The sequence below is a fragment of the Tenrec ecaudatus genome, chromosome 4 (assembly GCF_050624435.1).
Source record: "Tenrec ecaudatus isolate mTenEca1 chromosome 4, mTenEca1.hap1, whole genome shotgun sequence".
NCBI classification, from domain to species: domain Eukaryota; kingdom Metazoa; phylum Chordata; class Mammalia; order Afrosoricida; family Tenrecidae; genus Tenrec; species Tenrec ecaudatus.
Genome location: NC_134533.1, coordinates 30,413,684 through 30,557,862, shown reverse-complemented (window position 1 = coordinate 30,557,862; position 144,179 = coordinate 30,413,684). Strand labels below are relative to the sequence as shown.

At 40.4% G+C, this 144,179-nt stretch overlaps 1 protein-coding gene across 1 annotated transcript; it reads left to right on the top strand.

Moving 5' to 3' along the window:
• Positions 1-80,347: 80,347 nt before the first annotated feature.
• Positions 80,348-81,693, top strand: LOC142444706 (L-lactate dehydrogenase A chain). Its single transcript, XM_075545863.1, has one exon. The coding sequence runs from the start codon at positions 80,363-80,365 to the stop codon at positions 81,359-81,361; it is 999 nt and encodes a 332-aa protein (XP_075401978.1). The 5' UTR covers positions 80,348-80,362; the 3' UTR covers positions 81,362-81,693.
• The last annotated feature ends 62,486 nt before the right edge of the window (positions 81,694-144,179 follow it).

The following is a 144,179-nucleotide window of genomic DNA, read 5'->3' as shown; positions in this document are numbered from 1 at the left end:
ATTGGGCGTGGATCCAATAAAGATGAAATCCTTGAGCAATTCAATATTTGCATCATGGTTTTACCAAATGGTACAGTTGTGAGGCTTTTGGTCTTCCTTACATAGAATTATAAGCCATAGTGAAGGTTACAATCTTTGATCTTCACCAGTAAGTTCTTCAAGTCCACCTTACTTTCAGCAAGCAAGGTTGTATCATCTGCATATTTCAGGTTGCTAGTAAACCTTCCTCCAATCCCGATGCCACGTTCTCCATCTTATAATCCAGCATCTCTGATTATTTGCTCTGCATGGAGATTGAGTAAGTATGGTAAGAGGATGCAACCATGATACACATTTTCCATGATTTTAAGCCATGCAGTATTCCCTTGTTCTGTTTGCACAACTGCCTCTTGATCCATGTACAGGTTCTGCATGGACAAAGCAAAAGGTCCTTTGGTACCCATTATTCTCAAAACCATATATAATGGGTATTAGCCACACAGTTAGAAGCCTTGGCATAGTGAAAGAAATACAAGTAACATTTTTTTCTGCTTTCAACTAAGATCCTTCTGACATTAATTATGATATGCCTTCTTCCATTTTCTCTCTTCAATCTGGCCTGAACTTTGTTCATTGTGTTAGTCTGGGTAGACTAGCGAAACAAACATGCATATGTGTATGAGAGAGTTTTATATAAGGGTAATTGTACATTAAGAAAGCATCCCAAGCCAGTCTAGTCCAAGCCCATAAGTCAGATATTAGCCCATATGCCTGATACCAATTTATAAAGTTCTCTTCAGACTCACAAAACACACACAATAACACCGAATATAGGATAATCATAGGCCAGTGGGTAGAAAGTGTTTGGATCCAGTGGTGTTGTAACCATCTCAGGGCTGGCAAGGATCTCTACATGGCTTCTCTGGCTTCAGAATTCTAGTTGCATCAGGGTAGGTCCATTTGGCTTCTCCAGCTCAGGACACTAGCATAGTTCCTTTTGTCTTTTCAGCTGCAATGTTTCTCAGGGAGTGAGGAGAAAGAGCATTACCTGCCTCCAAGAAAAAATACTGGATTTCCCAGAATTCTCAGGAGAAGGCCATGCCCACACAGAGGCCTCATTGGCTATGATCTGATTGACTAGACTCTACCCCTTCACCCGCAATCCTCTCAAATTGACACCAGATTATGTAACTACCACATTCATGAATGATTTTCTTGATGTCATCCCACAACTCATCATGTATCCTCTTTTAGTGTTTAATGCATCATATCTGTTCTTGAGCTATTTTCAAGTTTCAGGTGAGATATATTTTGGCTCTTACCTCCTTTTTTGCATTTTCTTCTACTTCTACCTGAACTTCCATCTGCGCAATTGAAAGTCTGTTCCATTGATGCCTGGCCTGGTTTCACTTGCTGATATGGAGCTTCTCCATGGTCTCCTCCCACAGATGTGTTCAATTTTATTTCTGTGTATTCCTTACGGAGAAGTCCACATGCGTGGTCACCTTATGTGTTGTTGGAAAAGTAATTTGTGATGAAGAACACATTGGTTATAGTAATTAGGCAATTTTATGTCAACTAGATACTCCTGGAGAATGGTGGAGTCAGTCTTGTCAATCAGGTTACAGCCTGATGCTCTCTCTTTGGGAGTATGGCCTGGTCATAAGATGGACACTGGGAAGTAGAAAATGATGGTGGAAACATATATACAAATATGCTCGATAAAATTGATGTGGAATGTTATAAGAGCTGTAAAAGCCCGCAAGTAAATGATTTTAAAAAGAGTTACACGGGGAATTTCCTCCTCCCTCCCTCCCTCCCCCTTTACCTTCCTGCTTGCTGGAAGAGCTTCCAGAGCTCCCTGAGAGCTGCCAGAGTCCCGAGATGTCTCTACCCACTTTGGATCCATGTGACTCTGCACTCACCAGCCTGTGATCATCCTACATTCTGAACTTGAGTTGAACTTGGTATGTTTTCTTTATATATAATTACTTCTTGATATAAAAATCTTTCTTATACTTATATGAGTGTCACTGGGTTTGTTCCCCTAGCCAACCTGGCCTAACACATTGTTTCCGCAAAATTCTGTCATGCAATTTGCAGCTTCATTTCTATCACCAAAATCACATTTTCCAATTACTGTTCCTTCCCGTCTGTTTTCAACTTTTGCATTCTAATTGCCAATAATTATGAATACATCTTGTGCTGGCATGTTTGATCAATTTCACATCAGTAGAAGTTTTCTATTTCTGCATCACTAGCTATATTGGTTGGTCCATAAATGTGATTAACAGTTGTATTTATTGGATTTCCTCATCTATAGCTAGGCAATATCCTACCACTTATGGCATTGTGCTTCAAGAAGACAGAGCTCAAAATGCCCTTTGTGATGATAAATGCAACATTATCCTTCCTAACATATTCCTGGCATAGCAAACTATAGGATTTTCTGATCCAAAATGTCCAATACCAATCCATTTCAACTCATTAATGCCTAGAAGTCAATCTTTATTCATTTAACTTCATTTTTAACAACTTTGAATTTTCCTAGATTTGTTTTTTTTGTACTTTCAACTTCCAATTATTAATTGATCTGTTGAAGCCATTTCTTTATATTTTGAATTGTTGCATCAGTAAATGAAGGAACTGCAGGCTTTATTCACACAGGCTGTGTTTACTCCATCCCCCTTATGACAGTTGACGCTAGTTGGTGAAGGCAGCTCTTCCTCAGTCATAGTGTGAGAGCCTGCTGACCAGAAGCTCATCTGCTGCCACCATCCCTGACAATGCTCTACTTCTTGTCATCGAGTGTTTGGGAACCGACACTGTTTATATGCTATCGATAAGGTATTTAGTGGCTAATTCTTCTGACCTGGACAACCTATTCCTTCTTCACCGTCTCGTCTTAACCTGAAAGCTCTGATGAAAGCTCCTCACTTCAGGTGACCCTGCAGGTACCTGAAAGACCAGTGACATAGCATTCGGTTTCACAGTAACTCACAAGCCACCGTATAACAAACTGACATACACGTGGTGGGCACCTGTGTGTGTGTGTGTGTGTGTGTATGTATACATAAGTGTTATCTGTCTTAATAGGTAGGGACATTTTGGGAAAAAAAGATACCGTTTTTGGTCAAATTAATTTTATTGTTAAAATTCAAAACAAAAGGACATTTTGATCCTAATGAAATAGGAACAGAATAGAATACGGGTCATTTTTTTAACTCTACAAGTTTAATTTTGTGTGAAACTCATTCTTCAGATGTTTCCCCATCCACCACTGGTCACTGCCATGCTGACACCTGTCCCTTTTGTAAGTTGCCCTTTGAGAACCCTGGCTACCAAAGAGAACCTTATGCAAATAGGGTCAGGAATTCAAAACATTATGAGCTACAACTTCATCACGCTCTTGTACCATTAACAGAACAGAGAGCTGAAAAAAAATAAAGGCCCTGAAAAACACATGAGCATGTCCCTTAGGAAACCACCCCGCACTCCCCATGCCCGGTGTCAGTTCCACAGAACAGCAAAAGCAGATGGGCCTCTGAAGAAGACAAGCCCTGCTGAGCCCCAGCAGCACATGGCCTTGACGGAGGAGGGGAAGCTCCACACCCCTGCTAAGCGGGGAGCTGCAGGAGACCTGGAGTTCTGTAGGCTGTTCTTCAAAGAGCAGCTCTCCAAAGAGACCCTGTAGGAAACGCAGCAAAACCGTTTCTCTGATTTCAACAATGACATACTCCTAGGTGGGTGCCTGTCATGGAGAAGGTTGTCTGTCCAAGTAGAGTCTATGAGACCATTCATTAGAAAAAAGAATGACAATCAAATAGAAAAGAAAACAATGTTTTCAATGTTACTAATCTTTGCTTTGAAAGATCAGCAGTTGAAAGCTTGTGCAGCATGTCCTGTTCAGTCATGAAGGACAGATGGAAGCCAAAGACCTAGACATGGAGCCCAGTGGGACAAACTTAGAGAACCTCCATTTTAGAGGCAAACAGAGCCACAAGGAAATCACCCAGAGGTAAATAATAGCCAATGTAAAGGAAGATCCTAGGAAACACAAGCCAAGTCAAACATACGGAGATTCAGTGGAGGGAAGAACTCAGCTGAAGGGCCTTCTTGAGGAAGGATCTCATCCGACAGAGAAGTGCTAAGAAATGGGTAAGTGGAGGGGGAGCTGTGGAGTTAGGACTCCGCTTCCCAAACTTGAATGACCTATTGCCTCCTTTCCAGAAAATAAATAACTAAAACGATTCAGTGATTCCCTGGCAATTGCAAATGCTTGTCCTCTGGCCACAATCCTGGATGAAGTGGAGGTGTCTGCTGCTGGGGTCCCCTGGGTAGTTGCAGCACCCCAGGCAGGTGGTATCACCCACTGTGAGAAACACTGAGGCAGAAAACCAGCTGAACAGCATGGCTGTTGCGAAGCAAACTCCTCAACAAGGAGTGGAGAAAGCAAGCACAGAAAAGGGAGGCAATCAGAAGCAGAGCATCATCCAGGCTAGGAGTGCCGGGATGCAAGATCTGAGGTGTCCTCTACAAAGGACAGGTGGGATAGCCAGGGAACAGAACGAAACAGTATCCCGACAAGATTAGTAACTGGTGCTAAAGATGGGCTCCGAGGAGGAGAGAAAATTAGGGCATGAGGGCAGTAATCAGGTCCTAACAACTGTGAAAGGCTAGGGCGGGAGTGAGGCACGTGCTTGAGAGCCTCACACCCAAGAAAAATGGAAAGAAAGAAAAAAAGTAGAGTGTAGTCACACTCTACCCTGCCAGCCCCAAGGAAAGGACACAGTGGTTTAGATGGCAACACTATGAACAACGCCACCAAGCCTCTTCCACTTCTGGAAAACACTTAGTTATAGGAGTCATTGGGTCAAAGGGACAGTAAGCAGTAAGGGACTAATTCTCTGATGTCAGACATACCTTGAATCTATAGTGCACAGTACATCGCCTGAGCATGAAGGGCTGGCTCCTTGTTACCTTGAATAGCAAGGGAAGTGACATGATCCCTGTCCCTTGAAGGCCCTGTGGAATGTTCATGGGAGCCATAGACACTGGGAGAACCCGGTAGGCTTCCATTGTGTGTGCATGTGTGCATGTATAACGTGTGTGTATGGGTGTTCATGTACATATGTGCACATGAGCGTGCACATGCAACCTAGAAAGTGTGTGGGTTTGTGGACAGCACAAAAACAATGGGGGGTGACTGCCTTCCCTGCAATTGCAGTGTCTGCCTCGCAGGCAAAATACAGGGTGAGACGCTGACGGCATAAAGACACTGATAGGGGACACAGCCTCCTATCTGGCTCCATGCCCAGAGAAGCAGAGAATCACAATTTTCTTTAGAAGCTTCTTGGGAAAAAGCAACAACCACAAGGAGTCCCACAGCTATTTCCCCCCCTGTCTCTCCCTGGTGGAAAAGAGGAGAGAGACTTAGGTGCAACAGAGAAAAGACCAAGGCCCCTGTTTCTGTGTGGAGGGGATATCTTTTGATCGCTCCACTGAAATAGGTGCTATTGTCTTGTAGTTGTCAGCACCACCACTTCTTCAGGAAGAAGGCCTGCCGACTATTAATTTCAGGACAGTTATTGACAGTTCAGCAGTCTGGGGATTACTGGGATATGAAATGTTTCTTTAAAACATGTCAACTTAAAACAGACAGTGGGTCCTCTGAACATACTCGCATGGCTTATTTTTATTGCTATCTAAGGTTAAATATGAGAGCCCTAGCAGTGTAGTGGTGAGGTGCTTGACTGTTCACTGGAAGATTGATGGTTCAAACCCACCAGCTGCTTCATGGGGGGAAAGACCTGGTAACTGACCCCTACAGAGCCCAGCCGAGAAACCTTTACAGAGCAGCTCGCCAATGTCACGGGACTGCTCAGACTGAGCGGTAGCTCAGCGGAACCAGCCACCACGAGGCCGGGCTCCACGTTGTTTTTGAAATGATCCAGGGAAACCTTTATTTTTAAGAGCCAAGCTTATAGTTGGAAAGAAGATGGGGAAGAAGCAAACAAAGCACAGCAAAACACATGGAGATTAAAAAAAGAAAGGTCATTGGTGCTTTGATGTCTTTCAACTTAAGAAAACCAAATTAAAGATCTGAAATTATCTATTCAGCTTCCTCTCACGTAAACTAGGATAAAAAATGCAAGTCTTCCTCAGTGTTTTAGCTTTCCAGGCAAAACCCACCAGGAATGTGTTTTCTAATAGGTTCTATATAAATCACGTATTTTGTTTAATTCTCAATTCTGAGCATGTTGCTGTTACCTAAGTATGAATGGCATGTCTCTGTTGCTGTTGTTACCAGATGCGGTCAAGTCCATTCTGTCCCATAGGGGTGCTAAGTGACAGAGCAGAGGTGCTCCCTAGGGCTTTCCAGATTGTAATCATCATGGGAATTGGACACAAAGTTTACTTCTAAGGATCCACTGAGTGGGTTTGAACAACCAACTTTTGGTTAGTCACTAAGCAGGTACCTAGAGCACCAACAGAGTGCCTTCTTATATGCCTACAGTGCCTTTTAAAGCAACCTTGGTCGTACAATGGCTAAGATCTAGGCGGTTAACTGAAAGGTAGCCAGTTCAAATCCATTAACAGCTTCACTGGAGACAAGACCAGACAAACTCCTCCCATAAAAATTATAGCCTTCCGGATAGTTTTACTGTGTCCTGTAAGGTCCATGTTAGGTAGAATGCACTTGATGGTACACAACAACAAAAATGTCCTCAATATTATGTACAAAGATTGAAGGCTCCAAAAGATGAATCCCAGTCCACAAACTTGACAAGCAGTCCTATGCTTTGAACAGAGACTCTTAACGAATCTTTGCACCCAAAGCTCAGATACTGATTGTTCCATCCACCACTGGGTTTTAAAAAAGCAATGGCCGATGACACAGTGCTTGCATAGTCATTCCTGGGTGGGGAAACGGGGTTCAAGGATGTTGACTCTGTGATGGCTGAGGGCTCTGTAATGACAAATGAGATGAAACCCAAGCTGAATGGAAGTGCACCTGTGGCAGAACAGGTGACCATGGTATGGAGGCTTAAAGCACTCCACCAGTACACTGCTATTGACTGAAGCTGAATCCTTTGTTTTCTGCTTGCATCCTCATTTCCAAAACAAAAATGAAAAAGAACTTGTAAATCCCCCCATTTAAAACAAATACTTATTCTTGGAGATGAGAGGAACAATACAAAAATATTATGAATGCAGATAAGGTAGTTCCCTTGAAAAGTGAACGGCTATAACCTGGTGATTAGGAAGGAGAAAAAATAAATTCGTATATCACTATTGAACCTCCAATACATCATTTCCAATAAGCATAAGCAAAATTAATTCCGGTAGTAAGCTCTCTTTTGAAACATTTAGACACTCTCCCACTCTCCTCCAGGAGACAAGACCTGGAGTACATATTTCAAGTTATACCCCCAGCATCCTAATCTTCTTGCCTTCAATAGCTCCTAGATTCACTTGGACATCCTTTGGACTCTCAACTCCATATTCTTTGTATCCAATGGTTGGTCCATATATGGGCATGACCTAAGCTTGTTCAACCAGCTCAGACCGCAAGATGCTATCTGGGTACAACTCTCGGACAAAAAGTCGTTCCTTCACTGGTGAGTGAGGTGAAAGAATGCAAAGGAATGATCTATGGATGAAAATGACCCGTGGAAGAGGAAAGAGTAGAGAGAATTACAGAGAATATGGAGCAGTAGTCCCTGTGATATTGTGAGCTTCTGGGGCAAACCATATATCAGGCCCTTCTACTGCAGAACTTTTCAATGGCCATATATACTCGTGCATAAGCCAAGTTGTTCAGCGCATTTTTAATGCAGTTTTTAGGGCAAAATTGGGTGCCATGGCTGACATTCGGGTCAGCTTATACTCGAGTATATGCAGTACATGGCCCAGTAAATTATCTATATTACTTAACCTCCTGGGGATTTGTTTTTTCTCTTCTTTGCAATCTATGAGAGCACAACTAAAACAAAACCCAAGCGGTCAATTCTACAAGGAAACCTGAACACAGATAGATAAAATCGCCTATCCAGAATGCATTCAATGGAAGCGTATTTCATGAGATCTGCTCAACTCTATTGTCCAAATTCTGGAGCCATGCCCAAAATTATAATAAATCATGACCTTCAGCTCAGCTTCAAATTTAGAAACTTATTTCCTAATATCATTTCTCCCCCTTTAAAAAAATCATTTTATTAGGGGCTCATACAACTCTTATCACAATCCATACATACATCAATTGTGTCAAGCACATTTGTACATGTTGCCATCATCATTCTCAAAACATTTGCTTTCTACTTGAGCCCTTGGTATCAGCTCCTCATTTCCCCCCTCCTTTCCCGCTTCCCTTTCCCCCCTCCCCCATGAACCCTTATTAATTTATAAATTATTATTATTTTGTCATAACTTACACCATCTTACGTCTCACCTCACCTACTTCTCCACTGTCCATCCCCCAAGGATTTCTCTCTAGTTCTTGAATGCTTCCAAATGCCTAATATCATGATCCCAATTCTACCTTACAAATCTGGCTGGACCGGAGGATGTATGTACACTGGTACAGATAGGAACTGGAAACACAGGGAATCCAGGACAGATGAACCCTTCAGAACCAGTGGTGAGAATGGCAATACCGGGAGGGTGGAGGGAAGGTGTGGGAGAAAGGGGGAACAGGTTACAAGATCTACATTTCCCCTTTATAATGAACCATTTACCCTTATTTTTATCTCTTTCCTGCCCAAAGTCCATGTCTAATGACGAGTCCACAATCATTTACAAAAAGCCTCTCACATTGTAGCTGCTGTCAAGTGTTCTCATTAATGTAGGTAAGATCACACGTGAGGGGACTTCACAAAGTTCCTAGGCAAATAGAATCAAAATAGAATGAAAGTTGTGAAGTCCCCTTACAATCGCTTGACTACCATCCACAAGCATTTAGGCACTCAACTGTGAGGTCTAGATGTATATCTCAATTACAGTCACTCATTCCCAGGTTGTTGAAATCAAGGCTGAAGTTCAGCGAGGAACAGTACACCGCTCAAAGTCATAGATCTAAGAAGGGGCAGCGTTCATGTTATTCCGACTACTATGTCTATGAAGATACATCAACAGCTTCAGAGACTCAGTGGCCATCTTCTGTAGGGCATGCAATGAGAAAAGACACAGGGTAGATACTTCGCATTAAGGAGCTATCATCGACAAGGCGATGCACCGGGAGCGAGTATATTTTGATTCCAATTTCTCTAGAAGGTGAATCCGATGTCAGTAAGCTCTCTGTATCTAACAACACGGAGTTTTCCAGACGATTTATTTGATTCCAGGCTACCTATCCTCTCTTTCAGGTGACTAACTGGCCTTGGTTTCAGGGCAGCCTCGAGATGGCTTGTAAACCCACCCTGAGATCAAGGCAGGAGACTTCTGGGTGTCAACAGCCACAGGCTGCCTGAAGCCCCTCTGGGATGCTGCAAACCCCATCTCCCCTCTTGCTCAGCACCCAGGAGAAGCGCTGTGCCTCAGCCATGGTCAGACTGAAAGGCCCAGCGGGTCCTTACAATGAACAGTAGACAGAGAGCCCTGGGACTGAGGTTTGAGTACAGACAGAGCCTCTGTCCCTTCTTGGCTGCCATGAGCAGCAGCAGGGTTGGACCTGAAGTGATGGCCCTGTGCCGGCAAAGCACTTTGGCACATGCCGGGATATGAAAGGCCCTAATGAGACCCGTTTCACAATTCACTGGCCACGTGCACTAAGCAGGCACAGGTTTCTTCCGAACATCCTTGCAAAATATCCCAAGGCCCAGGTCGGTAGCAAATTCCCTAGCTAGCCCTCTAAAGCAGATCTCTCACCTTCCCTTCCCTTCTCTTCCCTTGGCAGTTAAAAACAGAAAAAAAAGCTAAATGAGAGCCTAGCTTTAAAGAGACAGGAGGCATTTCTGACTATGGCTCTCGCTCGGGGACCACAGGAACCTTCCAGAGACCTGCAATGCATGCTAATCCTTCCACTGGTGAAGAGAGTGTGCTCTCTCATAGTAAAGTCATTGTTCTTTCTAATTGTCAGAGACTGCTGCTGCACACTCGCCTGGAGCGATCCAATTAACATATCACCACAACACCAACCATGAGAAGATGTTCTGTGTCCCAGCACAAGGGAAAGCCCCAACCCTGCTTCCATCCACCCTTCTGTCTAATTAGGTCTTTAATATGTAAACAGAGGGGGGGGGGCAGAAACCAGGGGAAAAGGCTGTACCTCTGACTCACTTGGTGCCTGAAAGAGACCTCTGGGAGTTGGAATATTTTTGTCCTTTATGGAACATGAGGAAGGTGAGAACAAAAGATCGTAGCAAGGGAGGACAGATGGGATGGTGCAGAATGAGGGAGGGGGTGGGTAGGGGCGGTTGAGGTGAGTGGGATGGAGGAAGAACGAGGGAAAGGTGGGAGGGCTAGAGGGAGAGTGGAAGGAATAGGGTTGCTGCTTTGGGGAACTGAAAAACATGTAACTTCTACTTGAAACTATTGCCATAGCAACAGTTAAACAATACAGGAAAACGCCCTCTGTTCCATGCTTGCCTTCCCGAATACTGTGTCGATGTAGGATGGCCCAGACGACTTTCTGCCTCTTCAGAAGTCAGAACCCCTGCAGCCTTCCCCACATGGCACTTGAGTTCATTCACCTGCAGACATGCTCTGGTCCCTGCCAAAGTGATTCTCTCCAGAGATCAGCTAACTAGGCTATCAGTGTTCTCAATGCCCAGACCAATACACTGGCTTCAGAAATACCTAGCTCTATGTAGCTCCCACTGTCTCTCATTCCTAAGGTTGTTAGACATCAGCACATTCTGAATCTGCCTCTGATTCAAGAGACACTTCTATACATGTTCAAACCTCGTGCACCTTTCTTAGGGAACGCACAGCTCACAAATAATGGTCAAGATATTGGTTCAAAACAGCAAAGCAAAACAAAACGAAAAAAGCCTGTACTAAGATCCATGGGTACAATCAATCAATCAATAAAATAGAAATGATTAGCTCAGTTGGCAATAGGATATCTAGCACAGCATCTCAAAGTAATCAATCTGCATGTAGGCAGAGCCGCATCTTCAATAATGGATGCACTTAATTACTAGGGAGCTCTATTAGGGGTCATAAGAAAAATAAGTTATCTTTTTTTTTAATCCAATAAATCTCTTTTTGCCAAATCCATCCAGGTATTTACCTGGGCAACAAGTCATATACTTAGAGGTCTAAATTCTTCCCTGACACAGTGGTATGATCCAGAGTGTGCTTTGTGGTCAAACTTGATGGGATGAAACAAATGGGTTCTTCACCGAAGAACTGTGTCTCAGCAGTTTGTAGTTTGGCAAGAAGCAGGGACCAAACTCATCACAGTCTCATCCAAATAAATCTTCCTTGCACACCATCCCAACAGCTGGTGTTAGGATGCCGTAGTCAGGGAATACTGCTCTGAAGCTTTGGAGGCCAAGACACTTTTCATATGATTAAAAGGATAATAGCTGGCTAGATATTACAATCCCTGCAATACTTCACTGTAACTTATACTAAATTCTTCACTATTTACCAATATTATTATTTTGAGGTGTCTCAATTGTGCAAGCAGCTTGTGATGGATTGCTATCCTTGAAGGTCAGGGATTTGGCCCAACAGAGTGGCCTGGTCAATCCAAAAAGGCTTGGTTGATCGCTTTCCTAAAGACTACATCAAGAGAGCCCCAGAAAACACTGCTATTCTGTCACCTGCCTGTTGGCCTCGAGTCTAGGGTTGACTTGACCGAAGCTAACAACAACAACAACAAGAGCAACCAATAGTCTCACTAGAGATTTACACTAGGAGTCTCTAAACTGGAGAGAAAAATCTAAACTGTAAAGAAAACCCCCCTGATTAGGGGGAAAAAAAGTGAAAGACTAAAAAAAGGGGGGGGGAAACACAAGGTTCAATACAGTCTAGAAATTAACATTCATGCTTATTCACTCACTGCCACCGAGTCAATTCGGACGTGCAGTGGACCTACAGGACAGAGTCGAACTGCCCCTGTGGGCCTCGTATATCTTTATGGGAGCAAAAGCCTTCACCTTTCCCCTGAGGCTCGGCTGGTGAGTTTGAACTGCCAGCTTTATGGTTAGCATCCCAACATGTCACCTATGATGCTACCAGCATGTCCATCAATGATTATAGAATTTTTAAAAAGTCAGTCGTAGCTAAATGGCATCTCAGTAGTGCTCTAGTGTCTTCCATGGCTCTTCAGGAGAGGAAGGAGAGGAGCATCCCCTGAGGATATATCCCCAGCTCCTGTAAAAGCAGGGGTGTGGCTGTTGGGAACAGGGACAGCCGTGGGCCAGCTTTGTTCATCCTGCACTGTTACCCAAAGAAGCACTTTTTCAAGTCCCTTCTCTGATCATTCAACATTTGGACATTTGCCATTGAAAAGCTATCATTTCATTGCAACGGTCACTAAGAGACCGCACTCCAAACAATCACACTGCCTGTAATTCCATGCAATTCCATGCATTGTGTGAGCAACGGTCTTTGTGAGCAAGACCATGGAGCGTGGCACATTGCAAAACCTGCAGCAGGGCTCCTGTTATTCCTAGCTGTCTTTCCATCACGGTGGACCTTATGCTTAACAGGACAAAATGTTGCTTGTTCCTGCACCATCTTCATGATTAGAAATAAAGGAAAACCTCACCCATCATCATCTTCATATGGATTCTATCTCAGACCCTATAGAAAACAGATTATAATTGCTCCTTAGGGTTTCTGAGACTGCGACTTGTTAAAAGAGCAGACAGTTTCAGCTTTCTCCCAAGGAGCTACTGCTGTGCTTGAAGTCCACCCTGGTGATTAGCAGGCCCATGTTCTGCCCAAAGTACTGTCGGAGTTCCTTAAAACCAAACCAGACAGCACTACTGTGGAGTTGATCCCAACCCATAGCAACCCTAAAGGTCAGAATAGAACTGCCCCTTAGGGTCTCCTAGGCTGTGAATGTTTATAGAAGAAGATGGCCACTTCTTTCTAGTTCACAGCTGAGGATATCACCAACTAAAATGAAAGAAACCCCAGCCACTCATCACCAAGATAATCCTGACTCATTGCTGTAGCAGGATAGAGTAGAACTGCCCCTCCGGGGTTTCCAAGGCTGCCGTCAAGGCCATTCTGACTGCGAGGGAGCCTATGTATGAGGTCTGAGCCTGTAACTATACAGCCTCTTCTTTTTCCAGCAGAACACTCACCGGTGAGTTTGAAGGGCAACATTGCAGTTAGCAGTTCAATGCCAAACCCACAGTACCCCCAGTCCCCTTATCTTCAGGATTTGTAGCTGGAATCTTCAAATGCAGCTAATGTCAATATATATATTTAAAACACCTAAAGATCATGCATATGCACATCATGCAACTATGTATGGTACTCACAAACCCTTTGCTTTGGGCTGATGGCAACTGAATACATTTGGGCTTATGTTCACCAAATACATGTCAAGAAATGACGATTGATAGCGAAGTGGTTTGGATTAGTAAAACTGGAGGAAAAAATTGCAATGTTTTTATCGGGTAAAGTATATTTGAAACATGGGTCAATCATGGAAGAAATAATTAAGAGTAACCTTAAGAGTGGCATGATTGGGAAAATAATGAATACATGAACAAATTTGGTGTACAGAGGACACGTAGATCCAGCAGGCCTAGGGGAAATAGGAAAGATTTTCTAGGAGGTGGCATCATGCTCTGAGACCTGAATCCTAATGAGCCTAGCCCAGGTAAATGGAGCCGCTCGCCCAGATGTTGAGTCAAAGGTAATCTGTCCTTTCTCCAGAGGAACAAAGCATTCAGTATGTCGGGAAATACTGAGAGACATCTTGAATTGGCTGGCCAGACAATATGGTCAAGCCAAGGACTATGGATTTTATTCTATGGAATAAACAGAGGGTGTTCCACATTTTTCCTTGAGATGATAGTTCCGAAGGAAGAATAGATAATGGACTACACTGAATAAATGGCAGCAATGGCCAAAAAAATAATTAGGAGTATATCTTGGGGACAAAAATAGGAGCCCATAGTAGGAGGCTCAAAAAAGTTGGACTGCGGATAGTGGGTTGACTGGGATTTCATAGCCATGGTTAATGGGAAGGTTAAAGAAACATTAGCATCATTTGACAGCTGAGAATTCCTAAGGTCCCCAGAGCAGTGGTTCTCAACCTTCCTAATGCCGGGACCCTTTACTACAGTTCCTCAAGGTGTGGTGACCCCCCAACCATAACATTATTTTCATTGCTATTTCATAACCATAATGTTGCTAGTGTTATGAATCAGGCAATCCCTGTAAAAGGGTTGTTTGACCCCAAAATGGGTCCTGACCCACAGATTGAAGAGCGCTGCCCTAGAGGGAAAATTCTGTCGCCTAAGTAGTGGTGCAGTGAGTTACTCATACCATGGGCTGCTAACTTCAAGGTCAGTAGTTCAAAGTCACTATCCACTCCTCTGTAGAAAGATGAGGCTTTCTACTCTTATCAAGATTTACAGCTTTAGAAACCCACAAGGGCCTTTCTATTGTGTCCCGTAGATTCACTATGAGTCAGAATTCAACTCCACGGTAATGGCAATGATGTGTTTGCTTTGCTTTGTTAAAATTTATATATTTAGAAGCAGTTGGAGAAAGTTATTTGGGGGAAATTGAGAGAAAGAACAGTAAAGATACATCAAAATCTCAATTGAAATATTCACATTTCGTGCTGGGTTGAATGACAGTAAATTATCATATTAAATCATATGCCAGCATGTATATTTACCAGAATGAAGGGAGGCAGACTGGCTCTTAATTTGGGTTGTAAAGCTAGACAGCTACAGCTTCTACAACCAGATCCACTCTTTAGTTGCTTCATTACCTTGAAATTACTTTGCTTCTTTGCATATTAGCTACTTTTTATGAGAATTGGAAAGAAAATTAAATGCTATTTTGTTTAAGGTGGTGGCTGGTCCCTGTCAAATGCTCAACAAATGAGAGCGACCACTGCTATTATAAGTAATAGTAAATTACATCCACTATCTCCTCAAGTGCTGAACGATTTCTGAAGTATAAGAAAACTACCATCAAAAAAAAAAAAAAGAAAAGAAAGCTACCATCAACTCATGCCAAAGTTAAAATAAAAAAGTAACTTTTCTTTAAGAATTCACTAGAAATTTGATGGATACTGGAAAAGATTATTCAAACCATATTACCAACTTTTCTGGCAAAGTTGGTAACAGATCATTACTCAGGAAATAAAAAATAAAACTGTTGCCATGTCCATAGAAAATGTGCATATTTCAATATAGAAACTAGCTAGTATTTATTGATTACCAATCATGTGGATCTAGATCTCTTACTTAATATCTCCATAATAACTGACCCCAAAAAGTCCACTTTTATAACCCAAGGCTTTGGAGCTTTTCAAGATGAAGTGGGTGCAGGATCTGCTGTAATAACAGCAAGCAAGGAAAGCAAGAACCCAGTGTGTATCTAGTCTCAAACTCATGTCATTTCTACTATTAACCTGGCAGGATCTACTTTCCTTCGGACGCCTCACCAATTTATACCTACCACTGTAACACCAATGCTTGCTTTCTCCTGGAATTCTACAGTGCTCCCCTCCACATAGCATTCGTGTCTTGAAATGAAGGGATACCTAGTTCTAATTCCTATGATTCTTATATGTCGTTCTAATCCTGAATTACTAGGCAGTCAATTATGTATTTAGACTCCTAAACACCATTTGAAAGAAACTTCGTTCTCCTCTTTATTTAAAAGGGGGAAAGATGAGACCTTCAGAGTTGAAGCGATTTGCACAAAATGCAACACTATGCATGAATGGCAACAGCAACAATAAGGGAAAATCTAAAATAAAATATTATATCATCTACCTGTAACATTGCTGCTGTTTCAACATAAGGAAGCCACTCCGCGGTCCTTTGTGCATATACATATATAGGTATGCATGTAAATATGTGTGTGTTGTATGTGTGTATGTGGCACTTTTAAGTATATTTTTAACATTTTTTGTAAATGTAGTTTTACAAATGCGTGCACACACACATATCAAACACTATATGTAAATATAATTTTCTTTTTCATCTGGCTTTTAGAAATTCTGGAAAGCCAGGCTTTTGTGTCTATATAGTTGCCCATTTCAATGCTTGCGTTCATTTGAGTTCTTTGCTGGGGGTGTCTTTTAAATCAGGTTCAGTTAGTCATTTCATGAATATTTATTGCATGCGTCCTCTCTCAGGCAGTCTTCTGAGATGCGGAGGACATGGTAGAGAACTAAATAAAGTCCTGGCCCTCCCACAGCATTGCAAGCACACTGCCTCAGCCATAGCTCTGTGCCCAACAAAACTCCAACTGTCAACTTCTCCTTTCTCCGGAGAAATCCTTTGGAAGAAAGGAAGATGGAATAGATTCTCGCCTCATTTAGAGCATCTTACGAGACACCGTCTACAAATTTTTATCAATCATAATTTTGCCTTTTGTCATGCCGCCCAGGGCCACCAAGTCACTTACCACTCACAGTGACCCAGGCTTACCTGCTCCAATATACATGTAGAAGAACAGTTTGCCACAATCAGGGACTCCTCGGTGTTGGTAGCAAAGTGCATTGGCTAATGTGAAATCAGAGGGACTCCCTTTATGGGCGCTTTTACTGAATACCTGCTGTGCCTAACAGCTGCAATATGATTTTGCCTTCCCGGCAGCCGCTTCCACGTGGCTGTTAGTCTTGCTATGGACAGGCTCAGAAACAGGCTCAGAAAAAAGGCACAAACTGGCTCAGAAGGGTTAACCAATCCCCATAACACAGCGACCGCGTGGCAAACTTAGCCTTTGGATTCACTTAGGACACCAATTCCCTGACGGGCCAGTTTTACCTCACTTCTTGGCCACCTTTAAGAAGCATACGCAAAGCAAATTGATAAAATCGTGAGAACGCCCAGTCACAATTTCCCTTACTTAAAAATCCGTGAAAATGGCCAACAGCAGGGAGCTTTTCCAAAATGAAGGCAGGTTTCAAATCATTTCTGTAGCAGACAGGGAACTCTATAAAACCCAAAGAGCAACCCCTCAGCCTGCCAGGAACCGCGACGATGAAGCAGAGATAGGCTCTCCAGAATGATGACAACGTCCTACATTAGGCCTCCTTTCTCCTTAAATGGAGAACAGGTCACCGGAAGCATGCTGATGAAACAAACAAGACACAGGGCAACTGCAGCAGAGAATACAATGAAGAACTAGGACCATGTTGACAAGCTCAGAAACCCACTAGTGCATCCATACAGCAAGGTCTGCGCAGGTAAACGATAAGGCTCCCGCATCTGCATTCAGTCTTCTTAGTCTCACACCCTCAGTTGGGGCTTCATATAATTCATGCATTGGGAGGAGCAGGACTGTCAGCCTGCGGTATGGACTTTGGAGCCTGAATGTTAGCCCTGACACTGATGCCATCTAATGTGAATTACACTATTGCCTGCAAATGTACCTTTACTGAGTGCATTCTGAGTCCAGACTATGTATTGTGCACTTAAAATACAAGCCCTATTTTAGGGACCCTTAGATCAAAAGCAGACACAAAACAAAGTCATAGTGTTATGCCCACCGTGCTATAGTTTCATTTAAATATTACTTACTTTCCTATACCTTCGTGGGGTTAGAGGGGGGGGTAATAATCTTGCTTTTCGTTTTCAGACTTGAAGTAGCATTGCATGTCTAAATAATTTCTTGTGGCTAATCTGCTCTGACAAGACCCCGGAAGAGGACCTGGCAGCTACTGCACTAGCAATTGCCAAATCTCAGATTCTCAATGTATCCACTAGAACTGCTGAAGTGCGTGACCATCCTCTACTCCTTCTCAGAAAGTTGGCTCTCATTGATCCAGAAATAACCAGAACCAACAGCCATCCTTCGGGAGTCTATTATGCCTAGGGCTATGCATGGTATTAATTTTAATTCAGAAAAGAGTCCAAAAAATTAGGTATTCTGCTTCCTATGACACAGTTTTTTTACAAAGGAAGAAAGAAAAAGAGAGGTCCAGAAACCAAAGGTATCCTCACCCGAAGGGTTATGACTATTGATCAAAGGAGCAAGTGACTGGAAAAACTAACTTCACGTCTTGTAAATACACATGGACTTCTGTGCCTGTGGTCCTTGCAGAAGCCTGGGGAAGTACCCCCACAAACGCTTGCCTCTCTACTATTCAGCTGCTGACTGGCTAGGCCACTGCTTTCAAAGTATTTACCAAATGCAGCCTGCATTGAACTGAGGGGGAAAATGTTCAGGCCTATCATGGGTTAAATCTTTCTTCTGCCCATGCCGACAACCCCCAAACTGAGTCAATTCTGCCTGTCAAACCAAAGGAACTGAAGCTCCATCTGGGCCACAAGTCTCTAGCTATAGTGTTGGTGATATCATACAGCATGATGACCAAGGATGATATCCTTGGAGGCCCCGTCATCTCCTGATCTGACCACATTTTAGTGGAGATGGGGGGAATGGACACATGCCAGCACATCATGTTAGACAGATTCTCTCTCTATATATAGACATAAGTTCCCATGTGTGTAAGAGTACAGGGCAAGGAACAGGTGATCCTGGGAAGTCTGTGAGGATTGTATTTTGAGGTCTATTTGTTCTAGCTATGAAGAAATCTTGGTGTCAGGAAGGAAGGAAAGAAGAAAGGAAAGAAGGAAGGAAGGAAGGAAGGAAAGAAAGGAAGAAGAGAAGAAGGAAGGAAGGAAGGAAGGAAAGAAAGGAAGAAGAGAAGAAGGAAGGAAGGAAGAAGAAGGGAAGGAAGAAGGAAGGAAGGGAAGAAGGAAGGAAGAATGGAAGGGAGGGAGGAAGGAAGGGAGGAAGAGAGGATGGAAGGGAGGGAGGGAGGGAGGTAGGGAGGGAGGGAGGGAAGATGGATGGAAGGAAGGAAGGAAACTTCTCTCTGGATTGGCAAAGCCATGCTGATTCCAAAACAGGGTTTCCCACGTGCAGTTCAGAACTGAACTAGGCAGTGAAAGCGTCCAAGCACACAGTTCCCCCTCTTTGGTCAGTTGTGGTCAGTTACAGTTGGAGAGGAGCTTAATAAAATTTGAAACGGCCTATTACTGCAAGTGGCTACCCACTGGTGCCAAGCAAACAACATGACCAGAAAGTGCAGGTCATCAGGATCACATATGCAAACGGCTACAGTGAGCAAAGGGGGCAGGGATGGAGGAGAGGGTGGGGGAGATTATCCTACAAGGTGGATTCTTTTCAAAGGTTGGTGAATGTATTTCCTGATCTGTGTCCCAACAGGAAACATATGCCCCAGAAAAATAAATTAAAGAACTGCTCAGCTGTAGGCTAGTTTAGTTAAGGAGTAATGAAGAAGATAAGCGTAGATGATGCTTTTAGCTGGTGTCTCTGGATTCTATTATCACCTCCTTCATATCAGCCCAACGCCACGGCGCCTTAACGGCTCTCCAAGGACCACCACTCAGAGAATTAAATGTGTCCCTCAGTAGGGAGGGGTCCAGGAGGGACGGATTGGGATGGCATCTAGGTGTACGTGGTACAGAGACACGTGGCATTTCAGTAAGCAGAGGCAAAAATCAGGGTTGTCTAAACTCTGCTTGTAAAAATTAAAATACCGTAATGAAAAAGGAGGAGAAGAACCCAGCTGGAGGAACAGGCCAACTCCGACAGAAAATGAATGTTTGAGCTAGGACCCTCATGATGTGCAGAATAAAGAGTTTATGCAAAGCACCAGGGACCTGGGTACCTTCTTCGGATCCTTCCAGATAGAAACAATAACCGGGGGCACACAAGTAGGTATGCCATGCGTGCAAGGTCCTGACCAGTTTGGGTCCAGAACTGGCTTTTTGGGCTGCTATTCAGAGCTGGCGTGAGTCAACCTCCTCTTTCTGTGTGGTCATTAACGGAAGAGTTAAAGTCCCTCTAGGCCTTCGTTTCCTCTTTTATTGGCATGGGATCTCTGAGGAGTCTTCTGGCTCGAAAGTCATATGAGTCTATGATTCAGATAGAAGGCCGCAGACAGGGATCAAGAGGAGAGAAGACAAGAGTTTGGTTGGTCTGGGGGTGAGGGGGTGGGGGTGGGGAGCCCAGCTTGGACTTTAGAGGGAGGGGCACAGAGCTTATTAAACATCTCTTTCACATATGGGCGTTTTCCCTCCAAGAATCCTGCCATAAGAGAAGTACTGGTGTTGTACCCACAAACCTTTGTCTTTAGTTTCTTGTTCTAACTTACCAACAGGACCTTATCGAGGTCTGTCTTTTTCTCAGCAGCCATGTCCTGGTGATGTTAGGAAGGATTCAGATAAAACCAAAGTCAACTAACTACATAAGCCTCTTCCATCTACGCACAGGCTCTCCAAAGAAGTGGTTACTTAGACAGGATTGGGGCTGCGGAGAAGTGCCCCTGCCCTACCTCCTGTTTAACAACTGTGAAAACGCAGGTAATCTGAAGTTCACATCAGCCTGTGTTTGCAAGAGAGACTGTACAAGATGGGGCCACTTCCCTCCAACAGTTACCTCCCCCCTGCCCACCTCTCCTCCCACCGCCCAGCCACTAGCCAGAAGTCATCCTTCATCAGCTTGGCTTGAGAGCATTTTTTTTTTTGCGTTAATATTCTGTTGATCTGCAATGTCAAGTTGAATAATGAAACTTAAATTGGGCCCCCTCGATCTTTGGATTTTCCATGGCTAACCAATCCTGCCTCCAACTGGGGAGGGGGGCAGGGGGCAGGCTGCAAGACAATTTAAAGCATTCTGGAGTGTCAATCACACCGCGTGGCACCGTGGCACCCCACACTGCAGCTTGGCTTTCTCAGGAAGAATTTTTTTCCCTCTTTTTTTTTTTTTTCCTGGTGAACAACATTTGCAAAGGCATTTGCCTAGGATGCAGGCAACCTGCATCATCCCAGCAAACTGGCTTACTGGCGAGCAAAGGCTGATGGAGCAAATGCATGCCTCCCCCTCCCCCTCCCATTTTACCCCTGGGTATCAGGAGACCAAGAATGCCAAATTACAGAACATTTTCAGCACCCATAAATTAAAAAAAAATAAGGATCACTCACTCTATTTTCAGACTGATCACAGCAACATCCAGATGGAAATCCAGGTGGTTAAGAACAAGAGAAAACCGCACGATCTTGACACCAAAAAGGATAATACTTGAGAGAAAAAAAAAGTAGAACAAGAAGAAAAGAAAAAAAAAAGAGGCTGATGAAGAAAAATCCAACTGCAATTATCCGTCAATTTTAGTCAACATAGGCAAAAATCCAGCCGTGCCCTGCTGGTTTCTCTCCCCCAATCAATGCCTCTTTCTGCCGCGGTCAACTTTTCTTCTCCGAAAATTCTTTGCAGATGTATTATTAATTTCCTCTCATCTTGTGGGAAATTCAAAAAGAAGAGGAAACACCAGCGTAGCAAGTCTTTACTTTCCTATGAAAAAAAACAGAGCCCCAAACTTTTCATTTAAAAAGAAGAGGAAATCTCCTTGGCTCACTTTCTCCTTTAGGGAGAAAAACGCACACACTTTCGCCTTCCGGATCCTCGGTTCTCCATTTCCAATCATCCTTTTAGGGGGGGAGGGGGCCAGCTGTTTTTATTAGTATTTATTCCTGTCAGAGCACGCCAGCCCCCGCGGGTCTGACACTGGCTTATTTATTATTTTGTTTTATTTTTCAATGCTCCCTGTGTGCACATATACACATTTGGGTTAAGATCCAAGTCTCGCCAGAAAAAGCTTCCTTCTTCCTCCTCTCTGGTACCATCAGTGGAGCCACTGCGTTCGATTCCGAGAGCAAGCTGCGTCCCGCATCCTTCATTTTTCCAAGGCACCCAACCTCCACCGCCACCAAAGAAGTCTCCTTTTACATGATCCAGTCCTCTCCCCAGCCCCCCTGCCCCCCTCCCGCTTCGAAGAATTTGGGGGTCAACTCCCCCTCCCCCTCCCGCCCCCACTCGCCACTCTTCCGGCCGGCCCCTTCTCCCGAGATCTGATTAGATTTCTAATCACAACCCAGTGCGCAATTGGATGTGTGATTTCAGCCACCGGCCGGCCACCTTCCCCGATCCCGTCCAAACTCCCGGCTACAGCCCGTCTCCTTCCCTCCAGCGCCTGGGCAATTTCATAATCTCCCGTGAAACGGAGCGCGGGGGGCGGGGGCGGAGGTAGAGGAGGAACATTTCAGGGCTCTGTCAGCTGTCAAGCAGACACCCTGCCTCCCTCCCCGCCACCACTTTTTTCTTGTTCCGTTCTTTCGGTTTTCCGGCGCGGGCTGGCTTTCTGGTCCTCTGTCCCCGCCCCCACCCCGGGCACCCGCGCCAGAGCCTCCAGGTGTGGCAGAACCCGGCGATCGGGGCCGGGATCACGGGGCAGACGCGTGACGCGGTCCCTTGCCGGTGGCCCCGGCCAGCCCCCGGGTCCCCTTTTCCTCCATCTGCGGGCAGCGGATCCAGGGGCGACGCGGCGAAAGAACTTCAGACTGGGCTTTTATTTGACAACGGGCAGGGAGGGGCACGTGAGGGGACCGGCGGGGCGTTCGGCAAATGAAAAAAAGAATGATGCGAATATTGAACGAAGAAGAAAAAAGGGGGAAGGGAGGGAGAAAAAATAACGGAGAGCGGAGGTGGGGCGGGGGGGTGTCCCTAGTCGCTGGCTCCTCTGGTCCTTCGGGAATGAAACCGCAGCTTTGATCTCATTTCCAGCTGCGTCGGGTACGTTTGGGAGCCACAAGTTGCTTCCTCTTCGGGCAGCCCTTCCGGGCACCGGCGCCCAGTCCTTGGCGAGCAGAGTTCCCTGGAGCGCAGCTGCGCCGCACCGTCCTTAGCGCCATCGCCCGGGCCCGCAGCTCCCAGCGCGGCCGAAGCCCGGGTCCCCTTCCATCCACTTGGGGTGGAACTCTCCTCTGCCCCTTCCCGCGCCTCTCTCTTTTCCCCAAAGGCGTCCTGGCGTTCCCGGTGCCAGCGGGAGGCTCCGGCGAGTCTAGCCCTGCCCGGCCAGTGCCACGTCCCGACGCGCAGTATCCTAGCGCCCCAAAGCTCCTCTCCGACTGCAGTCCCCTTCCCTGGGCCCCTCTGCCTTGCCCCTTTTCCTTGCCGTCTCTCTGCTTGTGATCAGTAAAATACAATTACCCAATTACCTCCCATCATCTTAGCACTGATTGGTCAATCGCATTAACACTTGAAGTCAGGGAAGAGCGGATTGGAGCCTCCACGGTGTAGCGCAGCTGCCACCTGGAGGGCGAATCCGGAACAGCGGATTGTACAGCACGCCCCCCCCCCCACCACCACCACTCAATCCTTCCCCCCCCACCTCCCAACCAGCACGCTAGGAGGTTAATAATAGGCAAAGAAACTCAGGGGCTGTGTGGGAGAAGTTGTCAAAAATCCATTTTTCCTAAAAGCCTCCCTGCTTTCATCCTAAAAGCCAGGAGTTTGAGGTACAAAGGGGAAGATACTGGAGACAAGTCAGTCCTTGGAACCGGTTCAAAAGGGTTCCAACAAGGCCAAAAGCGTGAAATCAGAGCAGACCAAATTGTCCTAAATGTGGGTGACGCGGAAAGCTGCATAGAATGGGAAGAGTTGCGGGTGGATGTTCTGGATTGGAAAACTCAGGCAAGAGTGGGGAGCCTTTGCAGGAGCTTGATGTGGGTGGGGTGGGGCGATGGCCAGCTCTGTGGAGATGGGGGCACACGTTCACAGTCGCACACTGGGGCACCCACCTGCTTTGAGTGGGGCACCCTAGCTTTCCTCTCTCTCAGCCCAGCGATTGGGTTGCTATGCGACACGCACACTGTCATTCTTTTAAAGGAAAATTATGTTTCTAGCAGGGTGCAGAACTCTTAAGCACTGGGCTGTTAAACTGCAGTTCAGAAACCACCATTGGCTTCGAGAGAAAACGATGAGGCTTTTCTATTCCGAAGAAGAGTGACTGTCTCTGAAAGCCACAGGGGCAGTGCAACCCTGTCCTTTAGGGTTGCTATGAGTAGGGTTGACTGGATGGCAATGACTTTGTTTTGTTTGGGTTAGCCTATCAGCGCCCTCACGTTTTACACAAGGAGGTTCACTGGGGTTTCGCTTCAGCTGCCAGGAAGGAATGAACTGGGAAGGACAGATGGAAAGCCCTGAATTTTATACAAAAACATCAGTCAGCACAGGAAGCTGCTTCTTTCTGGTTACTGGGGAAGAGCCTCTGCTTCCCTGGTCAAGCAGGCCAACCCCAAAGTAAAGATTCCAACCCACCCCAATGCCCTGGGCAATTCCAACTGATACAGGCTACAGGGGTATGGCCACCCCAAAACCTTTACACAAGCAAACGACTGTATCTCCTTCCCACAGGGATCTTTTGTTTAGCAGCCTAATACTTGGTAGCCACTTTGTCACAGGGCTTCTCTGTGATCAGAGAGGATCTAGGAGTTGGTGAAAAGCTAGTGGGGAGGGAGCCGGGGGTGGGGCAGGATAATCTCACCAGGAGGAAGAGACTGGAAAGGCAAGATAGGAGCCTTCAGACTAGGCAGTGGTGCAGTAAATTGGCCTGTTCGGTTTGTACAAGACAGTCAGGGCAGCTTGACAACTCAATTCCAACCTCCCTCGTTGCGGGATGTGGGCTTTTCCATCAACTTGTATTAGGAGAGCGGGGCCACCTTTCAACTTCTCTGGGCCTCTTTAGAAAGAAAGAAGGACCCACAAGACCCTAATATGACAAATAGTACACCTTTGTAGTTTTTCCCTCTCCCTCTCTCTCTCCGTGGTATAACCTGAAATTAAGGTGAGGCTTTTCCTGTAAGTGATGATGTTTCTTCATTTTATGTCTCTCAGGTGCATGACCCTGAACACAAAATGGATAAGATTTGGGGTAATAGTTCAAATATCTATCTATCTATCTATCTATCTATCTATCTATCTATCTATCTATATCTATATATTTGAGAGGGCTTCAAAATTTTGTGGAAAAATAGAATTAAAGGATCATGGAAGCCCTCATAGATAATAAATATGAATCTTTTATTTCAAGCTTCCTAATCAATGATCATTTGACTGTCTTTTTTGAGACCTCATAATATGTAGTTGGTTTCACAGGAGTTTTATACAAAGCACATCAGTCAGAACAAATAGCATCCGATCAAGGGAGAGCATTTGTACTCCGGAGACATCAGAAAGAGCAGTTCTGACCGCAGTGGAGTGGGTCCTGAATCATAGCAACAATACAGGCAGAATAAACAGCCCGGTAGGGTTTATGAGGCTATGGATCTTTAAGGAAGCAGGCTGCCTTGTCTTTTGTCTTTTTCAGTGGAGTAGCTGGTAGGTTCAAATAAGCCAACTTTCCCTTGAGCAGACTAATGCTTAACCCACACAGCCCCTAGGGTTCCTTTGATCATATTAAGTTCATAGTAAAAAAAAAAAAATTTTATTTCCCTGCTTCCCTGCATGTGGATCATTTCTCATTGTAATCTTAAATAATTACACCTCAGATTTCTTTGAACACTCTATAGGAATATGCATCTTAAAATCAGCCTTTCACACATGGGTTCACCGCTATTGGTTGAGGTCAACTAGATGGGAACTGGTACTGGAAAAGGAGACCGGCTTCATTTACACGTGGATTGTGATGAAGTATATATAGCCTGATATAATTTTGGAGAGCGTGGGTATGATTGTGAATTGCATGCAAATGTCAGTTTGTTGAGGGGCAATAGCATTGTCTTCTGTTTTTAAATGGATACTCATTGACTGGTTCAGAACACCACTGGAAATGTAGCTATAACTTTAATTTGCCTTTTGAAATTCTTACCCTGTCATGTCAATTCCAGTTTACCAACTAACAAACCATTAAAAAGTACATTCACTAGCTGCTCTGGGCAGCTTCAAAGGACCCGAAGGCCTGGTTCTGAAAGCCAGCTAAAAACCATTAGAAATGAAAAGTTTCTTTTTAGGGTCTTTGACAGCAAGGGAAAGACCAATGATTTGTTTTTCAAAGCTGATTATTAGCTATCTACCAGACATCTTTAAAGCCTTTCAGAATTAATTAATCTATCAAACAAAACAGCAGGGAAGTATCAGGGCTACTTAGCTAAAAGGGAAAAAGAGAGGATTCCAATTCCTGTTTGTCTCCCCGTTCAACTACAATTTCTTTTCCCACATCGGTTACTCGTTCACCATCAGTGACCTTAAAGTAATCATTTGATTTTCATTTTTCGAGTTAGACATGAGCAGTGACAATGGAACAGCAGCAGTATGACAATGTCTCTTATGGATCCTTTCCTACTTCCTGTTGACCAAGAGTTAGTTTCAACTCATGGAACCCCCGCCCTCCCCCACCCATGTGTATCAGAGGGGAATTACACTCCATGGGGTTCCTAGTGCCTGTGATCTTTTGGATTCAGGTGAATGCTTGACCTTGGTGCCACCAAGTGATTTCAGAAGACTGTTCATATACATCACCCAATCCAATATTCTACTCTCCCAAGAAAGGCATCATTCTTTCAGCCTAAAGAGGGATTGAGGGAAGCTGGGAATCCTCCCATGCCTGGTCAATGTGAAGTTTTGAACCAAGTTTTGAATTGAGAGTTACTCAAGTCCTATTCTTCTAGTCGTGCTGACCCTACTATATTTGGGTAACATAGGAATGCTTAGAAAACAGCCCAGAGAAAGCAAGCTATCCTGCTCAGCCCTGAATCGCCATATGGAATCGCAGAATTGTTACTAAACTGACTTGACTCAAAGGGAATTGAGCTAAGCAGTAAGCAAGCGAACTGACACATGCAAATTTAATGGTTGTTGATAGCACATAAAGAGAGGTATCAATGCAATAGAGGTTTCAAGGGACCATCAACAATGTCAAGGTTTATGTTCAAGTAAAATTATTTATAACAGACCTTGCAAGCTACGAACAGCTAATCCCAACATTGGTGGTCCAAATCAATCTAATGCTCCTTTAGAGAAAGATAAAACTCTCTGCTCTAATAAAGATGTATGACCTTGGAACTCTATGAGTTGGAATAGCAGCCTCATTACTATGAGTTGGCATCTCTCCTACAAGTCAGGTCAATGCAAGGGTGGGGGTTGGGAGTGGACAATCAGCCAATGATTAGGCATATCCCAGTAGTCCAGCTGAGGAACAAAAATTTGAACAAGACAACATTCTGTTGTAGGGACATGACCTGGGAGAAGAGGGACACAGTTCCACATAGCAGGCTTATTCAATGGGCAAATAGAGATCTACCTTTGTTCTCCTCTGCTGATTTGTAGACATTTTGCTGTTCAGTAAAGCAAAATGATCGTGCTTTTTCACTGTGCTGGACACTCTTGGTAGTGTAATCTTTAGCAAACAGCAGGGGACAGCATCTTGTAATCAGAAATACAAAGTAGCAAACAGAATGAACTCAGCAATTTTGCTTAGAAAAGAAAAAAATGCATGTGCCTGTAATTTGTACTTTGAAAATAATTTGACTTAATAGGATGTAGGGCTACCCTATTGAAACACAGTGCACCCGTAAGGTTCATGTCCTTATAATGCCACATTCTGGGAACAGCATTCCCTTTTCATTTCCAACACTATTAAAAAGGAATGGGAAGAACCAGTGGAATGAGGGCATCAAATTTTGTCTCTGTAGTCACATAAAATGACAACTGGTTTAAACTCACTGAAAAAAGGGACTACTTTGATGATCAAATATCATGTTTAGCAGGAACTGAATATGTGTTCTGTGCTAGATAATATTCAAAGGATGTGCTATCTCAGAGATAAAGAATAGGCGAAGAATTATCTCAATCATTTTAAATATCTCTGAGGATTCTAAAACCCAACTAGATTTGCAAATCTCTGCTTTTCTTTTAAGGTACTTCCTCCAGGAACCCTAAACCACCACTCAACCTCCATCCCACATGATCTTGCTCCGCTTTCACACTTGGTGAAATTTGCCCCGATAACTAGCCTTTCATGTGAACTTACTGTGGCCGAGAACAGTCTCAAGTCTGCTACTGATAATAACTCACGCAACCCTCCCAAAGATCTTCTGAAGAGGGGAACTCGTTGTTCCATTTTATAGACGTTGAAGCTGTACAAAAGGAACCAGCTAAGACGTGACCACGGTAAGATTTTAATTCAGATTTTTGGCTACAAATAATACCAATTGAGTTGCCTGTAGGCTACCCCCGACCCAAACAGCATTTACAGTCCCAAAGTTTTATTGATTTATTTGGGTATTTCTGACATTATACATGAGAAGAAGGAAGAACCTGGCTATCTATGCCTGTGAGGATGAAAATGTCACAAGGCCTCTGGAGTGGACAGTTGCATTCTGTCACACAGGCTCCCTCTGAGTCAGAAGTGGCTTGACGGCGCTGGACAACAGCAACGATACAAAAACTCACTGGATCATGTGTAAGATTCTAGTATCAGGAAAAGGTAAAACCTACCTTATAGGTCTGTTCATTTAATATTCGTTCACAGTGGTACAGCAAATGTTGAAGAGATGGTTTATGTACTGGAATCATCAGAATGAAACACTAACAACTAGGCTGAATACATGACCCAAAGGAGAAAACAATGGGATCCACGGCTCCCGGCATTCACGGGAGAGGAGGAGGCAGGGGAAAGGAAGGTGGGGTTGCCAACAAACCCTGGGACAAGGGAAGAAAAAATGATCTAAAATCAATGATGAAGAGAGCATGGGATACCTGGTGGGGCTTGATCAAGGGCAATGTAGCCGAGAGGAGTTACGGAAACCTGAATGAAAGCCAAACACGATATTGGGACAAGAGGAAATTAAAAGGAAATAGAGGAAAGATCTAAGAGGCAAAGGACATTTATAGAGGTCTAAACACAGGCATGTTCATATGTAAATATATTTATATGTAATGATAGGGAAATAGATCTATGTACATAAATTTATAGGTTAAGTATCAAGGTACCAGACAGACATTGGGCCTCCACTCAAGTATTCCCTCAACGCAAGAACACTTTGTTGTAATACCTGGCATTCCGCTATGCTCACCTTCCGTGACACAATCACTGAAGACACAATGGGTACATAAGCAAATGTGGTGAAGAAATCTGATGCAGTGCAGCTATCAAAAGACATAGTGTCTGGGGTCCAAAGGCTGGAAATTAACAAGCTGCCATCTAGCTGAGAAGCAACAAAGACCATATGGAAGAAGCACACCAACCTGTGTGATCATGAAGTGTTGATGGGATCAGGAATCACGCATTAAAGACCCAGAACAAAAAATCATATCAATGTGAATGAGGGGGAGGGTGGAGTGGAGACCCAAAGCCCAGGTGTAGACAATTGGACATCCACTTACAGAAGGGTCACAAGGAAGAGATGAGCCAGTCAGGGTGCAGTATAGCACTGATGAAACATACAACTTTCCTCTAGTTCTTTAATGCTTCCTTTCCCTCACTATCATGACCCCAAATCTACCTTACAAATCTGGCTATAATCGAACATGTACATTGGTACAGATAAGAACTTGCAACACACAGAATGAGAGTAGTGATACCAGGAATGTAAAGGGAAGAGGAGGGGGTGGAGCAGAAACTGATCACAATGATCTACATATAACCCCCTCCCAGGGTGGGTGAAGGGAGACAGTAGCTAGTTTAAGACATAAAGACAATAATTTATAAATTATGAAGGATTCATGAGGGAGGTGGGTGATGAGCTGATAGCAAGGGCTCAAGTAAAAAGAAAATATTTTTAAAATGATGATGGCAACATAATTACAATTGTGCTTTACACTACGTATGGATGGATGGATGGATTGTGATAAGAGCTGTAAGATCCTCCAATAATTTTTTTTAATTTTTAAAAATCTCTAAAAAATATTTTATTGTTAATTGGGTGAAAGTATACCGAGTCAATCAGTTTTGCATTAATTCAATAATCCAAACACATTTTATGTCATATCATTGATTGCCATCCCCACAATGTCGCATTACCCATCGCATAGCTATCATATCCAACGCTACTCCTTTAATAATCCATCCTGTCTTCACAATTTTGTACTTGGGGATGCTGCTATTTAGTTCTTGAATGACTGGTTGCTCTAATAAATGCATACCTCCTTAATGTTATTGTTCACCTTATACTACCGCTTATTGTTTGGCCAAAAAGTGAGTCTTAAGGGACAGTTTAGTTCCAGATTTGAAGAGAACTCATCTTAGATGTTTCACATGCCTCTATTTGACCAATAACGTAGACCTTTTTTTATTGGTTCATATTTGTCTTTCACTCTACCTAGACCTTCTAATGTAAAGCCTTCTAAGGCAATTAGAAGTGGTAGTGGGCACCATCTAGAGCCTCTGGATTTATGGTTTTGGAGGATGAAGATCACATGTTCATTATTATATTGAACGAATTTTTTTTCATTTATCGTTAATTTTCTTCACAATTCTTTTCTCCAAAGGGAGACAGACCAATTGCTGCACATTAGATGGCCATTATCAAGTTTTTAGGATCCCAATGGCTACTCAACAAGAATGCTCCTTGGAAACAAGGGTGGCGAGGCTCTATTTGGTCACATCATCATGAGAGACCAGTTCCTGGAGAAGGACATCATGCTTGGTAAAGAGGAAGACTACCAATGAGATGGCTTCACACAGTAGCCTCAACAATGGGCTCCGACGTAAGCACAGTGATGATAATGGGGTGGGCTTGGCAGGGTCTCGCTCTGTTACAGTAGCTGTGCATTGGAATGGGCATGATGGCACCCAACAACAACAAAGGTTTATAAAAATTATGTTTGGAATCCTACTTTGTTGGGGTCCAATAAAATGATTATATATATATATATATATATATATATATATATATATATATATATATATATATATATATATATATATATATATATATTTATTAAGGGAAAATACCACCATGAAGATGATTTCATCAGAGAAGCATATCATCTGTATTAGCTAGCTACCGCTGCATAATAAACCATCCAAAAATTCAGTTGCAGCAAACAGCAGTCATCAATTACTTCTCATGAGGCTGAAGGTCAGGCAGGGCTTAGCGAAGCAGTTCAGCCAATCTTGGCTGACTTCATTGACAATGTAGCCTGGCATTCATGCGGGCTTTTTGTGAAATTCCACTCTATTTATCTTTCTTCCTTCCAACGTATCACAGCAATAGTGTAAGTCCAAGAATGGCACAAGAACTTTTTCACACTTCTCTGTGAATCAAACCGACTAAGACCCTATTGAAAAAAGAAAACACCTAGCTAAGCACAAGAGATGGTCAGCTCATCCCACCCACATTGGGATGTCACAGCAAAGCGTAAAGACAAAATGCGGATATAAGAACTGGGTAAAAACCAGGGTAATCATTTACCTCGACTAAAATCTGTATGCCCAAATAGATTTGGGAATAAACGTTTTTTAATGATCATAGGAATTGCAATTCTTCACATAAGAGGCCGTTCACTCACTCACTAACTCCACCCACTCACTGTCACATATCACTTTCACAGATGTATCTTAACCTCTTGTTATGTGTCAGGTATTAGGGAAGTCATAATCGACTCCTCCTTTCCTCAACACATCCATTGATTCTAATTAAGGGATAGTGCACATGTGCCCAAGCCTCTCTACTGCATTAGCCCAATTCCTTATCTCCATCACAGAGCACGTTCTGTTTCCTCTGTGAATTCTGGAACTAGGTTTTCTTCTTACCCAATCCATCTCCTCACTCGTTGCAGTTAGCATCTTTAAAAGAAAAGCTGATGAAAAAATTTAAAGGAAGAAACTATAAAGCAAAAAATTGTCCCATATGTATAGCAAGAAACCACAACATTGGGGAAACTATTTGCAATGTATTTAACAAAGGATTCCAATCCTTAATACATAAATACTTCCTAGAAATAGTTACTAGATATAAATGAGAAAAGCACAAACATCCTTTCATGAATAGTCAGTACATGAATAAACAATGCATGAACAGTCAATTTGCAGAGCTGCAAATGCCTCCTGAGTATATGTAAAATAGCAAACATTATTTGGGGATTTATTGGTACTCAGATGCTTTTCACAATGCCTAGCCGTTTGAAATCTCCTAATACACTTTGTTGGGATGGATGCAAGAATGGTCAACGTGGTCCAGAGAGAAAAGGACGCAGATGACAGATACTCTGATTAGAGTCAGTGAAGATATAACATGGTCAGAAGTTTACCAGAATGTGAAGGATTGAGGAAAGGAGGGGTGAAAATAGCGACCCCTACAAAGGGACAGTCCCAGAGGTCTGAGAGAGACAGAGAGAGAGAGAGAGAGAGAGAGAGAGAGAGAGAGAGAGAGAGAGAGAGAGAGAGAAACTAAGTGTGTTAAAAGCTTTCTGACTGCTGCCTCACAGTTGTTGGATGCTTGTTGTTAGTTGCCCTCCAGTAAGTTCCAAATCATAATGACCATGGACTTGCAGTGCATGCCTATTACATAGGCTTTCAGGACTGTGGTTTCTCAAAGTCAAGCCTGTCTTCCAAGTGGTTTCTGGGTGAATCTCAACTGTCTATTGATCAGTTAGTTTAGTCCAACACTTTTCCTGTTCATGCACCCCAGCCACTTGACAATGCCCATTTTGTAGCCAGAGAACATGGAATGGGGTGCATTCTAGGAAAAAATGAAAGACCTGGACCTAAAACGTAACATGGCTGAAGCTTACAGCAAGGGGAAAAATGATCAGGCTGTTAGATGTCGGGTCAAGATCAAGAGAGTTCAGTACTGAAATTGTTGTTCCAAGGTTCTTTCTAGGACAAGTGGGGTGTGAGTATCAATGGCAAATTTTAACTGGTCAGAAAGGTTATTGTGGAAAGAGAGCATCTTGAGGAACAATTCTTCCCATTTCCGATCCTGCTAAACAGGATGACAATTCTTGAGTGACAAATTAATAAAAAAGGAAGTAGAGTGTAACCAGTATATTGCAATGTGGCAGGAAAATTATGAAAATAATTACATTTTAGAACTACTTTGAAAGTGTTTACCCTAGCCCCCTGTAGAGCACATTCTCCTGTCCCACTGGTTTCTAAGGTAGCTAGTCTTTGTTCAAAGGCGTTATTGTTGGTAAGGGCCAACAATATTGACTGAGAGCAACCTTATGTGACAGATTAGAACTGTCTGTCAGTGTTCTTGGCAGTAGTCATTATGGAAAAGTCCTGCTGGTCCCCTGGTTAAAGCACTTGACTACTAACAGAAAGACCATCCATTTGAATTCACTAGTCATTCTGCAAGAGAAGTTGTTCTAGGGTGCTTCCAGAAAGATCGACAATCATGGAAAGCCTATGGGGCAGTTCTACTCTGAAAGACCCCTAGAGACAGTCCTGGACTTAGTGGCACACTAGTGAAGATATTTCAACAAGTTGATGAAGCACTGGAAGGCTTCGCCCACCTTTGCCACAACATCTGGAAGACAGCTACCTGGCCAACTGACAAGTAGAGATCCATATTTGTGCCCGTTCCAAAGAAAGGTGACCCAATGCAATGCAGACATTACTGAGCACTATTATTAATATCACATGAAAGTAATGTTTTGCTGCAGCTCATTCAACAACATCACAGTGTCAGGAAGCTTGCAGAAACCTAAGTCAGATTCAGAAGAGGGCATGGGACTAGAGGTATTGTTGTTGAGGTCAGGTAGAACCTGACCACAAGCAGAGACTTATGAAAAAGATGTTTGCCTGTGTTTTATTGACTATGCAAAGACATTCAACTGTGTGTATCATAACCAATTATGGAGAACATTGAGAAAAAAAAACCAAAATTCCCTAACACTTTGTGGTGCTGTTACGGGACATGTACATGGACAGTAGGCAGTTATACAAACAGAACAAGGAAGTACTGTGTAGTTTGGAATCTGGAAAGATGTGATCATGGTTATAGACCTTCACCATACTCATTCAATCTGTATGCTGAGCAAATAATCAGAGAAATTGGATTATATGAAGAAAATTATGGCATCAGAATTAGAGGAAGACTTATTAATAAACTTTGATATTTAGATGATACAATCTTGCTTCTTGAAAGCAAGGAGAACTTGAAGTATTTGCTGATGCAGATCAAAGACTGCAACTTTCACCATGTATTACATATTAGCATAAAGAAAACCAAAACCTCACAATGGGACCAGTAGACAACATCATAATAAATGGAGAAAAGATTGAAGCTGGCTAGAAATTTATTTCACTTGGGTCCATAGTCAATGGAAGTAGCAGGCAAGACATCAATGTATTGCATTAGGTCAATCTGTTGCATAAGACCTCTTCAAAGTGTTGAGAGAAAGGATGTCATTTTGAGGTCTCAGGTGCTCCCCACCCAAGCCATGGGCATTTTCGATCGCCTCCTATACATACAAAAGTAGGACAGTGACTGAGGAAGATGGGAGAAGAAGCAATGCGTTTGAATTAGGCTGTTGACAAAGTCTATCGAATGTACCATGGACTTCCAGAAGAACAAGCAACTCCATCTTGGGAGAAGTGCGGTCCAAATACGCTTTAGAAGTGTGGATGTCGAGATTTGGTCTCACCTACTTTGAACATGTTATCAGGAGAGACGAGTCACTGACAAATGGACATTATGCTCACTACAGTAGAAGGTTGGCAGAAAAAAAAGGGAAGGGCATCCATCCAGGAGCTAGACGACACAGTGGCTGCAACAATGGGTTTGAGCATGGCCGTGATTGTGAGACTGACACAGGACGAGGCTGTGTCTCGTTATATTGTACTTGGGTTGCTTTGATTTAGAAGAGACTTGCTGGCACCTCACAGCAAGAAAACAACACCAGGTTGCTAGGAGCCGGAGTTAAGCCGAGGGCAGCGGGTTTAATCTCGAGGAAGCAGATTGCCAAGCCTTTCTTCCTGCGAGCCTCTGGGTAAACTCTCACTCTCTGCAGACCACCTGGGGAACAGCTGAGCACTTAAGCAGCCTGCCACTAGGGATCCTTCGAAACTGCATGGTGGTATTTCCTCTGCAGTCTAAATGAGGCTTCTTTGCACCAGGAAGAAAACTGCCGGTAAAGGTATCCCTAAAACCCCATCAGGAATTAGTAGATGGTGTGAATCCAGTTGTGTAATTTGGGAAGACAGCTGTATTTTATCTAGCTAAATCAGCACTTGCTACTAAACTCCTAAAGAATATCACTTTATTTCAGCATTAGCCATGCAATGCAGACTCAAGAAACAATAGCCTCGGTTCTTTCGCCACACGACTGTTGTGTTATGGGGAAATGAAGCGCATAGATTTTTAACACCCAGTTTTTTTCACATGGAAGATGCATTAGCACATCTGTGCTTGCAGCCCCTCTGCTGATTCAGTAGTGCTGGATCAAATAACAGTCCGGCAATCTGCATTTAAAAAAATGCAAGTTTCTACCATGCAAAGTTTTGGGGGAAGAATGCAAATAAACGCCTAGGTGATGATACAGATTTTTGAAAAGATCATTACTGTACGGACACAGTAATCAGTAGCACTTCCACCAAAACAGGAAAATAAGTATAGATATTCAAAATCAACTTCCAAAACAGGAGAGAATGGGGACTTTTCATAGAAACATAGATCTTTTAAATCTATAACTAACTGGGAGCTTGATAGCGACAATGAGATATACAAGAAACATCCTTATTTCATATAACAAAACTCAGAAAAACATATAGCAGAACTTCAAGTATACGAAAGCCAGGCTAGATGACCTATAGAGACAGGAGGGAGGGGGGCTCAGTGGTGGAGGGAGGCGTGAAAGGACGACAATGCCAAGGAGTCCATGTAAAAAAAGAATGTTTGGAAACGATCGTGGTGGCAATTTTACAATCCTGCTTGACGTGACTGGACTACGGAATGATATGAGCTATATATGTATATATACGTGTGTGTGTACATATATATGTATGTATATATGTGTGTGTGTGTGTATGAAAAAGAAAGAAATACCCCTGTGACAAATGAGGACAATGAGACACATGCTGGAGTTGTGGTCCCTTTAGTCCTAGGAAAGTCTTAAGTGACTGAGTGTTGGGCATTGTGTTGCAAACTACGTTTGACAACATTCCTAAAAAATAATAAAAATTAGTGACGTTTTAAGAATTTTCAGGGTTTTTCATAAAATAAAAATTGTGCCACATTGGAATTTGATATGTGTGTGTGTATATATGTATATGTATATGTATATATATATATATATATATATTTACTTTTGATCCTGTGAATGATGATTGCTCAATTTTCTGATGTTGATTTGCATGAAAAGGTTATGAGAGTGTGTCACTTTTCAATTCCTAATTTTGCTTCTTAATCTCAAAGTAAGATGCAGTCCCTTAACCTTTTGTCATAATCCTTTTGGCCATCATCCCTTAGGAGATGCATTATCAACTCTGGTTCTGATGCCCCTGGGGAGGAGACCATTTCGGAGGGAATTCTTTGCCATGCGAATGGACAGGATGAAGGTAGGAGAAGTCTCCACTTTTATAGAGAGTCTGAATGAAGTCACCACCATTTGTTTCCTTGGTGGGTACAAAAGCCACATTGCCATTACAGCCATCCCTCTGTGTACCAGAGCCATCTCCAAAGGACACAGAAATTGACATTGAAGACCACTGAAAGGAGAGCCACAGAGAAGTCTGTTTGGAAAACACTGTCTGATGTGGTAGAGGCTCAGATCAGCGGCACAGCGACCGTCCAGCAAAGACAGGTGGTTCCCAGGGATGGAAGGTGGAGGGACAGCTGACCTCTGCCTTCTGGCGATAGGGTGCGCTCTTTTTATACGAGCTTCAAAGCAAAAGTCAAACATGGTGCAGCGGAGTCCATTTGGACTCCTAACGGCTCTAGAACCGCCCCGCAGATTTTCACAGCTGAGAACCTTATGGACATAGACTGCCACGTTTCCCCCACAACATGGGTGGTGTGTTTGAACTTTTGGGTTAGCAATTAAGAACTGAGCAACTGTCACCGCGGATCCTTCCTCTTGGGTCTCAACCCCTTTGGGGGTTGAATGACCCTTTCACAGGACTTGCCCGATTCATAATAGTAGCAAAATTACAGAGATGAAGTAGCAATACTGTGATGGTTGGGGGGTCACCACAACAGGAGGAACTGTCTGAAAGGGTCGCGGAGTGAGGAAGGGTGAGAACCACTGGCTTAGAGGTGGCCAAATTATAAACGTGAGTAAAGTTTAACCTCGAAGGGTCCTTCCTCTCGATCATGGTATCTTTATCCTTTCACTCCAGTTTATAAGCACCGAAGGCCACAAGCAGAGGCTAGGTAGCATAGTGGATATGGGATGAGGCGGTTCTATTATGTCATAAAGGGAGGGTCACGGTGTATTCAAATCAACTCCATGGGAACCAGTTTGGTTTTTCCATTATCCATTAAGAGAGAGATCATAAAACATCTATATCAGGTACTAAAATTTTAGTTTGAGCTAATCCACTTTGTTTATGGAAACAAATATTCACTCGGCACTAATTTCAGTGGGGTCTGTATAGACTCGATGCCCTCGAGTCAGTTCTAACTTTGATGATTTAATGTGTGTCAGAATAGAACTTTATTCAATAGAGTTTTCCATGGCTGATTTCTAAAAGTATTCACCAACCCTTTCTTCCAAAGCCTTTGGTTGGACTCAAAAGTCCAAGATCTCTCTTAACAGGGACATGTATTAATAATCTGACTCACTCAGGAACTCCTCGGTATGAATGAAACTGGGCAAAAGTATTAACTTTTTTCATTGTCACCCAAAGATGCTTGCTTTTATTTTTTTTGCAAAAGATTAGTTATCATCAGAAAGAGGATAATAGAAAATTATGCAGCCTGGTAACAGGGCATGTTTGGAATTGTAGAGACCAGAGTTTGAAGTTGACATTCACTGACTGCATTTCTGAAGAACCATAGATATTTTAGAGTGGGTCCTTAAGGTGAAAATATATGTCATCGAAGGACAGGAAATGCCAAGAAATGAGTTTAGAGGTAGCAGTCAGTGCAGGGCGGCTTTTAGTTGTTCTCCTTTTTCTGTTGAAGGAGTTCTTGCTATGAAGTGGTATCAAGTTAAAGAGTGACATGGTACAGCTGGAATTGTGTTGAAAGGTTGTCCATGGATCAGTAGGCAGATGACTCTGAGAAGAACACCTGGACAAAGGAGCGCAATTAGGACTCTCTAGGGTTATGAGGAGTCCCAGGTTACAGTAAATGGCTATTGCTTTCAGATGAAAGATGGGTGGTTCCAGCCCATCCAGACGTGCCCTTCGTCAAAACACCTGGAGACATTCTCCCAGAAAGTCAGCCACTGAACTCACCCCCTAGGCATCAGAGTTAGTTGGCAAGTGATTTGGGGCTCAGAGGTTGGGAGAATTGGAAGCAAGGCAGTAGCTGTGGAGTTAGAGAGAGGGCCAATGTAACACATGCGAAGCGCTGTGGTCATGTTAGTTAGAAGTTTACCAGTTGCATTCGCCCATGAGATGCATGCATGGTTGCTGGTTGTGGGTGGTCTGGGTACACATGTGATATTATTTGCATAATTTCCATTTCATGATAATCAAGCACTTCCAGAAAATCGAGCCCTTTGAATAAAGAATGAGGTGCTGCCGTTTCCTAACATGAGACTTGCCCCAGCACAGGCTGTAAGTCTGGGAGGTTTGTAAAGCCTGACATCAGTTCTCACAGAGTGTTCCTCATGACATTTCCACTAGTTGGCGAGGGCCAAACCAGAGGAGTGAGGTCAAGACAATGCACTTGTCTTATTGACCGATGACATTTAAATCAAACATTCAATTTGTGTATAATTCCTCTATTTCAAAATTAAGCCGCCTCTTGTTTCCTAATAATCCTCATTTAGCTTTGTTCATGAGTGTTTATATCTGGCAACAACTAAAAGGCAGGCATCGAATCACCACATCGATAGAGACAGGCTATTTTAAGGACATAAAAACTGTAAAAGTCTGAGATCTGCTAGTCTGATGACCTCCTGGGGCCCTTGGACTCTGAGACTCTATGATTCAGTACTAGACGATTTCTGCCTGTTGATGCACTTTTAACAGGTCAATTAACAGAACAGAGTGATTGACATTATTCAATCTTTTCAGAAGACAAATCAGTTGTCTCCAATTCTAACTGCAGAGACCGCTCCCCCAATTTCCAAGTTCAGACTTTTTCAAAGCCAAATTCTAATGTGAAATCTATGACATCTTACAACCACTTGCTCACATGTTCCTATCCTGGGGAAATATAACATTGGGGAAATGTTCAGAAGCAAAGTGCCAGCATCGCTCAACAAAGGCCAGTATATCTGAGGCCCCTGTATCCAGATCTACAGACCTGTGTCAATTATTTTCCTGGGACAAGTTCAAGGTCCCCAGGAGCCTGGCAGTCATGCCTTCCCTCACCCACCCCAACCCCAAAGGTGTTGCTGACAAGCACTGCAATTAAACTCAGCTTTGAATCATAGAAGGGTGTCTCTGAGTGCCTGTGCCATGCAATACCAAAGGATTTCAAATAGAAATGACATGAGTTAATTTCCTGAGAACAAAAAGAAAAGAAAAATTGAGAAGAGAGGCAGCTTCTCGTAACACAATATGCAGATTAATGGCGTCCTCTGATTGATTGAAGTGTCAAAAACTCACCTTCCAGATATAAATTAAGCTCCTGAAAGTGTTTGGGGGCTCTCTCTGTCTCCTGCGCTTAGTCATATGAAGTATTAATGGAGGAAGTCAAAGTAAAATTAATTTGGGGGGAATTTTTTTCCTTTTTAGTATTATCTATGTCTTCGCTGGACACAAGTGTCCCCTTTAGGCAGTAGTTGTTGGTTGAAAGAGGGTATAGTTTTGTCCAAAGTCTTCTCATCACACCAGGAATAAAATTCAAATTCCTTAGGCCCTACTGCATCAACTGCCCTTGTATCTTAGCTGCTCCCACCACCTGTCCCACATCAAAGCCTTGGTACTGGCTATTCTGATTCTGTCTGCCTAAAACAAGTCTCCTCTGATCTTTGCAGCTAGTGATCTTTTTTATCTTGTAGGGGAGGCCCTTCCCCTATTAACTCAAGCAGCTACCCAGGCACTGTCAATCACATTGTTTTAATTCTCTGCCAAGCACTTAGCTGATAGACTTCATTGATTGGTGGAATTGTTTGTCTCCCCCTGCAGGAGTGTGTTGTCCATGGGATCGGGACAGGGCCTAGCTTGGTCACCACTGTCTCCTTGCCGTAGACAACAGTGCCTGCTACAGAGCAGGTGCTGAATCAATGTTAGGAAGAATAGAGCCAAGATGGTGATTGCTTTACCTGGAAGGCAACAGGGCAGGATTTCTCTTATTGGTTGAATTGTGTCTCCACTGGGTCATGTTGAATTTATAATCTTGTGAATATTTTGAGAATGATTTATGGCTTGGAAATAGTTAATATCAAGTATTACCAGTTTAGCATGGGTTCTAATAAAATCTGAACAATATTACTACAAACGAAAGAGATATTCATTCATCTATGGAGAGCCAATCTTTGACAAGGGGTACTAGTCTGCTCAAGGCCGGGACAACTCTTTAACAAAGGGTGTGGGTAAAATTGGATATGGATTTGCAGGCAAGTGAAACAGGATCCAGACCTCACACTGTACACAACAACGCACTCAAAATATCTTAAAACATAAATGTTAAAGCTAAAATATCAAGTTTCTGGGAGTTTAAATAGGGGTAAAACCAAGGGACCTGTTTTTTGTTTGTTTGTTTTCATAAATGGCATGTCAAGCACAACTACAGATTCTCAAATAATGGAATATAAATTAGTTTACTGGGCCCTGGGACCTCCTAACAATTAAGTAACATGCTCATCAAAACTTTATCAGAGGAGTAAAAAAAAACAAACCCAAAAAAGAACCCCACAGACTGAAAACAAAAAATGTTGGCAATGATAACTAAGAAGGGTCTATTCTCTAAAAGACAGACAACATCAGCAGCAAATCAACAGAAAGACAATGAAGTCAATCATAATAATAATGTTCATCAGATAATAATGGACAAATACTTCGCCAAAAAGGTCATTCGGGCAACTAACAAGCACATGAAGATATTTTCATGATCAAAACCAATTATAAATATTCAAATTAAAACAACAAAACGTCATCTTACCAATGAAAAAATGGTTCTGATCTCAAACTGGAGCGCAACAAATGCCAAAGAGGTTGTGGGGAGATGGGAATGATAGGGCACTGCTGGTGGGACTGGATTGCAATACAACCTCTGTAGAAGATGGCATGGTGCCTCCTGAAACACTAGGAAATGAAAATATCCTCTGGTCCAGCAATCCCCTGCCTAGATATCGCTATCCTAGAAATGAGCACAGTGACACAAACAGGCATATGCACAGCTATGCTCATGGCCCCATTTAAAAAGATTTCTTTAAAAGTTACGGAAATGACTTAAGCACCCATCAGTAGGTAAACAGATGATGTCGCATTCATATCACGGAGTACTGCGCAACTCTGAAAGAAAACGAAGGGTCTGTGAAGCACAACTTGGATAAATCTAGAGGACGCAATACTGAGTGAAAAACTTAATCCCCCAAAAGCAAATATTATATTGTTTCACTTTTGTAAAAAGCATAGAAAGCAACATTGCTTGATGGTTACCAGGGATGTGAAGTGGTGAAGGAGAATAATTTTCTAGACAGTAAACATTTACTAGTTGGGTGATATGGTAGGCAATTTCCAATATGGGTAAACTAGACTAACTACACTAGACCAAGGTGATGAAGACATTAAGAGGTTAACAAGAATAAGGAACAATTTTAGTCAATGCTGTAACATATGATTTTATAACAACACCACCAATAAATGTGTGGTATTTATACACGTTAGTATAAAAGTGCTTACATGTGGTGCATCCGTTAGCACAGAGGTTCTCAACCTTCCTAGTGCCACAGTCCTTTCATACAGTTCCTCATGTTATAGTGACCCCAGCGAAACATAAAATTATTTTTGTTGCATCACTGTCATTTTGATACTCTTATGAATCGGGAAACCCCTGTGAAAGGGTCGTTCGACCCCCAAAGAGATCATGACCCACAGATTGAGAACCGCTGTTTTAGCACATATATACAGATGGTTGTGTTGCTCATATACAAAATAGAGCAGATGGGAGACAGTTTTGGATACTTCTTAGATATATCCAAACACCTTACAGAATAGCTTGACTTGCAACAAGGCTAGGACCATGGTCTCATGGAACAACTCAGTCAAGTTGTATAAGATAATTATAAAGATGATGTTCTACAGCCTGTTTCTCTGAATAGTATCAGAAGTCTTCAAGCTTGTGAGTGACATCTAATATACAAACATTAGTCTCTACTCATCTGGAACAAAAGATAATGAAAGAAAATAAAGATTCAAAGAACAGATTAGTTCACAAGACTAAAAACCCACTCGAACCACAGTCTGAGACCAACAGAACTAGATGCAAGGCTACCATAACTGATCATTCTCATCAGGAATACAATGGAGAGTCTGGAAAGGCAGTTAGAAACATGTAGGACACAACTTCAGTTCCTAAAAAGGCCATGCTAACTGGTCTGAAAGAGACTACAGCACATATGTAGCCTACATTTTCAGGGGGGGGGGGGAAATTACGCAGTACACCTGGCAATTAAAATGTATGGACTCTAGTCCATAATCCAGGATAAAGGGCAGATAGCTTCTTTTGCCATGCTTCCTCCATGATCATCTGAGCCCCTCCCAGTGGACACCCACTTTGGGAAATACTGAGAACTCTAAGATTCTCTCTCTAAAACACTGTTGGAATTTGTAACTGAAACCACCCTGGCAGTCAACTTTCATCCGTACAATAGATTCAGTTAGAAAATCAACAATATACTTGTGAGTTCTATGCTTCCTTAAATAATCACCTGAAGAGACGAAGTGGTCAACATTCACCCTACAACATGGGAGAAGGTAAGGAGGGACAGGGAAGCTAGATTACTGCAAACAACAGAAAGAATGGAAATAATGAAAAATTTGACAATATTAAAATGCAAACAATGTTATTGAACAACTTTTATAAAAATCATTACGTATCTGAAACAGAAAAAAATTAAAGGGAGACAGAGACAAACAGAGGGAAGATAATTATATGAACATGGATGTATGCTGTATCTACAAGTCAAGAAACACTTTGGTAACCAGAAACTGAAAGCCACAAGAGAGGTACTTTTCATAAAGAATTCTGAACGAATATGGCTCTGGAGAAATCTTGAATTTGGCTTGTTCGCCTGCAGAACTCTAAGATATACAATTCCGATAGTTTAAAGTGGCCCTCTTAGTGATACCTTGTTAAAAGTAGCCCTCAGAAATCAGTATACTTGCTAGTGAGCATGCGTGGAGATTTGCAAAGGGAGGACTGGTATTTCCTTAGCAAATACTCTCTGGTTATCCTCAGATGGGGCTTCATTGAAGGTCATCTATGGATTCACCCTTAATCCCATTCTGCTAAAAGAACAGGAAATGAAGAGTACGTATTTCTACCTTCTAGTCCAGCGAATATAATATTAGCTCCAATGTCAACTCCATAGTGAACTTACTTAGGTTTGAATCATGGCTCTATTACTTCTGACACTTAATAAGTGTCACTTAACCTCTCTAAGCAGAAACTACCTTAACTGTAACTGATTTTATCAGTCCTGCAGGATTAAGAAGAGATAGTATGTATTGCCTACTTAGCCAGGTTACTGGTATCGAATGAGAACTCAGTAACTGTTACTGGTACTTATTATTAATAAGTAATATATTATACCAAGATTTTAGTTGGGTGGGTTTTCTTTTCTGTTGCATATGTTATTAGTTGATGTAGGGGGATAAATGGTGGACCAAAAGCTCTGAGATGACATAAAAAATATCATACATGAGGAAAGCAGGTCATTAAGCAATCAGGAAAGAAAAAAAGACCAAAGTGGTTTTGAAAAGAGACTCTTGAACTTGCTCTCGAATATGCAGTACTTAAAGCAAATGGCATACAGGATGAATCAAAAGGAACTGAATCGAAAATTCCAAAGACAGCTAATCAGTATAATAAATTGTACAGGTCTAGCATTATAAAGTCAAATGGGAAGGACTCTCTCAGTGTACATCACGCTGAAGGAGCTGAAGAAAAAGTCAAGCCTCAAGTTGAAATATCAGAGGATTATATGGACAAAATACTGAACCATGCAGGAAACATGCAAAGAGGATAGAAGGAATACACAGAGTTGCTGTACTAGAAATATTTAGTCAATATTCAACCATTTCAAGAGGTAGCACATGATTAAGAACTAATGACATTAAAGAAAGGAGCTGAAACTGCACTGAAGGTATTAAGAAAACAAACAAACATGATTTCAGGACTTGTCAGTGTGCCAAGTGAAATGCTTCCAACGCTTAGGTGGTTCTGGGCATACTCACAAGACAGACGGGAGGACACTGATGATGTGTGCCCCTTCGAAGGGTGACCCAACAAAATGTAGAGAATCTCGGACAATACCATTAACATGCCAGTGCAATATGCAAGAAAATACTTAAGAAATGGTTGCAGCAGTACATTCATACTGACTGCCTGATACCACACCAGATACAGGAGAAAAGGTAGGACGATGTGTATCATTGCTGACACCAAAGGAGGCCTGGCTGAAAGCAGGGAATATTGGAAAGATGCTTCATTCTGTTTCATTGGCTATGTAAAAGACATTCGACTGAGCACACCATAACAAACTATTTATAAGCTTGTGCAGAGTGCGAGTTCTAGAACACTTAATTTTGTTCATGCAGAACCTACACAAAGGCCAAGAGGCAATTGTTTGAATATTGCACCATTTAAAATCACGAAAGGTATGCATCAGGGTTGTATCTTTTTACTACACTTATTCAGCTGTATTCTGAGCAAATAACCCAGGGGGCTGGCCTTTCTGAAGATGTAAGGGAGGCTCGTTCACAGTCTGCAATATGAAGACGGTAAAAGTTGTTTTCGGAAAGCCAAGAGAATTTGAAGTTCTTCAAATGTGACTTTGATTATACAGTAACATATAGGACTGAGCTAAGACTCTTGAGAAGAGGACCTTTGCTGGATTATTCTGCTGCTGCGTGGTGGTCTTCCGCACTTGGATGGGCTTCGGATGCCAAGCAGCCGTCCTCCTTAGAGTAAACCATACCAGCAGGTTTGACACAGAAACATACAGAACAGGAAGAGGCAATGTGACCAAGGACGCAGCTACAGGAAGGATGAGGCCATACACCAGGGACTGTCTGGAATTACCAGAAGCTGGAAGATTCAAGTGGTAGATTTACCCCTACAACCTGTGGAGGGAGGAGAATGCTTGATTACAGATATCTTGATTTCAGACTCCTGGCTTGCAGAACTGAGAAAAAAAAATGTCTATTATTTTCAACCAACAGGAGCCCTTGAGTCGTGCAAACGGAGCGGCCAACCCAAAGGTTGGTGCTTCCAATTCTCCTGCAGAAGCCTCAGAAGAAACGATTAGACATTGACTTCAGCAAAAAGTACCAAAGCAAACCTGTATGGATTCTCCACTCAGGCACAGGGCATCTGCGTGAGTTGGAATCAAGTCAACAGCACTTGGTGACTGCTCTCTTGTGGCAGCCACAGAAAATGAAAACACATGAAAGCCAGGTGAAATTTTAACAGCCCCGCGATAGTGCAGCAAATGTACCAAAGAACATTCAATTCCACTCCTTACTCTGGCAAATTCTCTTCTATTTAGCCGGAATGCCTGCCTGGAGGTCAAACATTTACTTTCGGCCAGGCAAGTACAAATGTATAGCAAAATGAATGTGAACACTGTTTGGGGAAGCGCACTGAAGAAAATGTCACGTTGTCCTTATCTTTCCAGAAACATTTATTTATTTGTAAAAGGTCAGCCTTTTCCTCTCCCTAAGTGTCCGAAGACATTTCCAAATGTGGTGGCACCTAGACTAATTGTCTTATCTTCTTGAGACTCCACTTCTCTGTTTTTATATAAGTATATGAATAAATCTTGTAGTTGGAAAATATGGTTTTGAAACAACCTCATTTGTTGAAAGTGAGGAGGAGTCAAAGCACTTGCTGATGAAGATCAAGGATGTCAGTCTTCCGTATGGATTGCAAATCCATGTGAAGAAAGCAAAATTCCTTACAGCTGGACCTCGCGTTAAAGGAGTAAAGAGCGAAGTTGTCAAGGATTTCACCTTGTCTGGATGCGCAACCAGTGCCCATGGAAACTGCAGCCAAGACACATCGCGCTGGGGAACTCTGCTGCGCGAGACCTCTTTAAAGTGTTGAAAAGCAAGGATGCTACTTTGAGAATTAAGGTGCACCTAACCCAAGCCATGGTATTTTCAATGTCCTCCTATGGATGTGAAAGTTGGGCATTGAATAAGGAGGTCTGAAGAAGAAGCCAGGCACTTGATTTGTGGTGCTGGAGAAGAAGAATATTGAAAATGGCTAAAGGGCCAGACCAATCTGTTTTCGAAGAAGTATGCCGAGAGTGCTCCTCAGAGGAAACAATGGCACGGCTGCCTTCCATGCTTTGGACATGATGTCAGGAGGGACCAGTTCTTCCAGAAGGACAGCGTGCTTGCTAAAGTGGGCGGGCCTGAAAAAGAGGAAGGCTCTCGAGGAGATAGGTTTACGCAGTGGCTGCAATAAAGATGTGTTCAAACATACCAACCATTTTGAGCACGGTGTAGGATCAGTCAGTGTTTCCCTCTGTAGCACAGGGGTGCTGTGAGTCGTAAGCCATTTGATAACCCCTAACAACAACAACAATAACAACAACAACAACAATTCTTAACATAGCAACTGCTCACTTCATGTACCAAACACTCGAAACCCACTGCTATCAACTAGAACTGTCCCCAGAGTGAGCTCTAGCTGGCAATAGAACCATTCCTTAGTGCTTCAGAGGATGAAAATCTTTCTGGAAGCCCATTGCCACCTCTTTCTCACATGGTGTGGCTGGTGGCTTGGTACTTGGGGTAGTATAACATGTTATTAGGCGTCCAGTGCTAAAGCCACTGCACCAATAGGGGTCCCACTTCATGCACAGAACCAGTAAAATCTAATGCTGGCAAGTCCACTCCACCCCATGGCCACACCAAAGGTTTCAGAGCACAACTGTTCTCCCCAGGATTTTCAATGACTGTGACTTTTCAGAGGTAAGTAGCCAGGCTATTTGTGCAAGGCGTTCTGGACGAATTATAATCATCACCTTTTGATTGATAGCTAAGTGTGCTAACTGTACCACGGGGGGAGGTGAACACTAGCTTTTCATGTTAAAAATCGGAGCCACCTACAATCATCTTCTCTATGTGTGCCCAATCCAGAGGGTAGATTCTCCAGTTCCCTCGTGGGCATGTGGCCCCGCCTTTACAATCCACTTGGTTCCGTTCAACTGCAGACCCTGCACACTCTTTTCTAGTCCCAGCCAGTCTAGGGGTTCTTGGTCTCTCCCTGCTCCAACCAGCCCACTCAGCCTTGATACGTTAATTTCCCTGATGCAAAGCACCAGCTATCATTCAAAACAGCAGGGATCCTTTATTTAATGCTTACCGTGTGTCCAGCAGTGTGCTAAGCCCTTTGCATTCATGCAGATTTAATTACAGATCGGATGATTGTCAGGCCCACCTTCAGTGAAGGTCCATTAGCTGGTTGATTATATCCATATTCCTCAGCTCTCTATAATACTGCCCTAATTTTGATATTCATTTACTATTTAATAGCCTCAGGCAAGATATTTAATCTTTAAGGTCCTCAATGTCATCAACTGTAAAATAAGGAAATTAGAAGTACAACCTCGTCAGGTATTGCAGCGTTTTTCAACTGCTGCACCACTGCATTTGGGGCTTGATGATACTTTGCTTCTGGGGTGCCGACCTGTGTATTGGATGATGTTTAGCTGCATCTTTGGTTTTCTCCCCCACTTATGATAATAAAATGCCTGCAGATTGTGTTCATGCCCCCTCTCTACCCTATTCAAAACCACTAGGTTACTATGAAAAATAAATTAGGCACGGAATATCCACAATCCCTTTCTCTACCCGAGTTTTTGTGAGCAACTTATCTGTTTCCTCTTCCTGCCATTGAGGTTTCTCAGATGACTCCCCGATGTTCCAGGCTCCTTGTGACATGATAGCTCTCTCTCACCACATTTCTGTTTTGCTAATTACCCCCTGTCTTCCAGAACATTCCTTCTAGAGGAAACCAGAACAGCACAGCCACTTGTCTTTCCTAGCAACCCATATCAGAAGTGTTTTCAATTCTAATTTTTCAGAAGAACATTACCAGGCCTATCTTTTGTGGCATCTCTGGGTGGATTAGAACCTTCACCTTTTCTGGTAAGGCTCCTACTAGAGGATTATTCCTCTAAACTTTTCAAACTGTATGAACTTTCTGCCTCTAAACACGATTACTATTGTTTTGTTATTATTTTTGGTGTGAGCATCTCAACCATGACTTTTTCTTTCTACCAGACTGTGTAGTTATTTGTGTAACAGTATCAACCCTCTCCTTGAATCTAGACCTTCCATGATAATAAGATTCTTGTTTTTCTGTATTTTTAGCCACTATGGACGTCAGCATGGTTTCTAGCATATATTAGTCCCTAATTAAATGCCTTTCAGATAGAATTTAGGACCAATGAAAGAAAAAGAAGTGACTTATTATAAGACTGTGTCTACAATTGTTAAAGTAAATTAAAAGTATTGCAGAATAATAAATTAAAATTAGTAGCCAGATACTTGTTGAAATAGAAAACTTAGCCAATGCAGGTTTATGGTGTGAATTATTCATGCAGCTGACTTCGTTTGCACATGGAAGATGAACTGAGAAAGAATTATTGTTGTCATTTGAAAACTATTAAGTGATTTGCTTACTGAAGAAATCTGTTTTCTTCTGCTAGAAACAGAATTTATCAAATAAAGTAGGTACACACAAGTCTGTAGTATTGCTTTATTAATCAAGAAGGAGGGCCAAGGGAGTAATTGCCAGTATGGATGGAATGATGCAAGTGAGAGCCAACTTTTACCCCACCTCTCCCTGCAGTCTGAGCAAAAGTTTTCCCCCTGGCCCAATGTTTTTTTTTTCTATGATATGTGCAATCCCTCATTTTCCAAGATTTTGAACTCTAGAGAAGCTAATACACAACCACTCCTCTAGGATACAGGTTTGATAAAGTAGAAAACACATTGATCCTCACAGGTCAAAGCCCCCACTTTACCAGTTCACATTTTGATGGTGGACGGCTGTTGTCTATACACTAATCCTTCAAACAAAATTCATGGCCATCAAGTTGACCTTTTGACTCCTAGTGACCTTATTGAAAAGGATAGAACTTCCCCCGTGGATTTCTGAGACCATCACTGTTTAGCGGCGCAGAAAGCCACATCCTTCTCCCATCCTAGGGCCTGTGAATATGTTACCATACAGAGCAAAAGCGACCTTGGAGCTGTGGTGCAATTAAAGATCTCAAAGTGGTGATATTTCTCCTGGGTTATCCAGGTGGGCTTAATGTGATTTCAATGGTTTTGATGAGGGGGTGTACATGGATCAGAGTCAAAGACAGAAGATGCTATGTGTTACCTTTGAAACTGGAGAAATTGGTCCTAGGCTGTGGATTGTGAACAGCTTCTGGAAGCTAGAGAAGGTTAGAAAACACATTTTCTCTGAGAGGTTCCAGGAGTGTAGCCCTGATGACATCTTCATTTTAGGCCACTGGGGCTAGATTGGAACTTCGGAGCTCCAGAATTGTATGATGTGTTTATGTGGCTTTAAGAAGTAAGATTTGTGGTAGTTCATTGTAGCAGAAAAAAGAAACATATGTTTATAACTCTGTCTCCAGGTTTCTAAAGTTTGTACAATATCTGTATAACCAGATTGTGTGGGTGTTATGAAAGATGGACAGTGGGCATTCACTGGGTTGGACATATTCATCTTTATTTTATTAAATTCTCTTTAGTTTTATCTTGGGGACCTAATTCTCCAACACTGAGATAGGATTGATCAACAAGTCTGGTTATTGAAAAAAACAAACAAACAAACAACTAAATTCACTGACTTTGGCCCTTTGGGACAGGGTAGAAACTACCCCTGTGAATTTCTCAGACACTGTATATTGGAGTAGAAACCCCATTTTCTACCTCTGAGAAGTGGGTGGTTTCCAACTGCTGGCCTTGTGGATTGCAGCCCAATGTGTAACCACAATGTCACCCAGGTTTCTGAGTCTGGTTATCGGATGGTCAAACTTGACTGACAAATGAACACTCAAAGTGGTCTAATCACAGACTGTGAGAATTTTCCAGAGCCCACCACACAGGAGACGCCCTAGGGTCATAGCGGTGACAAGCTTGGGTAAAATCCTCACAGTCTGAAGTTAGAAGTCACCAGCAGCTCCAATGGAGAAAGACTGTGTTTCTACTACTGTACACATTACAGTCTCAGAAACCCACAGGGGTTGCTATGAGTCAGCATTGACTCAATGGTAGTGAGTATACAATGGAAACCTGTAATTAAGGATTCCTTTGCCACCTCATTGAGAAGATTCCCTGGAATGAAAACATATCAATCAAAGAACATGTTTGGGGGTATTCATAGCATCATTCTGTTGTTTGCAGGAAAACAAAAATTTGAAACAACAGCAATGTTCATCAGTATCTTAATCAATAAACAATAGTGCATCCATAAAATACAATACAATTCATTAATAAAAAGAAATGAAATCTGATTCCACACAATTGCATAGATAAATGAGATAGTTAATGTTTATTGTGCCAATCTGGACAATAAACACATGTGGGGTTAATTGAAGGGCAGAGAAATAAGTGGCTAAGTGAGACTCCCCTTTCTAATTCTTGGGTTTCTTGCTTTCTGGTGGTTGGACCATGGTGTAGCTGCCTTAGTGAGTTTCCTGCTTCAGCTGGCAAGGCTCACTTCTTACAAGACACCCTGAGGAGAAGCCACATGGACTTACCTCGATGCAGTCCTGGGTGCTGGAGCAGCAGTGTGGAGACTCCTGCCAGTGCTGAGATGCTTACACATTCACTGATTCGGCTTTCCTCCTGCAGTCGGCATCATTGTGTGTGTTTTGTGAGATGGAGGAGGACTTTGTGGATTGGTGTCAGACATATAGGTTAATGTTGGACTTGTGTGCTTTGGCAGCACTGGATTGGGATGTTTTCTTGATGTGCACTTAACCTTTATATAAACCTCTCTCTTATACATGAGCCTCTGTGAATTTGCTTCTCGAAAGTACCCAGACTAACACAATAAACATCAGACTAACTTGTTGTTGTTGTTAGGTGCCTTTGAATTGGCTCTGATTCACAATGATCGTATGCACAATAAACAAAGCACTGGTACGGTCCTGCAACATCCTCATAATTATTCCTAGGCCTCAAAGTCACATCCTTGCTCTTCAGTTCTCTACAGACGTCTTGAGTAGCAGATTTACCTAATGCAACACACCATTGGGTCTCTTAACTGCTGCTTCCATGAGCACTGATTGTGGATCCAATTAAGGTAAAATCCTTGAACACTTCAACCCTTTCTCCATTTATCATGGTGTTCCCTATTGGTCCAGTTGTGAGGATTTTGGTCTTCCTTCCATTGAGTTGTACTCCATACTGAAGGCTGCGATCCTTGATCTTCATCAGCAAGTGCTTCAATTCCTCCTTGCTTTCAGAAAGCAAGGCTCTGTCATCTTCACACTATAGGTTGTTAATAAACCTTCCTCCAGTCCTGATGCGGCAATCTTTTTCATGTGATCCAGCTTCTCCGATGATTTGCTCAGCATACAGATTTAACAAGAACAGTGAGTGGATACAACCCTGACACGCACCTTTCCTGATGTTAACCCATGCAGTATCCCTTATTTCGTGCACACAAGTGCCTCTTGATCGGTGTACAAGCTCCAAGTGAGCACTGGGAAGTGCTCCGGAACTCACACTTCTCAAAGTTAACCACACTTTATGACGGTCTGCACAGCCAAGTGCCTTTGCATAGACAACGAAACACAGGGGAACATCTTTCTCTTATCTCTGCTTTGAGCCAAGGACCAGCGGACAGCAGCAATGATACCCCTTGTTCCACCTACTCCTCTGAACCAGCCTGAACTTCTGGCAGGTCCCTCTCAATGCACTGCCGCAACAGAATCACTATCCTTGGGTAGTTTGAACAAAGTGGGCACATACTGTAGGACTCCTTTCCTTAAGAATCTAAAAACAGATGCAAACACCTATAATGATAGAAATCATCTAGGAGTTTCTTGGGGTCATGAAGTACAGTCAAGGTGCAGAGAATATAAGGGAACACAAAGAAATATATAGGAATGATGGACCAATGTCATATGGTATGATTTTATTGTGTGCAGTTTGCTGTTTATCAATTATTGTTCAATTAAACTGTGGATAAATGCAGGGAAAGGACTAGCACAGATGAATGGACTCTAGGCAGTGGGCATTGTAGATGTAGTAAGTACCTTCTGTGGGTAGCACCTGGAAAGTGTAGAAGCCCAAGGTGGCAGATCAGATAATTACTAGGACTGCAGGGAGTGACACATATTCAAAGTGATGTGGTCCGAGGCCACCGTCTTTGAGCACAGCAGCCCCACTGGATTGGACTCTGCTGCTCAAGAGATCTGTGACTATGCTAAACACTGCCCATGTTTTCTAAGAGGCAGATTAATTTTCCAGCAGGAAGTCAACGTGAAATTTTCCTGAATCTGGTGATTTTGCCAGGCACTCATCTTTGCACTTTTCACTCCATCAGGATTCTCTTTGTGACTCTGGGAGAAGTGGTTCCAAGTCCTGCTTTGGACATGTCATGGAGAAAGAACACCCATGTACGGACAAGGACATTATGGTTGCCAGTAAGTCGGTTACAGTGGGGAGTATTCTCAATGAGTCAGACTTGCATCATATAAACAAAATGGACTCAAACATACGCATATCGAAAGGCTGAAGGTGGTCCAGGGCTGGAAAAGTCTTCCTTCATGAGCTATAATGTCCCAGACATTGTGCTCAACCCTGGTGGTTGCTAGGTGTCATAGAGTCAGCTTAGTCATCACGAGACTCACCTGGGACATCTTTTCTGTGTTTGAATCCACGAGCCCACTCTGCCAGTCCATCTTGCTGAGGGTCTGGCTCTGTTGTGCTGATCTTCACTTTATGAAGCATGAATCCTTAATGTGTGTTAATTTACTGGCTGCTTTGGGAAGCTTCCTAAGCTAAGTACTTCGTATGTAATAGCTCACTTATTCTTCATAACAACCCCCTTTTATAAAAAATCAGAGGCTCAGAGAAATAAAAAGCTTTTCAGAATTTAAACAGTAAGTGGTCAAGCTGGGATCCTGACTCAGTTTGACTTAATGCTAAGTCTTAAATCTTAAGATCATATGATCAAAGTTTGACTTAACGCTAAGTCATGTTAAAAATCATATGACTAAAGCATAACATTGTATCTCTAAAAACATTTTAATTTACCTTTTTAGTCAGTAAGTACAATTAATCATCCTGCATCATCCTTAATTCAAAGATTTGGGGATTTTTTTTTAAAAGTCCAAGAGTATTTCAGTTTGTTTGTTTTGTTTGGGGTTGATTGTCTGTACATTCTGTTTGGAAGTATTCTGAAAGACATAGGCACCAACCATGACATTGGATTCTTCATGAAGCGGGTAACCCGGGCTCATTCTTAATTCAAATTATTGTCTCTCGAAATCTTAAAGACTCCAGATTCTTTGTGTAACTATCTCTGCCAGAACACAAAATGTCTCCATGTTCTGTGACACCATACTTTATCCTGTCATTTTCCTCCTGAAACTTTTCAAAACTCAACTCATCCATGAAATCTTCTGCAATCCTGGCGGAAGCCACCCAGACAAGCTGTTAATATCGTCAGCGTGATTGATATTTCTCTCCTGCAGTGTGGCGAGATAGCATATGCGTATATGTGGGCAAGCGTATATATCTTTATGTTAATGTACATCTGCTCCTCTCATCTCTACCATGTACTATTAAGATATTAAGCTCCCGGGGTCTGTCCTTGCTTCCTTCCAGAGAAGTGTTTGTCACCTTGAAGAGCCCGTGTCTAATGCCCCGGCGTGCTGCACACATTCAATAAACATTGGTTGAGTGAGCGGGTGGGTGCTCAGCTGGGAAAGTGACAACCCTGAAGGGAAATCCTTGCAGACACAGAAAATAAGACCACAGACAAATATAACCGCAAAGATCTTGCCTTCTTGGGTACTTTATCCTTAAGCATTCTTCGCTGAAATGTCCTGTGGAATGGTTGAATTTTCACAGGTAATTTTCTTTTCACTCGTGTTTTCTAAATAGTTACCACTCACCAAATCCAGGATACTTACAATGTGCTTGTTTCCCTCCTTCAGGTATTATACACTGTTATATTATTTTTGTATGTCTTTTTCTTTTAAAGTCATGGAGTGCTTCATGTCCTGTTAGTGTGGGGATATGCTTCTGAGTCTCAGGGGAAGGAGAAAACTAAAGATCATCAGTAGCTTTCTAATTCACCTATTCTCCTGCTTTTGTGATAAAAAAATAAAAGCAAAGACATGACATTCTGAGTTCTGTGAGGATACAGAATTCAAATACTGGAATATAACCACGAAGCCTTAAAAGGAAGTTCTATTTTATCCTGTGGAGTCTGAATCCATTATATGGGAAGGATTTAGTTTTCGTAATATGCATAGGAAATCTTTCCTCCATTACTGTTAAATGGTATTATTTTAATGGCAATTCTCCTATTAAGCAGGCTGGGATAAACTCCTTTATAGACAGGTCATCTTAAAATCTCCTAAATAAGAGATTGTAGGACACTGTAAGAATTAGGGATTATGTCATCTAGACTCTTGAGTAAGGGTAGGGACAGAGCTCAACCCATCAATTGCCTCCCAGTCTGATGAGACCACCTTGGTATTATAAGCTTTTTGATATGACAGGGAGAGATGAAGCAGAGTTGAATCCTCTTTGGCCTTTTATTTTCTGTGGGAGTTTGATCTTGCTTTTGGTTCCTTGATCTTTTTTTGCATAGTGATCCCAGGAACTGTCAGCAGACTACTGATGGTGGGTTCATTTAGCCGACTTCAGACCTCTGCATCCACTAGCCTGTGCCCCCTAGTATTGCTGCTGCTTCATCCTGCTTCCTGTTCATCAGATTCCAAGAGTCAGGAGAAGCCTGACTTGAACTGGACTGTGTAAGCCATTTCCTTTTTTCTTTTAAGATTTTATTGGGGGCTCTTACAGCTCTTATAACAATCCATACAATTGTATCAAGCATATTTGTACATATGTTGACATCATTTTTCTAAACATTTACATTCTATTTGAGCCATTTCTGGATATAAATGTCTTTCTATATAAAACACATCCAAGCACCACCGCTTTTGTTCTGTAGAGAACCCAACCTAACACAAACACCAACATAATCACATCCAAGAACACCGAGTAAAAAGCAATTCTAAGATCTAATGCATAACTACTGGGAGGAACTGGTCCAGTCTTAGATACAGAGGACTGTTTTTCCCAAGAATACTTTTTGCCCTATGAATTCTGAATGATGATCACTCAAATTTTCTAGGAGATGACATAGTGTTCACCATCTTTGTTAAAAGTGAGAAGGCACAACTTCAAGAATACTAGAATACAAAAATTTCTTTGAGTTTTCTTCCAGAGAACTGCTCAAGTCATCAGGAGATGCACATTCTCTCAGGCTCCCTTTTATTTGCATTTTCCAGGCTTCCAAAGTTGTAGAGTCTCCACAACCCATCTTTCTCCTTTGACTAAGCTCCCATTGATTTCCATTAAAGAAGTTGGATTTTATGTTGCTACTGGAAACAAGTGTACTAAGGTCTTCCCTTTTAGCCCTCTGGGACCCCTGGTGACATAATGGGTTGCACATTGGTCTGCTAATTATAAGGTCAGAGTTCGAAATGACCAGCCATTCCTTGGGGAAAAGACAAGGCTTTCTATTCCTGTGAAGAGTGAGAAGCAACAAAGCTGACATGGAAGAAGCACACTAGCCTGTGTGATCACGAGGTGCTGAAGGGATCAGTTATGAAGCATCAAAGAACAAAAATTCATATCATTGTGTGCTCACCTCCATGATACGATCGCTGAAGACAAATGGGTGTATAAGCAAATGTGTAGAAGAAAGCTGATGGTGCCAGGCTATTAAAAGATATAGTGTCTGGGGCCTTAAAGGTTTGAAGGTAAACAAACAGCCATCTAGCTCAGAAGCAACAAAGCCTACATGTAAGAAGCACACCAGCCTGTGTGATCATAAGGTATTGAAGGGATCAGGTATGAGGCAACATCAGAACAAAACAAAACAATCATATCATAATGAATGAGGGGGAGAGGGTGTGGAGTGGAGACCCAAAGCCCATTTGTAGGTCACTGGACATCCCCTTACAGAAGGGTCTAGGGGAGGAAACGAGCCAGTCAGGGTGCGATGAAGCAACGATGAAACACAGCTTTCCTCTAGTTCCTAAATGCTTCCTCCTTCCCCACTATCATGACCCCAATTCTGCCATATAAATCTGGCTAGGCCATAGGATGCACACTGGTACAGATAGGAACTGGAAACACAGGGAATCCAGGGAGGATGATCCCTTCAGGACTAGTGGTGTGAGTGGCGATACTGGGAGGGTAGAGGCAGGGTGCGTTTGAAAGGGGGAACTGATTACAAGGATCTACATGTGACCTCCTCCCTGGGGGATGGACAACAGAAAAGTGGGTGAAGGGAGAGGTCACACAGGGCAAGATATGACAAAATAATAATTTATAAATTTTTAAGGGTTCATAAGGGAGGGGGTAGTAGGAAGGGAGGGGAAAAATGAGCTGATGCCAGGGGCTTATGCGGAGAGCAAATGTTTTGAGAATGATGAGGGCAATAAATGTACAAATGTGTTTTACACACTTGATGTATGTATGGATTGTGATAAGAGTTGTATGAGTCCCTAATAAAATGATTTTTTTTTTTTAAGAGTAAGTCTTGGAAGCCCACAGGAGTTGTTCTATCCTGGTCCCTTTGACCTAGATTCAATAGCTATGAGTTTGGTTTTTGGTTTTCAGAGGTACATATTGTGGGTCAACCTAGCTTGGTTGTGGTTCTCAGTCATTAACCTGAATGCTCTTTTATAATGTAATAAAATGTAATCATCTTTCATCATGTGATGTGATGTGTTCAGCCAATCCGTTGAAAGGAAAGAAGGTTCTTTGTTATTGTGGTTGTGGCCTGCTTCCTGTACCTGAATGGGGGTTCCAGCAAAGCCTGTTCCTTCTCTTCCCAACTCTGCACTCGACTTGGCTGCAGGGAGTTTGGTTTCTGTTTGGTAGCACTCCTACTGGATGCCCCTTTGAAACCCTTCCAAATCCTATTATTCTCAACTATTTCTGTTTGCAATTGGTAGCTTGTTTCTGTTTTCATTACTTTTGATGACCTCCTTCCATCTTTTTTTTTCCTTTTCATCACCTTATTGGGGGCTCATTCAACCCTTATCATAACACATCCATCCATCCATTGTGTCAAGCACATTTGTATATTTGTTGCAATCATCATTCTTTTTTTTTTTTACCATGTTGCTACTGGCAATATATCATCAGGTCTATGGTTTATAAAAACAGGCAAGAGTTATTCTCACAGATACAGACTAATAAAATAGACTCAGCTCAGTCTCAGGAACACATAACGGGGCCACAGGTCCAACTCTTTCCAAGTCTCCCTTCTGTGGTGAAAACAATAGAATTCATTAAAGAATGGTATGAACACTTGCCTGTGTGGGTTGAACCTGACACTGCTTAATGAGGAAGTGCTGTCTCTCTCCCCTTGGATTCTCCCCATCATTTCCAATGTACTCCATCCTCTTAGTTTATATAGCTACAAACCCATTTATATATTGTTTTTTAAATAGTACATATAGATAAGCAAAAGAATAAAAAGCATCATTCATTACTTAGGTACTTTTCTATCTCTTTCAATGTATAATATGTATTTACTACATTAAAACAAACAAACAAAACCTCACTGTCATCTAGTTGATGCGGACTCATAGTGACCCTGGAAGACAGGGTAGAACTACCCCAATGGTCTCTGAGACCGAAACTCTTAGGGGAGTAGAAAGCCCCGACCTTCTCCCTCAGGTAGTTTGGAACTGAGGACTTTGTAGTTAGCATCCCAGTGTGTTACCACTAGCCATCAGGGGGTCTAAAATGTTCTTAGGAAATAAATTAAGGATACTGAAATTTTTTCCAGGAACTTTTTGAAACCCCTTGCATATCTAGTACATTAAATCACAACTTTATACCAAGGATACTATACACCATGTTTATATTTAAGGAAGGAGAGTCAGCACTAATGGCTGTATTCTCATGTGTTACATTGATAGACCATATTTTAGCAAGTTTTTTGTTATCAGGTATTTGAGCTAAATTACAACTGAATAAAGTGCTTCAGTGATCAGGTCTGGACATAGGATCATCCTCATTCATTTGTCTCCAGACTTCTTCATGATGAAGTTAGAAAGGGAATTGTAAAACAGGAGCCGGCACATTCTTGAGACTTGATATAGGTTTGGTTTCCAGAGAGTTACACCACCTTACACCTTTAACAGCAGTTTATGAAAGTGGTCTTCTCTCTGTTTGCCACTACTGGGTGTTTTAATTCACTTTTTAATTTAAAGAGCAAGGAGGAGGCATCCCACAGTGCTGGTGAGCTCCGTGATTAGGGCTACATCAGATTTATGGTACAACGATTTGTTAGCCAGAGCCTGAGTCAAGAGAATGTAGGCATGTTTGTTCTATTACCAAGCACTCTATGGATCGGGTCTAATAACTGTTTCAGTCACTACCAATACAGTCACATTTCAGAGACAACCCAAGCTGGAAAAAGTCATATTTGTTTTATCAAAAAATTTCCCATGGATGTGATAATAGCAAATATCCTTTTAGTTCTCTTTAGATTGGGGTAATAATATTGTTTCACTTGAAATTTCATACCTCATTTTAGACATGGGGAGATCTAATTTATAGATATGTTCTAGGAATAGGTGGAACTCTATTTGTTCTTAAATAAAAATGTCAATCATAAAGAAACAGCCACTGCAAGTTATCCGTGTTTGTCTATGTATTGTGTATGAATCAGGAACTTGACAAGGCTATTTGGTTTACTTGTTCCAATCTGCTGCTCTGTTCATTTAACTGCCTTTTAAAAGATGGTACCTCCCCATCCTTCTATTAGCAAGCAGAGGTGAGAAACACATTCCAATAGCGATAAAGCCAAATTCTATTAGGAAAATAGTTCTAAATGAGACAAATCTGCATGCCAGCACTTACATGTAAACAGACTGGAAGAGCTACAACAATCAGTCAACTGAGTGGATGTGTTTTCTGTTTACCTCTAAGATTCTAATATAATTTCACAAAGGGTTCTTGGAAAACTTCTCTGAATGTCCAAACATTCCTATAGACCCTGTTGTGTTTTCATTTTACTAAACGATTCTAATATGATTAGAAACTTCATAAATCTCAGGGGAAAATTGAAGTTACAATGCTTCTCCTATGATCTGATTTCATTATGCTTTGATTTATTGGTGCCCAGAAACCAGATAGCCTTGAACTTCTGAGGTAAATTATTCAGGATAGATCCCTTGGGGATGGGCTTAGCTTTCTCTTAAGTTGTCAGGTTTATACTTGTTTGTTTGCTCATTTTGGCTTCCTAATATGCTAAAATAAACAAACAAGCAAAATCCCTGTAGGACAGAATAGAATGCCCCTGCAGTTTCTGGACTGGAACACTTTATGGGAGTAGAAAACCCCATCATATTTCCGCAGAGCGGCTCCTTATTTTGATCTGCTGACCTTTTGACTAGCAGCCCACTGCATAATCACTCAATTACCAAGGCCCCTAAAATGACCAGGTTGCTAAGACTTTAGGGATATGAGAGAAAAGGAGAAAACTAGTGTTGACGCCTTCCAAAATAGATGGGTAAGCATATTTTGGAACATAGTCCCATGCATTTGAATTAACTAATTGATTTATGGAAAATTTAACATAACCATTCAGAGCAAAGCTTATTCAGCTATTGGTGTAAGTTGCTGTGATCCTTAGTTTTTTGTGCCAACCTGGCACCCTTAAGAAGATGTGGGTGGACTCTAGCCTGTCAATCAGGTCATGGCCTGAGGGTGCCTCCTGGTAGGCATGGCTTTCTCATAAGGAGGATTCTGGGAACATTCACTCTCTCTCTCTCTCTGCCTTCACCGTCCTGTCCCTGAGCCACGCTGAGAGCTGAGACCAGGGCCAGCTCTGCGATGCTTCCACTGCCCTTAGAGTCACAGGACTTTCCACCCACCTGCCTGTGATTGTCCTGCATTTTGCATCATCAATTGTGGTTGTGTGAGTCTGATGAGGGATTTATGGACTCTGGACTCATAGCAGACCTATGGATTAGTATTGGACTTATGGACTTGATCTGGACTGGGCTGGGATGTATTCCTGATATGTAATGACTTCTTCATATAAAGCTCTCTCTTAAAAATATATGACTATCATTGGATTTGGTTCTCCAATCAACCCAGACGAAAATCGTTGCTGTAAGTTGACTGATCCATGGTCACTCCACACATGTCAGAGTGGATCTGTGCTCTGTAGTGGATCTGTACTCTTTTCAAGTTGTGACCTTTATGAAGCAGACTGACACGTCTCTCTTGCCAGGCACCTCTGGGTTGATTTCAACCAACAGCCTTAGTGCTTGAGCAATTAAACGTTTGCACCACCTAGGGACTTTGCTTTTACTAAATATTAATAATGAGGACACGTTTGGTTGCGCGAACTCTAGAGGAATTCTGAGTGGTTACGCGTCGGGCTGCTAAAAGCAAGGTTCCCATCGGAAACCACCAGCCTTTCCAAGGAAGCAAGACAGGGCTTTCTCCTCCTGTCGACGGTTACAGTCCTGGAAAGTCTTGGGGGCAGTTCTGCCCTGTCCTATAAATTTGCTAGCGTTGGCATCAACTTGGTGGCAGTGAGTTTGGTTTTTGGTTTTAGTGAATGTTCTGAGTCAACTAAGCTGGTCTGTGATTCTCAATAGATTGATAGTCACTAAATTGACTAATGTAATAAAATGTGATAACTTTCCATGATGTAATGCGATGTGTCCATCCAATCACTTGGAAAATGGGGGATGTTCTTTGCTGTGTGGTTGTAGCCTGCTTCCATTACATAATGGTTGTTCTGGCAAAGGTGGAGATCTCTCTTTGCCACTCTGCACTCCTTTTGTAAGTTGACCTCTAGTTCTTGGCACACGAATCTTCAGTCTATCTCCTAACCAGCAGATTTGAATTTTCCAGGTGCCACACCCCAGTAGAGGTCACAGCCTGCCTCTTGGCTTGCAGAGTTTGAACTCAGCAGCCCTTGAAATCTTGATAGCCAGGAAAGATGGCCAGTCTACCACTGAATGCAAAGAATTAGAATTTGCCAGGCACTACCAATTTCTCTCTCTCTTGTTCTTTCTCTCTCTGGTTGCATGTTGAGCTCTGATCAGTATGGTCGGCATTTCAAAACCATCTGCAGCCCCTTGAAAGCAAGAGTGGGCTCTCTAATTCCTAAAGAGTTGCATCCTTGGAAACCCACAGGGGGTCACTATCAGTCAGTATTGACTCAATAGCAGCAAGTTTTGAATATGTATATATGGTCCTTGGTTTTGCTTTTCTAGAGAAACCACAAAGGCATTACTTGCATTAGAATTTGCTTCTTCTGAGAAAAGGGGGGAACCAATCACAATGACTGATATATAACCCCCTCCTAGGAGGAGGAACAACAGAAAGTGAGTGAATGGAGGCAGTGGTTGTGTAAGACATGAAAATAAAATTATCAAGGGTTCATGAGGGAGAGAAGTGGGGAGGGGGGAAATGAGCTGATACCTAGGACTCAAGTCGTTTTGAAAATGATGGCAACAAGTGTACGAATGTGTTTGAAACAGTGGGTGTATGGGTTGTGATAAGAGCTCTAAGAGCCCCAAATAAAATGATGAAATATATGGTGTATGTGAAAATAATAATAATTTATAATTTATCAAGGGGTCATGGGCATGGGAGCAGAGGAGGAAGGGATAAAAAGAGGAGCTGATCCCAAGGGCTCAAATAAGAAGTAAATGTTTAGAAAAATAAAGATGGTAATATGTACAAATATGCTTGATCAAGTGATGTATGGATTGGTATAAGAGCTATAAGAGGCCCCCCCCCCCAATTATCTTAAAACGAAAAAGAAAGAAGAAAATGATCTATAATGGATTCTGGTGATGATTGTAAAAGAGTTATTAATTTGACCAAATCACTGAGTTGTATGATATATGAAATTATATTTCAATACAACTTAAAAAAAAAGAATTTGCTTCTTCCTGGATCAGGGAGTATTTCTGACTTAAAACCTTTTTTTATCCTCTGCAAGACCCTTTGCTTCATGAGGAATTTTCAGATTTGGGTCCCTGAAGTCCATTCCGGTGTTTAAATTTTCTTACTATTCTCTCCAACAATTTTGTTGGTTTGTTTTAATTTATCTGGAATGATGAGATCTCCTTTTACTTACTTTTCTTTGAATTCAGGGTGACAACATTGCTAAAGATCGGTCTACTAACTACAATATGTGTGATTCGAACCCAGCAGCCAGCCCACAGGAGACAGCTGCGGCAAGCTGCGTCTGTGGAGACAATACTGAGAGGCAGGTTTATTCAGCGCCTCACAGTCGATATGAATCAGACGCTACTGGTGGCAGTTGCTTAGTTTGGGGTTAGTTCTACCTTGGTATCTAGCTGGACAACCCTGCAGAGGGAGGTCTGGGCTTCGAATAACAACAGACTTGATATTAGTCTTACCTTGTCAGTAATTCATATCCCACTAGTAATAGTCACTATACTGACAAAGGAGTTGTGATGATGTAGTAGTTACCATTTGGCTGCCATTCACATAGTCAGCAGTTCGAAACGATCAGCCACGCTGTGGGACTAATAAGATGCTGCTTTCTACTTCTGCAGTTAGTCTTGAAAACCCGTACAGGATGTTCTACCCTGTCCTGTAGGGGGTGCTATGAGGCGAATTTCACTTGATGGCAATGAGTTTGTATTTGTACTTGTAAATTTCTCAATATACGTATTGTAGTGATATTTTCCAACTTCCTAACCGCTACATCTTTGAGGTGTCCTGAGAACACTTTTCCGAGGACGATAATATCTTTTCCATCCATCATTCATGACTTCTCTGGGCGTAGCATGACTTCAGTTATTCATTAACAAAAACACAATATTATACTGTCTTTAGATTAAATGCATCTTGTAGTATTTATTTTAACCCAACGTCCTCTCAGTCCATATCTGAATAGGATTTATAGAACTAACCAGACTCCCTTTTAGATATCAGAAATCTATAGTCTCTATAAAGGAAAAGGTATAGTAACCAACAACAAACCTATCTTTTCAAAATAAACACAGGGAGGATAAAAATAAAAATAAATTACAGATTAGCTTGTAGATGTATATCATTAATGTCTTAGGTTGAAGAATATCCAAGATCATTGTTAATATTAACATTTCAAATAAAAAGATAGATGATACATTTTGTAGATTGCTTATATTAACATGTGACCCATCTGAAATAAATAAAAACAAAACAAAAAACAGATGACACTTCTTGTTCCTATAAAGATGTGACAGTGACTATGTATTACAGGGTCACTCTGAGCAATGAAACATAGTGAATAGTAAATAACATAAAATGTGGAACCCCCTTTCTTGATTGTATCCCTATGTCCCTTTTTATTACTAATTCTCCCTCATGAAATTTATTATTAGTGAAGAGGCACTATTTTGTGCCTCTTCGATTAAGTAAACGGAAATGGTCGAAGTCATCAGATTTTATTTTTTCCCTTTTGACACAGTGGGATATCCAGAAAAAATCAGAAGTTTTCTTTCCATGTCTTTAAAATTCAGATGAAGACACACAGATACGAGGGAAACAGAATATTAATTGGGTTAATCCCTTCTACAGATGTTTATTTCTTACTGCTGGTATGAAAGACATTGAATTATTGAATGTGGATCTTATAGTCATAGTCTCACTGCTACGAAATGAGCTTTTTCCTGATGGGCCTAAGAAAGATAGGGCAGGGTAACAGGAATCGCTGTCAGCCTGCTGTATATAAAAGGAGCCCTCTCAGAAGCAGGATGGATGTTTCCAATGTCAGCAAGAGGCAGGAATGGAACACATCCTCTGGACCATGAGTTTCCTGCTCAGGGAATCTCTTGGTTGAGGCTTTCAGGGGAGTTGCATACCCTTCAGGCACTTTTTGCTCACTAACTGCCATCCAATAGCTCTGTGCCATGTCATGACTGAATAACTGAATCCTGAGTGTTTTCTCCTAAATTATAACTGCTACTCTTCATAGTAAACTTCATATTCATGAGCATTGTCTGTAAGTTCTACGTGGCCCTTGCGATGAATTATAGAACCTAACTGAAAAATAGAGAGTGCTATGGGAGACAGAGTATTAGAAGTAGTAAAATGCTCTGTGAGATTCACATGGTCCAAATTTAGTTATTTATTTATTTTCATTTTTTCTTTAAGATTAGGGGTTCTTCTCTGGCCCTTCAATGAATTCCAGTTAAGGTTTCATTTCTACTACCAAAGAAATTCAAGTAAAATAGATCCTCTAATAAATGATAAATTCAATTGAGATTTACAGACTACAAAAATTAAGATCAATTAATTTCTTCCTACATAAATTGTTTCCTCCACAGCTTCCGTACAAAATAAACCAATAGTATACCTTAAAAATTAATAAGTATCATATATAATGGGGCTTGTGGATTACTTTTTAAGAGTTAAAAGCACACATATCAAGGGGCTAGCCCACAGTAACACACTTGGCCATTTTGAACCTGAAAACACATGAATTCTCACATGCAGTTGACAAAAATTCTGCATAGAATTTGGCTTGCTTTTTAGAAAAGATGAAATCTTCTGCTTAAAGATCTGCATCACCCAAGAGGAATTCCCTTCTTGTGCTATTAGACTGAGCCACATTTGATGAAACCTTTGAAGAGTGTCTCATTTCTCTGTATCAGGAGTATTAGAGAAGAAAGATTATACTTCACTTGTGATTTTTCTATCCATATAAAGGTATCTGTACGTTAATTATCTTTGGAGCCTTTTAGTTTTTCCCTTTACTTTTGCTCTTCCTGGTCAGTAGATACGATTGTTTGACTGGTGAATTGAGGAGCACAACTTAGTCATTTGTAGTTTTAAGCAATCGTTTCCTTTACCTTTACACTAAGCTGCTTAGAGGAAGAAGCAATAGGTCTCTGCCATTCCATACTCTGAACTCCCTAGAGCAGGCACGTGGGGGAAACCTGCAGTGCCCCCAGATGTCCTGGGACTAAATGTACAGCTATCTACTGCTGACGTCCAGTGCCCAGCAGCCAATTTCTGCCATATACTGAAAAAAATTCTCTCATATATTAGCTGTTCATTACTAAAGTATTTGAGTTTTCCATTTCCATGTTCTTAAAGACATAAAATCTCACTCTGTTGTAAATTTTGAGAACAAGAAGGAAAATCCCAAGAGAACAGAGTAGTACAGCTTGGTATTTACCTTTCCAAAATTTCTCCACAAGGTCCTGATCTTCCTGAGAATATCCCAATATTAAAGAAGTGCCCCGATTTCTGCAGATGTTGTTGTGGCTTCACACCTAGAAGGTGACAACACAAATATCATGTTTTCAAACCTATTTTAAAAATGAGAATAAATTCAGCGTTAGCCTTTTCCTAGATGTTACACCCTGGCAACAGGATTGAGATGAGAGATTATCTGTAGTACTAACCCTCCCCTCTCCAACACACACAAATGTATTTTTATACATATTTTCCTTTGCTTTTGTTCTGGACCTTTCATCTATATAAACATTTATGTTTTACCTTGCTGATTCAGAGATTTATGAGGCTTCTGTTTCTTTGTCCATTGCTGAAAATAGTGAAACGTGTCTAATGAATTTCATTGGGGAAGTTTTTTAATCCATTAGTACCTTTTGTGAAAACATTTAAAAGATGCTCTTGCTCTTAGATCATTCCTTTGGTCAAAGCTCAATACCTTGCAACAATGACCAGTTTACCTATAACAAAAGGCAAACATACTGAAAAAGTAGTACACCTGGTGTAATTTACAGATTTCTGCTTAGCGGAGTAAAAAACAAACAAACAAATTAAATACAGCACTGTGCAGAAAATCAGAAGAGGATTCACTTTATAACCCTGCCATAATTAGACAATTTGGGGTGAATGGTCAAACCACTCTAAAGTCTCTCACCATAAAACAAAAGGGCAAAATTCCCTTGAAAGTTTCCTCCACCTCCTGATTATGTGACCATCTCTCTTCTAAGGGTATGTTTCAGCAAGTGGAGTAGTCAGAGATGTATTCTGTGTTAGTCCAACTCTCATGATTAGAGGAAATTGGACATTTTATCATCTTATTATATGTATTCAATTATGGGTATCTTTCTATGCTGGGCAATTAGTTACTTGAAGATAAATGATAACCAAGGTAACTGTAACCAATTATTTTGAGGTTCACCTATTGATTTGGAAAAAAAATCAAAGATGGACCTCTTGATGCTAAGAAAATGTGATTTCTCACTCAAAGGATTCATAATTCCTTGGGAACTGATGCCCAAGAGATCCAACTATCTACCCTTCAGTTATCTTGATATTGAAGGGAAGAAGCTGGAGTGCTGAAGATAAAGGAACCTGCAAACAATTTGTAACACAGTTTATAATACTTGGCATGATATCAGGACTATCTCTTCCTCCAAGGAAAAAGCATATTTTTGAGTGAAATATTCATGTCTACCTGGTGTTTCATATGCTTCTCTTACAAAAGGTAAAAAAAAAAACAAATTCTTACAATTATGCCTCAACTTATTTTTCAAATTATTTCTAGAATTTCCTATGAGGCTTTCTTGAAAAATACAAAGATAATTCCTCAAAGTATTCCTGAAATTGAGTGATAGATGAGATAATTATTAACAATAATTAATTAGAACCAACACACTTATTGGTTGTTACTGCTATTAGAATAAGAAGTAATTTACCCTGTACTGTATTTATGACCTCAGATGAAGCTGTCTATATTATTTTACACATAAAGTCTCAGACCTGCCTTAGGTTGAATGAACAAAAGATTATCTCTTATGTGAACCCCAACCTAATTCACAATGAAAATCATAAAACCCAGAAAGACTCATTTATAACTGTCCTAAAAATATTTAAATTATGAGTTCCATTTTATATGTAAAGAAACTGAGGCACAAATGTAGGTTTAAGACAATTTCCCAGAAAAAGATAATTAAGCAAGAGCTAGCAGATCTGTTTGACTCCAAAGCCCATACTTCTTAAGGATTCATTTATGGTTGCCCCAAATATAGGGAACATTAGAAAGTTCATGGAAAAGTGGAGCTAAAAGAAGATTGATTTTTTTCCTATGAACTTTTGAAGCTCTGCCTTTGTGTTGAAACCAGCCTTCTTCTTTTAACCCCTTCCCACCAAACAATATTTCTCCTGATGGGTCTGAGAAAGAGATGGTGGGGAAAGGTGTTGAATGGATTATGTGATTCCGTTAACAGGGCTAATTCTGAGGATAAAATCTTGGAAATGTAGCAGAGGGATTGGTCAATTTGGCCATCCTTTTTGGTACCAAATAAATCACTTCAGAAACAAGAAGTAATCGCAGGAATATCCAGAAAGAAGAAGGAGGAACGGGTTCGACCTTGGGACCCAGAGATCACTGTGCATGCCAACCCCTTGATCCAGGGACAGAAAGCTGGGATACCGTAGAAGTGGCAGAGGAGGACAGAGGAGGAGCACCAGTAGAACCTATAGCCTGAGCCTGAGCCTGAGACAGAGTGGGGGCTCCTGTAACCAAAACCCCCAACCAAACTCACTGCCTTCGAGTCATTGGCAACCCTTAGCGACCCTATAGGTCAGGGTAGAGCTGCTCCTGTGAGTTTCTGAGACTGTAATTATTTATGGGAGTAGAAAGCCGTGTCTTTCTCCCAAGGAGCGGGCTGGTGACCACGTGCCCAAAGCAGAACCACTACACCATCAGGGCTCAAGAATCAAGTAAAACGGAGAGCCTATCAAGTGGAGTGTGCCCCAGCATTTAATTAGGAACATAGAGCTGAGTGCCTTCAGACTGAGGTTTAAGGTGGGATGGAGTACCCTTTGGCATTTAGCAAAGCTCCCAAGCTTTGTAGAATTGCCCCAGTAGGACGGAGGCCAAGCTAAATGACCAAGGCCAAAGAGAAGCCTGCTTATGAGCACGGTGAAGAAGCTATGCTGATGGAACTGTCTCTTGAACATCTCTGCTCTTGGACTGTAATGTCAACTTCCCTAAGAAAACCCGTAACTTTCAGAATGATCTGTGCATTCTCTGTAGCTACTGCCCGGGGTGACTGAGCCTGTCTGTGCAATAGAACGTCAGCATCAGGAAGGAGCTTGGGAGTTGGAGGCACGTATGAACTCTTCCTCATAGGACGTGGCCAAGGTCTGATGCTGACAGTGATCCTCCTCCTCCTCTCTGAAGATCAGACGAGACCAGAGGGCATTCCCATGGCATTTCTTACAGGGAACACATCAGAGGATTCCTAAGTGCATCCACCTCTGGATTACAAAAGACATCAGGTTAGACACAGAAGAGAGTACAAATGGGCAGAATGGGCAGGGGCTAAGGACAGATACCACATGGACATCACGCAGGAACTAAGTAACCCAGGGTTATAGAAATTGACCAAGAGCATGATTGTCTTCCTAGAAATAGTACATTGAATGCAGACTTCGACCCTTCGGAAGTGTGAAATAATCAAGTACTCTCTTTACGTGGTATTTATACTCGAGCCCCACTACGAGATGAAGACATTAGGCTATATTCCTTTGTACCGTCAATCTTGTGGACTACATCAGGGCCATCAATATTCAGTAGCAAAAGGTTGACCACTATGAGCTTATCTCAGGTTCCTTTCCCCCCACTCCCAAGCTAATCTCAGTTTCTGTATGCATCTATAATTAGTCGTTCTTTGGAATTTGAGGGCGTTGTCTTATGTCTCTCCGGAACTCTGATTTTGTGTCATTGCTCTGTTGTGGGTGGGGGTGGAACCATATTTTCCTCATCTTCTAGCTTGCAATTTTTTCCTGTTCTTTAGCTTGTTTCCATAGAACGTTGGATACCTGGATGTTTCTTTTATAGGCTTCTCAATTAGTGCAGAGAACTGAGCTAGTGGGGGCTGCAGTCGCATATTGGCATCAGATGTGAAGACACACTATAGTGGGTTCCTGGAAGGGGAAGACTTCTGCAGAGGGCTTGTTGATCAGAATAGCAATGAGTTCTATTATTATATAGCTTCAAAGTGAGCCTTGAAATTGAACTCTTATTTAATTAGTTCAGAGTCCTCATTGTCTGGGCAAAGGGATTAAGGTACAAGGTGCTCATGAACACAAAATTACATTTTTAGGTTCATGTACCGAGTTTCTCAATAGTAACTTTACTCCTCAATTGTATGATTACATGCACCCCTGAAAAATATAATTCACTATCTTGGCTTGCATGTGTAGGTCTCAGTGTATAAGTTAAGGCCCAAAGGGCATAATGGATACAGAAGAGAATTCGAAGTCAAACCAACTTGAGTTCAAGGGTCAGCAATGCCACTTCTGGTTGGTGCGAGTTTAGGACAGTGACTTACTACTCTTTGCATGGTTCCATTTCCTAACGTATGAAACATGCTGATGTGAGCAGCCTCCTCTCTGGATTATTAAGAGGACTGAATGACACGATGTTTATGATGTACTTTGATACCTCTGTAAAGAAGAGGCCCTGGCACAGAATAAGCAATCAAAAATTGCTAGGTGTTATCAATTTCAACATTAGCTGTGCCATTTATTTGTGGCAGTCTCATCTAATTGAATAGCCTTTGTGGATCATGTTTTCTTTTAAAATGTTTTTGTTGTTAGCTGCCTTTGAACTGGCTCTGCCTCAGGGCAACCCGGTGGAAAACAGAATGCAGAAGAGCATGTGTCTGCACTGTCTTCACAATCACTACCCTTTTTAGGCAGACAATATTTTGTGATCATCACAGCGTCTAATTTTCAGAAGAACAGTGCCAGGCCTTTCTTCCTCATCTGTCTTAGTCTGGAAGTGTCACTGTAAACAGCTCCACCTCCCTGGTATTTGAAATACTGCTGGCAGAGAATCGAGCACCAAAACCATTGTCGTATGAAAAAAGTGATAGAAGGGCCAAGGCTTGTTAAAATAAAAGCTGTAAACCAAATGAAAGAAGATTCTGGCAAAAAGAAACCAAACAGAGCTAGGTAAACAATGATTATAGTGATTTTTGTTTTCTCATTGGTGAAATGGGAAAGGCACTAATCTGTATACAATTTTAAAAATTAGTTGTTCTGTGCTCTGAAAGAATCAATTCAATCATTGATCGTTTTGCTCTAGATTACCCAAAACCATTACATGTAAAGGCAGAGTTTCTCTTAGCCTGACTCCTTCAGGTTTTACAGCACTCATTAGGAAGCTAATGATTTTACATGAGAAAGAAAGAACAAAGTAGAAACCTATCCCGTTTCCCCCCCTCAATGTTACCAAGAAAATATGTCCATTTGAATTCTGCTGTTAGAGAGCTTAGTTATGCAATATGCACACAAAAATAGCCCCGGATCAATACAAGTTTTAAATTTACATCAAGGTTTAAATTAATGAAAGGGTCAATATGAATGCTGGAGCTCAGATGTTTAGGATGATATTCCCTTCTTGCCAACTTGGAACAGAGTCTACTGACTCACCTTCCCAGTGTCATAAACAGCATGCAGACTCTGTGTGTTTTCCACGCCAGAGAATGTTCAAACTGATGAAGGATGCCATGTTGACATCGCCAGGGAATGGAGTTGGCCTTGTCCACAAAAGATGCCAAGCTATTCTATCAAGTGCACACACCTCCCCTAAAGGACAGCTTGCCATCAATTGTTGTCAGGCCTGGGAGTGTTTTGTGGTTACAATATGCTCTCTTTTCTCCCTTATAACGTTTTACTATGGATGGAGAGCTATGTGTGCTGAAACCACACAGATCTTACCTGCAGGAAGTCACCATTTTTTAGAACATACAGTCATATTTATAAACAATGAGACAACAATCTTGTTGTAAAAGAGGGTGCGTGCTGAGTACCATCTGCAGCACCTGAATCGGACTGGAAGAGAATGGAGCCCATTGAGGAAATGATACTTGTAAGACAAACGGACAGTCCGTCAGAACCAGTAGAGGGGCTCCTCAGCCAGAGGAGGGTCGACACAAAGAGCCTGAACATCTTCTCGTTGTGAACAGAGAGGCCAGAGTTATCAGAGCATGAGACATGGGGCACAAGAAGGTGTGTGTGCGCCCAAGCACATAGGCACAGGCATACGTGCAAACATGGGTGGGACATTAATGTGGTTCTGATGCCCTGCTAAGGCGACTGGGCACCATCCATCAAATAACACAGACTCCGACTTCCTGATAGCTTTTAAATGAGCTTGACTGAAGAAGGATCCTGGTGGCAACAGGGTGAGGAAGAGATGAAAAGTAAGCTCGTCTTTCTGCCGAACTCTCCCAACCTTAAAGCCCTCTGAACCGGTGCGAACACGTTGTTACGCAGTGACATGAGTCTGCTCTGACTTACGCCCACCTTATGGCTCCGTGCCATTTTCATCCTCGCTGGTGTGCTTGAGTCCCTGGGGGTGGCCATTATGTCAATCCTCACATTGAGGGGCTCCTGGTTGTCCTTGGTAAAGTAGAGCGTCAGAGGGTCCACGGAAAACAGCAAGATCCGCAGTAATGCTATAATACTGGGAACAGCTGCAGGGAAGGCGCAGGAGGAAGCAGGGTTTGGAACTGCAGTGAACCACAACACAGGTGGGCGGATCTGACCCCCTCTGGCTTCCCCGGTGCCACGCGGCAGGTGTTACACGTGCCTCCGTGCTCCACCCCTCTTTTCAGGTTCTGACCAACAATTCCTCCAAAAGCGCTTCATTGTTATTCTGGGTTCAATAATTTGTTGCAGTGGCCACAGCGAATGCACAGAGAGAACTCACAACTAAGGGGGGTAGCCATACAGGTTACCACACATCAGAATCAGCAGACTGGAACCAGAGAGTCCTTGGATTCCAGCAATACTTCTCTTCAGCAGGGAAGCCTTTCTTTGGCCTCCATGGGCCAGGAAGCCAGGCAGCTTGATGTTCTGTCTCTCAGTTTCTAGTCTCAGGCCAGATGAGGACAAAGTACCCCCACGGTCTTGGCACTGCCTCTCTGTCCATGCCACGGCCTCTGGTGCATCTGGTCTCGGTGGCTTTCACCCCATCAGAGACCTTGGAAGTGCTCTCCCAAATGGTCCTGCAATTTCTCTCTGCATCCCTGAAGATGCTTCAATGCTCATGAAAGGTTTTCATGAAGGCACAGTGTCTTTTAGCAGACTATGGCCCAAAGGACAATGAAGGCACATGTCTTATGTCACATCTTCTAGTGAAGGAGAATTTAGAGATTCTCCAAGGCAATAAAGATGTTCCACAAGAGCAGAAGTCAGAATGACCAATAAACATATGAGAAAATGTTCCAGAATATTACCCAAAGAGAAATGCAAATTAAAACAACTATGAAATACTGCCTAACACCCTCAAAGGTAGCCCAATTAAAAAAATCAGAAAGTAACTAGTGTTGGAGGGGCTTGGGTGAGATAGGAACGATTGTCCACTGCTGGTAGACCTGTAGGTATGTACAGCCACTATGGATATCGATTTTTTGATATCTAAAACAGATGGAAATTGATCTACCATACAACCCAACCATCCCCCTACTGGGCATATACCCAGAAGAGGAAAGAAACAAACCAAGACCAGACATCTGTGCTCCAATGTTCATTGCCAACAAGGAGTTGGAACCAACCCAAATTTCCGTGAACGACTGAATGGATTTAAAAACTGTGGTACATACATACAATGGAGTACTATGCATCTCTAAAAAGAAGGGATTAAAATATGAAGCATATTGCCAGATAGGAAGAATTGAAGGAAAATATGCTAAATGGATAAGCCAATAGGACAAGTACAACACAAGTACACTGAGGTAAGCTTAAAAATTGAAAGAGGCACAGGGGAAAAGCTACTGTATACATACACTCCTGGGGTGAGGTCCTGGTACTATGGCAGGGGCCAGACCCAAACCAGGGATACATATGGTATCCAACTAAAAAGGAGGGGAAAAGAAATAAAGAGAAAAAAGACACGGGTAGTTTGGGAACAAGGAACTAACCCACCTAAGGGGAGGGTGTTGCTTATATCTCCACAGGAGGGGAAGAGAGGGGCCAGACTTTAACCTGGTATGCCAAGATGGGAATGCACCAACCAGTATGAAGCAGGGAATCAATAGAGAGGTCTGTGGGACTGGCCCTAATGCCAGCTTTGTGGACACACCCCTCTCCCCCCAGAAGAATTCACTTCAGAGGATAGCATTGAAGCTACATCTCAGGGAGAGTGGCACATCTTATTGAAGCAAATGAAGAGGGAAGGAGAGAGAGTGGAACACGCCCTGGTCCACCAAGCCCCGAGGATAATATTCCTGCTCAGAACAGCCAATGAACAGAGAGGACTATATGGCCAGCCCCACCACTAGACATGATGTCCCTCACTGATCCATAACACTACAAGGGACAACACTGTGCAGACACAGTGCACAAATTGTGCCCTATCTGACCCCACCACACCAGTACAAAAATGCTAAGGGCATGCAACAGAGCAGCAAGGGGAGCAAAGCTATGAAGTCCTCGGAGAATACAAAAAAATAGACATAATGGCACCCCATCAGGCTCAACCAGAAAACACTCCTAAAGGTCAACAAACAGACCTGGAACTATGTATACACTTTCATTTTTTGTTCTTGGTTTTGTGTTGTTGTTTTGCTTTGTTTTGTTGCTTTGCTTCACTCTGTTTCGTTTCCGTGCTTTTTATTGTCTTTGCTTGTCTATCTAGATATGATAGGCTGGATAAACAATATGGAGGATGAAACAACGGAAATGATGGTTCCAGGGGGATAGGGGCAGGTGGGAAAAATGAAGGGGGTCTCAACAGGAACAAGGGAACAACAAGTGGTCTAAAATCGATGGCGAGGAGAGTATAGGATGAAGCCTGGTAGGGCTTGATAAAGAGCAATGTAACTGAGAGGAATTACTGAAACTTGAATGAAGGCTGAACATGACAGTAGGAAAAGAGGAAAATAAAAAGAAATATAGGGAAAAACTAGGAGAAGAAGGATATTTATAGAGGTCTAAATATAGACATGTTCATATATAAATATATTTATATGTAATTATAGGGAAATAGATCTCAATAATATACCTATATGTTGTTTTAAGCCAGCAGACTGATATTGAGCCTCTACTCAAGTACTCCCTCAATGCAAGAACACTTTGTTCTAATAATCCAGCATTCTGTGGTGCTCACCTTCCCAAAATGATTCCTGAAAATCAAATGGATGCATAAGCAAATGTGGTGAAGAAGGCTGATGGTGCCGGCTATCAAATGGTATAGCACATGGAATCTTAAAGCCTTGAAGATAAATAAGCAGCCATCTAACTGAGAAGCAACAAAGTTCACATAAGGAAGCACACCAGCCTATGTGATCATGAGACCCAGAACAAAAAATCATAACAATGTGAATGAGGGGGAATGTGGAATGGAGACCTAAATTCCATGTGTAGACAATTGGCCATCCCCTTCAGAAGGGTCACAAAGAAGAGACAAGCCGGTTAGGGTGCAGAATAGCACCAGTGAAACATACAACTTTCCTCTAGTTCTTTAATGTTTCCTCTCCACCTCCCCCCACTATCATGACTCCAATTCTAACTTACAAATCCGGCTAGCAAAAAGCAGCATGTGCACTAGTACAGATAAGAGCTAGAAACACAAGGAATCCAGGGCAGACAAACCCCTCAGGACCAATAATGAGAGTAGCGATATCAGGAGGGGAAGGGGAAGGGCGTGGGGATTGAGGGGGAAACTGATCACAACGATCTACATATAACTCCCTCCCAGGGGAACAGACAACAGAAATGTGGGTGAAGGGAGACAGGTCTGTTTATGACATAACAAAATAATAATTTATAAATGATCAAGGGGTCATGAGGGAAGGAGGGTGGGGAGGGAGGGGGGAAATGAGCTGATACCAAGGGCACAAGTAGAAAGAAAATGTTTTGAAAATGATTATGGCAACATATGTACAAATGTGCATGACACAATGGAAGGATGTATAGGTAGTGATAAGAACTGTATGAGCTCCCAATAAAATGATTTTTAAAAGAAGCAAAACAAACAAACAAGCAAGTCACTGTCAACAAGTCAATTATAGCTCTTACAACAATCCATACATCCATTGTGTTAAGCAATTCTTTTTCCTCCCTCTCCACCTTCCCACCTTCAGAAACCCTTGATAAGTTATAAATTGCAATTATTTTCATATCTTATATCATCTCCTGTCTCCCTTCACCCATGTTTCTGTTATGCATTACCCTGGGTGAGTGGGTAGGGGTTATACATTGGTCCTTGTGATCAGTTCCTCTTTACTCAACCTAACTTCCACCTACCCTCATGGTATCACTACTTCCATTATTGTTGTTGAGGGGTTTATCTGTCCTGAATTCTGTGTGTTGAGACCTCTTATCAATACCAGTGTACATGGTCTGGTACACCGGATTTGTACGGTAGAACTGGGATCATGATAATGGGGGCGGGGAGAGCATTAAAGAACTAGAGAGATTTTGTATATTTTTTTGGTCTTATACTGCATCCAGGCTGACTCATCCCTTCCTTGTGACCCTTCTGTTGGGGGGATATCCAATGATCTACAGATGACCTTTGAATCTCCACTCTGACCCCACTGGTTCATATAGATATGATTGGTTTTTTTTGGGTCTTCTGATGCCTGATACCTGATCTTGTCTACACCTCATGATCACACAGGCTGGTCTGCTTCTTCCACTGAGACGGTAACTCTTTAAAGGAGTAGACAGTTTCCTCTTTCTTCTATGGTGGTGGTTTTGAACTCTTGACCTTAGGGTTAGCAGCCCAGGGCATAACCCACTATACCACCATGGCTACTGTCCACCCAGTATAGTCAGTATGATTTTATAATCCATTTCAGTATGATATTATAATAAATTTTATTCACTCAAGTTTCAACTCCAGGAATAGGTTTGTCACTTGGCTCAATCAAGAATCCCTAATCCAGAGGTCATCTACTTGGATTGTATAAGAAAAGCCAGTCTACAGAGATAGCTAATGTGTAATCTTTTAACACTCTGGATCAATTCCAGATGCTCAACCAATCATCATAGTTCATGTTAAATACTGTTAGTTATTGCTAAATAAATGTCTTAATTATTGGCATTTAAATGGGCCATGATTGGTGAAATAAATGGTATTCAAAACAGGAATCTTATACAAGTAATTTTTGACATTCCTTTTATTTGTATTAACAAGTATTAATAATCAAGTGAGGTCAAAACCCTGCATCCTTAGGTTAGAGACAGCACCCAGGCATGATACTTAAATGATTCATTGTCCCATCATGGGTTATAAAAATACTTCATTGTTGGATCTAATTATAAGTATAAAATATTCTGCCTTTAGATCCTCTGAGCACCTAAAAGAACAAAGAACCATTAGGTTGTAAAAACTGTTTAGTATTTGTTTATTAATGCAAACAAGCTTGTCTAATAAATATCCAAGTGTTAGACTAAATTAGATCACAGATTTTGCTTTATTGTAACTTTCAACAGAAGATGTAGCAAACTTTGCCCTGCCTTAAACTTCCTTGGCTATTGTTAGTTACAAAAAAAAGGCAAAAGAAAAGAAACAAACTAAATGTCTATGTATTGAGTGGGGCCATTCTGTTTAAGACAGTTTGAAACATGTAGTATGTTCAAAGAACAAGCAGACAACTCTTGTATCTGGAGATTAATAGTAGGAAACCGTAGAAAATTGCATTGGAATAGTAGATAGAAATGAGCTCTGCTTTGTGGTTTTAAAGATTATATCAACCCATGTGTACAGAATGAACTGTATATAAAACATTCAATGAAGGAAGGCAATCAAGGAATATATTGCAGAAGTACAAGCAACAGTAAAATGGTAGCTTGAACCATAGTGGAAGAGAATGTTTTGAGAATGATGTCGGCAGCATATGTGCAAATGTGAGTGACACACTCAATGAAATGTATGGATTGTGATAAGAGATGTCAGAGACCTCGATAAAAGTATTTAATAAAAATAAATGGCCACTGAGAGATATGGACCAATTTGAGAAGTGTTTTGAAGGAAGAGCAAAAAAGATTTGCTCATGGATCAGAAATGAAAAATCTAACAAGGAATTTATCCTGGGTTTGGGACAACCATTGGGAAGCATTTCCTGATGTGTGTGGCTGCAGAAGAAAATGTGTGCTTGATAGTTGAGATTCACCCTTATTTTTAAGAAGAGTCTCTATTAAAGACTGATGAATGACCTTTGTAATCTTTTGTTCACTTTTCCACAGAACCATGAAAAAAAACAACACAGTTTCTCATTTGTGTTTTTTTTCACTTTGAGGAAAAGCCATTTTATATACATATATATTTAAACCATTGTATTGGGGAATTGTAGAACTCATCACAATCCTTACATCCATCCATTGTGTCAATCACATTTGTATATTTGTTGCCATCACCATTCTCAAAACACTTGCTTTTCTGCTTGAGCCCTTGGTATCAGCTCCTTATTTTATCCTCTTCCTCTCGCCCCTCTTCCTTCACAAACCCCTGATGATTTATAAATTATTATTATTTTGTCATGTCTTACACTGTCCAACATCTCCCTTCACCCTCTTTTCTGTTTTCCATCCCCTAGGGACAGGGTTATATGTAGATCCTTGTGATAGATTCCCACTTTGTATCCCACCTTACCCTTACCCTCTGGGTCCTGAGGGGTTTATCTGTCCTGGAATCCCTGTGTTTCCAGTTCTTTTCTGTACCAGTGTACCTCCTCTGGTCTAGCTAGATTTGTAAAATAGAATTGGGATTATGATAGTGGGGGAGAAGGAAGCATTAAAGAAGGAAAGCATTAAAGAAGGAAGCATTAAAGAGGAAAGTTGTAGGTTTCATCGTTGCTATACTGCACTTGACTGGCTCATTTTTTTGTCAGTGTGGCTGGGTCAGAATTCTCAGAGGTTGGGCAGGTAAAGCCTTAGTAATTCCCCAAGATGTGAAGAGTGTTTAGTCCCAGAGTGGGATGGCAGTGGGCAGCCAATTGTTGTAAGAAGAGCAGGATGGAATGTAAATCTTTAACATTTTATTAGGAGCTCTTACAGATATTAGTATAACCGACAGTTACAGGAGCTCAAACATAATTGTACAATTGCTGTCATCATCATTTTCAATGCCTTTTCTTTCTTTTTTAACTCTGACATCAGCTTCCACCTCTTCCCCAGCGTACCACCACATGGACTCTTATATATTATTATTATTTCCATATTTATAATATCAGATTTATCCATTCACCTGCGAATCCGTTGTTTGTTTCCTTTGAGTGGGATTATACATTCATCAATACTATCAGTGTCCCTTTTCCCAACTTTCTCCCTCTCTCTTCCTGTGCCTTCCAGTAATTGTTACTCCCATTACTGTTTCCAAGGGGTTTGTCGATCTTGGATTTCATGCATCAAAAGATCTTGATTGTACAAGTGTACATATCCAGGTCTAGCAAGATTAGTGAGGCAAAACTAAGGTCATAATAGTGGTGGGAGGAAATACTAAAGAACTAGAGATAGTTATATGTTTCATGAGTGCTGTACTGCACTTTGGAAAACCTTTTACTTATTCCACATCCCTGAAGCCACTGAAAATAAATTTCCTCGGGGGTGTGCCCACTTCCTATTTAAGTAGACACTGAAACAAAGCTTGCTTGCTACTTGCTGGATCTCAATCCTGCATCTTGTTCATCAACCTCCATTTTTTGGTTTTTGGTTTTGGGGTGTGTGTGTGTCTGTCTGTTTGTGTTTTGCATCAGGGTAGGGCAGGTGGCTTGAGCTAATGGCCTGCCATATTGGCTGCCTATCATGGAAGTCTTCAGGGGTCTGTTTTGCCCACCTTGGATTTATTTGCCTCTGTAGTCACCAACCTGTCATCGATCTTGGATTAATCAGCCCACAGAGACATGAGTAAGAAGTCTCTGGTCTAACATCTGACACATGTACTTGGGGTCTGCTCAGATTTGAACTTACATGCTTTCTACAATTGTGTGAAGCATTTTCTTGATATACATTTATTTATACATATGCATTCTATATATACATTCTTGATATACACTTGGTTATCTATTTGTAAGCATTTCCGGTTTTGCCTCTCTAAAGAACCTAGCCTAACGCATCATTCTAGGACTTTCAACCGAAAACTAACTATAAATATGCATCTTTGATGTTCCTTTGTGGAAGATAAATGATCAATAAGAGCGCATTTGTTTGATGTCGCTATATAACTTTTTAAAGAAAATAGTGTTTATCTTTTGTTTATATTCATTAAGAAAATAATATTTTAAAAAGATCTTAGTGTTGTGTCTGAGTATGTTCTTAACATCTTCAATTTAATCAGTCATTTATCAGTCTTTTAGTCAGAGTTCCATTTAAAAATATACTTTTAGTCATGCATTGAGGCCTTTTCTAGATATTGAATTCCTAGATATTGAATTTACTAAATACTATAACCAACAAAAGATATCCTCAATGCAGTTAAGAAAATTGATTCCACAAGCCTCTCTGTCAACTGAGAACTATTGCAAAAATTAAGAATTCAGCAAGAGTAAGGCAGACTGCTTTTGTGTTTAACATGTGAAAATTTTACATCCTTTAGAACATTAGATTTTTTAATAGACTCTCAATTTGTCATTGAAATGATGGTTGAATTATTTTATTAAGAATCATATTGTATAAATCATTCCATGATCAATCCATGAATTCCATCATCAATCATTACATATAAATAATTTCATGATCTCTCTCCCACAAAGCAATGGGTGGGTTTGCACCGCAGACATTGCCACAAACATTGTGGTTGGAAGTCCAATAAGTAACCCACCATGCCACCTTTTACATAAGTTACTGGGCATATAATTCAAGCATTGAGGGAGCTGCTGCCGCGGTCTGCTTCCCTTCGCCTCCCGCTCGCCCGACGTGCAGTCCGGTTCCTTCCTCTTCAAAAGAAGCGCCATGGCAACTCTGAAGGACCAGCTGATTCAGAATCTCCTGAAGGAAGAACACACCCCCCAGAATAAGATTACAGTTGTTGGGGTGGGTGCTGTGGGCATGGCCTGTGCCATCAGTATCTTAATGAAGGACTTGGCAGATGAACTCGCCCTTGTTGACGTCATGGAAGACAAATTGAAGGGTGAAATGATGGATCTCCAGCATGGCAGCCTTTTCCTTCGAACACCAAAAATCGTCTCTGGCAAAGACTATGATGTAACTGCAAATTCCAAGTTGGTCATTATCACGGCTGGAGCTCGTCAGCAGGAGGGAGAAAGTCGTCTTAATTTGGTCCAACGCAACGTGAACATCTTCAAGTTCATCATTCCGAACGTCGTAAAGTACAGTCCAAACTGCAAGTTGCTCATTGTTTCTAATCCAGTGGATATCCTTACCTATGTGGCTTGGAAGAGAAGTGGCTTCCCCAAGAACCGTGTTATTGGGAGTGGTTGCAATCTGGATTCAGCACGGTTCCGTTACCTCATGGGGGAGAGGCTGGGAGTGCACCCATTAAGCTGTCACGGATGGGTCCTTGGAGAGCATGGAGACTCTAGTGTGCCAGTTTGGAGTGGAGTGAATGTTGCTGGTGTCTCCCTGAAAAACCTGCATCCTGCTTTAGGCACTGATTCAGATAAGGAACAATGGAAAGATGTCCACAAACAGGTGGTCGAAAGTGCTTATGAGGTGATCAAACTGAAAGGCTATACTTCCTGGGCCATTGGGCTGTCTGTGGCTGACTTGGCAGAGAGTATAATGAAGAATCTCAGGCGGGTACATCCCATTTCCACCATGATTAAGGGCCTTTATGGCATAAACGAGGACGTCTTCCTCAGTGTTCCATGCATCCTGGGACAGAACGGAATCTCAGACGTGGTGAAGGTGACTCTGACTACCGAGGAAGAGGCCCGGTTGAAGAAAAGTGCAGATACGCTTTGGGGGATCCAAAAAGAGCTGCAGTTTTAAAGTCTTGTACAAACCACTTCACTGTCTGGGCTACAAATGGATCTCAGTTGGGGGATTTGTGCATGTTGCTCTTTTATTTTAATCTGCTCTGTGACTAAAGCAGTAAAATTATGATCCAGGAAAAACATTAGTTTCCTAAAGTCAGACCTGGGAATGGGCCATAAAGCCTTACAACTCTATCCTAAGGTGAATCATATTTATCATGTGTAGTTCTGTATTGGTTAGCATAAAACTGTTCACACCTCCGAGACCCCACTGCCAAGGTGTTTCCTGTGTGTGACAGAACTTCTGGTACCTTCACTCAACATGCCAAGTCCACCTTCTTAACCCACTCTCGTCTTGGACTCCAGTGTGTAAAGCAAATCCAGTATTGCTTGTCTTGTGCATAACTGCCCTGAGGACCTTATTTTGTGTACGATCTTTATCTGAAGAGTGTGTATTTGCCATATAATGTAAAAAGACCTACATAAAATCAATGCAACTATCTGTTGTACCAACTACAACACCAAATGAAAAAAAAAAAATTCAAGCATTGATTGGGTTTGTAGATAAACATCACTCAAACTGAAATCTTTCTGCACACTTTTTCCAAGAATTTGTTTTGCATAACAAGAACTGAAATGAGAACACTTCTACTCCAACTTGATATTTTATTTTACCTTGCCAGTGTACCATTTCCATAGGAAATCAGTCTATTCCGAATGCCAGAATAATTGATTGTATCTAAAGTAGTGTTCTTACTATGTATCTACTGCAAACACTTATGTAACATGAGAATCGGTAGCTTGGTGTCCAGAAACCTTCTAGGCTCCTTGATTTTTATCTCAAAACCAACAGAGCTTATCATTACTATAATCTGAATAAAGGGCCAAGAAAGCAAGGGAGGGAGAACTAGAAAGACGACATTAGCATCACTCTCTGTTCAATGATACAGTAAATAAGTCTACATACTCTGAGTATTATTTTACTTTTTCACATGTTCCTTTGACTGTTGGATACAGCTAGCAATGGTCACAAGTTGCATGTACATGCCAAACTAGGTAATGATTATCTCTCCTAGTTCCCTAACACTGGTGATGGTAGTCAACCATTGAAATAACTCTCATCTTAACATGGAACAATAGAAGAATAGGACATTTCCTGACAGTTTAGTGGTATTCTGGTTTAGTGGTATCTGTGAGACAGCACATTAGATTTGTTTAGTTTTTCTTTCCAGAAAGAAATAACAATATCGCTGAGCATTATTTATCATAAATTTTAAATAAGAGAGATTTATTAGTTCAAACTCAGACTATTTTATGTGGTATTTAGTTTCTGGAGAATTCAGTGGATTATCCTAATGTGTCATAAGGCTAGCAATAGTCACTGTGAATAGGAGGCAATTCAATGCTACCTAACAACATATCTTAAGGAATACATCACATTGAATGAAGGGTGGGAATTCCACCTCAAACTCCAACACACAAATAACAATGAATATTATCCGATAATTCTTTTTTTGTTGTTTTGTTTTCTTGTAATGAAGAGCTATGGCGTGCTGTGGGCTAGACATAGAACTGCAAACAGCAAAATCAGTTGTTCCAATCCACCAGTTGCTTTCCAGAAGGTTGAGGCTATTCTCTCCCCTCTGAATTTACAGCCTTGGGGCCCCCGTGGAAGGGCTCTATGAGTTAGAGTGAGATCCAGAGCAGCAGGCTTGAGTTTTCCTCATGAAATTAATACCCAACCAGCCAAATTCAATTGATTCTTAGGATGACAGTTTCCCGTTAGAAAGAAACTACTTATAATCTGTGCAGCCTAAACCTCAATACCAATATCATAAACTCACTGCTTCTCAAAGGTTGTCTATTTCCTCCTTTGGGAGGCTTTTTTTCTTTTTAAACTTAAAAAAAACTTTTAAATTAATATATATCATTCCATAGTTCAATCACACCAAGCAGAATTATACAATTGTCACCACAATCAGTTTCCCAACTGCATGACCCGGACCTGGCCCAAACACAAATATTCTTTGTTTCTACATGGATCCCTTGACTTCATGTCCACTTCACCATCAACCCTCCCACCCCACCCCCACCCCCCTGTTCACATTCAATTACAGGTCAACCTCTGTGGAGAGTTTTGATGGATAGAAACTGTTTACATAAAGCTGAAGTCTGTTTATATAAAGTTTAAATAAAGCTATCATTTCCCCTCTTTGGTTCATGTCCTATGTCTGAAGCTCATGCATCAGTTTATTTGTGTTTCTATAGAACAATCCAAGACCATCTGGATGCTGGTCAATAATGGGTCAGTGTCCACTGGGTCTGTTTGTCTTCTGCAGGCTCAACATCCTCATATCCTGCAAACAAAACTCATGTAACATGATTTCAATTTACGTCCTGGTTCCGATCCCTTCCCTTTCTCATTCACATTAACTATGCAAAATGGCATTTCAGTTATGTCTCTTCTTTTGTTCCTAGTCAACAAAGTGCCAGGCTCTGCTCTTCCGTGACATCGCTACATGGCTAGCTTGCCCAAGTAAAACAAGATTTAATTAAATCTTAATGCTCTTTCCATCTCTTTACAGAATTAACTGCTATTTTCACTTCTGTGCTAGTAACAGTTCCTAATCAAAGCACTTGGCGGACAGAATCAGCTCCAATTACAAAGACTAGCCTTTTGTTGCTCATTCAAGATCATTCCCTGAATTCTCTTTCTAGCTCACCGCAGTCTCATTTGTCTCTGTAGCCAAATAGGATTATCTTTGTGGCATTGTTTTGTTCTTATGAAATTTTGAATATGGCATCATTAAAAGCTAAAAATATACTAACATGCCTAAATGAAAGGATCTATATTTAATATGGATTTTTTTGGATGTGTCCATTTGGGCCTCCCTGCTGTTATTCCCTAGTGACCCCCTGTGTACTGATGAATTGCCTCAGTTGACAGGACAAAACATTGCCATCCCATGCCATCATGCCATCTTCACAATAGTAGGTTTGTTTATATTCTCAACATTTGATAAGTAGTTCTTCTAAAAAGTTTTCTTTATAGCCTGTGGCATTTGAAATTCCATACAACTGTAGTCATTGCATCTTGTAATCATCAACAGCTCAACATTTAAATGTAAACTGAGGCTTTAAATTTTTAAAGATAATTTTTTTGAGGCTTAGTACCTAACATCTTATCATTTAAAGTCTCTAGGTAAAAGTAAGACCATTACAACAAAAGCAAAAGTCCATTCATTTCCCTGAACACACCAATTTACCGATGTGTCCATTGACTTGAGGGAGAGTTCTCACAATCTCCCAGTTTTAGCTTCACCGTCACTTCTTTGTATCTGCTAGGCCAACTCGATTCTTCTTGGTTCTTTTTTCTCCTTTTATACCATGTACACACCGCTTCACCAAGGTAATTATTAAACTACATCATTAGCATTTGTTTGTATTTCTCATGCACTATCAAAATGATTTAAAAACAAGGGGTAGAAGAAAGTATCCTTGCATTGAGGGAGTACTTTAGTGGAGGCCTAATGTCCTTCTGCTACCTTAATACTAAACCTAAAAATATATGCACATAGATCTATTTCCCCATCCTCTAATAAAACGATTTTAAAAAAGGTAGAGGTGAGGCTGTGCCTCAGGAAAGAAAAATAGATAAATAAATAAAACAAGGGATGCACTTATCATACATATTTATTGAATGAAATAATGGATAATGGATAACTACATATAAATAGATGGACTAATGTCCCATAATTGTGCTTAAAATTATTGAAATGTATGAGGGGAACTGATTATTAAAAAGAAAATAGATATAGAGGGTGAAGGTCACTGAAAATAGCTTAACCTTATAACAATTTAGCTGGTGGCCTCTTTCTCTTGTAAGAACACATCAATAAAAAAGGCAAATCTTACTCTTTCAGCTAATTTGGTTTTAGTAGGTAAATAAAACTGTTTTGAATAATAACTATTTCATATGGGTACCAATTTACATGATCAAAATATATATCTAAAACCCATTGTCGCTGACTCGAGCTGCTCCTTGGTATTTTCTTGGCTGTAATCTTTACAGGATCAGACCACTGGTTCTTTCTTTCTTGGTTTTTCTAAGTTGATCAAATGACCAACCTTTATATTAGTGGTCAAGTCTTTAACCAATTATGCCACCAAGGGATCTTAATTATACATGTTTCATTGCTGTTGTTGTTAGGGTCCATTGAGTTACTTCTGCTGCAGCTACAGTGAAATAAGAAGGCAAAAGAAGAATCGATGCATCTGAATCGTGGTCTAGAGAAGACTATTCAAAGTACCATGGCAAACCAATCTGTCTTGGAAAATCTATTGCCAGAATGCTCCTTGAAGACAAGGATGGCAAGACTTCATCTTACATACTTTGGACTTATTGTCAGAAGAAACTAGCTCCTGTAGAAGGACCGCATGCTTGGCAAAGTGGATGGGCAGTGAACCAGAGTAAGGCCCTTAATGAGCCTGACTGGCACAGTGGCTGCAGTGGTGGCTCGGGTATAGGTACAAATGGCGAGCACGGCACAGGGGTGTGCCGTCATTCATTCTGTTGTGCTCAGGGTCTGAACCGACTCAATGGCACCTAAGAAGAACAAAAACAGCACCACCATCTAATGCCTTGGCATAGTCAATAAAGAATAAATATTTTCTAGTACTTTCTGCTTTCCGACAAGCTATACCTGATATTAGGAGAGACAACCCTCATTCCAAAGCCTATCTGATTCCTGCTTGAATTTCCGGCAGTTTCCTGTTGATGTACTACAGCAACCTTTTTCCTCTTTTTTTTCACCAAAACATATTGGCATGTGATACTAATGCTATTGTTTGATAATTCCTGCATTGTTTTTGGATCACCTTCATTGGGAATGGACATAAAAATGGATCTCTTCCAGTTCGTTGGCCAAGTGCTGTTTTCCAAATGTCTTCGCGAAGGCACTAAGGGCTTTCAGAACTTTCTCCATTCGTGGATTTCAGAAGATACTGACAAGAAAAGCATACTATTGGCAACCATTATCTAGGAGGATAGTGGCTGGAATTTAGCGACATAAGTCGAGGGCATAATAAGACATTTCAAGAGCAATTTATATCAGAGTTTCACAGTCACACAGCACCAAGCGTAGATGCAGTAGAAGCAATTACAGGCTGGTTTGTTATCTACATGCTATCTTTTTGGAAGTGCAAGTGCATGTGTTTAATTTTTTCTTTGGTTACTTGCAAGAGTTTAGCAACTTTAAGTCCATTCATTATCAAACAGTAAGCACAATTCTGAGACTGTCATATATAGTGTATATATATTATAAACATATATGAGGATTCTTCAAAAAGTTTGTGGAAAATGGATTGACATTTTTACCCCCACAAACTTGGAAGCTCTCTCATAATATTATATGTATATATTTAAGGGAAACAGCAAGTCAGTCAGCCTAATTGTATGACAAACTATCAACATAACAGAGGGCTCTTGTTATGTGCATTCTAGTTGGATCCAACTCATAGTAACTAAGGCCCCTGTATTACCAGAAAGGTTCTGTCCACACAGTAGTATGTCTGAACTTGTTATTGAGGGATTTCCTCTTTTTCAATGACCAAGCATCATGTCCTTCTCCAGAAATTGGTCTTCCCTCAGAAGTCTCCCAATCTGCTTTTTCAGGAGAATTCTAGCTGCATTTCTATTTATAAAACTCTTTTCTTGTTATGTTTTTTCCTACCTGCTTTCATCTTCTTTCCATTTTTCTCACTCATTCTCTCCCTTCCTCCATCTATATTTATTTCCCTTATTTATTTATTTGTTTGTTTGTTTGTTTTCAACTTCTGGTCTGCTTCAGAGCAGCCGTGGGGACTCAGGAGAACATGGTCCTTAAAATATGGCCTAAAACTTTTCTTATGCCTCAGTCTTCAGCATTATGGCCCCTTTCATAGGCAGGTAATTACATTCTGGCTACTAACGTCGTAATTACAAGTACTTTCCTCTCCATCTCTGTTTTAAACAAATTAAATCCCTTTAACCTCCAAACATTCAAAACAATTCTTCCATGCTTTAGATCTCTAACAAAGTCAATTAGAGGAAAACAACAAACAGAATCATTTTTTTAGCCATTGGAAATAAGTGAAATCACCAGTCATATATCCGGTCATTATTCATCCCCTTTGGGAAAGATCACTTAGGAAACCAGCATATTAATTTTGTTTCATTTTTAGTATACCAAGGAAAACATAGATTTCTGTGGATGGCATTTAATGGCCTATCCCCAAAAGAAATTTCAAAATTAGGATGTAGGCTTAACAGTTCTACCTCAGTCTGTAAATTTTAACCATAGCTGCTCTAGTATTGGGATGTAAAATGGAAAGTAAACTTTATTTACTAATGAGCTTTGCAAGTATCAGTGTCAGTGAAATAGTGAAAGTAATTGAAACTGTAAAATGAGATTTTTATCAAAATGGCATGGATTCTAAGAGCATGTCCTCCGCTGTACCATGAGAAATAAACATACCGTATGACTAGAGTAGAGGAACAGAAACTCCTACGCTTTGTTATCAAGTCTGAACTCACCCAAGACAGAAAACTCAGCCATTGAAGTATTGAACCCAAACTGAGAGTTAGAAAAAGTGGAAGAGGGGGAACTAGAAACACTGGCAGGAAGGGAAAAAGCAAGTGATTTAAATATATGAGTTGAATCAAAATGTATATAAATTGTTGAATGTGAAACAAATGATCTGCTCTATAAACCTTCATCGAAATCAGAGTAAAACCTATTTTTTTTAATATGTAGTTTCTTTGATACCTGCTTTAGATATCCAAATAGGGAAGAGGTTCTCTTTTATACTCTATGAGTAGTACTATGCAGGCTTTGATTTTATATTTGTGTCAAAAAAGAGGTCAATGTTTATTAGGTAACCCATTCCAAGAAGAATGGACATGGTTAACCCCTTGAAATTTCTGTATTGTCACTTGTTCAAATCATAGCTAAAGTGGCACTATTAAAAGTAGTTAAGGCGATTGGTTCAGGATTCAGAAAGTAAATTTAAATCTCTGTTCTTATCTTTATTAGCTCTGGGATCTCAGGAAACTATTTCATCATCTTTCTGGTGTATTGATCTCACCAGTAATATGCAGACAAAAGCAACACCTACCACATGAATGCATTTTCCAATTGGAGATACTATGTGTCAAATATATTTTAAGCACTACATGAGTGTGAGTTTGTAATATGTATTGATTTTGGTGGAGTCTCTGTGAAGTGTAAAGTACTCGAGACAAAGTCTCATCATTCTTACCTCCAAAGTGCATTTAACTGTATTGCCAAGACAGATTGCTTATTCTTTTGGCTGTCCCTGGTACTTTTAATATTCGTCACCACCACCATTTTTCAAATGCATTCATTTCTTGTTTAAAAGTCTTCCTTATTCAATGTCCAACTTCTTTATGCATATGTAAAATATCATTTTTGGGGTCAGACATACTTTACTGTGGACATGTTGTCAGGAGAGACCAGTCCCTGGAGAAGGACATCGTGCTTGTAAACTAGAAAGACCGTATAAAGGAAAAGGACTCTTATGAGATGGATTGACACAGTGTCTGAAACAATGAGTTCACCATTCATGAAGTGGTGGAAATTTTATATCATATTTCCCATTTTGAATGCATTAACATCCATTTTAAAGTGCTGGAGTTGATATTTAGAGTCAAAAGTCTTTTAAAACAGATGTAGGTCAATTTCTTTATAGCCCAGTGGTTCTCAGGCTTCCTAATGCCGAGGCCCTTTAATACAGTTCCTTGTGTGGTGGTGGCCCCAAACCAGAACATTATTTTCGTTGCTACTTCATGACTGTATGAACAGTATGCTACTGTTATGAATTATCATGTAAATATCTGAAATGCAGAATGTATTTTCATTGTTACAAATTGAACAGAATTAAAGCAGAGTGATGAATCACAAAAATAATATGTAATTATATATTATGAAATATTTATTTCTAATTACAAATACATGAAATGTTGTCTTGAAGCATGGTGTAGCATGGGTAACAGTCTTCACGTTTCGTATATGGGTATATCTGCATTTGGGTGCATGGAGATGGATAGAGGAGCGGTGTCTTTGTTCCTAAGACCATAGGAAATATGTGTTTTCCCATGGTCTTGGGAAACCATTGTGAAAGGGTTACTCGACCCCAAAAAGGGTGACCGGCCACAGGTTGAGAACCACTGCTATAGACTCTAGTGGCTGTATGGGAAGTAGTCACAGCCATTGGCTCAAGATTCAGAAAGACTAAAGTCAAAACTCTACTCTACCCTTTATTAGCTCGGTTACCACAGAGCTTTATTTCTTCATCTCTCTTACTCATTAAACTCACCAGATGTCCAAGTACCTATTTGAAGCTTTGAGTTTTTAATAATTTTTTTTAACCATAGGCTCAAACATCAGAGTAATTGTGAGGAAGACAGAGTACTTGACTTGTGAGCAATTGTGAGGAAGACGCCATGTTTCCTTTATTGTATTGAAGGTTGCTGTGCGTCGCAACTGACTTGACAGCACCAAACAACAATATCTCTGGTGCACCAGGTAAGGTCTTAGGCAATGGATATTTCACAGTAACCTCAACAACATCCCTGCCCGTAAGAGATGTATATTATAAAGTGAGCCACTGCTGCTAGGCATAGCAGGGTATTCACCACATGTCTCTTCTACTGGACATACAAGTGAACTCACACTCCAACCTTCCTCACAATAATGTATGAGAATAGCACTGACTTCTGGCCACAAGACTGTGAATGCCTGGAGGCAGAGTGGATTATGTGTTGGGCTTTTAATATCAAGGCCAGCAGTATGACTTAACATTAGGAGAGAAAAATGAGCCTTTCTGCTCCCATAAAGATACACAGATACACAGCCATAGAGAGCCAAATAAGAAAGACGGACTCTGTCTTATAAGGTGGCCATGATTGGGAATCGACAGGGTAGAACTACCCCTGTGGGCTTCCAAGTCTGAAAATAGCAGCAGGAGTACAAGTCCTCATTTGTTTCCCAAGGAACAGTGGGTTGTTTCCAACTGATGACCTTGTGGTTAGCAGCCTAATGTGTAACCATTATGCCAAAGGCCCTAACCTAAAGAGGTAGTATTTTTGGAGTTTTAAACAAAAAATCCACAAGAACAGGAACAGATGAAGAGGGAATGAGAGAAAATGGAACACATCCTGCCCCAGCAAGCCCTGAGGACAATCTTCCCATTCAGAGTAGCCAAAGTCCATAAGACCAGCCCAGTTCCTTACTGACCCATATTGGAACAACACTGGAGGCACAGTATGGGAATTGTGCCCTATCTGACCCTACCACACCAGGGTGAAACGCAATGGAACAGCAAGGAGAGCAAAGCAATAAATTCTCCAAGGAATACCAAAAATAGACCTTGGGGCCAGTGTGTGACATCCCATCAGACTTGACTGGAAAACACTCCTAAAAATCAACAAACAGAACTGGAACTGTTTATAGTTGTTGATGTTTGGGTTTGTGTTTTTTTTTTTGCCATTTTGTTGTTGTTTTTTTGGTTTTCGTTTGTTGTTTTGTTTTGCTTTCCCTTGTTTTTGTGTTCATTATTACCTCTACATGTCTATCTAGATAAGATAAGCAGGATAAACAGTCTGGAGGAAAAAAACAACAGGAAAGACAGTTTCGGGGAACACATGGGAGAGGAGAGGCGGGGAAAAGAAGTGGGTGTTACCAAACCCAGGGTAAAGGGAACAACAAGTGATCTAAAATCAATGGCAGGGAGGGTGCAGGATGCCTGGTAGGGCTTGATCAAGAGCAATGTAACCAAGACGAATTACTGAAACCTGAATGAAGGCTGAACATGATATTGAGACAGGAAAGTGAAAGGATATAGAGGAAAGAACTAGGAGGCAAAGGACATTTATAGAGGTCTAAACATAGGCATGTACATATGTAAATATATTTATATGTAATGATAGGGAAATAGATCTCAGTGAATATATTTATATGTTAAGTATCAAGGTAGCAGATGGACATTGGGCCTCTCTACTCAAGCACTCCCTCAATGCAAGAACACTTTGTTCTAACAACCTGGCATTCCATGATGTTCACCTTCCCTGACATGATGGCTGAAGACAAAATGGGTGCCTAGGAAATGTGGTGAAGAAAGCTGATGGTACCCAGCTATAAAAAGATCTAATGTACAAATGTGCTTTATACAATTGATATATGTATGGATTGTGATAAGAGTTGTATGAGCCCCTAATAAAATTATATATATATATATATATATATATATATATATATATATATATATATATATATATATATATATATATATATGGCATCTGGGGTCTGAAAGGTTTAAAGTTAAACATGTGGCCATCTAGCTGAGAAGCAGCAAAGCCCACATGGAAGAAGTACACCAGCCTATGTGTTCATGCGGTGTTGATGGCATCAAAGACCCAGGCTAAAAACATCATATCAATGTGAATGAAGGGGAGGGCAGAGTGGAAACACAAGATCCCCTAACAGAAAGATCCCAAGGAAGAGACAAACCAGTTAGGGTGCAGTATAGCACCGATTAAACATACAACTTTCCTCTAGATCAGCCATTTTCAATCTGTGGGTTATGGCCCCTTTGGGGGTCAAATGACCCATTCACAGGGGTCACCAAAGACCAAAGAAAACACAAATATTTCACAATATATAATTATATATTGTTTGTGATTAATCACTATGCTCTAATTATGTTTAATTATGTTCAATTTGTAACAATGAAAATATATCCTGCATATCAGATATTTGACATTACAATTCATAACAGTAACAAATTGCAGTTATGAAGTAGCAATGAAAATAATTTTGTGTTGGGGGTCACCACAATATGAGGAACTGTATTAAAGGGTCATGGTATTTGGAAGGTCGAGAATTTCTGCTCCAGATGGCTAATGCTCCCCCTGCCACCACTATCATGATTCTAATTCTACCTTACAAATCTAGCTAGACCAGAGCATGTACACAGGTACAGATAAAAGCTGGAAACACAGGGAATCCAGGACAGATAAACCCCGCAGGAGCAATAATGAGACTATCAAATCAGGAGGGAAAGGGGATGGTGGGGCGAGAAAGAGGAAACCAATCACAATGATCTACATATAACCCCTCCCTGGGGGGTGGACAACAAAAAAGTGGGTGAAGGGAGACATTGGTTAGTGTAAGACATGAAAAACTGATAACAATTTATAAATTATCAAAGGTTCGTGAGGGAGGAAGGTTGGGAGATGGAGGGAAAAAACGAGGAGCTGATACCAAGAGTTCAAGTAGAAAGAAAATGTTTTGAAAAAGATGATGGCAACAAATGTACAAATGTGCTTAACACAATGGATGGATGTATGGATTGTGTTAAGAGCTGTATGAGACCCAAATAAAATGATTTTTAAAAAACCAATCTGGTTTGTCTCTCTAGAGAACCCTGTCCAACACAACCCATAAGAAAGTCAGTGAGGGCAGGAGTCGAACATGAAATATGGTTTGAGGTTATCAAGGTATATAGACTGGTAGGATCTTATAGATCACAGTAAGAATTATAAATTTATTGGAAGATTTTGAATGGGGAAAATACCCAATAAAATTTTCATTTCAAAATAATTACTGTAACTCTTCTATCCAGGTTCTGTTAAGGAATAAATGAGAGCATATTCCAGTTATGAAACTCTTATGGTAGCTTTGGAAATAACAAAATGGTGATCCCAAGTGTTTTCATGTAAATATTTGTGACACTGATATTTTTTTCCATTCATCATACAGCACAACTTATATGTTGTTCACAATCCTGTTTATTCTCCTATTCAGAAGTATTTGCATTTGAATACGCATTTTAAAAATTCAGCCAGAATTAACAACTAGTCTCTAGATATGCTCCACAACTCTTACTAAGGCTGGAAATTCTACTGTTATTTAATAAATGAAGTGGTAGAAATCATATTCATATTTCCTAAACCTAAATCCATTCACATCCATTTTCCAGGTTTGTAATTGATATTTAGAGTCAAAATTCTTTTTAAACAGACATGGTACAACTCATTTATAAACTATAGCTCCCTTATGACCATGTACCTATTTCAGGCTTTGCCCAATTTAAAACTTTTAAAAAAACTATAATGATTCATTTGATGCCATTCAAAAGCATGTTTTAAATATAGTCAATAAGTTAGATGTAAAAAGGGGGGAAAGCCAAGCATGCTTTGGAATTGTTAAATGAAATAAAGCAAATTCAGTCTAATTTCTTTATAGCAATTTAAAAAAATTTAAGATGCTTATTTGCATCATGACGTTTCATGAGGTATATTTTTGGAGCATTTCTCAATCTTTGTTAACTGAATAAGTCCTATCTTTTTCACTTTCTCTGTTTTGCATTTATAGATCATTTCAAAGAACTGAAGTTCGTATTTATTCAGGCTACTGACATCTGAAAGAACCCTGGGGGCTTAGAACATCATGGGCAGCAGTTTGACTTCAGCAGCTACTCGAGCAAGTTGAGTCTTTCTACTCCTAGCCACAGGAACCCCCAAAGCACAGCTCCACACTGTTCTGTAAGGTTGCTATGCATGGGATCGATTCCGTGGCAGTAGGTTTTAGAGAGTTACTGACTTCTGCGGTCTACCTGTCTTAAATACATTAAGGAAGTGTTGGATGTCAGTTCAAACCCACCACCCACTCTGTAGAAGAAAGACCAGGCTAGCTGGCCCCGTCAAGATTGACAGCCTCCTCAACCTCATCTAGGATCACTCTGTGTCATAACAGATTCAACATCACTGGGTTTATAGACCCCAAGAACTAGATCTCCCAAGTGGAAATTCAGCCTTGGGATGGAGATGCGCTTGCATACTCAACTGACCACATTCTCAGAGAAACTTCCCTCAGGAAGAGCCTCCTGAGAGAATCACCTAGAAGGTTAGAGAGCACCTTTCTGTTGCTGTTTCACGTTCTCTTTGTTGCTTTGTTTGTCCCTGTTTTTGTTATTTTAATGGGAATGACTCTCAGGAAACAATTCATCCATATTGTCTAAACGTTCTCCAGAAAGCTTTATAAAAGGGACATGAAGCTTACCTAATCATAGTCCTTCAAAATGATATTTGGGGAGCCTAATTTTTTTTAAAAAACTGAGTGTGGTTTCTAAGCAGTAGATCATAAGGCGAGAAAAGGATGCCTTCCTTATGTTAGAGATATTAGAGATTACAGTACAGCAAAGATGGGCCTCATCCATCCACAGAGCCCTGGGCTCCCACCAAGTCAGACTGACTGCTGTTTGCTCATCCTTTCTTATTCCTGTTCTTAGAGGAGTAACCAGTTTCAAAGGACCAGAGGGTGTTTTCACACCTTTTTCATATTTTTATTAAGGTAGACTTAACAGCCCAAGTGTGACAGGGAGTGATGTGGCCCACCGGATTCTTTTCAGAAACATATTATCTAACTCTGTAGGAGTTAGAGACTTGAGATTGGTTCAGAATTGATAGATACCATTTTGCCCAAAGCAATCTTTTTGTAACCAGAAAAAGAGGCTGTACTTAGATATGTTACATTTTCTATGATAGTCATTAGTGATTGTTTCAATACATGGAATGCCTTACCTTTGCACGGTGTAATGAAAATAGCATGGGTTTAGAAATTTAAAAAAATTTTGTCCTCTGTATTACTTCATATAAATGAACACATCTTGTTTTGTTTTTCAATTGTAAAGTGAGCAAGAAAAAAAAAAAGAAAAAACACCCAATCATTCTATCTGGGATCGTTGTGTGAATACAAGTTAATTAAAATTTATAATAATCAAAAATATAAATGTGGGGCAGCAAGTCACTTGCCACAATTTTCTTCTGTCCTACTTGTCCTACTCAGTGCCTGGAGTAATGGCTTTCTTCCAGTGGGCGCACACGATATTTGCAATTATACTGAACACATTCAGTAAACGAGACATTTTTAATACAAGGTTCAATGATATGAAGGCATCAGTGATGGCGTATTGTTCTTGTAAAAACTCTCTATTTAGCACAACAGATTGCTTTTTATAGGATCTTGTAGGTGAGCAGCTGAAGAGTCGAAAAGATCTTTTTAATATATTTTGAACTTCCTCCAGAGTGCAATAGTGAAAAGTAACTCCATTTTGGGACAAGTATAAAAAGTATGGATGGTTTTCATATGTTAAATAAAAGAGAGACTGACATTTCCTTGGAAATGAAGCATATGGGTCCCACGACAGGAGCAGTCGGAAGATGGCACGGGTGTGCAGCGTTCTCCGTCGTTCCTTATGGCATTCTCAAGGGAATAATTGGAAATTTTATTTGAGAAATCATTTTCATTCAGATGAAAAAAACCCTGTTTTTCTTAAGTTTTCTAATTTTTCTAACCACTCACCTCACTTTCTGTCGTGCCCAAGCATGTGGTTATTTTTATAAAAGTAATGGCTTAAAGAAAGACTATATACAGGATTTCTTTTTTCTCCTCTTGTGCAGAAAGATGAGAATTATAGATCTAAGTGTTCGATATGATTGCTCGCATTGCATGACAATGAGAAAGGAAGAGGAGTTAAAAATATGAAAACATTGGGGCCAGGAGGCAAAGTCACCTACATACTCAGGCCCTCAGATTTGTTTCAAAGTGGCTCTCTTCTACATGCAGCGAGAAACGTTTATGTGGCCGAGGTTCTATGGCATATAGTAGAGAATGTAATACTTTCTTATTACTTATCTCCATTGGGGCATATAAATTATAATAAATAGAATAAAATTAGAAATAATAGCCATTTACTATCCACTTAAGGTGAATCATAAACTATAAGCACATTGCCACACTCATTGAATTCTTACAGGGATAGAAGCTAGAAGTGTCATCTACATTTTACAAGGAAAAGACATTGCAGCTCAGAGAAGTTTACCAGCACGTGCACTGTTAGGACATTACTGCATAGTTGAGCTGGGGGTCAAACTTCAGTGTGTTTACTACACCCGGACTTTACTACAGAAAAGTGAGCTTTTTCTTTCTTATGTTTTTGCCATAATTATTTTCTATACATTTATTTTCTTTTGTAGAAAAGAATTTTATTGGGGCTTGAACAATTCTTATCACAGTCCATCCATCCATCCATTGTGTCAAGCACATTTGTACATTTGTTGCCACCATCATTCTCAAAACATTTTTACTTGAACCCTTGGTGTCAGCTCCTCATTTTCCCCTCCCTCCCTCCCAAACCCTTGATAATTTATAAATTATCATTATTTTTTCATGTCTTACACTGTCCAATGTCTCCCTTCACCCATTTTTCTGTTGTCTGTCTCCCAGAGAGGGGGTTGTATGTGAATCGTTTTGATTGGTTCCCCCTTTTCCCCCACTTTCTGCTTCCCCTCCTTTTATTGCAGCTTTCATTATTGGTCCTAAAGGGATCATCTGTCCTGGATTCCCTGTGTTTCCAGTTCCTATCTGTACCAGTGTACATCCTCTAGTCTAGCCAGATTTGTAAGGTAGAATTGGGATCATGATTGGGGGCGGTGGTGGAGGGGGAGAGGAAGCATTTAGGAACTAGAGGAAAGTTGTATGTTTCATCGTTGCTACATTGCACCCTGACTGGCTCCTCTCATCCCCATGACCCTTTTGTAAGGGGATGTCCAGTTGCCTACAGATGGGCTTCGGGTCTCTATTCTGCAAACCCTGTCATTCACAATGATATGATTTTTTTGTTCTTTGATGCCTGCTCCTATCAACATCTCGTGATCACACAGGCTGGTGTGCTTCTTCCATGTGGGATTCCTTCTGAGCTAAATGGCCGCTTGTTTATCTTCACTCCTTTACGACCCCAGGTGCTATATCCATCAGCTTTCTTCATCACATTTGCTTACGTGATATTATCAGGAAGGTGACCATCAGGGAATGCCAGTTTAATAGAACAAAGTATTCTTGCATTGAAGGAGTACTTGAGTAGAGACCCAATGTCCATCTGCTACCTTAATACTAAACCTATAAATATATGCACGTAGATCCATTTCTCCATCATCATTTGTAAATATATTTACATATGTACATGCCTATATTTAGACCTCTATAAATTTCCTTTGCCTCCTAGTTCTTTCCTCTATTTCCTTTTTCTTTCCTCTTGTCCCACTATCATGCAAAGCTTTCATTTGGTTTACAGTAATTCCTCTCAATTACATTGCTCTTAATCAAGCCCTACCAGTCCTCCTACACCCTCCTTGCCATCGATTTTGGATCACTTGTTGTTCCCTTGTCACTGGGTTTGTTAATACCTACTTCCTTTCCCCTGCTTTCCTCTCTCCCATGGCTCCCTGGAACCATCAGTCCTGTTGTTTCCTCCTCCAGATTGTTTATCCCGCCTATCTTATCTAGATAGACCTGCAGAGATAATAATATGCACACAAAAAGAAGACCAAGCAAAACAAAGCCACAAAAGAAAAAATAACAACAACCACACACACACATACACAAAAGACACACAAAAAGAAAAGCCTGTAAGTAGTTCAAGTTCTGTTTATTGGTCAGAAAAGTGAGCTCTCTCGGTCTTCTATGAATACAGGACAAAGGAAGAAATGTACTTTAAATTATAAAATCCAGAAATGAAGTACACAGTTTTACTTATCTATGATGAGTGAAAATTTGAAGGCCAAGATTGTACTAAAGTCAATTTAATCCATTGCCATTGAGGCAATTCCTACCCATAAGATTTCTGAGACTGTAAATCTGTATGGGAGCAGATAATCACATGAATCTTCCTTCCACAGAGAGGGCAGTAGTTTTGAAGCATCGCTTTGAGATCAGTCACCCAATGTCTAACCCACATCGCCACCAAGATTCTACTAAAACAAAAAACAACTCACTTGCCCTTGAGGAGCTTTCAACTCCTAACGACCCTACAGAAGAGAGCAGAGCTGACCCTGTGGCTTATCAAGACTAAATATTCAGAGGAGGAGAAAGCTTTCTTTCGCTCCCGCAGGGCAGCGGTTGGTTTTACCCTGCAGACCTATCCATTAGGAGTCCGAGGAGCAACCAAGTGAGATCTCAGGGCTCTGAAGATTCTAATCGGGGAGGTCAGTTCCCGAATTCTGGGGGTAGATGGATTAGAAAACAAACAACAAACTAAGGCAATCTTGAACTTGCTTAGGCTCTGTTGTCAGATATCTGTTGGTGCCACTATATCTAAGAGTGCTTAGAGATTTTTTATTGTTCCCCTACTCCATCCACAACGCTACTTTTAGGTACTATAAGCCCGAATGCAAAGTGGTGGGTGATATCTAAGTTTTTTCTTCATTCAAAGAGTATAAAATGTAAAAATTTAAATTTATACTAATTTTTTACATTGCCTCTTTGCAAAGTCCAAAAAACAAAACAGGAGCAAAAGTAGTCATCACTGCTGATATGTTATTTTCACATAACACTTTGCCTTTACTAAATGGAATAAGGTCAAGTTCAGCTGTAAGAACAAATATAAATTGATCTTTGTGTTTGGAATTTATAGGGATGACATTGCATCTTTCATCCTCTAGAGCATTTTCTGATGTTTTCTTTGTGAATGCTAGTTCAGGGTTAAGCCTTCATTGAGCTAGAGATCAGGTTACTGACATTTCTTTTTTAAGCAAGACAATTAATTCTTCTAAAGAAAATGTGGCAAAGTTTACCAGCATCTGAACCATATGGGTGTGCAACTGAAGAGCAGTATGGTGAAAAACTGATCATCTGAATATGAGCCTTGGTGAATTAGTTGGTTACAAAATAGGTCACTAACTACAAGGTCAGCACTTGAAAATCACCAGCTGCTCGGTGTGAGAAAGATAGGCCTTCCCAATCCCATCCAGAGTTAAGGTCTCAGAAGCTCACAGGGCAGTTCTCTTCCCTGCTACAGGGACAGCTATGCATAAGACTTCACTCACTGACAGTGAGTGGTTAGGAATCATCTATATCTATTTCTAGCATATTAATGCATACAACTGTATCAAATGGAAGAGTTTTTAATATTCAAATCAAATACTTAGAAAACAGAGATGAACACTTTTGTTCACTGGTGAAAATACTTAGAAAAGCATAAGAAGGTGATGGAAGGAACTTTGGTAGAAAACTAAATAGGCACATCGCTCAAAAATTATAAAAGAATATGCATTTCCCTCTTTTATAGAAGTAAATGATAATGAAGCACTGGCTTCATCGCCCAGCTTTCTAATTTTCTTTTTTGAATGTGATCTTTAAAGCCTCAGTTAAATGTATACTTATGGAAAGTCCACTTATCCATCAAGTGGCTCCTTTATATCCAAGTGTAGTCAATTCTAACACCATATCTCTATACCAAGTCTCACAAATCATATTATACAGTATCCATCCATTCATCCACCCATCCACTTTCCCATTCATTCATCTTTATACTTATCTGCCAATCTAATTTCCTTCAGATCCCTGGTGGTGCAACAGATAACCCAAGGTTTGGTGTTTCAAATCCAATTTTAGCTTATCTTTCTGTCTGGAACGCCAATGCACCTTTAATTTTAATCACTTTGCTGTGTCTCTCTCTTGAATAAACACTTCAAACAATAACTATTTGGTCCATATTTTTTATTGCTCCAGACTTGATTGAAGTTACCAGTATGTTAGCTTTTTTTAGCTTTATAGTCTCTGAGAATGATTAAGTCATGAGCACCGTGAGGAACACCATGAGTCCTGAGCTCGTGGAATACCTGATTTGTAAGTACCTAGCACTTCTGATTACCATGCTTCAGCATTCTCATTTGGGGCACCAGAAGAAAACAACTATAAGAAAACAACATTTGGTTATGAAGTAAATGATAGTGAACATGAGGGAACCTTCCAGGCAATGGACACAATATTCTCAGCAGGGAACTAAAACATACTAATCAATTATCATGACAATGGCATGGGACCAGACTAGATATTATTCAAATGCTGCCCCGAGTCAGAACTGACTTGATGTAACTACCAAGAAATTCTTAATAATTGTTTGTTGATATTATTTTTGATTCTTGATATCAGCAAGGGAGTGAAGATTTCCACAGAAGTGTAGCTGGTGTGGTCTCGGGTAGCAACCGTATTGGGGTATGTTACTCACTTCCTAGTTTACCATTCTTCCACTGCATTATCTGCTTCAAGAATCACCTCAAATCATAAATGCAGGTCTTACCACAATTCACTTTTTACTGTGTAAGAGACCTGGCATGTTTAACTTCTGACACATTCCACAGCTCCCAAAAGACACAGCCCTGCTTAGTTCTCAGGCCATTTGATCTCAAATCACAGTCAATCAATGTAAATTTATGGAATGAATGATCTCAGTAGATAGTTCTAGAGCCAATGTGTGCCTGGATGCTTAACACACACAGCGATAGTTCTACAGAGGTAAGTAAGGTCACTCTGTTGGCTGTCCTTCCTCTTCATAGATTTTTCATTTATTTTCAGCAAGGAAGAGTGCTTAATCGTTCTGCAGGTCCACACCTGCTCCCAGCAGCTCAGAGAATAATTAATACACCGTCATATTGGCTTCTTCACGAAAATTCAAGTATGCCATGATACTTGAGGATCCGTAGACAGGGTTTCTCCTAACAATTTCAATGCATCATAAAAGTGACACCATACACCACAGGACACAATTCCATCCTGCACGAAGGTTCACTGAGATTATTTGAAATGCTGAGGAGAAGAGAAGAACAGAGAAGCAGAGATAGAAGCGAGTACCACTTGAACCAGATCCCTGACAAGGAAGACTGTGCCCATGTCTCTGTTGTAAGTGTTCTATCATAGCTTATAACAACCCACTAACAGTTTAACAACGAGCTCAAAGAAAATGGAATACAAACAATTTCCCTGGTGAGCCAGAGTGATAACTCCAATACACCATTGGCTGTTATAATGATTAAAAAGTGACTATCATAACACTAAGAGAAATATCATAGTTGGCATTTAATAAACACTCTTGTACATTTGTGGCTTTTAAATAAAGATAATTGCATTAGTTAATCTTTCCTTCACTGTTATTATATAAGACTGATGTGATTAATGTTTAATTTCAAAGTAGGAAGCACTGCAGTCCCTGGCTACCAAAGGAACTCGACTAGTCTGCCACATCGTATTGTCCTCTCACCTGGGTTATAGAGGATCATATCCCTTGTGCTCTGATTGCATATTGGTTATGTGTTAGGCTGTTAGCTGCCAGGTTCAAAATTTCCAGGGCTCTGTGGGAAAAAGATGGGGATTTGTACTCACCTAAAGACACAGATTCAGTCATACCTATCCTATACGCCTTTGAGTCAGAATTGACTCAGTGGCAGAGGATTTATTATTTAAAAATTTTTTTTAAATCCATTGTGGCCATACAGGGTTTTGACTATTCTTGGTCATGAGGGGAAAGGAGAGTCGTGGCTCCAGGTAAAACTCCATACAGGTAAATCCATGTATTTACTGCAGGTGTTTTCTTGTCACAAGGGGTCTTTATAATGACCTGGAGATAACGTCACTCTCTACCATGAAGAAATCACATTATTAAGATACCTTCACAAGAATGGGGACGGTTGGGCTAGAGATCACTTCTCCCGAGTACTTACTATGTTCTTCACATTTTGTGACTAACTTCACCTGGTTTATATTATGCAATTATCACCACAACCCTCTGAGGAAGTGCGGCTATCATGCCATTTTGCAAGTGAGGCAACTGAAACGCAAATATAATAGGAAATTTTCTCACGAGTGCAAAGCTGCTTCTACTAGATATATATCCACTCTGTCTAGATCGACAGTCTATGTCTAGAATAAAACCCTTATACCATATAAAACCTAAATCAATAAAATATAACGATCAAGCTGATGCCCATCTATAGTGACCCTATAGGACAGGGTAAAATTGTCCCTGTGAGTTTCTAAGACTGTCGCTCTGTGTGGGGGTAGAAAGCCTTGTCTTTCTCCCTCAGAGGAGCTTGTGGTTTCAAACTGCTGACCTTCTGGTTAGCAGCCCAATGGATAACCACTCTACCTCTAGGGCCTCTACTATACTGATGTCCTGTAATTAATAATTGATTCTCAGAAAATTGAGGATTTGCATTGAGGTTCTTTCAATGCAACAATATCAGCTAGAAATTTAAGTTTCACACTGAAGTGGTTTTTTTTTTTTGTTCTTTTAGGGGTGATATATTAATGACCAATTACCTACCAAATGTAGGGGGCTGAGAGAAAGTTTCTATGTAGTGTGGCTGCAAGTTAATAAAACCATGGTTATATTTTACTGGCAGAACTCCTTGACTTTGAGTACATCCACAGCCTTAAGATGAGAGGAGAACAGGGACATGCTTCCCGTGTCTGTTGAAGAAGTCCACAATGGTCAACTCCAGGCTAATCTGTATTCCATTGGCACCTTCATTGTATTGGAGAAAGTGAAAAAAAGAATTAATTGGTCCATTTAGCTCTTCACTTAATTCCGCCTTCTACTGTGCACTTCACTTCTCACTCAAATGAACAGAGACAGTGCAGGAAACAGAACACATTTAATGGGGCTCTCAAAAAATGTGCAGTGGTTGCTCTTGCTTCTTTAATAGACACAAATCATTTATTTCCTTCTGTAAAACTCCATTACCCACCAAAAGACAGAGTTTCTTAACAAATTTACATCTTACAAAAAATGGGAAATCTGCCTCTCCTTCATACCTATAGAGTTGACCTGTTGACAGTACTCCCACACAAAGCAAGCCAGTCCAGTGGGCTGAACTGCCCGCTGCAAATCCTTGTCTCCTGCGAACATGTTCGAAAGACATCAAAGAATTGCATCAAAGTCTAAGTAGAAGACTCAAGGAGGCAGGTCAAGTCCAGTCTCCCATTCTAAAGATGAACAGAAGCGGGGCTTGGGGAAAGGGAGATGAGTCATACAGGTAACTCGTAATGGCTTTGAATTTCAATCCAGACCCCAGGCTCTTAATTGAGCCTTCTCTCTCCTGCATTGCACTGTCTGCTTACGAGTAATCACTGATTTTGTTCCACAAGCTGATCTCCTGGCTTTTCTGTTTCTCCTATTGCTTTTCCCGACGCCTAGCAGCCCATAGGACACAGGGAAAGGTTTCTGGGGGTTTACTAGATAGTGAACTTTATGGGAACCTATTCCCAGGTGTTTTCTCCTGTGAAACTGCTGATAGGCTCGATCCACCAACCATTTAGTAAACTACTGCTTAACCATTGCATCACTAGGGCTCCTTACTCTCACTCCTCCCAAACATGCATCTGTGTCTGTGGAGCACTGTTGTCACACCTAACCGGGTCCCTTTCTCTTTGGGAGACCTTCTGTCAGCCTCCTCGTGGTTTTCTCATATTCTATGGCTAATCTCCTGACAGTGCTGGTCCTTCACAATTTAGCCTGGGGAAATCATCGAGGGAGCACAAAGAAATACATTTTTTTTTACACAATAAAGCTTCCTAATATGAGCTGGTGGTTGATTTGGTTTTCTACTGAATAGCCTGCTCATACTACTTCCCACACAACCATAAATAGTTTACTTGCTTCATGCTAATGAGTTTCATCGGCTTAAAGATACAGTGTAATTAATCTCCTTCTGTTTAACAAAAGATGAGTCAATCTGATCAAATGTTTAGGGGGGGAACAAATTAAGCTGCCGCTTCTCCCCTGGGGAATACAGTAGGTTGGTTTAAAAAAGGTTGTTGGTAAGCAATACCGAAGGAATAATTTGTGATAAAAAAATCAGCATCTGTGTGGTCGTCTCAAAAGCTCGGCACCGCTAGGTGACCTTCATTAGGATCCCAAGCCTTCATCTGATGCGAGCTGAACCTTCCATCTTCTGTGCTGGATACAAAGGATGCCTCTCCTTTGGCGAGCCGATCCAGGTGTCGGGAGTGCATGTCACAGCTTGGTTGCTTGGGAAATAAGCTGTCATTTCATTTTAAACCTCCCAGTAGTATGAGTTCAGCCTCATCAGTAGAGAGAACATTTCCTTCCTCCACCCTTAAAGCCATCTATTATTTGCTATGGGGACTCAGTGTTAATTTCACTGCTTGTCAATTAGGCTCATCTCTTCATTTAGTTGGGATGTGTGGGCAGAGCACCACAGTGCTAGGTCTGGTCCCTGCCTCATGACTAGAATAAGCTATACTTTCTGAGCATCGTTGTTTCCAATCTCCCCATTTCACTTAATAATGTGGGTAGATTAATCTCCTTAGGCAGAGTTTTGATAATTGTGCCTTCTTGCTTCAAATCTCTTGGCTTACCACTGCCTACGAACAGGTTATGACCCAAGCTCTGTAATGCAGCAGTAAGGACACAAACAAACGGAATCAATCTACCTGCCTTGCTTTCTCGCTCCTTGAACTTCTGGGCCATCTAAATTTTGGCTAGTCAAGATAAAGAGTCTAAATCAAAGCATATCTAATGAATGGCCAATGACCTTCTCCAGCATAATACCATAAAGTCTATAAGATTCAGAAAAAGTGTATTAAGGATAGAAATACACACTCTCCAAACAAGTGTGACACATTCAGAGTGTCTATTCCCTCCCCCCAATGTTTCAAGCAACTCTTTTTGAAAATTAAACTATCTAATCTCTAGATTTCAGCACAAACACAATATTAAAAGCAACGAAACCCTAAGCATTTCATGCATACATAAAAATTATAGACAATGAGGCAAAGAACAAATGAAGAAACTATATTTGATCACGGTTTTTCAGCTATCAGCTATTTTGCCACCAAGAGAGCGGGGAATCATCTCTCAAAGGGGCTAAGTCCCTATGCTGTTCCTGTCATTATTCAGCATCACTGCCCTCGCAGAGTTTCTAGGCCATGTTGCAGGGAAAAGGAACACAACCCTAATCAGTGGCCCTCACTAAGTCAGGAGACACAGAAGCATAGAAGACTAGAGGGGTGGGGCAGGTAGCATGCATAGAATTCCCAGTATTTATTCCCAGGTTTCTTTTCAAATTATCAGGTGAACACAGATTATCACAAAGGGTGGAAAAAGCATCAGCCTCAAGAAACAGGTGAATGATATCGGTTACTCACACAGAAGCAGGAAAAGTTCCTACCAGGTAGAATAAAAAAGATTTCCCACTATGTGAGGCATTTAGTAAACTCCCAGAGGATTTTTCCTCAATGGTGAAGTCAAAATAGTTCTGGACTATTGAGTTTTCTCAAACCACTAAAAAGGAAACAAAAATAAAATGGAATAAAGAGACAAACATAAATGAACACATCAAAAGGATGAAATGATTTTAAGTAACTAACTACATCCAGTACATCTCACAAAGAAGCTTAGAAATCCAGGAAAGAGCAACAACAACAAAATAAGCCAGTCATAATAAAAGCTGTAACGTCTGACATTCAATCAAAATATGAACTATGCAAAAAAGAAAATAAATTACTGTGGGAATAAAAATCAATTGACTGAAATAGACCCCCCCAAAAAGAAACCATGACAATAAACCAACTAATTGCCATCAAGTATATTTTGACTCACAGTGACCCTATACTAGGTTTCTGAGACTCTGAATCGTGACAGAAGCAGATGGCCTAATATTTGTTCCAAGGAGAACAGTTTGATCATGCCCATAGGAAGCTAATTCCTAACATTCACAGAATCACCATGGCTCTTTATGAACATATTCTTAAAAAAAAAAAACTAAATGTATTCCATCAAGTCAATTCCAACCCATAGTGACCCTATAGGACAGAATAGAATTACCCATGAGCTTCCAAGATGATACATCTTCATGGGAGCAGAAAGTCTTATTGGTCTCCCGAGGAGCAGCTGGTGAGTTTAAACTGCTGACCTGTGGTTAGCAGCCCAAGTTGTAGCCCATTCCGCCCCCAGGATTCTTTACAGATGGCTTCTCATTGACATAGAGTTAATCCCAACTCATAGTGACCTTAGAGTACAGGGTAGAACTGTCCCTGTGGGTTTCTGAGACTGTGATTCTTTATGGGTGTAGAAAGCCTAGTACTTCTCCCATGGACTGGCTGGTGGTTTTGAACTCCCTCCATTGTGATTAACATTCCAACAAGTAACTACCCCTCCACCAGGATTCTGAGATGGCTTAGACACCTAGAGTTGTAGACAAAAATGGCTAATTGTTATTATAAATCTACTCTACACACAAGAGGCTTCAAATTTGTGGGAAAATTCCATTATATATTATATATAATATATTCCATTACATATAAAAATTTCATTTTCCAACAAAGTTTTTCTAGTCTGCTTGAATTCAAGAAGGTAGACACACACACAAAAAAATAAGACATGTTGAGGAGACCTAGAAGATATGAAATGTGGCATGTGCAGATCACAGGTTACTAAGGAGTCTCCCTGTAGTTCTTTTTTATACGGTTCATCTTCTGGAACTATTTGTTCAGCATGCAAATTAAATAGATATAATGAAATTATTCACCCAGGATATATACCTTCTTCAATTTTAAACCATTCATCACCCCCTTGTTCTTTTTGAATGACTGACTCTTGGTCTATATAGAGGTTTCGCATGAACACAATGGAATGCTCTGGAATCCCCATTGTTTGCAGTGGTACCCATCATTTGTTACAGTCCAAACAATAGAATGAATTGGCATAGTCAATAGAACACAAGTAAACATCTTTTTGGTATTTTCTGCTTTTAGCCAAAATCTCTCTAACAGCAATGATAGATACCTCTTCTTCTACAACTTCTGCTGAATCTAGATTGAATTTCTGGCATCTCCTTTTTAATGGTAATTCTGCAACTAATTTTTAGCAACCTTTAGCAAAATTGTATTTGCATGTGATTTCACGAAAGGGAATATATACAAATATGTACAAGAAACTTCAAATAGTTTGTGGGGAAATTTCATTATATTTAATTTCCATTTTTTCATAAAGTTTTTGAAACCCTCTCTTTAATAACATGTATTAATGGGTGTGTGATGTAAGTATGTGTGTGTATATGTAATGCTCATTCAGAATGGAGGGAAACTATATAACACTGACTGGAATTTATCAAATTTAATTAAATCACTGTGTTAGACAGGGTTCTCTAGAGAAACAAAACCAGAACGCTAATCATTATATATATATTTATACAGATAGAACATAAGAAATGGTTAATTAAATTATTAAGCAATACAAATGGCTCAGTGTAACTCACTCCCATGAGACAGTTGTGAGACACTAGAAGTCCTTCAAGGTTATCTGGGCACAGACAGTAAACAGCAACGCCGGTCACCAACAGTCAGCCAGATGACAGGGTCTGACAGTCCCTAGTTCAAGTGATGTAAATTCCAATGCTGTGGCAAAGCAGGTCTTGAAGGAACCTCAAATTACAGCAACACATTCCATGGGTTAGGCGTCCCACAGGTAGTGTAGCTTGCAAATTGAGGCACAGAACAAGCAAGGCAGCAGCAAGAGGGTTGAATGATCAAAGAGCAAGAGACAATAAAGGTACGGCACACCAAGCCATTTATCTCTCCGCCCTTCAATTAATCCCACGTGTGTTTCTTGGCCAAGTTGGCACAATAAACTAACTACCTGGATCATAAATCCACACTTTGAAGTAGTTCTAGACATTTTAACTGAAAGTCAGAGTTGTCAGTTTGAATAGTGAAGAAAGATAAAGCTCTCAGACATATAAAAACGCTCAACTTTATACATTAATTCACAAATGGGTTAAAGTTTAAATGGTGAAAACCCAGTTTATAGATGGGTATGGAGAATCATGAGAACCCAAAATATATTTGCAGGGTCCACACAACAATTAAGCCTCTGGTGAATTCCCTTGGGCGTTCTATTATGCAGAATGTAGTGGCCCTTTTGTGTCTTGTGTGTATTTCTTTTGTATGATTTTTCTGCATATGAAATGCAGCATGGGCAAAACTATAGAGACAGTGGCTGTATTCATGGTCTCTTGGGGAGCAGAGCAGGGGAGGTTGGGGGAAATAGGCAGCTGATCACAATGAGTACAAGAAAGAAAAAAATATCTAAAATTGGTTGTGGAGATAATTGTACGATACTTTTTAGTATGATCGAACTATTGAATTATATGATACGTGAATTGTATGCCAATAAAACTTAAAAACAAACAAAATTCGCACTAAGGGTAAGCAAGTACAAAAGACATAAACTAATGTACAACCAAGTGCAAAAGAAATGGAAATGATTAACCTTATTAAAAATTAACTTGCTGGAGTTATTAAAGCCTCAACTTAAATTTAGAAGTAAGAGGAAGGAAAATGTGATATCATGTCAATACTAATGGGAAAAAGGTATGGAAGTTGAAATCAGATGAAGTAGATGAAAAGGTGTCAATAGGATGATGGATAAAGAGCAAAATTTTCAAATGGTAATAGGGTAACTCCTCAGGAAATCACGGCAATACTACACGTGTGTGCACGCAGTCACAGGAGGGCCCGTGGTGCCCCCGTGGTTAAGTTCTCAGCTGCTAGAAGACTGGTCATGGTTTCAAACTTCTCTGTGGTTCCATGGGAGAAGAGATCTGGTGACCTGCTCCCATAATGACAAAACCCAGGGGTAGTCTGACGCTCACAATGGAACACTATGCGTTGGAATTGACTGAATTGGTATCAAATGACACCAATAACAGAAGCTTCAAATATATGAAGCAAAACTTGATAGAACTGCAGCGACCCACTTTCAGTAATTGACAAGAGAACACACAGAAGATCAATGAAGCTCCAATTTGTTTCTAGTACACCCTGCCTAACACCATAGAGTCATGGTGGGATGGTGGGTTGGGATTTAGGCTGTGAACTTCAAGGTGGGAAGTTCAAACTCTCCTACAGGCTCAAGGAGCAAAGATAAGCCTATCTGCTCCCATAAAGATATTCCAATTTGGAAACCTAGTATAATTACTCTAAGAGAAAGAATCTATCCAATGGCAGTAGTTTGGACCTGGGCTCTATCTAACATTATGTTGAGTGAAAGCAGACAGACATCAAGAAGAAAAGAGGAAAAAATGTTCACCTTGTGTGTATTAGTCTTGATAAACTAGCAAAACAAACCCATAGAAACTCATATGATAGAGGTTTATATGCAAGAGCAGTTGAATGTTGGGGAAACATTCCAGCCCAATCCAGATCAAGTCCATAAGTCTGATATTAGCCCATATGTCTGCTACCAATCTATGAAGTTCTCTTCAGACTCACGAAGCACATACAGTGACTCTTAATACAGGAAGATCACAGGCCAGTGGGTACAAAGGCAGTGGTGCTGGCAATTGGTCTCTAAGTGGCTCTTCCAGTTCCAAGGGCTGCTTCAGGGTAAAGCATGCAGCACCATGTGTCTTGTCAGTAGAGCATCTCCCAGGCAGTGAACAGATAGAGAGAAGTCTTTGGCCTCCAAGGAGAAAACAATAAACTTCCCAGAATTCTCAGGAAAATTCCATACCCACACAGAGGCCTTATTGGCTATGATCAGATTCACAGAGAAGACTCCACCCCTTCACTCATAGTCCTCTCAGATTGACACCAGATGATGTAGCAACCACATTGTGTGATTCATTTACAAAATATTACAGAAAATAAAAACTAACCTACACTGACTGCAGATCAGTGGTGTCTGGGCAATATGACAGGGGAAAATTTTTTTGGAGAGATGCACTTATTTGCTGTATGGTTTTATAATTATAGACATAAATCAGAATTCATGAAAGCATATACTTCAAATATATTTTGTTTACTCTATAAATTATACTTTAGAAAGTATAATTTAAAAATATATAGCAGAAGATTTCTAATCTAATGTAATCATCCCTTTTTTTCTTGATTTCATTCAAAGGCAGGAATACATATCAAAGGCTTTAAATTGGGGAAACTGAGTTATTTCTACTCAAATCTACTATGAATTATATAACCTCAGAAAAGTTGCTCCCTCCTGCATTTCTCCGGTGTAAAAGAAGGAGTTAGATTTTATGAATCACTATGGTTCCCTTCCTCTGTAAAATACTTTCTCCCTTCATCTCCTGCTCATTGGATTCTAAGAGAAAAAAAAAAAAACAGGAGTGGGGAGTCTCAGAGAGGTTCTCTCTTTTCTTGCTTTCTTTTTTTAAAAAAATTTTAAGCAGGAGGATATATTAATCAAAGATGGAATAGAAGGTGACCTTTAAAATTTATTTAACAATAGTATCTTAAGAGAAGAAACAAATGCCATGAGTGGTGACTCAATTTGAAAACTGTCAGGTATTCATGATGCAGAACAAAAATGCCAATCTTGACATGGTAAGAACAATTAAGATCCTTATAACCTTGATTTTTAAAATTCTTATTCTATTTAAGGTACACAAGTGAATTAGATGAGGGATAGATCTATCTTCATTATATATATATAATTTTGCACTCTATTACACGTGATAAATAATATTTAAATGCATCTGAGGAGATGAGAATATGGCTAACATATGCCCTTAGGTCCATACTACATGGTTTAGTTCAGCACACATACAGTAACTATTAATTAAGGACTCAGCTGCTCAAACCCATCAGCTGTTCTATGGGAGAAAGAGTTTGTCCCTGTAAAGATCTATGAGACAGCATCTCTTCTGTGGCAGTGGTTTTGAGGTAGTTAATATACATCAGATATATTAATCTCAGACAAAAGCCAGCCCCATTACCTTAAAAAAATTCTTATTTGTTAAAAACTCAGTTTTATCTTCTGTAGTATTACTGTGGTTGTTGGGGGCCATCAGGTCGACTATGACTTATATGCATTCCTTGAGACAGAAAAGAATTTCCCCAGAGTACTAAGCCTTTTATCTTGATAGGAGTAGATCAGGATTTTCTCCCTCATTGTCACTGAGTAGGTTTGAAATGCCAACCTTTTGGTTCGCAGGACTCCTTTACAGGATTAGTAGACGAAATTAGATTATTCTTAAAAATATTTCAAAAAAAGTATTTCCAGTAATAAACTTATGCATGTGACTGCGTACTTACAACTATACCAGGAACTAAGGAGAAACTAGAGTAATCTAAGGTATGCTTCCTATCCTTGAGGAGATGATGATAAAATGGGAGGATCAGATATTTTTAAAAACAGCATGGATAAATCATGCCACAAAATAGGACGAAATAAAATACAGGTTAAAAGAGAATAATGCCCCTGGCATCAATTTGATTCTTGCGCATAGCAAGGCTAGCTAGGGTTTCCAAGACTTTCCCGATCTGTACAGTAACCGACAGCTTCCAGTTTTTTCCAAGGAGCAACTGGAGGGCTGGAATCCCCATCTTTGCTGTTATCAGTGCAGTACTTATGGGAATGCATCACTAGAACTCTTCATAGTAGAGGGATACTTACATTAGGAAGGTCAGAGGAACTGTCTCAGAGGAAGTATCTTTTTAATAGAGCTTTGAGAGGTGGAAGATGTTGACTTGGGATGTGTATTCATTCTCCTTTTATTTCTAGTTCATGATTTCTCCATGTTCGAATTACAGCATATCAGCTCTTCTGTGAAAGCTAGATCAAGATTCCTCATGAACCGCAGCTTTAATGAATCTGAAAAAGTGATATAATGCTGCTTCCCTCGTTTAATGTTAATTTGTTGTTGTCGAGCACCTTGGAATCGGTGTGTTGATTCACAGAACCTTATGTACAACAGAATGAAGCCACTGCTTGGTCCTGAGGCATCTTCACATTTTTTGTTATATTTGATCTCACTGTGGTAGACACCGTCACTGCATTTCAATGAGGGTCTTCTCTTTGTCATGGACCCTCTACTATACTGCCGCCCTTCTTCGGCAACTACTTGCATTTTCTTTAAAGGCATCCGTAGTTTGTTATGATACACTCCTGCCAGAAGCACATGATGAAGTCTCATCACCTTGTCTTCAAAAGAGCATTCTCACCACTTCTTCCAAGGCAGAGTTGTTTTTTTTTCCTTTCGTGGTCCTTGGTTACTTTACTTTCTTTGCCAGTACTGCCATTCTTCTGTGGTTTTCCTTGTTCACTGCCCAGGTTTCAAATGCAAATGAGGTGATCAAAAAGAAAATTGCCTGGGTCAGGTGTACCTCGGTCCTCAAATGGACACCTTTTTCACTTTAGCATTTAAAGAGATATCTTGCGGCAGATATGTCCAAGAGCATAAAGCCTTTGATTTCTTGACTTTTGATTTCTTGTGGATCCAAGTAAAATGAAATCCTTGGCAATTTCAATCGTTCCTCTCTTTATCCTGATGTTGCTCATCGGTTTAGTTGAGGGGATTTTTGTTTTCTTTTGCAATGAGGTATGATACATAATGGACACTGTCGTATCTGATCTTCAGTGGTCAGTGTGTCCTCTAAACTTTCATCAAGCGAGGTTCTGTCATCGGTATCATGTGCATTTTTAAAGAATGAGCCTTCAACCCAGATGCCATGTTTTTCATGTAGTCTGGCTTCTCAAATTATTTGCTCAGTAAACAGATAGAAAAAGTATGGCCAAAGGATTCAACCCTAATACACAGTTTTCTTGATTTTAAACTATGTAGGATACCCTTGTTCTGGTCAAATGAGTGTCTCTTATTCTATGTATAGCTTCTGTACGAGCACAATTAAATGTTTTGGAATTCCCATTCTTCTCAAGGCTATCATATTTTGTTATAATACACACCGTCAAATCGTAAAACACAGGTGAATATATTTTTGGTATTCCCTGCTTTGAGTCGACTGATCTGACATCAGCAATGATATATACTTCATGCCACATCCTATTCTTAATCCATATTTGAATTTCTGGAAGTGTTATCTGGAGATATTACTACAATCATTAAAAAATTACCTTCAGTAAACTATTTACTTGCATGTAATACTATTGATGATATTGTCCGATAATTTGTGTATGTTGTTGAGCTGACCCCAATCCCAACTACGTGGACAGCCACTCTCCCAAACTTCTCCCCACCCCCCGGAAGAATTTACTTCAGAGGATAGCACTGAAGCTACAGCTCAGGGAGAGGGACATGTCTGGTCAGAGCATATGGCAGCAAACGAAGGGGGAGAAAGAGAGTGGAGCACATCCTGGCTCACCAAACCTTGAGGATGATATATATCCTTGCTCAGAGAAGCCAATGCACAGAGACGACCATATTGCTGGTCCCACTACGAGACATGAAATCCTACACGGACCCATAGCCCTGTGGGGGCAACACTGGGGACATAGTGCAGGAATTGTACCCAATCTGACCCCATCACACCGAGGCAAAACACTAACAAAACAGCAAGGGGAGCAGAGAAAGGAATCCTGAGGGAGGTCCAAAATGACTTTGGGGCCAGGGTATGTCGCCCCATCAGACCCGACCAGAAAACACTCCTAAAGGTCAACAAACAGACCTTGAACTAAAAAATTAATAAATAAAAAACAATGTGCATGCTATTGGGTCATCTTTCTTTGGAATGGGCACAAATAGGGATCTCTTCCATTTGGTTATCCAGGTAGCTGTCTTATCCAGGTAGCTTTCTTGGCATAGAAGAATTTCTTATAAATTCTTATAAATTTCTTGGCTTCCATTTCTGCATGTTTGATGAACTGTTTCCACTGGTTTGGATTATTTTTGTTCCATTTCTGTATTATTTTTATTGGCAAGGCCTTCAGTGTAGTTTGAACATCTTCCTTCACAACTATCGATTCTTGATGAGATGCTATCTCTTGAAATGGTTGAACGTCAACCAATTCTTTTTGGTACAATAACTGTGCATGCTTCTTGTATTATTCCATATGCTGTGTACAGAATCCTTCAATATTATAACATGAGGATTAGACATTTTAGTTCATTCCTCCCGATTGAGAAACAGTGAGTGTCTTCTTACAGTTAGGTGTCTAGCAGATCTCTGCATATCTTCTTGTGGTATCTAACTTTATCCTTTCAAGATATCTTTTAGAATTTTTTATTCAAGAGCACATTTTAGAACTTCTTCTGATATGCACTTTTATCTTTTCTTTCTTTTTAATGAACTTTCTCTTTCTTAAGTATGATATTCTTGACATCATCCCACTCTTTCTTTGATTATTAGTTTTTAATATGTCAAATATATTCCTGAGATAATTTGAAAATTCAGGTGGACATACACAAATAAACATTTTGGCTCTCCTTGATTTTTCATTTGCTCTACTTCCAACCTAAACAAACATATCTGCAGTTCACCCTTGGCCTTATGTTCATTGATGATTTTGAGCTTCTCCATCATTTCTTTCCACAGATAGAGTATATTTGATTAGCGTGTATTTCTTCTAGTGAGACCCTGTGACTGATTCCAAGGTTGGCAGATAACTGATCTGGGATTGATTGGTTAGCAACATGGCAAGAGGTTGAATAATGCAGGATTCAGGACCAATAGAAGCCATAAGCTTTCCCTCAGAGTCTACTTAAATAGGAACAGGCCACACCCTAAGGGGACGCCCTTCCAATTGCACCAAGGCTGTGACCTGACCAAGGTGTCTGTACTCCAATAGAACTACCAGCTGCTCGGGATGTTGATTTTGTTATGTTAGATCCCATTGTGGGACTTATTAGATTATGTTAAATCACATCATGTGGGATTAATGCCAAGTGACTGAGAACCCTGACCTAACCAAGCTCACACAAAACTTAACTATCAAATGTTGTATAGAAGAATGTGAACATGCTCATTACAGATTAGTAACTAAGCATAACTAAGTCCATGCTTGCCTTAATTATGCAATAGTCTGTGTGGACTTACTGACAGTCCACACAGCAAAGAGATGTAAGGGGCAAAAAAAGCTGGGAAATGATTTAGTGAAATCATTTGAGTATGAGAGCAACAGAGAAAACGAACTGCTCATCAAGAATTTATTTTCCAATAGAGAAGAAAACCTGACCCAAAATAAAAGGGAAAATAGCTTTCAATTTGAAGCAGTTTTTTTTTGGATTTAAACAGGCCCACACTTTTACAATAGATCCTTTGTAAACTCACTTTAGCAAACCCTTTTCAAAGTTTTAATGTGGAATGAGTCATATATAATTGCCACTGTAAATCACTTTTTGAAAACTCTTGTCTGAATACAACCCTCATAACTAGCAGCACTCATTTATGCATAAGCTTAAGAAATGCCGCTTGCTAGATCACAAAGAGATCAATGGGGAAAAATTAACAATCAAGATTCCAGACACTTTCCCTACAAAAATGGCATCAAAAGATAATTAATTTGAATACCGATTACTTTAAGTTTAAAATTCTAAGCCAAATTACACATCTCAACTTGCCATTTTTGCTGTTGTTGTCCAAAGAAATCCTTTGGTATTTATGAACTCCATTTTGCTTTCATTCATACTTCTTCAGTTGAGGTGGTAAATGCTTTGTACTTGTCTACTCTGCAAAGTGAAGGCGGTCTGATTTTAGAAGAGGGGAGGGCTAGACATTACATGCTGTATATTTATGACAATGATGCTCACAGAACAATGTTTCATTCAAATACTGACTTTTCATATTTGGTCCATATAAGCATATTATTATTACTTGAATAATCACTTCATTTACCACCATATCAGAATAACTATTTATATAAGTCCTGATCATGGTACAAATTATTATAGACTGATGGGCTTTTTGGTCTTCTTAATGAAGGTCTCTGATTTAAATAAGCACTTGGACACATTAATATTTTTTCCGATTCAATCATGGGTTTTATAAAAAGGTATTGACCGAAAAAGTATTTGTTAAACCATATACTAAATTAATATAACCTCAAATAAAGTCCCTTCCCCAGGGGCCACAGAGACATTTGTAGGAAAATAATTATAAAAAATATAGTTAGTCATATGATAGGTGTATATGCATAGATATATGATTGAGAAACCAATAGCTTAGATCAAAGAAATGGGGAAGAGGGAAGCTCCAAATTGCATTAGATGGCTCAGGAAACTACGACTGTCCTTTAAAGCTGTTAGGCTAAGGTAATCAGATTTTCACATTGGTAAAGCAGAACACCAGCGGGACACCATTGAGAAAACTCATGTCTTGGCGAAATAGCCACATGGCAGCCAAAAACCGTATACCCTAGCTTGTCATGCATTCTTTCAAAAAATCAGGACTTTTTAAAAACACCATGGGACGCGGGAAAAATTGTTAAAAATTGGGACCATCCCGCCTAGCAGCTCAGCTCCCAGAATTCACGATTAGGTTGAGTAAAATGAAGAGTGCTACAGACAGAAGAGAAGGGAACAGACAAGGTACTAGATATAGAGTCCAGAAACAGAAATATCTCAGTCTGTCTTAGAAGCATTCTTGGAAATCTCACAAATAGGTATGGAGAAGCACCTTGGCATGTCCTCATTCCATAGAGTCAATTGGAGACTACTGACAGTCTAAGATAATGTACCTGTCAAGCACATTATTTGTCTAGATAAAAAGTATTTATAACAATTCTATGCTCCCAACCAGTATAGAAGAGGCTGAAGACATCTTCAATCCCAAAGAAAGTCCACATCTCCAATGCTCATTGAGATGGTCATTGCCTTGCTTGTGTTCCCCTAGATCCGCTATACCAAAACCCACAAGCAGATTGCCTTAACGAACAAAATCAACGATTCCCACACACCCCCTCACGCACACACATACACGCAGTTGTGGAGGTCAGAAGTCCACCTTTAGGACACGAGTAGAGCTATCTAGACACCCTCTTTGCTTTAGGCTGAGATATTTGCCTTGCCTCTTTTAGCCTCGGCTAACCTGGGCATTTCTTGGCTTGTAGACAGATTCTTCCTAATGCTTTCCCCCTACAAGTGTCTCTGTTTCCTTGTCTTCCCTTGCCTCTTATCAATATCACCTAGAAAAGAGTAGAATTAAGGCCCACCCTACTCTAGTTTGACAACTGATATCTTTAAACGAAGACTATTTTTCCAAATAATTTTACAAGGATTCAAGACACCATTGTGAGAATGGAATTTAATCCATAACAACTTTAGAAGCTTAATAGAGGCATAAGCACTTCTGGGACTGCAGAGCCCAGAACCTCATAAACTTGATTAGTAAATCACGATCGGGCAACATTATTGGGTATAAACAAAAAACATTAGGGGCCTTCTCAGTCATTGCGAATAGACTTTCGGGAACTTTGTTTACCAATGTTCCTATTACTGAATTTATATAATTTTGATGTAAAATAGTGATATTGTTATAGCTGTCATTACCCCACCCATCATTATATTTATGGGTTTTGTTATGTAACCTTGAGGTAATTCCAACTGATAGTGACCTAACAGAACAGACTAGAACTTCCCGAGAAGATTTCCTAGACTGTAACTCCTACAGGAGTCGATCACCCCTATTTACTCCATGAAGCCACCTGTGGGTTTAGACCAACAACCTTTCAGTTCAAGCGCTGTGTCACTGGGGTTCCTATTATTTTGATTATATTGCTATTAGGCACCATCGAGTCTGTTGGAATTCACATCAGCCTTGTGTGAAATAGAATGAGACATTGCCTAATTCTGTGTCGTTCTCACACTCGTTCCTCTGTTTGAGCCACTGATGCAGACGATGTGTCAGTGCATCCCATTATGGTCTTCCTTTCATGTATTTTACCCCCTTTCTTCCCTGACCCTCGATTTTACCAAACAAGGTGTGCTTCTCCAGAGATTGGTATCTCCTAGTAACACTCCGAATTACTTGAGATGAAGTTTTGCTATTTTCAATATTCTTCTCTAATCCCTATTCAAATACATCATTTTTTCTCTGGGTTTCCTTCTAAATCGTACAACTTTAACATGCATATGAAGTCATTAAAAACAGTATTGCTTAGTCAGATGCACCTTAGACCACAAAATGACATCATCATTCTTCAGCACATTAAGAATGAAGAAAGTTGCTCAATGTAAAATTTCATTTGATTTCTTGACCATTGCTTCCATGAACATTGATTGTGGACTACATTTATGAAATATGTAATCCTTGACAAATTCAATCTTTTCTCCATTTATCAGAATATTGTCTATTGGTCTAATCACAGTTTTAAACATTGATCTGCAATCCATGTTGAAGGCCCAAATCTTTCATTTTCAACAGTATGTGCTTGAAAAATCCCCTTTGTATTTAGTGAGTTATCATTGTGTTGACTAATACACCAGGGTCATGGTTGGCAAAGTCAATGTGTACTGATTGTTTGTGAGGGGAGGACTACTATGTGCACTCATAGAGAATGCTTGTTTTTTCCTCACATGTTTTCTGGATCTTCCCAATAAAAGTAACTGAAATGTGGATTTTATCTTCAAATTGGCCTAAGGGAATCAAAGAGCTAATTAAAAATGAACACATAAATTCTGGGGCAGTAAATCCTTTGAGAAGTAAACTAAGCACCAAAGTATAGAAAGTGTTTGTAGCCTCGGGGTATTTTAAATTTTCAGTTAAACATGAATTTTATTTATTTATTTATCATTGTAAATTGGGTGACCTTTTAAAGAGCACGTCAATTTTCTAATCCACATTCCACACACGTTTTACTTCATGACATTGATTGCATTCCCCACAATGGAATTTCACTTATCTTATATTTCCTTGTGCTGTTACCATTGCTCCTTGCTTCCAAACGAATCCCTCCAAAAATATCCTTCTGATATTTGTCCTCAAGTAAATGTCCTTTTGCTTTTAAAGGGTTGACTATTCATAGGAGGTTTCATGTCCCTATTTGTTGTTCACCTTATAGGTCTATGGAATGCTATGTTGACAGTTGAGTCAAAGTGGTAAGTCTGGTCCTTGGCCTGAATGGTGTCTAAGGCCTGTTGTTGTTATTGTTAGGTGCCATCCAATTGGCTCTGACCCATAGTGACCCTGGACACAACAGAAGAAAACACTACATAGTCCTCTTCCAGCTTCACAATTGTTTCTATGCCTGAACCCATTGATGCAGCCACTGTGTCAATCCATCTTTCTGGGGCCCTTCCTATTTTTAGCTGCTTCTCGCCCACACTCCCCCTCCACCACCACCACCCACACCTCACCAAACATGATGTCCTTCTCTAGGGACTGGTCTCTCCTGACAATATTACCAAAGTATGTAAGACAACATCTGGTCATCCTTGCCTCTAAGGAACACGCTGGCTTTATTTCTTTCAATACAGACTGAACTGTCCTAAGGTCTAAGGTCTATAGTTTGATGTGTGTGTGTGTGTGTTGGTTTATTTATTTTGTTTTCTAATAATTTTGAGTTTAGGTAACATTTTTCTCCCATTTATGAAGAAACTTCTAATGTGATCCCGTTCAAAGAGGTCAATAGTGGTAGCTAGATGCAAATTATTATGACCCCAGGGATTTGGAAGATGAAGTTTGCATGATCCAGAGACTCTTTGGACTAACAGTGTCTATTGTCTTTAATTTTAATCATTCTTCTTTAATCCGGATGGGAAGAGACCTATAATTACACTATAGATCAGTGGTTCTCAACCTATGGGTGGCAACCCCATTGGGGGTCAAATGACCCATTCACAGGGATTGCCTAATTCATAACAGTAGCAAAATCACAGTTATGCAGTAGCAACAAAAATAATTCTATGGCTGGGGCGGTCACCACAACATGAGGGACTGTATTAAAGGGTCGTGCATTAGGAAGGTTGAGAACCACTGCTGTAGTTAGATGTTCGCAAACTTTTAAGATCCAAGTCACTACTTAACAAAATATGATGTAGAACATTTTATTTGTAGATAATGTAGTGCCCATAGATTTTCATGACTCCAAGACTGGGTTTGAGCCCCCAGGCCTAGGGGTACATGCTCTCAAGCTAACAAATATAGACTTCAGTTTTGTTGTTGTCATTGAGAAGGGGGCTTAGAAATCAAAATTCCAGGTCCATTCAAATTATGGAGTCTAAGAGAAAACCTATTGACATTTAACTGATGCACAAAATTATTATCTTACAGTAAAAAAATGAATCAAACAAACAAAATGCATACGTGTTCTATCTAGACAACTCATTTGCTATCCTCAAATACACCCGTTTCTCAAACTAGCTTTCTCTGGATTCTCCCCCAAGCAATTCTTGTAAAGTTGCGATCACCAAAGATTAGACCTAGTGTTTATTTATTGTCAAGGCTCATTTGTCAAAGGTGTAATATACTTCAAACCATGATCTTGGTTTAAGAAGTTCTTAGATACCCAGTGGAATAACCTCTGAATTTAGTGTGAATTAAATTAACTCCATCCTAAACTTTTTAAAATAACCCATATAAGAGCTCAAATGCAATTGTTAGACAAAATATAGCAAATATAAAAAATCATACAAATGAATAAAGACTGATATGGGGGAAGAAGTAATAGAAATAATAAGAGAAATAAGCTGACTTAAGTTACTGGAAATATTAGAAACTGATCCTAAAATATTTTATTGCATTTAAAATATAAAGGGCACACTTAAAAAGAAAAGATCATCTTTAAAGAATTTTCAGGAATTGTAGAATTTAAAAATTACCTTGGAAAAGCGGAAAGAACTAAATAGAAATGTATAATCTCCCTGCCATCGAGAAGATGCTGACTCATAGCTACTCTGTAGGGTAGAACCCGCCCCCCAGCCCCCACCCGTGAGTTTATGAGACTGTAACTCTATGGAATTAGAAATCCCATCTTTCTCCCTTGGAGTGGCTGGTGATTTCCACCTACAGACCTTGCAGTTAGCATCTTAATTCATAATCACTAACCAGTAGGGCTCCTAAGCTAAGTATTGTGTAATATTAAATAGTCCATGGGCAGGTAAAATAGCAGAATAGAAATAACAAAAAGGGAAAGAAATATTAAACTGGATGATTAAAAAAGTATCAAGAATGTGGAAAAAAGGGAAAAAAGAAAAAGAACATTAAGAGATACAGAGGAAGGACTAATTCAGCTAAAATGATATAAATATTAATAAGAATACTGAGATGGATGAAAAATTGTTCCTGTCTTTAAAGTGTTTATTGTTTAATGGAGTTGATCACGCATTATGTGGGAACTTCGGTGCTCTCTGTAAAGACTCATATCATATATACAATTTTGATTCCTAGCATAAACTGGATGCTTAATATGTGTCAGAAAAACATTGGCCGTTCTAACAAAAACAAAACAAAGATTCCAGAGAAATACAAACTGAGATTTCTTGGCATGTTTTTCCAAGTCATTGCCCCTATTCCAAAATTTCAGACACCTTTTCTTCGGAGGTCATAGCAAGCATAGCAGAAAGGAGGAGGAAAGCATTAAGGGAAAAAAAATGCCAAATATCTCCAAGTATCTTCTCTACCCTATATAGAGAGCTACCATATTAATAATCAGGGTCCCATACTTACTTCCCACAGTGTTCCTCATTTATCATCAGTGAATGACTTTCAGCATCCTTTGAATTTTAATGATCGAGAGTGCAACGGCTACTTTGAAATTGCGTCTTCAGATCCCCCTCATTTTATAAATAAATTATAAAGTGGTTCAGCAAAAGGTTTAAATTTCACTTTGCTTAAACTGTATATATTCCTTTTATGTGAACTATTGGGGGACTGTAGAACATGATAGTAGGAAACTTTAGATCCTTGGGATACTTTCCCGAGAAATAGAAAAATCTGGTAGGAGAATGAAGTAAATTATTTATTTCCGAGCTATATAGTTGGGTTATTAAATGTTAAATTTAAGACTAGTTTTTCAGGTTGACATGTTTTCATTTGTATTACTGAAACACACACACACACACACACACACACACACACACACACACACACACACACACCAAACTCACCCTTGAGGGGAAAGGTAATGCTGGCAAACTGATTCTAATAATACAAGTAATTACACAGAAGTGTTTTATGATAAACATATACCGCGTGCTTCAAATCTATTTGTGAGATTTACCTTAGGTGGATTGTAGAGCTTTCCTTTATTAACCACATGGAAATAATGATAAGGTACAAATCATACAATCCCCAACACGATGATATTGCGACAAAGATAGCTTAATAATAGTGTTCTTTTCTAATAAAAATAACCAGAAATAACACCATTCGAATGCTATGGTTTCCTTTGAGTCATGGCACACCACTGGACTAGAGCCAGGTTATTAAGAAAAGCTACATTTTGAAACCTGTAGTAGATTCTAATGATGTTTAAGTAATCAAGAAGAAAAAGAAAGAAAATGATATATAAAAGGCCTGCAAAAACTTCATGGAAAAATCGCACCATTTAAAAAATCTCATTTTCTATGAACTTTAAAATACCTCTGGAAGAATGGCTACATAGTAATTATGTGAAATTTGTGGTCACTTTGAGCAGGTGACCCCCCAGACTCACTCACACAGTTTCAGCACAGTGCCTGCCCTCTTTCACCTGTCATTACCAGACAATAGGGGCCATCATGTGGAGTTCAGTGCTTACCTCTCTAGCCAGGAAACCTGGTTTCTAATCATATCCTCCACCCACTGTATGAAAGTTGTTGTTAATTCACTTACTTATGCCTTGGTTTGCTTGTCTTTAACATGGGGACAATACAAGTAATTACCTCGAATGATTACTGACACTTCAAGAATTAAATGATTTAAAGGTTTTTTAAACAGTGTTAGAAGATGGTTGCATACACATGTTCATATTAATTAATATCCTTATTCAAGAAAGAATTGTGTTAACCAAATAATTATTAGTAGCATAACCAAGTTAACTTTTTTACTGTCTATATTAATTGTCATAAATATATTTTACCTGTGTACTCATCATTTAAAATCCTTAGAAAGTCAAGCTTAAAAGAATACAATATCTATTTATGATAGTGAACAGACATCCAAGGGGACATGGAACCATCACATGAAAATACAGAAAGGATTCGGGTAGAGTTGAGGAGACGTTTGTTTGAATTTCTTTGGAATAGAAGACAATTTAAGGAACTGGAGATAAGAAACATTAAAATAAAAAACAACTATAGGAGTTTAAAGACATCTGGTTTCACCATATTTTTTATATGATTGTTAGTCATGGGTTTACACCAATAAACTCCCAGAGAGATTAAACAGCTTTACAGCCAGATGCTGTAGCTTGGTGTTTGGCATATATGGACTTGATAAAGTTACCATCTTTGAAGTGAGCAGGAGAGTCTGAAAATGTTCTTTAGCACCCAAAGACAAAAACAGGGATTGTGAGAACATCTAATTCTTGTGTACATCCAGTGCGAGGAATTAAATTGTCTTCTACTACACAGTGAAATCTGTATTCTTTCCCTTACTCTCACCTACACTTAATTACATGTAGCTAACAGACACACACACACACACACACAAACACACACACACACACTCACACAAGAGACTCCCTTGGAAGAGACCCCCTACGTGCTTCAAGAATTCCAATTCATATGAATGTTTCTTTGCTCATTATGTTTCCCCCCACCCGTATAAAACAAAGTGTCTGTAACCACTGGATGGATTTCAAAGCATATTCATTAACATTTCTATAACAAAAATAGCATTTACAAGCCCTCACCCTGTGGCTAATGTTTTACAAATAGCATAGCATGAGAGAAGTCATGAAGAATAACAGCCACAAAGAAGGCACAACAATGAAAAAGAGAAATGGTTGTTCCAATTGTGGCTCTGGGCTAGAGTTGCTGGTCATTGACGCCAATAATGCTACCTTGATTCAACAATCCCGAGTGGAATGAGTGACATGGAACTGTCCTCGGGCAGTTAATTTGCTGTTACTCTTGGCTGATGTCTGTACATGCCAGAGACTACACAGTGGGACAAAGATGTAGCTCATTATTTCATAATGGTGATGACAATGCCATGTGTTAGGCAGTGCATATCATTACAAATAGCCCAATTGTTGGAACTCTCTGAGTTGTAGATTAATTTGCACCGCCCACAGTATTTTCTCCACCTACAGTAGGGTTGCTTGCTTCTCCATGCTTTTGTGCTTTTCTCTGCAGGCCGCATATCTAGCATTCTCTTACATTATCATTTTAAATTAGCCTACACTTTCTAGAGAGTGAAGAATAAGAAGGAGTCATTTGTGTATTTTCAAATTATTAATACTGATTTAGTTATATTAATGAACCTGCCATTTGCTGGTATCCACATTGGAATAGACTACAGGCAAGAGCATTCATTTATTTTCCTCGGGAGAGGTCATTTTATTCTGGAGAATTCTCCTAGGTCCATTTTAGATATTTCTGGGTAAAGTATGGGTGGATTGGTTATTTTTTTAAAACCCAGGATATTTTGAGAGTAAAGACAGGGGCAACCCATTCTTTGATATAATGGTTACCAACCAGGGCATTTTTCCTCCACGGGAAACATTTGCCAACATCTGAAATAATTTTTAATTGACACAATCAGAAGGGAGAAACTGGCATCTAGAGGGTAGAAGCTAGGAATCTTATGGAACATGCCAGTATGCATAGGAAAGCTCCCACAATAAAGGCTTATATGGCGAAAAGTCAATAAAAATAAAATGGAGATATCCTGCCCCAGAAAATTTACATAATATTAAAGAGTAAGCTAAAGTTTTTTATGTTTTTTTTAAGCTAAAGTTTTTAGGATGTACGATAAATGCAATGATTAGCATATGATGAACTTTTTTGAAAATTTGAGTCAGTTGCTAGATACTTGACCATTTATGTAGGGTTAGAAGCATAGAAATGTAAAGCTAGACACATCCTTTATAAAGTACTCAATTCAGATTGCATACCAACCTGAGGACTAGCATAAAACAAAGGAAAAATTGATTTTTGGATTTTTGAAATGGATGTGTTTCATTTGATTAACTTGAGTGCTTTGCTTTTTTGGTTAGAATACACCATGAGAAATTTCAGGAGTAATTATTGAGATTATCATAAATATAATTGAGATATCTGCTAAAAATTCTTATTTCTATAATCAATTCAATGTTGACATTTTCCTTACAGGCATATTAGAATCCTATGAGACCATTCCAGAAGTGGCTGCTAATATTTATTGTTATTTCTCACAAGTTAAATATGTGGGAAGTAAAGGTTAACTATATTTAACTTGGAAAACTAGCATTAATTGGATAAACTTCAAAATATTGAAATAAATATATTTTTAAACTTCATTACTGATCACAGATTATATATAGCGAGCTTTGCAAAGTACTGAGAGCTTCATCGTATACATTGCTCACTGACTGCATTTTCCTCCGTTTTCTCAGGTGACAGGGTTAGCCTGCCCAGGCCAAAAGGCACTCGGGTGCTAGATTTCATTATTTGAGTCATATTCCTACTTTGTGAAAGGACACAGACAGATTGCAGTTACACAACTGTCCTTGTGCTCTAATACCTAATCACACGTATTCTGCCACATGTTCTCTAGATGAATTTGAGGAAAGTCTGATATGAACTTGAGAATCACACATATATGGAACTAGAAATTAGATATATAGATACATGTGCATATGTTTCTTTCATTCTTTCTGTCTTTGTCTGTTTCTTTTTCTATCTTTTTATCTTTCTTTTTTTTTCTTTTGACCAAAAATTGGAAAACACCGGAGCCATTAATTCCTTCAAGTATTAGAGCCTGGAGTCAAACATCAAACAGCAAAGGAAAGAACTATGATGTAAATTCACATTGAAGTGAAAAGAACTGACATCGAACTCTTTCTAAAGGTAGATTCCAGCAGGACAAAGTTAAGATTATGAAGAAATGTGGCACATAAGAGATGTATATAGGTAGCTACACAACTGTGTCTAAGTAATATCTGGCCAAGCAATCATGCCGATCATTTAAAATAAATCATGCCAATCCAATTACAATAAAATGTGAATTGATACATGAAATACTCTTCATTATTAAGTTTGACTTGATAGAGGACCAGAGAACTATTTGAAATCTATTAACATGCTGTCATTAAATCCATTTGAATTTACAGTGAGTCTTCAAGACAGAGTAGAACTACTTCCAGATGGTCTCCAAGGTTATGAATCTTTACAGAAATAGACTGTCTTATCTTCCTACCATACAGCATCTGCTGTGTTTGAACCTCTAACCTTTTGGTTAGCAGCTGAACACTTACCACTCTGCCACCAGGACTCCTAAAAACCAACTGTTGGTTCTTTTTTTTTAAGTTTAAAATGGAAGTTGAATCTATTGTGTGACATCTCCCCCAGCAAAGTAATTCAAATTAAAATAAGTTATGTTTTAATTTTCCTTTTCAAATCTGTGCATAGATACTCAAAGACTCAAAGCAGAAGACACAGAAATCTGGACTTGATATTTACAAAGCTAAGAGTCCATCTTTCTGTCTTCTCCTCTCCGTGATGAAGACATCATTGGGAAGACTGGAGGGAGAAGTTGAACCTGGAGCACATTACTGTCACCTCTTCTGATTCTTATTTGTTTGAGAATCAGTTTCAGACGTGGCGCTTACTTGGTCATCACTTGACATACTGAACATGTATTTAATTTATGGCAATTTGTTCTGAGGAATAAAGTTCAGTCTAGAGTCTTTCGTGTTACATTGGAGAAGTTCTCGAGGTTTGGTTCTGAGACCAACAGTATCAACATCTGCCAGGAACTTGGGAGCAATACGAATTCTCAAACACAGCCCAGCCAGACCCATGGAAACCAATTCTCTGGAGGCAGGGCCCAGCAATTTTTAAATAAATCTCAAAATGACTCTAATGCATGCAGGGTGGGAGAATCACTCTGCTGTATTAGGATTAATGGATGGTATCATATCCTTCTACAATGTCGATTCAGAAAACAATAGGGGAAGCATGGCAGGGAAGGCATGCGCAGCCTCGAAGGGCCATATAAGGAGAAAGAGAACCAGCTTTTCTGGGGAAATCAAGACAGACTTCCCCAAGAAGGTCGTGGCTGAATTAAAACTTCAAGGACACCGTCAGAGGGGCAGTCTACACAGAGAGGACTAGAACCGCACGTTTAAAGTCTGGTCCATAAAATCAAGCAATGTTTTGTGGTGACTGCTCCTTTCAATCTATAGCATCCCTCCGCTCTTGGCCTGGGTTCCAGAGTTTCATAAGTAATTCCTTCTCCAGACTGGAAAATGCACGTGGGCGGCCAGAAAGCATGTGCGAAACCGTAGATTCCCCAGAGAAGCCCCCGTGGCACTGTGGGTCCAGCCCTGGGCTGCTAAACACAGATCTGACGTTCAAACTCACTAGGTGAGGTTATCTGCTCTGATAATGATTGATAGCCATGGCCACCTTATCAAGCAGATGGCAGTGGAGTTGTTTTATTTTCTCAGAAGAGCATCATCATCTAGTGGTTAAAGGTTTGAATCAGGTAAATAACTGGCTACACAGGTTAACGCTTGCATCCTTGGAGCTGAGGACTGAAATTTCAGTAACCCTGTTTGTCCATGGGAAAGTTGTTTTATTTCCATGGACATAGAGATGATACTTTCTACATCACCGGGCTGTTGGCCCTAGGGAGTATTCAATGAGATAACATAGGTACCTGCTACCTTTCCCATCTGCTGTAATCCACGAGGCTCCCTGCTAAGATTGCAGCAAAAAATAGTCTCTACTGTACACCTTATAGAAATATTCATGCAATCAATTGACTCTTTGGTGAAAAATACCACGTAGGCATGAAGGATAGCAAATGATCACGGCAAATGAAATATGTGTGGGCACCAACAATTACTTACAATGCTCCCCACGCCCACACAATTAGTCATGACCTTGAGGCAAAAAAAAGATCTTTTTACCTGTCATCTATTTTACAAATTGATGGAGAGCTCTTCTATGTGTGTGTGGACATGGTGTATATGTGTGTGAATCCGCTTAGCTCAAGGTTGCAGCAAACTAGGTGTTCACATTGTTTCCCTGGCAACCACTCAAACATTCTCCAAGTATTTCATGGCTGTGGGTGATTCTGCAACGCACTTTTAATCCCACAGTTAAAAGAATAAACATCCACAGCCTTGGATCAATGTCTTAATTTGATTTGGGAGGAGAATTAGTCTCTGCTGGGAAAAGCATTAACCACTTGGTGATGTGCTGAGGTAGCTGAAGCTGATTTTCAGATTAAAAAAAAAAAAGGCTTGAAGATAAACAAAGTGGCCATCTAGCTGACAAGGAACAAAGAGCACATGCAAGAAGCATGCCAGCCTGTGTGATCATGAGTTGTTGATGGGATCAGTTATCAGGCATCAAAGACCCAGAGCAAAATATCATAATGTGAATGGGGAGGAGGGCGTGTGGTGTGGAAACCCAAAACCAATCTACCCCGATGAAACATACAGCTTTCCTCTGGTTCTTTAATGCTTCCTCCACCACCATCACCCACTATCATGACCCTAATTCTACCCTTAACAACTGGCGAGTCCAGAGCATGTACATGGGTACAGATAATAGCTGAAAACACAGGGAATACAGGATAGAGAAACTCCTCAGGATCAATATTTACAGTAGCCATACCAGGAGGGGGAGTGGAAGGTGGGGAGAGAATGGGGACCCGATTACAGTGACCTACTTATAACTCCCCTATCAGGGGGATGTACAACAACAGACAAGGGGGTAAAGGAAGACATTGCCAGTGCAAGACATGAAAAAAATAATAGTTTTTTATCATTATTAAGGGTTCATGAGGGAGGGGAGGAGGGAAAGAAAAAACGAGGAGCTGATACCAAGGGCTCAAGTTAAAGAAAATGCTTTGAAAATGATGATGGCAACATATGTACAAATATGCTTGACACAATGGATGGATGGATTGGGATAAGAGTTGTATGAGTTCCCAATAAAATGATTTCTTTTTAAAAAGCCTTCATAATAAAGGGATAGAGAGAAGGACAGGCACTCTGAGATAGATATTTTATTTGGCAAATTCAACCATAGATTATTCATTAACCAGTTGGATCTGCCTGTAAGTACTTTCATAATCTTGATCTAGAACAACATCAGCCCCAATGTCAGGCAATGCATATTTATAGTAAACACAGTACTTGAAGATTTAGCATGTTTTCAACTATTAAAGTTCTATTTTTCTTGTCACTGTCAAATAAAATGCTTTCTATGGTCTTAAAATTTGCCTTGGTGATTTCACATTCTATCTCTCTTGGGAGCATATAATGAAGGTTAGCAAATAATCTGTGAGACATATATTGATCATCTGGAGCTCATAGAAATATGCTGTACACAGGATAGATTCTTACCTCTGAGTTTGTATACAGGATAGACGGTCATCTCTCAGTTTGTGTACAGGATAGATGGTTATCTCTGAGTTTGTACACAGGCTAGCCAGTTATCTCTGAGTTTGTACACAGGCTAGCCAGTTATCTCTGAGTTTGTGTACAGACTAGATAGTTATCTCTGAGTTTGTGTACAGGATAGATGGTTATCTCTGAGTTTGGGGATGTGAAAATGTCCTATTTTGCTGATAAAACAAAGGCATTTGGATGCCATTGAGGCCTCTCTCTTGGTGCATGCATTTACCACTATTTTGTTGGCCAGGAATAATTTTGAATCTACTTGCTTTGGGGAAATTCAGGCTTTGAGCTTTTGTAACACTGGCTGGTGGAGCCATTGGCTTATATAAATACATAATTGGAACTCACTCATAATGTAAATTTGGGTCTTTCCCTCTTGCATCATGATTTTAGAGCACAAATTACTAAGTCACAAGATGAACAACCACAGTATTTGGGCAAAATGGTTTTCAACTATGGTGTGCTCTTAGAATAAAGTAACATCTCAAAGGTCATTTCCTAGAGACACCTGTGTTTTTAGTAGGGGCAAGGTGTAAGATGATGGCTTAGTAGAAATCTTTACACCAAAAACTGTGGTAAAGGAAACAGTAGAGAAACAACCTGCACAGCAATCTTTTTGCTTGTAAGACTATTATAAGTAATAATCGCTACCATTTTTCATGCATGGTATATATTGTGCCAATTGCTTTTTATTCATTGTCACAGTAGATTTTTGTCCCATGAGGTAGGTAGTATAATTACCCCTATTACATAGGTAAAGAGATCAGTTAAGACAGGTTAAATAGATGTCCAAGTATCATGTATCTAATACCAAAGCTATGATTCAAACTTGGGTATGCAGCATTCTGATTCTTCTCAAGGAGTAACACCACAATCTTAAGGAGTCCTGGTGGCGCTATATTGGGTGCTATATATTGGATCGCTAATCACAAGGTCAGTAGTTCAAAACCACTACATTTGTATTCTGTAAAGAGTCAGCCTTGGAAAGACACAGGGACAGTCCAGTCCTATCAGGTTGCTATGAGTGAGAATCACCTCAATAGCACTATCAAGAACCCAGCTGGTTAGAATACTAGGAATCTCTTAAAATAAGATATCACAGATATTGTAAAATATAGACTTCTTATATGTGACTTTTTCTTTTATGCCTCACATTTATCACTCTGGTATCAGACCACCTCAATTAGTAAACTCTCACTTTCTCTCTCTCTTGTAACAAGGGATTTAAAAAAATTAAATTAGAGCTCTTCCCTTGACATGTTTATTATCTATATACTTTTGTATAAACAGTAGGATACTTTGGACAATTCATTACCTACTAGATTCCACTGGGTATTTTTAATAAATTCCAAAATTTCCCATGCAAAAGTACACCAGGAGTGGCAAATTCCCTAAAGTTAATAGTATCTTTTTTTAAAAAAACCGCATTCATTTATGTATTAATTTTATGTATTTCCAAAACTTGGCTGCATAATATAAATAAGTAAATTATTTAATTAAATTACACCATCTGGCCCCAAATCCTCCAGTACAAACACTTTTAGCACTACACTCAAAGTTATTCTCAGAGGCAGAGGTGGGCTTCCACGGAGACAGGTTTTTAATATATGCTCACATGGGTAACAGATGTGCATTCCTGCCACATTATGGTGGCATCTGAAACTTCATCCTGCTGACTATAAGAAGGAAAATGAAGAGAACAATGATTCATTATCTGCACCGAGGGAGAAAAAAGAAGAAGAAGAAAAGTCACAAAATCTCAGGAAAAACTCCTGAAGAGTCAAGCATTGATTAAATCAGATAAAAGTTTTGTTGTCCCCCCTCTCCACCCCCACCCCCAACTTGTTAAGCAAAAAATGACACTGAATTTTAAAGTCCTATATCTACCTCAATTTACCTGGAATCTACCAAAGTAATGAAGATCCAGGATCATTTAGCAAATGAAAAATGTATAGGAGTGACTTAATGCCTTATGGAAGCAATGTTGTTGGGTACCTTCAAACTGCTCTGGCCCATAGTAACCCTATGAACAACCAAAGAAAACACCCCACTGTCCTATGCAATCCTCACAAGGGTTGTTATACTTCAGCCCATTGTTGTTGCCGCTGCGACAATCCATCCCCGGAGAGCCTTCCTCTTTGTCATTGTCTTTGACCTTCCATTTGACCAGGCATGACACCCCTTTCCAGGCACTGGCCTCTTCTGATAATATGTCCACAGCAAGTGAGAAGTTCACCATTCTCGTCTAGAAGGAACTCTCTGGCGGCTCTTCGTCCAAGATACTAATGGGAAGCCCCAAATGGTCCTGAAAACGTTCTAAGCATTTCCATCTAGTGTTTGATAAGGCATTGAGAAATCTGGCTGTTTGGGTGCAAGAAGAATACAATAAAAACTCCTTGAACTTGAAAATCAGATACAATTGGAGTCAAACTCCAGTTTTGACCTTCACCAGGCATGACTTTTGCCAAAGGCGTACATTCTTTCAGAGCCCGTTCTTCGTCTGTCATGTTTGTTCCATGCTCACTAGGCTTTCCTCGCTTATGACTACCACTCTGACACAGGACATCTGGAAGGACATTTGGGATTAGCAATCACTTGAAAGGATAATTTTCACTGTTTACTCCTTTTTTATTTTCCTTGTTCGTTTCCAGTTTTCCTTAATTTCCATTTTATGATCTTCGGTGTGCAGCACAGCACTGTAGGCTCTTTGGAGTAAAAGTGCCATATAAATAAAATGAAACACTCTGTGGAAAGAGTAGCAAATGGTCTCCTACCAGATGAGGCATACCAACTCCTTTTTAAATTGGACAGGTCCACAAACCTAAGCCAAGTGTGGGTTGCTTCCTTGTGTTACTCATTCTAGAAAGGTCTGAAGTTCCATTGAGGTTAAGCACACCCTTCTGTAGGGTAACATCATATGTATTGATGTCTGTTGTCTCACTAAACTGATTCCAAGTATAATTAACAGCAAGGGTTCTTATTCTATCATAAAAGCTGAGGGATTTGGGATCTCGTCATTTGAGCCTTGTGTGTATGCAGGTGACAAAATACCATTCCGTGTTGAAGCACGCAGTAAAATGGAGAGTGGGGAGGAGGGGAACACATCTTCAAGGCTTCTGGTTACCCCACTCTCTTTCAGTTTTCCTCGTTTTCAACCTTTATGACAAAAAATTTACCTACCTATCAGTCATTAATGGAGTTGATTCCAAATCACAATGGTCCTCCTCTCCGGGGCCAAGTATAATGGAGCTCCTCTCCGTTTACGGCGGCTGATTTGTCAGAAGTAGATTGCTGGGCCTTTTTTCCAAGGATATTGATTTACACATCTTGATATCCAATGCACATGCAACGGACCCTCTAATGGTTCTGAAAAGACAGGGATTCCTTCCTTGGGCTCAAATGGGTCAACTACCTCCTACCCTCAACATCTCTCCATTTCCTAGTAGGATTACTTATTATTTACGGTTTGAAATTTAGTTTCAGAAACTCACCATTGCTCTGGGACACGTCACTTTCCTCTGGCAATTTGCTGGTCAGCCGTAACCAAACAGAACCCTGAGTGTTGGTGTAATGCATACAGTATTTTTACTCTGCCTCCACAGGACGAGTGACTAACATTTACAGAGAAAGCAAAAGAGCATCATAATTTGGGGAGAGCTTCCATTTGTTCCTATCTTATATCACCTCAAATTCTAATTTTTATGTACTCCTTTAATAGGGATCAAGCCATGATGCCATTTGCTGACACAGGTGCAAACTGGAGGTCATTAATCTCCATGAACGTGACAGTTTCCCCAAGGCTGTGGTCATACTTGTATCAAAAGGGACTGTGTACGTGTCACTGGAAGGTATGTGAAAAGCAAATTACTAGCAATGCTTACAGGCAGCCACAGTAATTTGTGCAAGTTGAATGAATGAACGCTCCCTTCTTATCCCAGTATCTCTGTAAGTGGTTGGCATAGTATTTGTATTTGTCCTCTTCAAATCTGCCCTTCCACTGGCTTCCTGTTAGCAGTATTTTCTTTGATAGAGACTCGTTTGTGGCCAAACTAATTTCCACAGAGATTTTCTTTAGCCTCTAACACTCCATTCCAGTTTACTCCCTTTGCTTGGTGTTCATTACAGCATGATTGACTCAGACATGAAATATAGCAACTTATAAAGGTATCTGTTTATCCTCTAATGTACCTTCTACCCTTGATCTGGTTTTATCTATACAGTAATATAAACATTGAGGAAAGGAGTCGACATACGATCTGCCTCTTTGTTCATGTCGCTGACTTCGTAAACCTTCGCTGGAGAAAAGAGCCTGCTTTTCCCAATTAGACACATTCCCACTATTGAAGGGGTCAAAATGAGGTGCAGGCAAGGTGTGTTACCAGATTTCTGGTCTCTTCATCCATTGGTGATTCCATGAGGCCTTTCAAAATGTGACGGATATATATTTTTTTAAGAAGAAATGATGTCAACTTAAATTTCCCTAGCTTTATTGAGTTCCTGACACCCTTAAGTGCACTATAAACGTGTTATGGGCTGATAGGGCCAGCTGCCAAAGCATGTTCTAGGCATAGAACATGGACATTCAAGTTATACTTGTAGGGAAAAATACTCAAGACTTTCTTCTGATTTTTCCCCACCCCCACAAGCTCTCATTTAGAATCATCAGAAAAGAAATGATTTTGTGGAAGAAAGAATTCACTGGGAGCCTGAATAATGACAATTTTTATGGCTGAAGAGACAATATCATTGGGTATAAGGGAACAACCAATGAAGGTCTAAGTACCAAATGGCAATGCTTGCAGTTTGCATTGCATTAACAAACTAATCACAATCTGTTAACTGGGTCAGATGGGAGGCAACCTGAATTGATCCCCAAGAACTGTGGAAACAGAACAAACAAATTTAGTGTACATATTGAATCAACCGGGGACTGTGACTTGTGCCACAAGGTCTCCGTTGTGTGCTTTGGGTTTTGGGTCAATCCCGTCTGTACTTGGAGATTTCCTGAAGTTCAGAAGCCTGGGGAAATGCAAAGTCCAGATTGCAGCCTCTCTCTGTTTCTTGAGAGAAAAATAATTGGTCATTATGTTGACTTTGCATTTTTATACATACACCCAATTCCTTTGTCTGCATTCCACAATGGATACAACATTGCTCTTCAGCTGCCTAGGACAGTGGAAAGGAGAAGAATGGAGGTTTGTTAATCTTGTCCTTGAGCTACATTTGCAGGAACTACTGAATGTAAATCAAAGGAGAGAGATTGAACAGGCGTATGTGTCACTTAGTCAACTAAGGAAAGACAGTGGGGAATGGGGAGCTACAGTGAGGCTTTTGAAATCAGATATAAAAACAGAGAGGCCGGTGGGCACAATAAATTGGGTAGAGAGAAGTTACTTCTTGCTGTTGCTAGGTTTCATGTAAATGGTTGCCACCCATAGCGCCCTTGCACACAACAAACAAAGCACTGCACCGTCCCTCCCTATCTCCACAATTGTTCCTCTGCAGGAGCTCCTTGGTGCAGCCATTGTATCAAGTCACCACATTGAGGGCAGGGCTCTTCCCCCACCCAACCCCGCCCTCCACTTTCCCAAACACGATCCAGGGACTGATCTCTGCTGACTATATGCCCAATGTTTTTAAGACAAAGTCGGGTCATACTTTTCCCTAAGGAGAACTCCAACACAGATCCCTTTGTCATTTTAGCAGTTCTTGACACTTTCAATATTCTTCTCTGAACCACCATTCAAATGCAGAGGTTTTTCTGCAGTCTTCTTGATTCAGTAGCCAACAGAAGCATATGATACAATGGAGAAGGCCATGTCTTGGGATAGGAGCATCCTAGATCCTTGCTCTTCAGGACTTTTCAGAGGTCTTTTGCAACAGATATACCTAATGAAATACGTCTTTTAATTGTTGACTGCTGCTTCCATGAGTATTGATTACAAACCCAAGTAACATAAGATCCTTGACAACTTCAAACTTTCTCCATTTATCCTGATATGACCTATTAATTTTTTCTTCCTTACACTGAGTTGTAATCCATTCTGAAGGGCATAATCATTGATAGTATCAGCACGTGCTTCATGTCCTCACTTTCACCAACTAGGGTGTGTCATCTGCACACAGCTGCAGGTTGTTAATAAGCTTTCCTCCAATCCTGAGCTCACACTCTTTCTCAGGTAATTAGGGTTCTCTAATGATTTGCTCAGTATACAGACTGAACAATTATGGTGAGAGGATACAACTCCGATGCACACCTTTCCTGATTTTAAACCATGCAGTTTTCCCTTGTTCTGTTTGCACAACTGCCTCTTGATCCATGCACAAGTTCTGAACGAGCACCATGAAGTGTTTTGGAATTCCCGTTCTTCTCAAGGTCACCCGCAGTTTACTACGTTCCACACAGTCGAATGCCTTACATAGTCAACGAAATTTAACTGAAGTTCTTTCTGTAATTCTCTGCTTTGAGCCCAGATCCACCTGTCGTCAGTAAGGACATCTCATGATCCATGTCCTCTTCTGAATGTGGCCTAAACTCCTGGTAGTTTCCTGAGAATATACTGCTATAACTGTTATTGAATTATCTTTAGCAAAATTCTACTTGTGTGTGATATCAACGATATAATTTTATAGCTTGAACATTCTGCTGAATCACCTTTTTTTTTTTTTTTTGGAATGGACCAAACTATGGATCTCTTCCAGTCAAATGGTCATGAGGCTGTTTTTCAAAATTTCCTGACATAGACCAGTGAGTGGTTCTAGTGCTTCTTCAGCTTTCTGAAACATTTCAATGGGCATTCTGTCAATTCCTGGAGCCTTGTGTGGGAGAATGCATTCAGTGCAGCTTGAACTTTTACCTTCAGCACCATTGGTTCTTTCTTATAAGCTCCCTCCTGAGATGGTGGAGTGTCGACTGGTTCTTTTTGGTGCAGTGACTCTGTGTATTCTCTCCATCTTCTCTCGATGCGCACTGCCTATAGAATCTTTCACAATTAAAATTTGACGCTTGAATTATTTCTTGAGTTCTTTCCATTTCAGATATGCTGAATATGTTCTTCCCTGTTAGTTTCCTAATTCCAGATCCTTGCACATTTCTTTATAATATGTGGCTTTGTCTTCTGGAGCTGCCCTTTGAAATTTTTTATTAAGCTCCTTTACTTCATCCTTTCTTCCCTTAGCTTTAGCTACATGATAATTTTGGGAAGGTCTCATAGTCTCTTTTGACATCCACTTCCATTTCTTCTTTCTTTCCTGTCTTTTTCATTATCTTTTGCTGTCTTCATATATGATGGTCTTAATGTACCCCCACAACTCATCAGCTCTTCTATCATTCATGTTAAATGCATCAAATCTGTTATGAGATGGTCTTGAAATTTAGGTGGGATAAACTCGAGGTAGTATTTTGGTAGTATCTGTTTTAATTTTCTTCAGCTTTATCCCTAATTTACATAGGAACAATTTATGGTCTGTCACATAGTTGGCCTCTGGTCTGGTTTTAGCTCTTGATATTGAGCTTCTCCATTTTGTCTTCCAACAGAGGTAGTCAATGTGATTTCTCTACATTCCATCTGCTAAGTTCAACCTTTTGTGTTGGTGAAGAAAGGTATTTGCTATGAACAAGTTGTTGGCTTTTAAAACTCTATCTTGCTATCTCCAGCTTCACTTCTATCACCAAGTCCATGTTTTACAAGTACTGTTGCTTCTTCTTTATTTCATCTTTTCTTTCTTGAATTCCAATCATTGATCGCTATTAATGCATTTTTATTGCATATTTGATCAATTTCTGACTGAAATCATTGATAGAATTCTTCAATTTCTTCAAAACTAGATTTTGTGGTTGGTGCACAAAGATTAGTAATTGTTTTATTGACTGGATTTCCTTGAAGGTGGATACATATAATCTGATCACAAATAGCATTCTACATCATGATGAATTTAGCAGTATTTTTCTGACAATGAATGATATGCTATTCCTCTTAATTGCGTTATTTCAAGCCTAGTAAATCACATGATTTTCTTATTCAATGTGACTAATACCAGTCAATTTCAGCTCACTAATGCCTAGGATATTGATCTTCATGCTTTCCACTCAATTTTTGATCACTTCCAATTTTCCTAAATTCATACTTCCCACATTCCAAGTCCTAGTCATGAGAAGATTTTTGTAGCTGTTTCTCTTAACCTTGAGCCATGTCCCTTAGGTAGATGAAGATCCGCAAGGGTCCCCTCCCACAGGCTTCACCAGACTCATGTCACCTTGGTCGACTCCCCTCCAAGAAATCATCTACTCTTTAATCACATTTTGAGTGCCCTTGGAACTGAGGGCCCCATCTGCCAGCAGTGTCCCAACAATGTCCTGCTTCCCTCACGCAGGCTTTCGGTATCTGAAAATGTTTTGAAGTGATGCGTAAGGCTTTCAGCAGCCTCTTCCTCCAAAGTGGGGTTCCAAGTCCTTCTTCCTGGTCTGGAAGCTTGGCTGAAACCTGTTCACTTTGCGTGACCCTACTTGTATTTGAAATACCAGTGACATCGCTTCCAGTATCACAGAATGCGCACGCCACCACAGTACAACAGCCTTCTAGACTGGTGAAATTACTGGAGCCACTGAAAAGCAAGAGAGAGCGCGATTTCTCAGCACTTTGTTGATGTGCTTCCACAAAAAGAAAAATGGTTTTCACACCAAAAGGTAAGATTGTGAAGACTACAAGGTCATGGAGAGGCCTAAGTTTATTTGATCAGATTGGCTGTGCAAATATCCAGAATATATTTTTCTTTCAAAACCCAAATAAATAAGTAAATGCTGTTTGTTTGTCGGAAGAGTGAAGGCTCACAGCCTTCACCACACTCAAGGCTTCTTAGCCTTTGGATTTAAATATTGGTTTGTGCAACTCAAAAAGGAGGAAAAGTAAAACTGCAGTGAACTTGGATTCTTTAGTGATGGACAGCTTCATTTTAAACACATAATGGGGCAGGGGAGTACTGTGTGGTACAGAGAACAGAGTAAGGCATTCTTGATTCAGCCCAGCTCTACCTCACTACAACCTTCTTATCACACATTCCCATCTAGTTGATGCGGACTCCTACTGACCCTATAGGACAGAGTAGATCTGCCTCACAGTTTCCAAGGCAGACTGGGACTAAAAAGCCCAATGTGTTTGCTGTGGAGTGACTGGTGGTTTCAAATTGCTGACCTTGCAGATTACAGTCTATGGCATCACCACTATGCCACTAAAACCCCTAATAGGAAGTGAGTTAGTTATCAGAGCTCATAAGAAAATTTTTAAGGAAAGATTTATGTTCTCATGTATTTCATATTTATACATATTTCATGTGCACTTTCACCTTACCAAAAAATGTTATGTAATTTTGTCCCACTGTTATCTCCATCTTATAGACCTGGAGACTAAAAGGTTCATTTGGTATTTAGACTTTCATTTTGCAAGAAAAGAGATAGACTTTTAAATCCAAGTAGAATGATATATTCTACCTCTCACTTGCTAGATTGTCAGACTGTATTGACTTACATGTTCCATGATATTTCAAATACTAAGAGGGTCACCTATGATAGACAGATTTTAATGAAGCATATAGACTAAATGTAGGAAGAAAGGTCTGGTAGTCTATTTCTAAAAAAATGTAGACAATGAAAGCCATATGTGAAACAACACGATATTGTCCAACTCTCTCACTACAGATACTACATTAAGAAGGGTCAATTATTGAAAAAAACAAAACAAACATCATGTTTAGTGAAGCAAAGCATCCAGAAGGACAAAACAGAACTTTGTTGAAACAGATTGACACAATATTGCAATGACAGACTCAAATATGTTGGCAACCATGATATAGGTCCAGGCACTACTTTGATATATTTTATATAAGGTGGTTATGAGTAAGACCTGACACAGGGCAACTACTTGTCTAGTTATGCATATATCTACATTTATATCTACCTATCTAATAATATCCAATTTAATGCCTGAGAAATGGGTGACCATTTCTGCTCTATCATCTTTGACCAATGTTAAGATCCCAGAGTTAAGGAACCTGGAAGATTTTTAAGGCTGTGAGTTCTCTCCCTCTCTCTCACTTTTCTTTTAATTTTAACTTTATTTACTTAGGTTTTTAAAGAAAAACATATTCTGTGCAGTAGCTTAGCCCATCTCATCAAATAAAACAATTTTTCATGGAAGAGGTATGGCCAATACGCTCCTTGGGACATGGATGACGAGATTTAGTTTATTACGCTTTGAACATGTTGCCAGGCGAGACTGGACCCTGGAAAAGGACATCATCTTTGGTAACGTAGAGGGGAAGGAAAGGAGGGGAAGCCCTCTGTGAGACAGACTGATGCCATGGCTGCAACAATGGGCTACCGCATAGGAACAATTTTGGAGATGGCCCAGGATTGGGCAGTGTTGAGTTCTGTTGTGCAAAAGGGCTTTTTGATCTGACCTGACTCAATGGCACCTAACAACAACAAAAACATCTTCCTTGGCTATTTCTAAAGTAGACTTCTGTGGTCTAGGGTACACTTTGACTGCTAAATACAAGAACAGCAGTTCAAACTGGCCAGCTACTCTGAAGAAGAAAAGAGAGGCTGTCTGAACCCCAGGGGTATTGTTGGATTAGCATTGGACTGCTAGCTGCAAGGTTGGAAGTTAAAACTACTAGCTTCTCTGCAGACAAAAAGTGAGGCTATCTGCTCCCATAAAGATTTACAGCTTCTTGAAACCTATATAGATTAATCATAAGTTGGAATCAACATCAATGGGTTTGGTTTGATAGGGTGGGCTAGAAAGTAGAATCTACTGTTAGAAGTTTTCAAACTGATTCACAGTGCTAGGCTGCATTATTAATAATGTCTCTCTGCTGGTGCTGGCACCTAAACATAACGTTGTTAGAGGTGCTGAGGCAAATGTACAGCTAGGAAGAGAAAAATTCACAAGGGGCAGGTGATAAGGAAATATTTAATACAACCAGGAAAAAAGGATTTATAGAAGACATTCTTGGAATGAAGAATTTTAGGGTTACATTTATAGACTGGTAAGTATCAGACTCACCCTAATGAAAACACTAACTGTAATACTAGCAACCCTATAGGACCAGGAATTGCCCGGTAAGGTTTCTCAGTTATAAATCTCTTCTAAAGTAGATGTTCCCCATCTTTCTTCCTCAGGGTTGCTGGTGGATTCCAATCACCACAGGCTTTTCCAGCTACCATCAAAGGCTTTAACCATTGTGCTACCAAGACTCCTTGTTCTAAAGGACCTTCATTCAATTTTGCCAAGTTCAAAGGATTGCAAATGAGAATTTATAATTGCATCAGTGAGCACTATAGGTTATACTCTATTTATAGGAAGTTATCATAAGGTTAAAATATCCACTCTGATCGTACAGTTGATGTGTTAAAAAAATCAAAACACGTCAGCCCATGCCATGAATAATCTCTGTTTAAAGAGTAAAGAAAATAACCTTTGATTAGTATGGTTGGCATTAATTTAGACATCACCCTTCTGTCAGTGTTTAGCTGTACAAGACAGTTACAGAAGCATCAAACATGCCTCTTTAAATAAAACAAGGAATTCGGTTACATTTGGGTGTTAGACTGAATTAACTGGGAAAAAAATAAGACATCTGATCTGTTGCTATCCAGTTCACAAGTTATTCGGTATTTCTAATAGTTGGCATTATCTCTTTAAGACTGTGAATAAGGAAACCTGAGAATTCCATTTCTTCCCACAGGTTTTGCCCAAACAGTGTGACCTCAACAACAAAATCCTAATCTGCATTTCAATTAACAGATGAAAATCCACAGATTTATAATAAAAACAAGCATGTGTTCTTGGATGAACAACCCACCTCCATGGAAGCGGTGGCCAACAAATCAAACAATGTATTTCACTGTGCAAACTTGCCACCACATACTCTTCCAAAGTTTTAACAAAGCAAAGTTCTCATTTTAATGACTGAGGTAAATCTTAGATGTGAGGATGGCAGGACATCAAATTGTATACTCAGAGCCCATTACCACGGTAAGACCAACAGCTGGAAAAGGACCTAATCAGTACTAAGGCAGAGGGCCCAGTGTCGTGAATGCGATGGAATGGCACAATAGCCAAATTAATAAACTCAGACATACTGGGGATCTTGACAACGGCACAGGAGTGGGCAACGGTTTGTTTCGTGATTCATGTGGTCTCTATGAGTCTCTCTGAGGCGTCATTTACTGGATGGACAGGAACCTTTTTAAAGTACTCTGGATGGTGCATAATATTGAATGTTGGACTACTAACCAAAAGGCCAGTGAACCCAATCGCAAGTGTCTCGCAAGAAAGATTGAGTGATATGCCAGTGAAAGTTCATAGTCATCGAAACCCACGCAGTTCCAGTTCAACTCTGATATACAAGTTATCGTGAGCTAGAACTAATCCATTGGATATTTATTATTATTGATTCTGTGTGCCAGGTAACATGTTACAATCCCTTCTATTAGATAAGTCATCTAATTTTCTTTCTTTTTTTTAAAACATTTTATTAGGGGCTCATACAACTCTTATCACAATCCACACATATACATACATCAATTGTATAAAGCACATCCATACATTCTTTGCCCTAATCACTCTCAAAGCATTTACTCTCCACTTAAGCCCTCTGAATCAGGTCCTCCTTTTTTATCTCCTCCCTCCCCGCTCCCCCTTCCCTTATGAGCCCTTGATAATCCACAGATTGTTATTTTGTCATATCTTGCCCTATCCGGAGTCTCCCTTCCCCCCCTTCTCTGCCATCCATCTCCCTGGGAGGAGGTCACATGTGGATCCTTGTAATCAGTTCCCCCTTTTCAACCCACTCACCCTCCACTCTCCCAGCATCGCCCCTCACACCCCTGGTCCTGAAGGTATCGTCCACCCTGGATTCCCTGTGCCTCCAGCTCCCATATGCACCAGTGTACAACCTCTGTCCTATCCAGTCCTGCAAGGTAGAATTCGGATCACGGTAGTTGGGGGGAGGAAGTATCCAGGATCTGGGCAAAAGCTGTGTTCTTCGTCGGTACTACATCGCACCCTGACTGACACATCTCCTCTCCTAAACCCCTCTATGAGGGGATCTCCAGTGGTCAACACTTGGGCCTTGGGTCTCCACTCTGCAAGTCATCTAATTTTCACATGTATCTTAGAAGGTAAATTATATTTCCTACGTAGTATTTAAACAATGTCAGTGAGAGTTGGAAAGGATAAGTAAACTGCTAATGTTTCTACAGTGAGATAATAGTTGAGAAGGGGCAGGATTGGATCCTGCTTGATTTTGAAGTACACACTGTTGTTCCATGTGTAAAACAGAGTCCCATAAAGCCAAAGTCGGGAAGCTGTCAGTGCCTTCTGAATCAACTCGTAGCTCTCAAAACACTGGACCGTTTGCTCCATCCTGCTTAGCCCGTGCTCCTTGAGGACAAGGACTCTGCACTTTCCCTCCATAGTTCAATATCTGGTATAATTACTGCAATATATTTTAACACGTGATCAATAGCTTTTAAGGATGGATGAACAAGTGACAAAACCTTTTTTTTGTTTGTTTGTTTTCAAAGTTTCCTGAGTTGCTAATTTCTAACATTTCCACTTATAGATCTCCTGTTCATATGGGAAGAAATACATAACAATCCCTATATTACCTTGAACCACTGGTCTGAGGACATAGTGTCTCATTTCAATACCCAAGCAAGACCCCTGTATCCCACTATTCCCATTTTGAGATAAAATGAGATAATGGAAAAGATATCAAGCAACTAGTCCAGAGCTATGGAATTCTAAGGTAAAGAATCCGTGTTTGAATGGAATCCTTTCACTTTATGAGCCTATATGGACAGCTTGTGTGATAAGGCTAAAGAGCATTTTAGTTAGCAGGCCTCAACATAAATTCTAGTTCATAATTTTTCATTTAAGTGACCAGCTTTTAAAGTCATAAAAGAAAAAAGTACTACATCTGGATGTTTCATCCTACAGAAATATAACCTGAAAAAAAAACAATGAAAAGAACTGTCTAAAGTTATAGAACTTAAGCACATTGCATAGAAGTATAATTTTGGAAATAAATTTCATATGATATTTATTTATCTTTAGATATATCTCCCATGAAGTTTAATGACTTCAATGATAACTGTGACATTTTGCTGATTATCCAACTCCTAGATAGCAACCCCTTAGTTTTTAAAAAACATGTATTTTTAGGTTTACAATTTTTTTAAAAAGTACTTTGGTCCACAGGAAGGAACTATTGACATTCCTGATGTACAGTTGTTCCAAATGAACCAGTGTTGATACATTATTATTAACTAAAGTTCATGGTTGTCATCAAGATTCACCCATATTTTCTAAGAGTCCCAGTGCTGAACACTGTGAACACACGACTGCTAACCTAAAGGTAGGAGGTTCAAGTCAAGCCAGATGCAACTCAGAAGAAGGGCTTCTTGAAAATAAAGCAAGACGACCCTTTGAACAACCCAGGGAATGAGTTTACATGAGGTGACCATGAATCAGAATCAACTTGACGGCAACTGACTCCTTTCACTTGGTTTTACAATGAACTTTCATGGAAGCAGCAGTCAAGGACACACTGCCTTCGACACACTTGTTTTATAAGACTTTGTTAAAGTGTTAAAAAAAATAAAGATATTCCTTTGAAAA

What these genes read in the sequence shown, in the direction of transcription:
- LOC142444706 (XM_075545863.1), top strand. Translation starts at nt 80,363, where the DNA reads ATGGCAACTCTGAAGGACCAGCTGATTCAGAATCTCCTGAAGGAAGAA.